At 41.3% G+C, this 144,179-nt stretch overlaps 3 protein-coding genes across 7 annotated transcripts in view; 1 reads left to right on the top strand and 2 right to left on the bottom strand.

Moving 5' to 3' along the window:
- FANCI (FA complementation group I) overlaps window positions 1-44,571 on the bottom strand; it is a 52,397-nt gene extending 7,826 nt beyond the window's left edge. Inside the window, exons 1-32 of one of the 4 annotated variants that reach the window (XM_070762939.1) lie at window positions 44,510-44,571; window positions 42,830-42,959; window positions 38,983-39,055; window positions 38,451-38,581; window positions 37,275-37,431; window positions 37,139-37,196; window positions 35,035-35,076; window positions 33,766-33,889; window positions 33,544-33,629; window positions 32,341-32,473; window positions 31,370-31,462; window positions 30,841-30,977; window positions 30,034-30,214; window positions 28,455-28,542; window positions 26,202-26,332; window positions 25,777-25,847; window positions 24,206-24,320; window positions 22,028-22,150; window positions 20,479-20,547; window positions 18,594-18,695; window positions 17,830-18,021; window positions 14,310-14,431; window positions 14,065-14,229; window positions 11,661-11,840; window positions 9,980-10,146; window positions 9,769-9,848; window positions 8,130-8,246; window positions 7,149-7,200; window positions 5,811-5,938; window positions 5,229-5,297; window positions 4,927-5,017; window positions 3,281-3,465 (exon numbers count right to left, since the gene is read on the bottom strand). In XM_070762939.1, the coding sequence (XP_070619040.1) occupies window positions 3,281-3,465; window positions 4,927-5,017; window positions 5,229-5,297; window positions 5,811-5,938; window positions 7,149-7,200; window positions 8,130-8,246; window positions 9,769-9,848; window positions 9,980-10,146; window positions 11,661-11,840; window positions 14,065-14,229; window positions 14,310-14,431; window positions 17,830-18,021; window positions 18,594-18,695; window positions 20,479-20,547; window positions 22,028-22,150; window positions 24,206-24,320; window positions 25,777-25,847; window positions 26,202-26,332; window positions 28,455-28,542; window positions 30,034-30,214; window positions 30,841-30,977; window positions 31,370-31,462; window positions 32,341-32,473; window positions 33,544-33,629; window positions 33,766-33,889; window positions 35,035-35,076; window positions 37,139-37,196; window positions 37,275-37,431; window positions 38,451-38,581; window positions 38,983-39,055; window positions 42,830-42,913 (3,546 nt within the window). In that variant the 5' untranslated portion in view covers window positions 42,914-42,959; window positions 44,510-44,571. Of the gene's footprint in view, window positions 1-3,280; window positions 3,466-4,926; window positions 5,018-5,228; window positions 5,298-5,810; window positions 5,939-7,148; window positions 7,201-8,129; window positions 8,247-9,768; window positions 9,849-9,979; window positions 10,147-11,660; window positions 11,841-14,064; window positions 14,230-14,309; window positions 14,432-17,829; window positions 18,022-18,593; window positions 18,696-20,478; window positions 20,548-22,027; window positions 22,151-24,205; window positions 24,321-25,776; window positions 25,848-26,201; window positions 26,333-28,454; window positions 28,543-30,033; window positions 30,215-30,840; window positions 30,978-31,369; window positions 31,463-32,340; window positions 32,474-33,543; window positions 33,630-33,765; window positions 33,890-35,034; window positions 35,077-37,138; window positions 37,197-37,274; window positions 37,432-38,450; window positions 38,582-38,982; window positions 39,056-42,829; window positions 42,963-44,421 lie in introns of all 4 variants that reach the window. The other 3 variants (XM_070762940.1, XM_070762936.1, XM_070762938.1) reach the window with 3 other exon arrangements.
- Window positions 44,572-55,067: 10,496 nt separating this feature from the next.
- RLBP1 (retinaldehyde binding protein 1) lies at window positions 55,068-69,811 on the top strand. The gene is made up of 7 exons (XM_070762201.1): window positions 55,068-55,079; window positions 56,932-57,060; window positions 59,500-59,704; window positions 62,971-63,149; window positions 65,531-65,689; window positions 67,922-68,032; window positions 69,653-69,811. The coding sequence occupies exons 1-7, from the start codon at window positions 55,068-55,070 to the stop codon at window positions 69,809-69,811; spliced, it is 954 nt and encodes a 317-aa protein (XP_070618302.1).
- A 10,579-nt stretch (window positions 69,812-80,390) lies between these two features.
- On the bottom strand, window positions 80,391-127,610 carry ABHD2 (abhydrolase domain containing 2, acylglycerol lipase). Of its 2 annotated transcripts, none has more exons than XM_070763302.1 (11): window positions 127,386-127,610; window positions 119,096-119,163; window positions 116,248-116,449; window positions 102,204-102,379; window positions 97,977-98,144; window positions 95,753-95,936; window positions 93,158-93,250; window positions 88,217-88,327; window positions 86,246-86,315; window positions 84,352-84,436; window positions 80,391-82,710 (listed from the first exon to the last, which is right to left on the bottom strand). In XM_070763302.1, the coding sequence occupies exons 3-11, from the start codon at window positions 116,439-116,441 to the stop codon at window positions 82,517-82,519; spliced, it is 1,275 nt and encodes a 424-aa protein (XP_070619403.1). In that variant the 5' UTR covers window positions 116,442-116,449; window positions 119,096-119,163; window positions 127,386-127,610; the 3' UTR covers window positions 80,391-82,516. The 2 variants fall into 2 exon arrangements, with proteins under 2 accessions (XP_070619403.1, XP_070619404.1); XM_070763303.1 differs by lacking the exon at window positions 127,386-127,610 and adding an exon at window positions 127,014-127,125.
- Window positions 127,611-144,179: the final 16,569 nt, after the last annotated feature.

Below are 144,179 nucleotides of genomic sequence, written 5' to 3'. Positions count from 1 at the left end.
GGCCCCGGCCCTCTGGAATCAACTCCCTCCAGAGATTCGAATAGCCCCCACCCTCCTCGCTTTCCGTAAAATGCTGAAGACCCACTTTTGTCGCCAGGCGTGGGGATAATTACCATCTTTCCCCCTTTTTATTATATTTTTGGCCTTACTGCATGATAGATTAGGTTGAATGTGTGTGGCTGCATAGTTAGGGGTTTTATTATGTTATTAATGTCTTTTTAAATGAATTTATTTTTTTATTATTAGATTTGTAATGTATTGTATTACTGCTATGCTGTGAGCCGCCCCGGGTCTTCAGACAGGGGCGGCATACAAATCTAATAAACTATAAAATCTAATTAACTATGTTTCTGAGGGATAGGACTGTCTAATACTCTGTGAAAAACGATCTATAAACCTGGCTTAGGGAAGGGAACAGTGGAGCAGTAAGGGGAGAAGAGGTTACCCAGAAAAAGGACAAAGTGAGAAAGAAACTCAGAATTACGTTGCCTTTATTTTGCTTGATATAAGATGGGATAGAGCAGTGTTTCCCAACCTTGGCAACTTGAATATACAGTGATACCTCATCTTACAAACGCCCCGTCATACAAACTTTTCGAGATACAAACCCAGGGCTTAAGATTTTTTTGCCTCTTCTTACAAACTATTTTCACCTTACAAACCCACCGCCGCCACTGGGATGCCCCGCCTCCGGACTTCCATTGCCAGCGAAGCACCCATTTTTGTGCTGCTGGGATTCCCCTGAGGCTCCCCTCCATGGGAAACCCCACCTCTGGACTTCCGTGTTTTAGTGATGCTGCAGGAGAATGCAGGGGAATCCCAGCCTCGCAAAAACGAGCGCTTCGCTGGCAACGGAAGTCCAGAGGTGGGGTTTCCCAGCGAAGGGAGCATCAGTGAAATCACAGCATCGCAAAAACACAGAGGTCCGGAGGTGGGGTTTTGAGGACTTCAGTGTTTTTGCGATGCTGAAATTCCACTGATGCTCCCTTCGCTGGGAAACCCCACCTCCGGACTTCCATTGCCAGCGAAGCACTTGTTTTTGCGATGCTGGGATTCCCCTGCTGGGATTCCCCTGCAGCATTGCAAAAACACAGAAGTCCGGAGGTGGGGTTTCCCATGGAGGGGAGCCCCAGGGGAATCCCAGCAGTGCAAAAACGGGCACTTCGGCTGGCAAAAGGGGTGAATTTTGGGCTTGCACGCATTAATCGCTTTTCCATTGATTCCTATGGGAAACATTGTTTCGTCTTACAAACTTTTCACCTTAAGAACCTCGTCCCAGAACCAATTAAGTTTGTAAGCCAAGCAAATGCTGGCTGGGGAATTCTGGGAGTTGAAGTCCAGATATCTTCAAGTTGCCAACAACTTGAGGGATAGAAAGAAACTCTGACTGGGCTTTCAAGATTGAGGTCAACGCTTTGAGGTAGGCAAGGCCAAGACATCGCATAGGAGATCAAGAATAATTTTTATTATTGCAGATGGAGTAATGGAATCTTGCCCCTTTCCACAGGTAAGGAATATAGTTTCTCACTGCCCAATTCAAATCAGGAATGATTTATATACCGTATTTTTCAGACACACCTTATTTTGGGAAGGAAAATTGGAGGGGGGGAATCTGCCTACTAGCATCAATCTAGCATCCTTGATCTGGTCAACTTCAGCGCATTATATTATCCCCTGGTTAGAACTTAAAAAAACCTTATTCGGAGAGAGTAGCAATGAAAGAGCCTGCAAAGTGGTAAGAGCTGAGAAGATCGTTAACACCTTGTTAAAACGCAGACCACACGTTTCCTGAATAGTTTTTAGAAGGGCAGCCTAGAAATCCAAATAAATAAATAAAGGGTCTGTTCTGGGTCCTATTCTTTCTAATATGTTTGTGAGTGACATAGGGGAAGGTTTGGTAGGGAAGGTTTGCCTATTTGCCGATGACTCTAAAGTGTGCAATAGGGTTGATATTCCTGGAGGCGTCTGTAATATGGTAAATGATTTAGCTTTACTAGATAAATGGTCAAAGCAATGGAAACTGCAGTTTAATGTTTCCAAATGTAAAATAATGCACTTGGGGAAAGGGAATCCTCAATCTGAGTATTGTATTGGCAGTTCTGTGTTAGCAAAAACTTCAGAAGAAAAGGATTTAGGGGTAGTGATTTCTGACAGTCTCAAAATGGTGTGAACAGTACAGTCAGGCGGTAGGGAAAGCAGGTAGGATGCTTGGCTGCATAGCTAGAGGTATAACAAGCAGGAAGAGGAAGATTATGATCCCGCTATATAGAGTGCTGGTGAGACCACATTTGGAATACTGTGTTCAGTTCCGGAGACCTCACCTACAAAAAGATATTGACAAAATTGAACGGGTCCAAAGACGGGCTACAAGAATGGTGGAAAGTCTTAAGCATAAAACGTATCAGGAAAGACTTAATGAACTCAATCTGTATAGTCTTTGAGGACAGAAGGAAAAGGGGGGACATGATCAAAACATTTAAATATATTAAAGGGTTAAATAAGGTCCAGGAGGGAAGTGTTTTCAATAGGAAAGTGAACACAAGAACAAGGGGACACAATCTGAAGTTATTTGGGGGAAAGATCAAAAGCAACATGAGAAAATATTATTTTACTAAAAGAGTAGATCCTTGGAACAAACTTCCAGCAGACGTGGTAGATAAATCCACAGTAACTGAATTTAAACATGCCTGGGATAAACATATATCCATCCTAAGATGAAATACAGAAAATAGTATAAGGGCAGACTAGATGGTCCATGAGGTCTTTTTCTGCCGTCTGATTTCTATGTTTCTAAGTAGAGCAATGAAAAAAAAGCCTGCAAAAATTTAGGACTGGGAAAACCTTGTTTGGCGAGAGTAACAATGAAAGACCTTGCAAGCTGGTAAGAGCTGGGAAGATTCTAGTACCTTGTTAGGGCTAAAAAAAGCTTTTTAAAAAAAGCTACATTCAGAGTATAAGACACACCCAAATTTTCAGCCTCTTTTAGAGAGGAAAAGGTGTGTCTTTTACTCCAAACAATACGGTATATTATTCCTGGCCCTTATAGCAGGCAACTCCCTGCTTCTAGTGTCTGAATAACCAAACCTTTGGCAGATACCACTTAAGATTCAGGACCTTTTTAGGAATAATCCTATGGGAATGTTCTGCACAACCATCTCCCCACCCACCCCTCTACTTCTCAGCCTAAAACAGCTGACAACATTTTAATTCCCTTTGAATAGTGGACTTCAGGGAAATCTGGTAATCTTGTCTTTACCCTTTCCAGGTCAACAGCACTCACATATTTGACAAGTGTTGTGAGAATGGCATACAGCTTGCTGAGGCTCCTAAGCAATGTGTCCACACAGCTCCCTGTGGGTAAGGCCGTTTGGACCAACTCATGGTAGGCAATCAGTGCGGTCCCAAGCTGTAGAATGACAGCCTTCTCGAGAGGTTGAGTCTGGTTTACTGCTTGAGAGGCATTTTCTAGTTTGAAAAAAAAGGGGGGGAGAGTTATGTTCAGGTCACAAAAGACAAGGTCTGGATCCTCTAGGGCTGTCTGCTTTGGATGGGAGGGTCTTTTTTTTTTTTTTGCAAGCTGGTAAGAGCCGGAGTGGCGCAGTGGTTAGAGTGCAGCACTGCAAGCTAATTCAGCTAACTTCTGGCTGTAGTTCAGCAGTTCAAATCTCACCACCGGCTCAAGGTTGACTCAGCCTTCCATCCTTCCGAGGTGGGTAAAATGAGGACCCAGATTGTTGGGGGCGATATGCTGATTCTGTAAACTGCTTAGAGAGGGCTATAAAAGCACTATGAAGTGGTATAGAAGTCTAAATCACTGGTTCCCAACCTTTTTTTGGCTATTTCTAAAATCCTGATTCCCCCCCCCCCCCCCCCATGACATATACTGTAATTCTTACTATTCAAAAGGTGTGGGCCACTTCTTCGTTGCTTCCAAGGCGGCTCCATGAGCCAAATCTAAGCACCCTGTGGGCTGGGTCTGGCACCTGAGTTTGACACCCCTGTTTTAGAGGGTTGTAAATTGCCAGCTGTCTGCAAGGAATATAAATCCTTCCATTCCTCACTACTCTGTCAGAGCTGGAGAAGCTTCTTGGATGAGAAGCGAAACGTCTTCAAAAGACAAAACAAGGAAGTCTAGTTGCCTCTTGAAAAAGCACCTTTGGTTTAAGTAGCCTTCTAACACATGGTAGAAGAGGGCCTGTGACTCTAAGTTTCTTTGCCTCTAAATCCCTCAATGTTTTCTTTCTTAGAGCTATTTATCATGTCATCATCAAAATTGCATGAGACGGTTAGTTTCCTACTATTTTGAGCAAATAGAGAGAAACTTTTATGGAAGTTTTAAAGTAGGACTTCATTAGATCCAAAATGTGCCCAACATTATGTTTATTGGATCAAACCAGTCAGAAAACATCAATCTCCAATTTTCTTAGACAAAAAAAGACAGAGAATAAAATAGGCTGTGATAAAACTGAATAAAATTATGCAGAATTTTCAGAAAACAGACAAGATTTGATCTCCACATCTGGAGGCTCCCTTTCACTCCTGAAGTTTAAACTGCCCCAATTTTGTGATCAGCCACATTTCTATTCCCCTAGCCCATCTCTTTTTATTCCTGTTAAGTATCTAAAAGTGTGAAACTTGTTTTTTTGGTGACCCAATTTTTTTTCTCTTTATAGCCAAAACATATATCTGGGATCTCTTCTGAAAAAGAGGATCTTAATATACCTAATCCTATATACTTGTTTGATCTGACAAAAGGGGGACTCAGATTTTTCAAATACCAAAACAAAGTTCTAATCATATTAATTTGGAAGCTGATGGTCTAGATTTCTCTAATGGTCATAGTTGGGCTTTCCGCAAAAGCAATCATTTCTGACATAAAACAGGCAATTATCCAAACATTTCAAAGAAGTCCTTCATAAATATTACCTGCTGCCTCGGATCCCAAATAGTTTTTCATCTTGTTGATCAGCCAATCTACCTCTTCAAGGATCTTGTCTGCTTGACTCAAAACCATCAACTTAAAGATAGAGGAAGACAGGTTGAGACAACTTAACACCATCTGAGTATAAAGTGCTGTGCAATGCTCTATTCTAAAGTAGCATCATTCATGTCTCAGTCATTGCATTCTTTAAGATGTTTTTATTTTAAGATGTTTTTATTGTCTTTCGTATCTTGTAATAAATCCAATTAATAAATAAAACAAATTCTTGGATCCCAATATAACTTACACAAGCTGTAGGAGCTGCAGTCTTTGAGTTCACAATGGCAAAGTTACACTGATGTTCCATCTCAACATCCTGCGAATGGTAACAGAATTAGAGGCATTAATTCAGCTATTTTATTTCTATTCCACTATCTTATCTTCATTACAACCTTATACAAGATAGAATTAAAATAACTGGCCCAAGATTTCTTTCTCAGTTTTGCGAGTTGTTGAGAATTCAAATTTCATCTCCCTCGATACGAGCAAAACTCTTTAATTTCTTATTTATTTATTAATTCCACATTTATGCCATCCATTTCCCATATAAAGTAACTCTACTGGGGGGGATTTGCCACTTCAAGAATCCCATTAAAGGTTAAATAAACTGATTGGGTTTATAATGGGTTGTTTTAATCATGGCTTGTCGATATAGCAAAACCATGAGAACTGGCACAATATGTTGCGCTACAAGCTAGGTTCATACTTCCAATGCCCCGTATCAAATCACATTACAACTGAGCTTGAAAGGGACAATGTTGGATTATCTTTGCCCTGGCCAATGCATCATCCTGAGTTCAACCTTTAAAGCCCACCTGGTCTTCCTCACCTGGTCTATGTCTCCCAGCTGAGCATGGATGTCTTGGGCAAGATCACGCAGAATGGTGACTGGGCTCTTAACAAGTGCATGCAGTGTGAAAAGCAGAGAGAGCAAACCTTTGCAGCAAGGAGGATCTTCTGCAGAGAACGAGAAAAAACTCTTGCCAGGGCTCCACGTTAACACTCCCAACAAAAGAAAACCCCAAGCACTTTATTAGAGATGTCATATTGGCCCATTTGGGGAAACCCAAATCTGAAAGCTTCCAGGTTTTCCACACCCAAAAGGAAGTCCAAGCCCCTGCCCCAACATCCACATGTCCATCACATGGTCCAATCAATGCACCGTCCCAACTGTCTCCCAGGAACACCCCTCCACGTGTAGGGCAGAGTGACCTTGATTCTCGGAGAAAGGAATGTTACTATGACTATATATCTCCCCGGCTCCGTACAGTCCCCTATCCCAGTTTCCCATAATGCTAAATGTGGCAGGCCTGAAGATCCAATGCTTAAAATGGATTCCAGGCCTGACAGCTTTTATCAATAAATTTTGAAAACATTTGAATGCGGCTGATTCAGCCTCATTCATCTTTAAAGGCATAAACCAATTACTGTCCTGTACACGGTTAGACTGTTCTGATTTTAGCGGTTTGCATTTTATGTTTTTATTTAAATAAAATAAAATTTATTAATTTAACATTTAAATATGTTAAAGGGTTAAATAAGGTTCAGGAGGGAAGTGTTTTTAATAGGAAAGTGAACCCAAGAACAAGGGGGCATGATCTGAGGTTAGTTGGGGAAAAGATCAGAAACAACATGAGAAAATATTATTTTACTGAAAGGGTAGTAGATGTTTGGAACAAACTTCCAGCAGATGTGCTTGGTAAATCCACAGTAACTGAGTTTAAGCATGCCTGGGATAAACATATATCCACCCTAAGATAAAATACAGGAAATAGTATAAGGGCAGACTAGATGGACCATGAGGTCTTTTTCTGCCGTCAATCTTCTATGTTTCTATTGCTATAAAATCCCGTGAGTATATTCAAATAAGACATGACTGATTAGTTCATTGGGGAACCAGACATACCTCTTCCTCATTTTCATCGTCATAATGAATTATGGTATCACTAATCGGGATTATCCATAATTGAACTTTCCAATTTGGTTCCCATTAGCAAAAACTTTGAGGTGGGCACAACAAACATAATTGGTTTTAAAAACAGGGATAAAAAGCTACTGGCTCACTCACTTAAACCGGGTGCTCAGCCAATGTCCGATCTGCACTGGTTACATGGAGGTATTGAGCAGGCCAAATTCACACTCAAGCAATTAAGCAATTAACACTTACCCAAGCTAGTTTCCTTGCAAAGCTTCACTGTCCATGTTAACAGCTGTAGAAACTGTGTAAAGAAATTGATTTCTCATTAGTTGATTACTCCTCAGTCGTTTAAATTCAAATTTTCAATGAACAAAGCTTTCGGAACAGCCACTTAAAATTAATAAAGAGTAACAGACCATTTAAACAGAGTCATGAAAAAGGCAGTGGTCTTGGCAAGGGTATCTATGGCCACACCAACATTCAATGCAGCAACAGCAAGTGAAAAAAGTTATTATAAAGGACATTGGAAACTGTGGTTTTAGACAGACAGAGACTGTATTTTTTGGAGCATAAGACGCACCTTTTGCCCCCTAAGAGACTGAAAATTTGGGTGCATCTTATACTCCGAATGTAGCTTTTTCGAAGCTTTTCCCCCCAGCCCTAATGAGGTGTTAACAACCTTTCTGGCTTACAGGCTTGTATTCATTGCTACTCACTCTGAAAAAGCTTTTTTCCAGCCCTAAGTCTTTGCAGGCATGTTTTCATTGCTATCCCCTCTGAATAAGATTTTTTTCAGCCCTAACCACGGCATAAAATAATACGCTGTCGCTAACTAAACTGAAGACGCTAGGCAGATGAATACCTGGTAGGTAGATTTTTTCCCCGTTTTCCTCGCTCAAAACTAAGGTATGTCTTATACTCTAAAAATACAGTAGGTGGGTGGGTAGGTAGGTAGGCAGCGGTAGACATATCCCAACACAGACAGACGGATGAAAAAATAGACCAAGGAAGCTGAAAACAGAACTTCAGTGTACACTGAAGTCAAGAACCAACTTAAGAATAAACATTTTACAACGAAACAATTGTACTTTTTATAATACTCAATAATTCCTTGCCATTCTGGAAAGCGTAGCAAGGAGGTTGATGTATCGGGTATGTTCATTACCTTATTAGTAAAAATAATAAAAGGGGGATACAAAAAAATCCCCAAACCAATAAATAAATATAAACCTGGGATGAGGAAGGGTCCAACAGTTTTGAGAGCACCACAAGGATGTTGATCAGCAGAAGAGCTTCCTTGCTGCTGAAATCTTCTTCTGTGTTGCTGATCAGATTTATTAGTGATCTCTGAAAAAGGCAAAAGGGAAAGATGAAACTCACAGCAAACAGATACAATCATTCAAAACTGGCTAACCAAACGCACTCAACACGTAGTGCTCAACAGAACTGCATCTACATGGAGGGATGTATGCAGTGGAGTACCCCAAGGGTCTGTTTAAAGCCCAGTACTCTTCAATATCTTCATCGATGACTTGGACCAGGGGATAGATGGGGAACTCATCAAATTTGCAGATTACACCAAATTGAGAGGAATAACCAACTCTCCAGAAAATAGGCTCAAGATACAGAAGGATCTTGACAGACTTGAACACTGGGCGCTGTCAAACAAAATAAAATTCAATGGTGAAAAAAGGAAAGTTCTATATTTAGGCAAGAAAAATAAAATGCACAGGCACAGTATATGTGGTATCTTGCTCAACAGTAGTAACTGTGAGGGGGATCTTGGAGTCCTAGTGGACGACCATTTAAATATGAGCCAGCAGCTTCCAAAAAAGCCAACACAGTTCTAGGCTGCATTAACAGAGGGATAGGATCAAGATCATGTGAAGTGTTAATGCCACTATATAATGCCTTGGTAAGGCCACACTTGGAATACTGCATTCAGTTTTGGTCGTCACGTTGCAAAAAGGATGTTGAGACTCTAGAAAGAGTGCAGAGAAGAGCAACAAAGATGATTAGGGGACTGGAGGCTAAAACATGAAGAACGGTTGCAGGAACTGGATTTGTCTAGGTTAATGAAAAGAAGGACAAGGGGAGGCATGATAGCAGTGTTCCAATATCTCAGGGGTTGCCACAAAGAAGGGGGAGTCAAGCTAATTTCCAAAGCACCTGGGGGTAGAACAAGAAGCAATGGGTGGAAACTAATCAAGGAGAGAAGCAACTTAGAACTAAGGAGAAATTTCCTGACAGTTAGAACAATTGATCAGTGGAACAGCTTACATCCAGAAGTTCTGAATTTATTTATTTTATTTATTTATTAAATTTGTATGCCACCCCTCTCCGTAGACTCGGGGCGGCTCACAACAGTAATAGAAAAAATATATAATACAACAATATATGCTCCAACACTGGAAGGTTTAAGAAGATATTGGATAACCATGTCTGAAATAGTGTAGGGTTTCCTGCCTAAGCAGGGGGTTGGACTAGAAGACCTCCAACTCTGTGGTTGTTATTATTATCCAAGTGTCCCATTTCTAGTCTAGGGGACTTGGAAGATTTTCTAGGGAAAACTACCTTGGGAATAATTATAGAATCATTTATTTCTCTATCTATCTATCTATCTATCCATCCATCCATCCATCCATCCATCCATCCATCCATCCATCCATCCATCCATCCATCCATCCATCTATCATCTATCTATCTATCTATCTATCTATCTATCTATCTATCTATCTATCTATCTATCTATCTATTAGATTTGTATGCTGCCCCTCTCCGTAGATTCGGGGCGGCTTTTCTCAAGAATGTTCTGTTGCTCCAAATTCTTGGAGTCGCTTAGTAGTCATCATCCCATGCTGTGGCTCACCTGGAACTGCCGAATCTGGAAGGCAGCTTTCTCAGTGACATTCACCTCTTCTACTTCTTCATCGTCTTCATTTGCGATATCTAACACAGAGGAATGAAAAGAGGGCAGTCAGGCAGAAGTGAAAATCCAGAAAAGAAGTTCATTAAATCGTTGTGAAAAGGACGCCTGGAGACAGAATTTGGGTAAGTGAATGAAGCAGACTCAAAATTACCCAAAGCCTGGAGGAATTGTGAGATTTTGGTTGGATAAAGTTGCGGCACTGTGTTAAAAATCTTCAGCAGGCCTTCCAAGCATAACAATGAGATGCTTTTGCCTTTATCCTTCTTCCCAAATTCTTCTGCTGATGTTGGAATCGATGTGTATCTCCAGAGGAGGACTCTATAGGAAGTGAAGGACAGTCAAGAATTAGATCAGGTAGACCAAACAAACAAGTCCATGCATCTTTAATATGGTATTAAACTCTTCTTGTGGCGCCTTTAAGGAACTTTAATAGTAGAATAGAATAGAATTCTTTATTGGCCAAGTGTGATTGGACACACATGGAATTTGTCTTTGGTGCAGATGCTTTTAGTGTACATAAAATAAAAAGATACATTTGTCAAGAATCATGAGATACAACACTTCATGATTGTCATAGGGGTCAAATAAGCAATGAGGAAACAATCAAATGTAAGGATACAAGCAACAAGTTACAGTCATATAAGTGAGAGGAGATGGGTGATAGGAATGATGAGAAAAAACTAGTAGTAATAGTAGTGCAGACTTAGTAAATAGTTTGACAGTGTTGAGGGAATTATTTGTTTAGCAGCTATGGGGAAAAAACTGTTCTTGTGTCTAGTTGTATTAGTGTGCAGTGCTCCATAGCGGCGTTTTGAGTTGAAACAATTTGTGTCCAGGATGTGAGGGGTCAGTAAACATTTTCACCGCCCTCTTTTTGACTTGTGCAGTACACAGGTCCTCAATGGAAGGCAGGTTGGCAGAAATTCTGATTATTCTTTGAAGTCTGTGTCAGTCTTGTTGGTTGAAGAACCAAACCAGACAGTAATAGAGGTGCAGATGACAGTCTCAGTGATTCCTCTGTAGAACTGTATCAGCAGCTCCTTGGGCAGTTTGAGCAAGCAAGTTTGAGCTAGTAAGTTTTTACAAGAGATATACTGTATATGTGTGTGTGTGTGTGTTGCACATCAAATTTGGCAAAGAAGGGCAAGGTTCGTGTGTGTTATCTGTCTTTCCCTGAAAGACTCTAGTCAGACTTGTTTTCTTTTGTTTGGACTTATTACGGCTGATGATGAAAGTAATTTATTTATTTATTTATTTATTTATTTATTTATATTTGTCAAGCAATTTTAGGATGGTAATTTGTATAAACATAACATTAGAAAAGTAATGATAAAAGACAATAGGACAGTAGGACAGGGACGATAGACATAAGGGTGCGCTTATGCACACCCCTTACAGACTTCTTTAGGGAGAGGTCGACTGTAGACAATCTAAGGTTAAAGGTTTTGGGATTAGGAGTAGAAACCACAGATAGTGCTTTCCAGGCGTTGATTACTCTGTTGCTGAAGTTGTATTTTTTGCAGTCTAGTTTACAGTGGTTGACATCTAGTTTAAATCTATTACGTGCTCGTTTGTTGTTGTGGTTGAAAGTGAAGTAGTCACTAACAGAAAGGACATTTTGGTATATGATTTTTATGAGCCATTACAAATAAAAGAGGTTTGTGGGACGCCGTGTGTGACATCTTATTTAATCAAGAGGCCTAGGTCAGAACAAGAATGTATATAGGTTCTACTATATTTCTGAAGGTTTTACACACACACACACACAAACACACACAAATAGTATTTATTAAAATACTGAAACTTCTTGACCACTTAGCATTTTAACTCACCGAGTGATTTTGCAAAGATACTGGAACATCTTCCCTGGGTTCTCTCCCTCTGGCCCATCTGTCTGTCCCGTCTCATCCAATTGCTGCACTTTTTGCAACGCTACGGTGACAGCATAGCGCATGAACTCAGTGCTGGAGCGAAGAACAGCCAAGCTCTCCTCGTGGCTTTGGGCACAGTCCCTAAAGGGTTGGAAGAAAATTCTGGACTGAGTAAGTGTTAGTACTCTGTACAAACGGTTGGGTTGGTAATATATGAACAAGCCAACAATATATGATTGTTTGGATTGATGTAATATAGCTTTAAAATGAATGTTATCTTCTGATTGGCTGTAATAATGCAAGTGGCCATAAGAGGGAGGTAGAGATCATGATTTATTCTCTGTTTCATTCTTTTTGACTCTTTGACTTGATCACTGTGTTATTCTCCCTGATATTCTGATGTATTTATAAGCTGTAATATCTTTGTTGAATATATATGGGGAAGGCTTGGGGCAATTAGATCTTGGCCCCCTGGGCAATGAATGTTATGTATGGTTGAGGTCTGAATATGTACAATTGATTTTTAAAATATTGGGGATTTTAGGTTAGTTATCTAGTTTAATTAATTGCATTTGCCATTGTATTTTATTGTTTTTATTATATGTTGTAAGTCGCCCCGAATCTTTGGAGAGGGGTGGCATATAACCCCAATAAATAAATAAATAATAAATAAAATATGACAAAGACAAACTGGTAAGAGTATTGTATTTCTATAGAGTGACTGATTTAAACATGTCTGACCTGGACTGTTTATTTGAACTGTGTTATTTCTTAAAAGTAAAAACTATTTGCATTTTAACGTATCTACTATATTATATCTACTGCAATATCCTGTTTCTATGTGCATGTCCTCGATAGCTCAAGGGTTCCTCTGCACACACCTCTGACAGTAGGTAAAAGAGAGGGGGGGGGAGAATGAAAATATATAAATCATCATCTTTTAATGACCCCCATAATCCGTTAGTATAAGGTACATAATTGTTAGGGTTTGCCATTGTAAACTACCTATTGTAGTCTCTTGTACTATCACTTTAAATATTTTGAGCTGATTCGCCATAAGAGGGCGCCAGTATTCCTTCCCTCAATGATGCTTTATCACTCATTTGCTTTTGCTTTGCCTTGAGGGGGGAGTGCATTTGCTTGGTGCTTGTTATAGATTGTTTCTATTTTGTATATATGTAAATAGTACTTATTAAGCATAACTAAGTCTGTGTCTTTTTCTTTGGCTTTACCACACATCCACACTCTGTTAAAATTCTCTGCTCAATGTATGTCCAAGGTCTCATAGCCTAACTATACCGAGACATACCAATAATCCCTTGCAGGGTGGAGTCTGGACAACTGAATGGATATAGCAGTGTTTAATGGCCAGATGCCCTTCATGTCACCAATGCGGAGTTTTGCCCAGCAGACCATATTCTCATTGTGCCTAGATGGAGAAATATCTGCCTCCATCTGGGATCGAACTCACTGCCTCCTGATTGTGAGGCACGAGCTCCATCTCTAAGGCCACTGCACCACTCCTCATGAAAATATGCAAATGCCATGTCTAAATCCATAGGTGTTGTCTGATTTCATTCAGTTTTTATAGCTCATTTCTGTACTTCTTTTTTTTTTGCATGATATGTAACTTTATTATTCTATCATAATTTAAAGTACATACACTTCACCATCACTTTTCTTTTTCACACAAACATACTTAATAGTATAGCCATGAAGCATATCTAAAACAGTTTGCGAAATATCGGACATACTGTGGGTTTGATTTTGTATTCTTTTTATCAAGTGTAAGCCTGAAGCCTTCTAAAAGAAAGTCAGTTGGAGTATCTGTGAAAACCAGTGTTTCCTCTAAGTATACATTTTCTCCCAAAGACCACTCACTAGCTTCAAACTATCCATATGTTTGGCATTAACTAAAGTTCTTTTGGCTATGGTGGACTTTTAAGAACCAACATGTGCGAAATAACATTTTTTAAAGAAATCACACAGTAGGACAAGAAGCAAAAAATATTCCCAATGCCAACTTTTCCAAAATAGGATTCATCTCTGGATTTCATAGGTTTTAGTTATTTGTTGTGTTTTTGTCAGCACATGCATGTACGCATTTTGGGAATGCAGAAAATTAGCATAAACTTGCTGTTTACAATGGGCTTACATTGTAGCTACAACTCTAGACTTGTCTAACCAGACTTCTTCCACAAATACCGTTTCACTTGGCACATAAAAATATGAAAAAAATTAACTATTCTAAGATCATTTCTGTACTTCTAGTGCCATTTCTAGCCCACCTCATTTCTGTGGGCTTCTCTTGACCCTTCAAAGCCTGCAGGGAATGATCAGTACTTTAAGTTAATTTTTTTTTTACCTGAAAAGACTTGTAAGTAAAGTACACACAAAGCCCATTGATAGGAAACTTCGGGCAATTTTGTTTGTGGACGAGAGTTTGTTCTTTCCTGCTTTTTCTTTCAGGATTTCACAAAGTTTTGCGTAGCACTTGAACAGGCTCAGAACGTCTTCAAAGTTGTTCTTACTGCAACACACACATTACCAAAGGTAAACATATAAGCTCAAAAGCTCAGAAGCTTTGAAAGTAAGAATTCAATTCCTTACTTGTAGCTGCCTCTATTGAAGTTGTATTCAATCAAGACCTCACAGATCCCCATCACTAGAATGGCATAGATGTTGTTCTTTACGCCCACTCCGGTCGATTGAGAGAAGTCTGCCGATTTATCCTAACATTCAAAAGCAAGCAAATTAGAAAGACCACTTCTAATATTTGTAAATTGCTGAATAGCAATAGCACCTAGACGTATATGTACTGTTTCATAGTGCTTTACATAGCAATAGACTTTAGACTTATAATTTCATAGTGCTTTACATAGCAACAGCACAGAGTTATATACCGCTTCATAGTGCTTTATATAGGCACTTAGCACCTAGACTTATATACCGCTTCATAGTGCTTTATATAGCAATAGCACTTAGACTTATAATTTCATAGTGCTTTACATAGCAATAGTAGTAGCACCTAGACTTATATACCACTTCATTGTGCTTTATATAGGCACTTAGCATTTAGACTTATATACCGCTTCATAGTGCTTTATATAGCAATAGCACTTAGACTTATAATTTCATAGTGCTTTACATAGCAATAGTAGTAGCACCTAGACTTATATACCACTTCATTGTGCTTTATATAGGCACTTAGCATTTAGACTTATATACCGCTTCATAGTGCTTTATATAGCAATAGCACTTAGACTTATAATTTCATAGTGCTTTACATAGCAATAGTAGTAGCACCTAGACTTATATACCACTTCATAGTGCTTTATATAGCAATAGCACTTAGACTTATAATTTCATAGTGCTTTACATAGCAATAACAGTAGCACCTAGACTTATATACCACTTCATTGTGCTTTATATAGGCACTTAGCATTTAGACTTATATACCGCTTCATAGTGCTTTATATAGCAATAGCACTTAGACTTATAATTTCATAGTGCTTTACATAGCAATAGTAGTAGCACCTAGACTTATATACCACTTCATTGTGCTTTATATAGGCACTTAGCATTTAGACTTATATACCGCTTCATAGTGCTTTATATAGCAATAGCACTTAGACTTATAATTTCATAGTGCTTTATATAGCAATAACAGTAGCACCTAGACTTATATACCACTTCATTGTGCTTTATATAGGCACTTAGCATTTAGACTTATATACCGCTTCATAGTGCTTTATATAGCAATAGCACTTAGACTTATAATTTCATAGTGCTTTACATAGCAATAGTAGTAGCACCTAGACTTATATACCACTTCATTGTGCTTTATATAGGCACTTAGCATTTAGACTTATATACCGCTTCATAGTGCTTTATATAGCAATAGCACTTAGACTTATAATTTCATAGTGCTTTACATAGCAATAACAGTAGCACCTAGACTTATATACCACTTCATTGTGCTTTATATAGGCACTTAGCATTTAGACTTATATACCGCTTCATAGTGCTTTATATAGCAATAGCACTTAGACTTATAATTTCATAGTGCTTTATATAGCAATAACAGTAGCACCTAGACTTATATACCACTTCATTGTGCTTTATATAGGCACTTAGCATTTAGACTTATATACCGCTTCATAGTGCTTTATATAGCAATAGCACTTAGACTTATAATTTCATAGTGCTTTACATAGCAATAGTAGTAGCACCTAGACTTATATACCACTTCATAGTGCTTTATATAGGCACTTAGCATTTAGACTTATATACCGCTTCATAGTGCTTTATATAGCAATAGCACTTAGACTTATAATTTCATAGTGCTTTACATAGCAATAGTAGTAGCACCTAGACTTATATACCACTTCATTGTGCTTTATATAGGCACTTAGCATTTAGACTTATATACCGCTTCATAGTGCTTTATATAGCAATAGCACTTAGACTTATAATTTCATAGTGCTTTACATAGCAATAGTAGTAGCACCTAGACTTATATACCACTTCATAGTGCTTTATATAGGCACTTAGCATTTAGACTTATATACCGCTTCATAGTGCTTTATATAGCAATAGCACTTAGACTTATAATTTCATAGTGCTTTACATAGCAATAGTAGTAGCACCTAGACTTATATACCACTTCATTGTGCTTTATATAGGCACTTAGCATTTAGACTTATATACCGCTTCATAGTGCTTTATATAGCAATAGCACTTAGACTTATAATTTCATAGTGCTTTACATAGCAATAGTAGTAGCACCTAGACTTATATACCGCTTCATAGTGCTTTATATAGCAATAGCACTTAGACTTATAATTTCATAGTGCTTTACATAGCAATAGTAGTAGCACCTAGACTTATATACCACTTCATTGTGCTTTATATAGGCACTTAGCATTTAGACTTATATACCGCTTCATAGTGCTTTATATAGCAATAGCACTTAGACTTATAATTTCATAGTGCTTTACATAGCAATAGTAGTAGCACCTAGACTTATATACCACTTCATAGTGCTTTATATAGGCACTTAGCATTTAGACTTATATACCGCTTCATAGTGCTTTATATAGCAATAGCACTTAGACTTATAATTTCATAGTGCTTTACATAGCAATAGTAGTAGCACCTAGACTTATATACCACTTCATTGTGCTTTATATAGGCACTTAGCATTTAGACTTATATACCGCTTCATAGTGCTTTATATAGCAATAGCACTTAGACTTATAATTTCATAGTGCTTTACATAGCAATAGTAGTAGCACCTAGACTTATATACCGCTTCATAGTGCTTTATATAGCAATAGCACTTAGACTTATAATTTCATAGTGCTTTACATAGCAATAACAGTAGCACCTAGACTTATATACCACTTCATTGTGCTTTATATAGGCACTTAGCATTTAGACTTATATACCGCTTCATAGTGCTTTATATAGCAATAGCACTTAGACTTATAATTTCATAGTGCTTTACATAGCAATAGTAGTAGCACCTAGACTTATATACCACTTCATAGTGCTTTATATAGGCACTTAGCATTTAGACTTATATACCGCTTCATAGTGCTTTATATAGCAATAGCACTTAGACTTATAATTTCATAGTGCTTTACATAGCAATAACAGTAGCACCTAGACTTATATACCACTTCATTGTGCTTTATATAGGCACTTAGCATTTAGACTTATATATACCGCTTCATAGTGCTTTATATAGCAATAGCACTTACTTATATAGAAGTTCACAGTGCTTTCCAGCCTTCTCTAAGTGGTTTACAGAGTCAGCATTCCCCCCCCCCCAACAATCTGGGTCCTCATTTTACTCCCCTCAGAAGGATGGAAGGCTGAGTCAACCTTGAGCTTGATCACAATCGAACTGCTGGCAGCTGGCAGTCAACAGAAGTAGCCTGCAGTACTGCATTCTAATCACCGCACCACCTCTTTCTCATTTGCTTTTCCACATTACTATTATGGTTTACATTGTTTACTATTTTTTCTGTTGTTTTTAATCTCTGTTTGCTTTTTACATATTGCCCAGAGCTATTTGGAGTAGAGTGGCATAGGAATGTCACAAATGAACAAATGAATCAATTACCAGCTCAAAATCTTCTAGTTCGCTCTTTATCATTCGTCTCGTGATGGATTCCAACATCTTATCCAATTCTTCCTGGAAGCTTCTATCCTCCTCCTCTTCCTCCTCCTCCTCATCTTCTTTAGCTTGCTGGTGCGCAGTTAAAACGTTCGTATACCAGGCCATACAATGTTGAATACAGCACAAGAGGTGAGCCTGAAGGAATCGTGGCATTAAACTATGAATGAAAAATGCTTTTTTCCCATTTCAAGCCAACCACACACATTTTTTTTCAAAAGCTGCATTCAATGAATAAAATGTGTCGATATGTATAGGATATAGGCAGTGGTAGACTCCTATGGGTACGGTCAGCTTTGCAGTACCAGTAGCAAAATTTTGATTTTATTTTTTTCCCCCTTCTGGGCTCTGGGTAAGTTTTTCCTATCACTGTAAATGAGGTTGAATGTGTATAATTTTAGAAGAGCTGTGCGTGCATGTGCGTACATACACTTTATAGAGTAGATAATCAGGGGTGGACTACTGCTGGGACGGGGGGGAAACGCAGTGGGGTAGCGAAAATGGAGCTCCACCCCAGAACATTCAATTTGCACTGAAAGATGTTGAAATAAAATGCATAAGTGTGGTGGTAAAAATTTTGGTAGCCCATCACTGGATATAGGCCAATATTCTCTTGCTGACTCAGAATGCAAGCTCAGACCCACATTTTAAACAAGTGTTTTAAAAAGAGCTGCTATCTGAATGCTCCCACTTTTTTCTTTCTTTCTCACCAAAGGTTCCTGCAAGAAGATTTGATCTCTTTGAGCCAGGAGGCATTTTTCCAATTTTAACGGTGGCAACAGGTCTGGTTCAGCTTCATAATATTGCTTTATCTGTTGCAACAAAAAAAGAGAGATTAATTTGTTAACTGATAAATAATAATCTATTTAAAAATTATAATCAGCAAGGAGGAGAAAGCTCCCCCATTAAAAAGAGAGCTTTAAAATATATTAGAATGAAGAAACCATTTGCTGAATGAGCCGGGGGGGGGGGGAGCTGCTCCTGTCACAATCACCGCTTCCTTCCAAGAATAGATTAATATTTCTTTCAATGGATTCTGAGGTTACTTGCCTATGAATGATAATGTATTTCAGAACACAGCCACTCATTTGAGCATCCCAAAGGCTCTTTAAAAAGCCAATTGGATTTTCTTGGGGGGGGGGGGGGGTTCCTCTTTGAAAACATTTCACTTGTCACCCAAGAAACTTGCACTGTAAAGTGGTACATACCCGTATTTTGGGGACTATAAGACACTACAAACTGTTCTGTCTTGCATTGCAACCAGCCAGTAATTAACCCCAAATTAAAACCCAAACTTCGAAATGAGAAAGGAGTCTATTTACAATGATGTTTGTTGAAAAGCACAAACGAGGACAAAAGAATGTCTTTCAACTGCCAAAGTTCAGGCAAGAGGCCAAGTTGATAAGATAATTCCCAAACAAGTGATTCTCAAGCCAAGAATTACCCACAAGATTCTTAACCCTATAATTGTCCAGAACTGCAGCAAGGTTTCTTCAAACAACAGGCAAAAAACCCTTCTTCTCTGGAGGAACAAACATTGGCTTTTTGCAAAGGACACCTCCCAGCTCCTCCCCCTTATATACCCTCTGGGAGCGCAGACTATGCACAGCTGTGCTCACTTCCTCCTTCTGAGTCTGTGTAACTGCTCTTGCCTCCCCCGCATCCTTCTGACCCGTCCATCCAGGATTGGATCCCTCATCTCCTCTTCCTCCTCAGGCCCAGGCAAATCCCCAGTTGGGGGTTCTATGGCCTCTGCAAGCTCCTCATACCCAATCTCTCCCTCCTCCTCCTCCTCCTCCTCCTCACTCCAACAGCCACACAAGCCGACCATGCCCAGATGGCCTTGGTTCACTAGGCTCAAAGTCTGTTGCCAGAGGACCTGGCTGCGATCCAACCACAACACAAACTATAAGATGCACAGCCTGATTTAGTATGAGCAGCTGATTGGTGGTTGGATCTGCCTCTCAGAATGTCATCTATCAGCTGTTCTAGGCTGCAGAGGTCACCATTCTCCATTGCCACCGCCCATCGCTACTGCTGCCGCTATGTGCCCAATTTTTGATCTTTGCACAAACCAATTTTGGCCAGCTGCCTATCTGCTGATAGGTGATATTCTGGGAGGTCCATCCAACTGCCAGTCAGCTGCTTGTGCTAAATCAGGCTGCTGCTGCCTGCTGCAAGGAGGTAAAATTGCTGGGAGGCAGAGGGTGAAGGGTGGGGGCTGGTAGGCGGGTGGGGCTTCAGCAACATTCGCTTTATAAGACACCCAAACATTTCGAGTCACTTTTGGGGGGGGGGGGGTGCATTTTATACACTGAAAAATACAGTAAGTCTAAGTGCTATTGCTTTAAATGTTCAAAATATTATTCTCATTAAGAATGTGTGATTTAGATCCATATTTCTTTCTCCTCCCCATCTACCTGGCAAATCCACTTGGCCATTTTGCCTCATCCAATCAACTAGGTTTGGGGATTTCTCTCCAAAAGCAGAGCCACAATCCAAAGCAAGGGTAGGCAAAGACTCAAAAGAGTGACCCCAGAACTCTGGATGGCATTTCACCTAAATCCAGCTTCTAACGTTTGGTCATTCCTGTACCTGCGAGAGAAGCATGTCCAGAATGGAATGACTCAATTGAGAATTTCTGCGTAGGACATCATAAAAACCCTGGAAAGACAAAATGAAGGTTTTGGTGTTTTTTTTAAAAGTGAGCTTGAAACTGATCAGACAAGAACTGGAGAAGTAGGAAGTCTACCACCACCCACGATCCACAAAGAAGAGGGCACCAATCTATTCTTCTAAAGAACTTGAAGGCAAGACTGGATGGAAACTAATCAAGAAGAGAAGCAACCTAGAACTGAGGAGACATTTCCTAACGGTGAGAGCAGTCAACCAATGGAACTGCTTGCCACCAGAAACTGTGGGTGCTCCAACAGTGGAGGCTTTTAGGAAGAGATTGTCTGAAACTTTTCTCTCAAACGGTATAGGACAGTATGGCGAAACTATGGCACGGGTGCAACAGGTGGCACACGGAGCCATATCTGCTGACACGCGGGCCGACGGCATACCTCAGCTCCAACATGCATGTGTGTGCCGGCCAACTGGTTTTTGGCTCACACAGAGGCTCTGGGAGGGCTTTTTTGGCTTCCAAAGACCATCTGGGGGGATGGAAGGGGGCGTTTTTAACCTGGGAAGCGTTTGGAGCTGGGGAGGGCGAAACACGAGCCTATTGGGTCCACCAGAAGTTGGGAAACAGGCCATTTCCGGTCTCTGGAAGGCCAGGGAAAGCTATTTTCGCCCTCCCCAAGCATTGAATTAAGGGTGTGGGCACTCGCGCATACACTATAGCGCACTTGAATGCTCTTTCGGCACTCAAGGAAAAAAAGGTTCATCATCACTGGTATAGGATTTCCTGCTTGACCAGGGGGTTGGAATAGAGGACCTCCAAGGTCCCTTTCAACTCTGCTATTCTATATTCTATTAACTATTCAAGTAGTTGTTTACTTGAGGCACAGCTAGAAACATAGAAAAATAGAAGATTGACGGCAGAAAAAGATCTTGTGGTCCATCTAGTCTGCCCTTATACTATTTCCTGTATTTTATCTTAGGATGGATCCAGGGGAAGAACCTTCTCTGTGGTGGCCCCGACCCTCTAGAACCCGCTCCCCCCAGAGATTAGGATTGCCCCCACCCTCCTTGCCTTTCGTAAACTTCTTAAAACCCACCTCTGCCGTCAGGCATGGGGGAACTGAGACATCCCCCCTTGCCTATGTAGTTTTATGTATGGTATGGTTTTGTGTATGCTTTTTACATAATGGGGGTTTTAGGCTTTTATTGTTAGATTGTTATTTTAGACTCTTAATATTAGATTTCTTACTGTATATTATTTTATCACTGCTGTGAGCCGCCCCGAGTCTGCGGAGAGGGGCGGCATACAAATCTAACTAATAATAATAATAATAATAATAATAATAATAATAATAATATGGTTATCCCAGGGATGTTTACATTCAGTGACTGTGGATTTACCAAACACGTCTGCTGGAAGTTTGTTCCAAGCTCTACTACTCTTTCATTTCTAAACTACATTTAGAAATGTAGGAATGTTAGGGAATTAAGTCGATTGCACAAAGGGAGCTCTTTTTACCTCGTAGAGGGTGAGTCTGACGTCGGCCTGCTGGCTCAGGCATCGCCTCAGGCTGCCCAGGATCTCTAAGCAGAAGGCCTCGTTGGCCGCGGCATTATAGCGGGCATGGACATCTACTTGGACCTGGAAGAAAGGAGCAGTCACAGCAGAGTCCTCGGCTTGCGACCGCAAATGAGCCCAACATTTCAGTGGCTAAAGATAGGTGTTAAAAGTGAATTTTATTTATTTATTTATTTATTATTTGGATTTGTATGCCGCCCCTCTCCGAAGACTCCTTTTATATCCTTTCTGGCAACAGTTATTTAAGTGAATCTGGCTTCTGGATGGACTTTGTTTGTTTGTTTGTTTGTTTGTTTTTTAATGCTGCCTTTCTCCTTAGACTCAGGGCAGCTTACAACATGTTAGCAATAGCACTTTAAAAAAAAAATTATAATATTTTTATAATTTTGTGAAAACAAGACATTACAAACACATTAAAAAAAACAACAAGACAAATAACATGAAGAGGAGCTACAGTTGCTCCGCTCAAAAGTAGAAGTCTTCTTTTATACAAAAAGGAAAAACTAATTGTAAATTAGATCAAATCAGAGAGATACATTCTAATGTAAATCATCACTACATAGCTTGTTCTTTCTAATAAGTTTAACTCTTTGACTTTATATTTCAACATCCTTATACATTTTTTTTATCCCACCAGACATATACTGTATGCCAAATATTATAGAATTCAGATTCTTCTTGGTTATTTAACCGCCTCGTCATCATATCTAGCTCTGCACATTCTATAATTTTCCTGAGTACTATAGCACTTTTAAACAGAGCCAGCCTATTGCCCCCACAATCCAGGTCCTCATTTTACCCACCTTAGAAGGATGGAAGACTGAGTTAACCTTGAGTCGGTGATGAGATTTGAACCGCTGACCTGCAGATCTACAGTCAGCTTTTAGTGGCCTGCAGTACTGCACTCTACCTGCTGCACCACCCTGGCTCTTTGCTTCTCAGGTCACAAAAAAGAGGATCACGTGATCTCGGGCCACTGCAACCGACCTATATAGGAATCGGTAACTAGCAAAGGCTACCAAATGCATCACCGAGATGCTGGAAGTGTGAAAAAGAAAATGGGGCATTCTACCACCAATGGTGGACATGCTCTGAAGCAAAAAAGGACTGGAATAAGAGAGCAAAATGGCTAAAAGAAATTACGAAAAATGAAATTGGGAAAAAAATCCAGAATTATTCTTACTAGGGATTTTTACCAAGAACTACAAAAAAAGAAATCCAATACTTAATCATTCACATTCGGACACCCGTGAGGATGGCCTTGGTGCAGCAGTGGAAAAACGAAGGAGCCCCTAAAGAGGGAATGATAATTTTAAAAATTACAGACTTTGCAGAAATTTGTCAGAAATGCCCATTGGTCGCCGGAGATCCAGTTGGGAAGGGAGCGTTAGCCTCCGCCCACCAACCCAGACGCCATCACATGGGTTCTTTTACTCCCTGTGTAAAAAATGTGCAGAGGGTAAAATAACCCACATGGCGGTGTCCGGGCAGGTGGGCGGAGCCTCGTGCTCCCTCTGCAACTGGCTCTCCAACGACCGACAGGCACGAGCAAACCAAGAGCATTTCACTCTTCATGTCGCCAATGAGATATTTTGCTCAGCAGATAAATTCTCAAGGTGCCCAGAGGGAAATATCTGCCTCTACCTAGGATCGAACTCACAAGCCTCCTGATTGTGAGGCAAGAGCTCCACCTCTAGGCCAGCACACCACTCAGCCTAATTTGATGATACTAGTTAAATAGGAAATCGTTTTTCAATTAGAGTAAGATCTGATGGACAAGACATTAAAAAAAATACTAATAATACATTTATGTGCTGCTTGACTCTCAGAGACTCTGTAGCTATTTATGGAATTGCTCAAACCTGCCACCAATCCATACTGATCTTCAATACTCCCAACCAACATAGCACTGAGGACAATATATTAAATATTTTGTAGACATTTGGAATATTGGATAATTTAAATCCATGAGTTAGTTAACTGTAATTGATAGTTTCTATCATTTCTCAAAAACGTCCCTTCCAGTATATGCATTTGTGCTACAGATCGAACTAAGCACCAGAACCTGCAGGAGAGCTACTGAAACGTCCTGGAACCAGTGTCATTTTTTTTTCTTACCTGACTGGCTCCAATTGCTTGGCTGCATTGGGAAGAGGTCAAACTCCCCAGAACCTTAAAGTTTTTCAAGAGCAGCAAAAATCCAGCCACTGCTGACTTGCGGGCATCTACTTGTCTGCAATCAAGAGAAAAAACAAATTTAAGTTAGCCTTTCTCCACCTCAGGATGAAAGCTTATTAAATGATGGGCTATTTGTTCACCACCAAGAGTCCCCTGGGAGTTGGGCGGCATATAAATTAAATGAAATGAAATTAAACAAACAAATCCCGATATATAACTTTTAAGAAACACCACGAACATTTGTTAAACTTTCCTTGTCACAGAGATTTAAGGCTCTCTGTCTAAAAATCATCAATCATTCTTGTGACCGATTAGGTCCCACAGAGATGGCCTTCTCCGGGTTCCGTCGACAAAACAATGTTGTCTGGTGGGACCCAGGGGAAGAGCCTTCTCTGTGGCAGCCCCGGCCCTCTGGAATCAACTATGTCGCCAGGCATGGGGAAATTGATATACCCCTTGGCTGTTTCGTTTGTGTATGGTTTGTTTGGGTCACGTGATTGCTTTTAATATTTGCATTTTGTATTGCTTGTTGTGAGCCGCTCCAAGTCCTCGGAGAGGGGCGGCATACAAATCTAATAGAAACATAGAAGTCTGACGGCAGAAAAAGACCTCATGGTCCATCTAGTCTGCCCTTATACTATTTCCTGTATTTTATCTTAGGATGGATATATGTTTATCCCAGGCATGTTTAAATTCAGTTACTGTGGATTTATCTACCACGTCTGCTGGAAGTTTGTTCCAAGGATCTACTACTCTTTCAGTAAAATAATATTTTCTCATGTTGCTTTTGATCTTTCCCCCAACTAACTTCAGATTGTGTCCCCTTGTTCTTGTGTTCACTTTCCTATTAAAAACACTTTCCTCCTGGACCTTATTTAACCCTTTAATATATTTAAATGTTTCGATCATGTCCCCCCTTTTCCTTCTGTCCTCCAGACTATACAGATTGAGTTCATGAAGTCTTTCCTGATACGTTTTATGCTTAAGACCTTCCACCATTCTTGTAGCACATCTTTGGACCCGTTCAATTTTGTCAATATCTTTTTGTAGGTGAGGTCTCCAGAACTGAACACAGTATTCCAAATGTGGTCTCACCAGCGCTCTACACAGCGGGATCACAATCTCCCTCTTCCTGCTTGTTATACCTCTATCTATGCAGCCAAGCATCCTACTTGCTTTCCCTACCGCCTGACTGCACTGTTCACCCATTTTGAAACTGTCAGAAATCACTACCCCTAAATCCTTTTCTTTTCTTAATAAATAATAATAATGAAATAATAATAATTCTTTTTGGAAAATTTTATTTATTGGTCACAGAGATTTAAGGCTCTCTATCCAAACATCACCGATCATTCTTTTGGGGAAATTTTATTTAATTCATCAAGAGTTAAAAGCGATCGAACAATTCTACTGAATTGTATTTAAAAAAAAAAAAAGAATTTGCACATACAGGTGCAGGGGGAAGTCAACAAACATAGAATACTTTTTAAAAAGAAAAGAAGGCAACTTACCCAGAGAACATGGATTTGCGAAGAACAAGGATCAGCGAGTCTCTCAGGGACATGCTTATTTTGAGTAAAGGCTGGGAGAAAACCAAAGTTAAGAGTGTCACAGGCTTGGCAAACAAGGGATTTCTGAGAAGGAATATATGGCAGCTTGGAAACTCAACAAGAATATGATAGAAAGGGGCAGGTTTTGATGTGCGCCTTAACTTGATAAACCGTCTTAAAACTATCCCAATACCAAATCAAAACACAAACAGTTTTATAAGCCACTTTGGGCCTTTTCTCTATGAGTGGGAGAAGGGGAGAAAAAACCCTGAGTGATTGAGGATTCGTTTTTGGTCAAAGCACGCTTTTGTGTTTCTAATTATCTGTAGTATGTTAAAAAGTATCTCGGTTTTTGAGCAACCAAACATTTATAACATTATATTTACCTGTACGGCCTTGAGAAACCCTTGGACGGTGTCAAGAGGAAGGAATGGCAAATGCTCAAAAGCTTCTGTAACATTAGAGGAAGAATTCTGGAGGACCAGAGGAGCAGATAGAATTATGCTGGACAATAAGTCTGCAAAGAGAGGAGGAGAGAACATTCAAAGCTGTGGCATCTGGTAGGAAAAGGGGGCAGGATATTATGAATAAGCACATGTTTTTAAGCAGGGGGCTGGACTAGAAGACCTTCAAGGCCCCTTCCAACTCTGTTATTCTATTCTATTTTCAAAAAGGAAAGGAAAATAGAATAGACTAACAAGACAGACACAGACTTCAGAGAATAATCAGAACTGCAGAAAAGAACAATTGCTGCCTTCATTGAGGACCTGTATACTATACAAGTCAAAAAGAGGGCTGTGAACATATTTACTGAACCCTAGCACTCTGCACATAAATTTTTTCAACTCCTACCCTCAAAATGACACTAAAGAGCACTGCACACCAAGACAACTAGGCACAAGAAGTTTTTCTCCAAGCGTGCCATTACTCTGCTAAACAAACAATTCCCTCAATACTGTCAAACTATTTATTAAGTCTGCACTACTATTAATCTTCTCATTGTTCCCATCACCCATCTCCTCCCACTTATGACTGCATGGCTGTAATTTTGTTGCTTGTAACCTTACATTTTATGTTGGTTGGTTCCTAATATGGTTGGATTGCTTATTTGTACCCTATGACTATCATGAAGTGTTGTACCTTATGATTCTTGATTATTTTTTCTTTTATGTACACTGAGAGCATATGCTTAGATCTTGGCCCACTGGCTGACGAAAGGTTATGTATGGACGATGTCTGGAAGTGTACAATCGATTTTTAACATAATTGGGGATTTTAGATCATTTTATCTAGTTTTAATTAATTGGATTCAGACATTGTGTTTTATTGTTTCCTTTTATATGTTGCAAGCCACCCCGAGTCCTCGGAGAGGGGCGGTGTTGAATATGTATTGAGTTAATGTAAATAGTTGAACCAGACATGTTGAATGTGATTGGGTCAAAAGTTGACCGGGAAAATTTAAGTTGGTGACAGTTGCATTTAAGCGGGAAAGTGAAAGTATAAAAGCGGCAAGCGGACAGTTTCAGTCAGTCGCGCCGAGAGCTGAAGTCACAAGTGAAACGGTATGCTTTACTACCAAGAATAAAAGCATTTTAAAGAAGCTGACAGTCTCAGTATTCTTCACTGGCGACGAAGAAGGTCGAACCTACGTGCCTTCAACATGGACAACCTACCCGACCCCTTCGACCCTGAAAAGTCAACCTGGGACGACTACCTAGGAAAATTCTGATAGCTGTATACAGGTATGTGAGGGGTTGCCACAGAGAGGAGGGGGTCACTCTATTCTCCAGAGCACCAGAGGGCCGTACGAGGAACAACGGCTGGAAGCTGACCAAGGAAAGATTCAACCTAGAAGTAAGGAAGAACTTCCTGACGGTCAGAGCGATCAATCAGTGGAACAACCTGCCTGCGGAGGTTGTGAACTCTCCAACTCTGGACACTTTCAAGAGGAGATTGGACTGCCACTTGGCTGGGGTGCTCTAGGATTCCTGCTCAGGCAAGGGGGTTGGATTTGATGACCTGCATGGTCCCTTTCAACTCTAACAATAAATAAGTAAGTAAGTAAGTAAGTAAGTAAGTAAGTAAGTAAGTAAGTAAATAAATAAATTCAAAGTCTTCCTTGAAGCAGCGGGAATGAAAAACACAGACAGCGGCCGAAAAAGAGCTATTTTTCTAAACTACTGCGGCTCCGAGATCTACAATTTGACTCAGACTCTAACTGACCCGCTACCGGCAAACTCAGTCTCTTGGGACACCTTGACTTCTAAACTGGCGTCTCATTTTAAGCCGACCAAGCCAGCTATTGTATACCGCCACCAATTCTCCCGTATGAGTCAGATCAAAGGAGAGTCCATCAATCAATACGCTACCCGCCTTCGCACCGTGATGTCTAAATGCAAGTTTGACAACCCTGAAGCGAGGCTGATTGACGCCTTAATTTTCGGAATGAAAAATATCATTTGGCCAATATTCTATTCTATTCCATTCTATTCTGTTGACAGGTACACATTTATTTGCAGTTCAGCCAGTAAACACTCAGCTCTATCTAGTTGCTCAGACTCCATCCTGCAAGGGTTTAAGGTTGACAATCATATACTGGAAACTATTTGGTGAGCTCAAATTCCATATGGCAAAGTTACCTATGAAGTGGGTGATGGGAACGCCTCCATTTGTGATCACTCTGTTCAGGATCTGCTCTAGAATTTCACTTCTGATCGGTTCATGGACCTGTAAAGGTATTTACAAAAGGCAAAGTTTCTCCATCTGTTTTCAAGAGAAAATACTAGGCTTTTGAAGCTGTGCTCTATTGGTTGATTGTTTTACCAAGTAGCCCCAAAGATGTTTACTCCCCCAATCAGAGGTGGGTTTCAGCAGGTTCTGACTAGTTCTGGAGAACTGTTAGCGGAAATTTTGAGTAGTTCGGAGAACTGGTAAATACCACCTCTGACTGGCCCCGCCCCCATCTATTCTCCGCCTCCCGAGTCCCAGCTGATTGGGAGAGATTGGAGATTTTACAGTATCTTTCCCCAGCCATGCCCACCAATTCACACCCACAGAACGGGTAGTAATTTTGACCACTGTCCCCAATCCACTGATCAACACAGAAATTGCATCTATAAACACCTTGATGCATTTGTGAAAAAGAGGGCGTCTCTATGGTGGTGATGCCTTTGGTTCTGGATTTCCTCACGATATATTAATTCTACTTTCCCAGGTAGGTTGCCCTCCTCTTGTTTTAATTATTCAAATAATATTTATCAATGAAAGTTGGCTTTACACCTAAAAGCAAAAACATGCTGTGCCTTTAGCCTCAGATTTGCCTTGAACTAAATTCCGTGCAAGGTGTTGCTCCTGTTGTTGTTTCCTGTTTCCCATAGATAGTAAGAGGCAGGGTTAAGAAAAAAAATAATAATTTATATTTTAATTTGAGAACGAAGAAATATCAAAACAGCTTGAGTTTTGCCTTCAAAGACAATCTAGAAATATTTGTGTTGTGGTTCCGTCTGAGGCCCCTCCGGGAACGGCTGACCTTCTGTCGGTTTCCAGCTCAGAGGGAGAGGCTGAGGAACAGGAGGTACAGACAGACGAGGAGGAGGAATCCCAGGCTGAAGAAGAGGGAGGACAGCCAGAGTCCCACCAGGGGGAGCTCTCCCCAGCAAGCAGCCTGGATTCCTTAGAGGAAAGTGCACAAGCCATAATTGATCTGCGACAACGAAGAGCTACTCAGAGACGGAATCAATTGGCTAAATACTTTCAGCATTAAAGTGGCAACAGCTGGGTTTGGGTGTGGTGCTCTTGGGAAAGGCTAAAAGGCAGATCCACCCTTCCTGGCTTGTGGAGTTTTATCTTTGAGAGTCGTGGGACCTGACTGTGAACTTTGGCGTCTTGGAATCCTGGTTTGTGCCTTTGACTATTGAAACCTTGGGGGGGGGGGGGTTCCAGCAAGAAGCTTGCTGTATTGTCTGGACATCAGGACCCTGCTGTACCGTATTATATCCTGTCTGTTGGGAAGAACAGGTTTTCCTCTGTGCTTATTTTTTCCAGTTATAAAATACTTTTGGCTTTTACCAGAGTGTCTGGCTGTTTTTTCCAGTTGGTGTTGAGGTCTGGGGGAACCCAGACAGAACAATTTCTAACTATTATAAGAATTTGAAGAAATTCTATATCAACAGAAGAAAAAAAGTCTTAACGTTATATCTACAGCATCATACAATTTACCTTGAAAGTTTCCAAGAGGATATCAGCTCCCAATTTACACACTTGCTGGGCTGGAGTTTTGGGCAGAATATGGTTGTTTTCCGTGGCTTTACCTCCAAAAAGTCTTTTTGGCCCATAAGAGTCCATCAGGATAAATCCAAGTTCTACTAGACCCTGAGTCACATGATCCCAGCCAAACACGCTGGGTGGGACATCAGAAAGAGTAAGAGAGAGAGAGTGAGAGAGGGGGAAAAAAGCACAATAAAGGTACGAATCCCAGCGACCGATACGGTCCCACAAAGTTGGCCTTCTCCAGGTCCCGTCGACTAAACAATGTCGTTTGGGGGGGGCCCCAGGGGAAGAGCCTTCTCTGTGGCGGCCCTGGCCCTCTGGAATCAACTCTTCCCGGAGATTAGAACTCCGTGTATTTCGTAAACTACTCATGACCCACCTATACGCCAGGCATGGAGGAATTGAGACACCTTCCCCCAAGCTTTTTATATTTTATGTTTGATACATATGTGTTGTTTGGTTTTAAATATGATAGGGTTTTATATGCTTCTTTTTTAATATTACATTTGTTTCGATGCATAATTGTTTTTTATTATTGTTGTGAGCCGCCCCAAGTCTTCGGAGAGGGGCGGCATACAAATCTAATAAATTATTATTATTATTAAGTTATTATTATTCTACATCTGTACTTTTAAAAAAATCTTATAAATATGTTGGTTACAAAGCATCATGGTTTACGTGGGGAATTAACAGGAGGAAAAGGGAAACTTCCTTGCATTAATTGCTCTTAACTGACAGGCTGTCGCAGTAACTCACCTGTTCGCTACAACTTCCAAAAACATGTCAGATATATCATACTGTAGAGGAGTTAAATCCTGCAGAAACCTGGAGCCCTGAAGACACTGTTTGTCCTTGAAAGTTTTCATGACTGATGTTTTCAGAAAGTCAAATATCTAAAATACCACGAGAATGAGTAATTAAGACTTCCCTCCATCAGTATCTTGAAGGAAACAATTCAGGAAATTGACTACACAATAAGCACAACAACAGCAATAGCACTGATATACCGCTTCACAGTGCTTTTACAGCCCCTCTGTAAGTGATTTACAGCGTCAGCATATTGCCCCCAATAATCTAGGTCATTTTACCCTCCTCGGAAGGATGGAAGGCTGACCCAACCTTGATTCAAACTGCCAAATTGAAGGCAGCTGGCAGTCAGCAGACGTAGCTTGCAGTACTACACTCTAACCACTGCACCACGGTGGCTCATAACTAAATACAACAGCATGGCCAAGTTTTCTGAACTTGACTGAGAGACACTCAACATCTAGAAAGATGGACATACCTGTTCTTTAAATCGGTGTATTCTGGCCATTGAAAGCAGAATGGTCACACTGAAGGGGCAGAGGGCTTTCTCAGGATTTCCTTGCTGCTCTGTCTAGGAGGCATCGAAACAATGCAGAGCAATTTAAGAGGACTTTCTATTTACAAAGAAATAATGCCATATTGCTTGCCCGAGATCAGCTTGGTCTCCTGAATTCTGCATTTAATATTTATTTATTGGATTTATACGCCGCCCCTCTCCGAGGACTCAGGGCAGCTTACAACATATAAAAAACAATATAAACTTCCTAATCCAATTCATTTAACTAATTAAACTAAAAACCCAAAGGCATTAAAAATCAATCATTCCCATTCATGCAACAGCATACATTATATTTTGTCAGCCAGGGGGTTAGTCTAATGGTTCCAAACCTAGCGGCATAAATGAGTCTTTAGACTCTTGTGAAAGGCGAGGGGTTGGAAGCAGTGTGAATTTGTTGCGACAGCTGCTTCCAGAGGGGCGGAGCACCCACAAAGAAGGCTCTTCCCCTAGGCCCCGCCAAATGACATTCTCTAGTTGAGGGGACCTGGAAAAGGCCAACTCTGTGGGACCTAACCGGTCGCTGGGACTCACGGTCCCGCAAGTAATCCGGTCCCGTGCCAGGTAGGGCTTTGTAGGTCAAAACCAACACTTTGAATTGTGCCCGGAAACCAGTTGGCAGCCAATGCAGTCTGTGCAGTGCTGGAGAAACATGGGCATATCTCGGAAGGCCCATGACTGCTCGCACGGCTGCATTTTGGACGATTTGCAGTTTCCAAACACTCTTCAAAGGTAGCCCCATGTAGAGAGCATCGCAGTAGCCGAACCTCAAGGTGATAAGGGCATGAGTGACTGTGAGTAAAGACTCCCTGTCCAAATAGGGCTGCAACTGGTGCACCAGGCAAATCTGGGTAAATGCCCCCCTCATCATAGCCAAAAGATGACTAACATACCTTTAAGTATTTTATTAACTCCTTTCCTAGCTCATGGTCCAGGTTGATCGCTAGTACAACATGAAGAATGATGGTGCCTTCCACGTGGCGGAGTTGTTCTAAGGGCACTGTAGCTTGTTCAAGTTCCAGGGATCTTGAAGATTGAATTCCAGTTTTAACATAGAAACATAGGAGATTGACGGCACCAAAAGACTTCATGGTCCATCTAGTCTGCCCTTATACTATTTCCTGTATTTTATCTTAGGATGGATATATGTTTATCCCAGGCATGTTTAAATTCAGTTACTGTGGATTTACCAACCACGTCTGCTGGAAGTTTGTAACAAGAAGTAAAGGCAATATGTCTGCTTCAACAAAGGGCAATGGATATCACAGTTTTGTATTGTTGACGATCTTTTTTGAACCTCATCTTAATTTGTAAATAAGACCACCAATCTATATTTATTCCTTGTTTTCAAATCTTGAGCCGATTTTACTTCTCCTTTTTTATCCAAAAGTTCCGTGTAGTTCACCATTTTACTAAGATATATCATTGCCAATTGTTTTGGATGTATCATTGCCAACGCAAGAAAATATTGGTGTAAAATCAAGAAATGGCTGGAAGAGATTTTGGAACAAAAGATAGAATTGAAACCGGAACTGTTTTCATTAGGAATGTTAGATTTGAAAATGAATAAAAAAATTCAATATATAACACTACACATATTAATTGCTGCAAGAATTGCTCTCGCACAAAATTGGAAAAAGGCTAATATGCCCTTCAGAGGAAATAGAAACCAGAAAGATACTTGAATGTGGATAAATGGGCCAAATGAGTATGGAGTTAAAAGATTTGGACTATGACAAAGAATGGAATAGAATGTATGTGGTCAAAAAACAGAAACTAAAATAAGAAATAGGAATTTTAAAGTAGTATTGATTAAACATTAATCAAAGTAACATTATTATTATTATTATTATTATTATTATTATTATTATTATTATTAAACAATTAGTATTATAATCGTTACAGAAAATATATGCTGATACAGATGGCTGTAAAACTACTTTACACTGTTATATTTGTCTTGGGTTTTTTTTCCTGTTTATGTTGTTGATTTTTGTTTTTAAAGGTGAAAAATGTTTAACAAAAACCATTTTTTAAAAAGAAAAAGAGAGAGAGAGAGAGACTGAGAGAGGGAGGGCGAGAAAGAAATAACTTACTCTGAATCTTTCTGCTCTTCTTTTTGCTTTTTATCCATCTGGTTGAAAAAGTTGACAATCCCTTCCAAAACGTTTTTCTTGCTACCCTGAGAAGTTACGAGATAACTGTGTTACATAACTCATAATGCCAAGTCTTTGGGTAAACGGGATAATTCCTCTGAGCCATTAAATTATGACATTAGAAAAATTTAGATAGGCAATCCCCCCCCCCCAAAGCACTACCTTTGAAGAAAGCAGCAACAGCTGATATACTAAAGGTGGGATTTCCTGGAGATCTAACTTTGAAAACATTCTTAAGATCTTTTCTACCACAAATTGAAGTTCTTCTTTACTCAAAGGAACATCCCTGCATAGTGAAACAAAAGACAGATTGATGCCTTTTCAGAAAACAGTACATTTACATCAGAAGTAACAGAGTAACATATACTGTACATTCATTCATTCATTCATTCATTCATTCATTTATATGTTATTCTTATACAGTATATTGTCTTTCTTCAAAGCTCCAAGGAACAGAATGGGTTCTCCCCTTCTCGGTTAATCTTTACAGTGAACCTGAAGCAGTCAGCTGAAAGACCAGATTAATTTATTTTATCAATTTTATGAAACTGCCAACTCTATTACAACTCTGTCTGGCACACATTACACTTCATAATTTTGTTTGGTTTTTGACTCACTATATCTTATAAATTGAGGTATTCTGGACTGCAAAACATGACTTAAATGATGGACCATTGTGGCTTAGTCACAAACTAAAGTTAAAACAAAGCTATTAGTTAACAGAGTATATGGATCCAGCCAATGAAAGATAATATCAATGAATAAACTTGTAGCTAGATCGGGATTTGAATACAGATGTTTTGATCCTAGCTTGGCATTCTAAAGTAATCCAGGTCAGACTTGTATAATATCCTTTTCCCACAATCATTTTTTCATTTAAAGAAAGCAGACAAAGACTAGTCTAGACATGACTGGATTTGGTCCAAATAATCTGAACTTTGATCACCTTAAACCAGGGGTCTCCAACCTTGGCAACTTTAAGACTAGTGGACTTCAACTCCCAGAATTCCTCAGCCAGCAAAACTGGATTAATGGCTGCTAATTAACTAATCAACAAAGCTCATACCAGGACAGGTTACCAACAATCCATTCAGAACGCAAAGCTGGCTGAGGAATTCTGGAAGTTGAAGTCCATAGGTCTTACAGTTACCAAGGTTGGAGGCTCCTGATTCAAATAATCTTTCTAAGCTCTTTTCAGTTTCATCAGCTAATTCAGGAAAAGATGTAAAAGCATCCCTTAGCCCCTGGATCTTTCCAAAATGACAGACACCAATGCTTTGCTTTGGAACCTTTCTCACTTAAGGGACACAAGGGAAGCCGAAAACACCTTTTGAAGTCCAAGCATAGACTGTTATTGAAGAACTCTGTGCACCCTGCAATTGATCCCAAGTCAGAGACAAACAGCAAAAAAGGAAATGTTAAGAACCTTACCTGAACATGGAAGTTAGATGGATCACATACTGAGGGGTCCACCTGTCCAAAATAAATAAATAAATAAATAAACAAAACCCCTCCCACTTTGAATCTAAATACAATAACAAATATGATACCTCCAGAGAAACCCTATTTGGACAGGGAGTCATTGCTCAGTCGCTCATGCCCCTCATCACCTCGAGGTTCGATTACTGCAACGCTCTCTACATGGGGCTACCTTTGAAGAGTGTTCGGAAACTTCAGATCGTGCAGAACACGGCTGCGAGAGCCATCGTGGGGCTTCCCAGTTTCACCCACGTTTCTACAACACTCCGTGGCCTGCATTGGCTGCCGATCAGTTTCCGGTCACAATTCAAAGTGTTGGTTATGACCTTTAAAGCACTACATGGCACTGGACCAGAGTACCTCCGGAACCGCCTGCTACCATACGAATCCCACAGTTGGCCTTCTCCAGGTCCCGTCGACTAAACAATGTCGTTTGGTGGGCCCCAGGGGAAGAGCCTTCTTTTTTGTGGCCCCGGCCCTCTGGAATCAACTCCCCCCGGAGATTAGAACTGCCCCCACCCTCCTTGTCTTTCGTAAACTACTCAAGACCCACCTATACCGCCAGGCCTGGGAGAGTTGAGACACCTTTCCCCCAGGCTCTTTATATTTTATGTTTGGTATGTATGTGTTGTTTGGTTTTTAAATATGATAGGGTTTTATATGCTTCTTTTTTAATATTAGATTTGTTTCACTATAATATTGTTTTTTATTATTGTTGTGAGCCGCCCCAAGTCTTCGGAGAGGGGCGGCATACAAATCTAATAAATTATTATTATTATTATTATTATTATTATTATTATTATTATTATTATTTGTTTGATAAACTAAACCCACAGAGAAACTGATTTATAAAGTGGTACTTGAAAGCTCCATTCTGAGACTCAATTCTAAGACATTCTGAGAGTATTGCAAGGAAAATGGTAATGATGAACATTTCCAGTTAATACCAAAGTAAACATTCTATTACGTTTGCTCATTATCTATGGGAAGAAATATGAGGACACTTCATAAAATACTTGTGAAGAGAGAGCAGGAGGGAGAGGGATGGAGGGATTCCATGTACAGCAATGTCGTCTGGCAGGGCCTGGGGGAAGGGGCCTTCTCTGTGCCAGCTCCAGTCCTTTGGAACCAATTCCTCCTAGAGATTTGCACTGCCCCCACTCTTCTGGCCTTTTGAAAGGTTTTAAAAATATACCTTTGCCGACAGGCCTGGGGCCATTGAGCGTTGACACTCTGTTCCAGCCAATAGTATGACTGTGACTGGATGATTTACAATGTGTTGAATATGGGGTTTTTAGGATTCAGGGTTTTATGGATATGATTATATTTTGTATTGACTTTTATCTTGTAAGTCGCCCTGAATCCCCTAGGGAAGGGTGCCCTAGAAATTTGAAACAATAATAATAATGATAATGATTATGATGATGCTTCCCCAGGGCATGATATCATGGTCTTTCAAGACTGAAGAATGCCAATGCAATAATACTTATGAATAATTTTGCATTTGCCTACGTAAATTAGAAACATAGAAATATACAAGTTTGACGGCAGAAAAAGACCTCATGGTCCATCTAGTCTGCCCTTATACTATTTTATGTATTTTATCTTAGGATGGATATATGTTTATCCCAGGCATGTTTAAATTCAGTTACTGTGGATTTATCTACCACGTCTGCTGGAAGTTTGTTCCAAGGATCTACTACTCTTTCAGTAAAATAATATTTTCTCATGTTGCTTTTGATCTTTCCCCCAACTAACTTCAGATTGTGTCCCCTTGTTCTTGTGTTCACTTTCCTATTAAAAACACTTTCCTCCTGGACCTTATTTAACCCTTTAATATATTTAAATGTTTCGATCATGTCCCCCCTTTTCCTTCTGTCCTCCAGACTATACAGATTGAGTTCATGAAGTCTTTCCTGATAAGTTTTATGCTTAAGACCTTCCACCATTCTTGTAGCCCGTCTTTGGACCCGTTCAATTATGTGAACTTTACATTAAGTTGACCACCAGAACAGATGCCACCAAATGGCATCTGGTCTGGCAAGCACAAACTTACCTGCTGGAACAGAGGGTATTAATCAGCTGTTTCTTATATTCGTCCCCGGTCAGCTCACCTGAAAGGGGGAATACGTTAAATGTTGCTAGTTAGCAAAAGACAGGAAGGAAGGAAAGCGGACGAGGAAAGGGCTTACCCGTTCCATATTCAAGGGTCTCTTTAGATGTAGCCAGCACAGTCAGAATCGTAGGAAAGAGTTCCAAAGACTTGCCACTCAATAGGCTGCCACCTTTAATTGCTTCGATGAACAACATAGCCAAGTCGGCCAGAGTAAGCCCTGGAAGCTTATGAGCCTGACATATTAAAAATATATTATTTTTTTTTAAAAATCTGATTATGTATTAAGAGGTTTCACATGCAATTTAAAAATGAGTTCTGAATTACATTATAACAACTATAAAAGTGTCACAAAAGTACCTCCTCTACTCTCAAACTGAAATATCATCTCGCAAAGTAAGAGGAATTAAGAATCCTTGAGGAGTTGGGTGGCATATAAATTAGATAGATCGATAGATAGATCGATAGATAGATAGGTAGGGAGATAGGTAGGGAGATGGATGGATAGATAGATAGTTAGATAGATAGATAGATAGATGGATGGATGGATGGATGGATGGATGGATGGACGGACGGACGGACGGACGGACGGACGGACGGACGGACGGACGGACGGACGGACGGACAGACAGATAGATGCCTTTCGTAAACTCCTTAAAACCTACCTCTGTCATCAAGCATGGGGGAACTGAGTTCTAGTGCATGATATGACTGTATGTATGTTTTTTATACTGGGGTTCCTTGCTTTTATATTTTTAAATGTGTAATTGTTATCTTAGATTTTAATTATTAGATTTGTCAATATATATTGTTTTTGTCACTGTTGTGAGCCGCCCCGAGTCTATGGAGAGGGGCGGCATACAAATCTAAATAATAATAATAATAATAATAATAATAATAATAATAATAATAATAATAATAATATATAATATATAGAAAGCAATCATTCCCACTGTCACTCAGGGAAAAGCCCTGCAGAATTATTTTTCTCAGAGAGTGAAAAGAAGACAAGAGAAGTAGGGAAGAGAAGAAGAAAGAAGGAAGAAAAGAGGGAGAGAAGGGTGTGTTGTTGTATGGTGTGGCGGAAACAGACCAACAACCTTATAATTTTATATGTATATATATTATTATGTCTATTTGTTAGATAATGCAAAAGCAATCTACGGTATGTTAATATTTGATGTTATTGATGTATATGTGGGAGAGTTAAAAAAAAACTTTTTTTAAAAAAAACTTTTTAAAAAAAAAACATTACCTCTAACATAAGCAGTCTTACTATCTCAGATGCAATTTCCACTTGCAGATCACCTGATTCCACTAACTCAATACAGTGTTTGTAAATACTTAGTCTTCTGGAAACACCCTTCGGTTGAGAGCAAGGAGAGCCTAAACAAAAACACACGCCACACAATAGCAACAACATGTTGTTAATTTTGAACCGCTTAAACAGAAAAAAGTGGGAGTTTGCAATCTGAAAGCTTGTACATTCCTTTATCAATGGATAGGGTAATTTGCTTCCCCAATACTTTGTTGCTTAAAAAGTTTCAACTGTTTATAAGCCATTACTTGATGCTAGGCTGTTCTAATAGCAGAACAGGCTTAATATCTGGATTTCCTATCTTTTGATAACATTTTAAAAGGTAGGAAACCCAGATATTAAAATGTAACCAAGCAGCCCGTTGTCCCCAGTAGTCAAAAAAATATTATTTATGTACTTGCTCAAAATACTAGCTTCATATAGCCATGACATTGGGCCAGAGATCAATCCACTAGTCCTTTGTAAGTACCTTTGAACATTCCTCTCAGAACAGCACCAATCCCCTTCTTCTTCAAAGCATGTTTCGTAATGAGGTCATTCAACTGTAGCAAAGAGAACAGAGTTGTGAAACATGTCATTCTTTTGAACTTTTACATCCATCATTATTCCCAGTTTTAATTTGAATAAAAACATGCATATTTATTGTCTTCTTAATAATGTAGTCTGCAAATTATCACGAGTAATCTTTGCAAGAGGGTGAAGATGTTGGAAAAAATGAATGAATGAGAACTTAGACATAAACAATGAAGTGACACAGTAGCGGAGTCTATTGATAGCTTATTTCATAAACGGCAACCTAGCCCAGTTGGCAATAAACCTGGGTAGAAGCCTTTTAAAACATACAAAATATTCATGTTAATGACTAATGGACTTAATAATGGTTTCCTGATTTTAGTTTGATATTCTATGAAAACATCCATTTCAATTTCAGTATCACAAATATCAATATTGTTATTGATGAACCCTACCCTCCCCGCTTGTTTTTTTAATAATAATGAAAATAACACAAATAACCTGGGGATCAACATGAAGAAGCTAGTGAGGATAGAACAAGTTTCAAGTTTTATTGGATTTATATGCCGCCCCTCTCCGAAAACTCGGGGCGGCTAACCACAATCATAAACAATGTACAATAAAATCCAATACTAAAAGCAAATTAAAACCCCTTAATATATAAAAACCAAACATACATACAAGCATACTATATACAGTGATCCCCCGTTTATTGCGTCCCCAACCATTGCGAACAGGGTACTTCGCTATTTTTCAACCCGGAAGTCAAAAATACCATCTACGCATGCGTGCCCTGCACGCATGCGTAGATGGCAGCGGCTTCCCTGGGTCTTCCCCCTCTTGCTGGCGTCAGCGAGGAGTTTCCCCACCGCCCACGCAAACTCCTCGCTGCCGCTCGCCCGCCCTTCGCCTGCCCACGCCGTTCGCTCCCCCCTCTTGCTGTCGGGAGGGCGAGAAGCCCTCCCCAGCACCCGCTCGCCCGCCCTTCGCCCTGGCGGAGAAATTCCAGCCCCCACCTGGTCCCGCCCGATCCTCCTCCCTGAGGCAGCTCGCCCTCCCATGGCCGCTTCCTCCACCCTCTATTGCAAGCCCTCGCCACCGCAGCCAACGCGCGCTGCGATCTTCAAGCCCGGCTCCTTTCGGCCCAGCATCCCGGGCCAAGCAGCTGCCTTCCGTGACTGAGCCTGGCTGGCCCGGAAGATCGTAGCGCGCGTTGGCTGCACCGGCGGCGACATTGCTGCCGGCTTGGCTTCGCTCGCCGCTGCAGCCAACGCGCGCTACGATCTTCCGGGCCAGCCAGGCTCAGTCACGGAAGGCAGCTTGAAGATCGCAGCGCGCGTTGGCTGCGGTGGCGAGGACTTGCAATAGAGGGTGGAGGAAGCGGCCATGGGAGGGCGAGCTGCCTCAGGGAGGAGGATCGGGCGGGACCAGATCGTAGCGCGCCGGACGGGGGTCTCCCGGGCTGCCCGATGCGACGGCCGCCCAGAGCGCTTGGCCAAGGGGGCTCCACTTCAGGTGCCGGCGGAAAAGCCCGGCAGCCAAGCCGGCGTCTTGCGATCGCCGCCTGCCCGCTTCGCCCGGCTCCTGCGGGTCACTTCGGGGGCTCTTCCTCCCTCGGGGCGCAAATAAAAAACCCCCAGCCCTGGAAGTTCGCCGCGTCTGTCAACGCTTCTCTTCCCCTTCCAAGCGCCCGATCGCAGCCTGGCAAAGCCGGTGCAGACGGGGATAAAAACCACCACCCCTAAAAAAGCCCGGGGCGCCACGCGCAACCACCTGCCTGCGTTCGCGGGGGGAAGATCCCCGCTCGCCGCCAAGGATGCCGAGGCCGCCCGGGAGAGGTCAAAGCAAGCCGGGCCCGGCGGGCGCCCTGGAGCCGCCGGCAAACAAAGGAATAAAAAAGGAGGAAGCCGAGCGCGGGGAAGAAGCGAAAGCGCCAATTTGCACAACTCGCAAAAGCGCGTGGAAAGATCACAAACACACACACACAAAAGCCGCGCGGGATCTGCACGCGGGGCTGGGAGGGAAAAAAGCGCCTCTTTGCAAAGCAGCAGCCGCCCGATCCGGGGCGCGGGACCCCAGGCTCAGTGACGGAAGGCAGCCGCTTGGGCCGAGAGGAGCCGGCCTTGATCCGCCAACGCGCGCTACGATCTTCCGGGCCAGCCAGGCTCAGCGGATCAAGGCCGGCTCCTCTCGGCCCAAGCGGCTGCCTTGATCCGCTGAGCCTGGCTCGCCCGGAAAATCGTAGCGCGCGTTGGAGACAGGCTTTGAGTTTTGGCTGCGGGGCGAGGGAGTTAGGAAAGTCCTACTTCTCCCCCCGCAGCCAAAACTCAAAGCCTGTCTCCTGCTGCCCGGTTTAGCCAGGACACGAGCGGCGAAATGACTTGGAGGAATGTGAAGCTGAAACCGGCCGGTTTCATCTTCACATTCCTCCAAGTCATTTCGCCGCTCGTGTCCTGGCTAAACCGGGCAGCAGGAGACAGGCGGTGGGCTGGGAGCCGCAGGCGAAAGGAGCTCGGGCATTGTTCTCCGGACCCCGCCCGCAGCCTGGAGAGGGAAAGGGCCGCCGCGGGGCTGAGCGGGCGGGGTCCGGAGAACAATGCCTGGCGCCGCGCTCCGATGCCCGAGCTCCTTTCGCCTGCGGCTTCCAGCAGCACTTTGAATCCAGCAGCTTCTGCTGGATACGGGCGGTGGGTGGGACGAGCAACGCGGAAGCCAGGGGCTGTGGCAGCTCGCCCCCCCATCGCCCGTATCCAGCAGAAGCGGCGGGATTCAAAGGGATTCAAGGCTAACTTCTGCGCTTGGCTTGAGGACTCAGCTCGGAAGCTGCACGGGTGTTTTAAAAGGTCTCCGCCGGCATGGGGGGCTTCCTACCACCTCCCGAACCCCCAACTCGGGTTTGGGGGGGTGCTAAGAAGCCCCCCATGCCGGCGGAGACCTTTTAAAACACCCGTGCAGCTTCCGAGCTGAGTCCTCAATCTTCGGCTCCTCGCTAGCGCTGTGGGAGTAAAAACACCGTCTGCACATGCGCAGACGGTGTTTTTACTTCCGCATCGCTACTTCGCGAAAACCCGCTCGTTGCGGGGGCTCCTGGAACGGAACCCTCGCAACGAGCGGGGGATCACTGTATACAGTTGTAACGGCCTAGGGGGAGAAAAAGTCTTAATTCCCCCCATGCCTGGCGGCAGAGGTGGGTTTTAAGTAGCTTACGAAAGGCAAGGAGGGTGGGGGCAATTCTGATCTCTGGGGGGAGTTGGTTCCAGAGGGCCGGGGCCGCCACAGAGAAGGCTCTTCCCCTGGGTCCCGCCAAGTGGCATTGTTTAGTTGACGGGACCCGGAGAAGACCCACTCTGTGGGACCTAACTGGCCGCTGGGATTCGTGCGGCAGAAGGCGGTCCCTGAGGAACAAACATGCTTTTTAAAAAAAGCAATTTCAAGGCAAAAGCCATGCATGAATAATGGGATATTTTGGGGTGGGGCCAGTGGTGGGCTACTAGCCGGAACGCTAAATTGCGCTCACGGCCACAGCTCATGAGTGCTTGTGGGGTCAGTGTGGTTTTGCTTCTGCACCTGTGGAAGTAGCAAAATTGCTCCCATGTTTTGGCATGCGCGGAAGCAAAAAAAACCTTGCTGAAACACAGGTGCACCTGTGGCTCCGTGCGTGATTTTGCTAAATCATGCTGGCCCCGGAAGCACTTACGAGCCATGAGGGCGAGCGCAATTTAGCGTTCCGGTTAGTAGCTCACCGCTGGGGGGGGGGGGGGCGGGTGTTGAGGCTGAATATGAGATAAGCAATTGGGGCTGACCTCTTTTTCGTTCAGGCTCTGCAGGCACGATTGGAGGCGTTCTGGGTTCCCTTCTGCTGCCAGAAGCAAGATTTTCTGGTCCATTACGGCAGGGCGAGCTCAATGGAAGCTTTAGGGTCGCTTACCAAATCTTCTGGAAAAAAGGACATTTACTAAAAGAGGTTCTCCATTTGTTATGCTTCCTCGGTCAAAGAAATGCTGTCATTTTAATGCTTGACGATTAGTGTACATTCAAAGTGGCAATAAAGTTATTCTACTCTATTCCATTTCTGGGGAAACCCCTAATTGCCCCTCTGTGACCCCTTCCTATTTCCCCCAAATAACGCCCGCCCCCCTTGCCTCACCCCTATTGACTGGTGCCCAAGTGACCTCTCATCACTCAATACAAGGTAGTTCTCGAGTTACAATCCCCAAATTTCTGTTCTTAAGTGAAACATTTGTTAAGTGAGTTTTGCCGCATTTTATGACCTTTCTCACCGTGTGATCACATGATTCTAGGCGCAGTGGTTCTCAACCTTTCTAATGCCGCAACCCTTTAATACAGATTCTCATGTAGTGGTGACCCCCAACCTTAAGTCAAGCGCCAATTCTCCCAACAGAGTTTTAAACTGATTGACAGGAAAGTCAGTGGGACACACCCACTGTAAATGCCTGATTGGTCAGATTTGTAAAAATATGTTGTTATTATGATTATGATTATTATTTATTAGATTTGTATGCTGCCCTTCTCCAAGGCACCGGAATAGAAGCTTTAGTTCCTAACACCATGGGAAATTTGTCTTTTCCCATGGTTTTAGGTGGCCCCTGAGGAGTCCTCAGCCACATTTCAGTGCCATTGCAATTTCGAACAGTCACTAAATGAGTTATTATAAATTGAGGACTACCTGTAAGCTCCTCCCACATTGCCTGAGGCTACTTTGATCCTTCTTGCCACAATGGATTTATTGACTGACCCCTACCCCTTCCTTCCTCTGCACCTCCTGTAGGACCCTGCCCCAATTGGGAGACTGACTTCCAAGCCCCCCTCCCAAATGACACCCCCAGATCTCTTCTCTCTTCCACTGCCCCCCTGCAGGACCCTGCCCCAAATGGGGAACTGACTTCCAAGCCCCCTTCCCAAATGACACCCCCAGATCTCTTCTCTCTTCCACTGCCCCCCTGCAGGACCCTGCCCCAATTGGGGGACTGACCTTTAAGCTGCATCCCAACTGACACCCCCCAAAAAACCCCTACACTCCCCCCATTGCATGACCCTGCCCCAATTGGGGGACTGACCTCCAAGCCCCGCTCCCGACACCCCCAAATCCCCCCCACTGATCTCCCCGCAGGACTCCCAAGCTAATACCCACCCCACTCCCACCCCAAAAAAAATCCCATTTCCCGTTGCTTCGCTCCTATTGGCTGGGATCTCTTGTCGCCCTATAAGCTCTCCGCATTGTCTGATAGTCTGGCCCCAATGATAGTCTGATAGTCTGGCCCCCTTCCCACAACACCCCCCTTCCTTCCACCCCAAATCCCCCCTCCCCTCCGCTGCCCTCCCCCCCCCCCAAGCCCCGCAGGACCCCCTGCTCCAATTGGTGGCTCTTCCCCACCTTCCCTTCCTCTCCTCCGGCCCTATCGAGGCGTCCCCGCCTTCCTCGCCACTTTTCCCGAAGGTCTAATCTCCCGCCAGGAACTTACACAACAAGCCCCGCCTCTTCTCAAGAGAGAGGTGGGGAGGGAAGGACGGACTTTGGTTTCCCTAAGCAACCAATCCCCCGCTTCACCTTCCGTCACGTCTGACGTTTCCAAACTTCACCACCCCGAAGGCGGTGCCAACTGAAAGACCCGGATGGGACCTTTGCCGCGCTTTTGGCCAAGGTCCGACAGCTTCGGAGGTTCTGAGTTCGAGCCCCCGTTCGTCAGTATTTCCCAACCTTGGCCACTTGAAGATATTTGGACTTCAACTCCCAGAATTCCCTAGCCAGCGAATGCGAATGCTGGCTGGGGAATTCTGGGAGTTGAAGTCCAAATATCTTCAAGTGGCCAAGGTTGGGAAACACTGCCGTTAGTAACTACACGAGTTTTCCTTGTCAAAGGTCGAGGCGATTTTTTTTTTTTTAAATCCAGCAGGGTTTGTATTTTTTTAAAAAAACAGTCTCTCGCCTAAGGTCTTAAGAGGTTTGAGTCAAGTTCCAATATCTGAGAGGCTGCCACAAAGAAGAGGGAGTCAGGCTGTTCTCCAAAGCACCTGAAGGCAGAACAAGAAGCAATGGGTGGAAGCTGAACAAGGAGCGAAGCAACTTAGAACTGAGGAGAAATTAATAAGTGGAACGGCTTGTCTCCAGAAGTCTCCAACACTGGAAGATATTAGAGTACCATTTGTCTGAAGTACAGAGTTTCCTGCCTTAGCAGGGGGTTGGACTAGAAGACCTCCAAGGCCCCTTCCAAACTCTGTTATTCTATTCTATTCTATTCTCCAAAGCACCTGAGAGTAGGACAAGAAGCAATGGGTGGAAACTAATCAAGGAGAGAAGCAACTTAGAACTGAGGAGAAATTTCCCGACAGAACAATTAATCAGTGGAACGGCTTGGCTCCAGAAGTTGTGAATTAATTAATTATTTGATTGATTTGATTTGTATACCGCCCCTCTCCGTAGACTCGGGGCGGCTAACAACAATAATAAAGCAACATATAACAAATCTAATTTTTAAAATAACTAAAAACCCTTATTAAAAAACCAAACATACACACAAACATACCATGCATAAATTGTATAGGCCTGGGGGGAAGGAATGTCTCAATTCCCCCATGCCTGACGACAGAGGTGGGTTTTAAGGAGCTTACAAAAGTCAAGGAGGGTGGGGGCAATCCTGATCTCTGGGGGGAACTGGTTCCAGAGGGTTGGGACCGCCACAGAGAAGGCTCTTCCCCTGGCTCCCGCCAAACAACATTGTTTAGTCGACGGGACCTCCAAGGTCCCTTCCAAACTCTGTTATTCTATTCTATTCTCCAAAGCACCTGAGTGTAGGACAAGAAGCAATGGGTGGAAACTAATCAAGGAAAGAAGCAACTTAGAACTGAGGAGAAATTTCCTGACAGAACAATTAAATCAGTGGAACGGCTTGTCTCCAGAAGTTGTGAATGCTCCAACACTGGAAGTTTTTAAGAAGATATTAGAGTACCATTTGTCTGAAGTAGTGTAGGGTTTCCTGCCTAAGTAGGGGGATGGACTAGAACAGTGTTTCCCAACCTTGGCAACTTGAAGATATTTGGACTTCGCTGGCTGGGGAATTCTGGGAGTTGAAGTCCAAATATCTTCAAGTTGCCAAGGTTGGGAAACAGGACTAGAAGACCTCCAAGGTCCCTTCCAACTCTGTTATTCTATTCTATTCTATTTATTTTATTTATTTGTTTTGTCAAGTACATATTGGTGGTATACAAAAGATATATCAATATTTATATACATGTTACTAGTAAAAGAGAAATATTGGGACGGGACAGAAGGCATTCTGGTGCACTTATGCCACGCCAAGGTCCATTCCAACTGTTATTCTATTCTGTTCTATTCTGTTGTATTCTATTCTAAACTTTTAGCCATGAACTTTGGGATGAACACTTCAAAGGGTGTGGGAGTATGAACAGATTTCAGAAAAGTTTCAGACTACAGAACTTATTACCATCAATGGTGGACATGTGGTAAAGCTAAAATTTATTGGAAGATGATTGAGAAGATATTAAAAGAAATATTAAAGCATGATATAGATAACACCCCGGAATTTTACTTATTAGGAATTACCAATCAGACTTATAAGAAAGAAACTCTTTATTTAATCATACACATATTAACTGCGGCTAGAATAATATATGCGCAAAACTGGAAGGGGGAGGAAATCCCCAAGAAAGAAGAAGTTATAGCTAAAATATTAGATTGCACCGAAATGGATATGATGACAAGACGATTAAACGATCAAGAAGATACTAAATTTTATGAAACATGGAATAATATATATAAATGGTTAGATAAGAAAAAATAACAGATAGATTTGTTTTTATTTAGGTTATAACAATATTAATATTAGTTTAAATGTATTTGTTGATGATTATGATATAATAGTTTATTCACAAGCAACATATTAAGAATTTTGTTTTATGCATGTTTAGTAACTGAGACTTGTTTAAATGTTTGATTAGATGAATATATTACACATAAACAATATATTAAGAATTTTTACTTATACCGTACTAACATTGCATTTAAGATTTGAAAATTTTTTACTAGACTTTTTTAACGTTTAACAAATGTTTGATTATGTATTCTTTTTTCTATTTGAATGTATACTTTCAAAAGAAGCGGGGAAATACATCCCCACTTTATGTTTAATGTTTGTATGTCTGTATGTCTATTTTATGAAAAATAATAAAAAAAAATTAAAAAGAAAAAAGAAAAGTTTCAGACTACAGGAAACATTTGCACTTCTCAGGTGATCCTGGGGGCACAGATAGACCTCCAGGTGGCCTCAAGGACTCTCAAAAGGATGTAAATGATCAGCTGTCTACATGGAATATAAATCCTTCCATTCTCCACCATCCGGTCAGAGCTGAAGAAGTTTCTTGGTTGAGAAGCGAAACGTCTTCAAAGAAAATCCAGAAAGTCCAGTTGCCTCTTGAAAAAACACCTTTGGGGATTCCAGTGAGAGAGAAAACTGAATCCAACAATTCTGCACTAAACAGACTCAAAAGGGTGTTGCTATTGGATGGGAAATCCATAGAGAAGTCAAAAGTTATTCCGGAAGATCAGGACAAACCACTTCCACACCATTGCTAAGAGAACAGTATGAATCAGTTTATAAAAGTAATCAGCGGTCAAGTTCAACTTGCAGGCTACTTCTGCTGACTGCAATTTGGCAGTTCGTATCTCACCAAGTTCAAGGTTGACTCAGCCTTCCGCCCTTTCTTACTTTTTTATTTTTTATTTTACTTTTATTTTTTTAAAAATGGGATTACTGTAATCCACATATCCTTTCTACAAATGTACAGCTTGTTTTTCAAACTTTCTATGAAACCTTGAGCTGTTGGAATAAGCCAATTGAGGAGAACCATAATCCCTAATGATTAGTACAGCTTGGCTTTATTCTTTAAGGATGTCATTTTTCTGGAGATTTGAGTTGCTGTGGCAATTTTATCATTATTCCACTGTTTGGAGGAGTACATTTGTTTACATAGTCAAAGTGTCAGCAACCTGGGGTAGATACACAAGACACAACTTGACATCAAAGTAACCATTCATGTTGTCTGTTTACAGTCAGTAAGTTAAGTTAAATTGAGCCAGGGTGGCGCAGTGGTTAGAATGCAGTGTTGCAGGCTAACTGCCGACTGCCAGGAGTTTGATTCTGACCAATTCTAGGTTGACTCAGCTTTCCATCTTTCTGAGGTTGGTAAAATGAGGACCCAGATTGTTGGGGGCAATATGCTGAATTTGTAAATCGCTTAAAGAGGACTGTAAAAAATACTATGAAGTCTAAGTGCTATTGCTATTAAAACCAATAAACAACATTCAATGCAATAGATTAAAAATAGTATAATGATAGAGTATTTTGGCAATACTAACAATTTTAAATGTCTATTTTATTATGTGTTTAATTAATTGACTTTAATTAGCTTTATTATATTATAAAAATGATATTCCATAGACGAGAACTTATTTGAGTTACATGAATTATAACATAAAGATGGAAACACAGAGGTAAATTTAAAAAGAACGTAGAAATATTAAAAATTGTATTTCTGTATTGATCTGACTATAGTTAGATTTTTCTTTTTTGTACTAGTTAGACTTCTAAGACAAGTGGATCAATGGTAGCTCCTTTAAATGTTAAATGTTGTCTGTCTTGTTGGTTTAAAGAAAAACAATAAAAATATTATTAAAAAACAACAACATTCAATGCAGCAACTGGATTCTTTATATGCCTGGTTTTGCCTACCAAAACAGATGAGGTGTCCTTTTTAAAGATGAAGATAAAGGCTCCGTTGCCTTTTAGGATGGATTTTTTTTTTTGCAGCTTCGTAATCTAGCAGCTCTGGGACTTCATTATGTTCCATCCAAGCATGACCATGCTTAATATTTTTTGCTAGCAAAGATTACTATTGGCATGGACTTTCTAGCATCTCCTACTTCTCCCGCTATTAGATGTTCCCATGAACAGATTGCATTGTTCTACTTGATGTGCTGCCTTTTAGAACATCATGTGCTGAGCCGTTTGCTGCTTGGAAATCTGCTGCCTTAGTGGCTCACTTAGCACCAGGTGGAGGCTGCAAGGCTGATCCTGCTTAGATAACTTAAATATCGGCTGAAAAATACTGGTGGGCCATTTCAAGATCCTGCTTTCATATGTAGGTGGATGGACTTACTGTATTTTTTAATCTTTCAGCCCTTCACACAGAGGCTCTGCAGACAATGTCAACTGAGAGCCAGACATCAATGCCAAAATACCATATTGTGTTTGCTTAACGAGGGCCAAATAATACCATTCATAAAAACTGGCAAATGTATGGATGACCAATCAGAAGCTGTATGGGAAAGAGAATAGATCAAAGTGACATTTGGCTGAACCCATCTTGTGCCTTCTCCACACAGGTCCAACTGACAGTTGTATCTCTCGCTCTCTTTCCTTCCCTCTTTCTTTTTCTCCCTTTCTTTCTCTCTCTCTCCCTCCCTCTCTCTCTTTTTCCTTCCCTCTTTCTCCCTTTCTTTCTCTCTCTCTCTCTCCTAGATCCGCACTCACAATTGAACACATATTTTTCTCCCACAGTGCTGGTGCCATGGAATTCCAAATCCTTACATCCCCAAGCAATTAAAGAACACATCTTTCATATTTCAGTTCCTCTCCCGAGGGTCTACAGTATATGCTTCTTTCTTTGAACCTGGAATCTTTTTAAGTTAAAATAATTGTCTGCTAGCTTTAAAGGCCTCCCCCTTGCCTATTCTTTTTAATCTGAATCTAAACTAACCTTCTGTTCCTATTAGAGGAACGACCTGTGACTGCATGTGATAATCCAAGCTTTGATTTGTTTGGACGGGCCTTGTGATATGAACGTAGCTGCTATGGATTATAAACCCCAGCTAATAATGGCTTGGCAAGTTATGAATACTCTGCTATTTGCAGCTTATTCAAAAAAATCAATACACTATTGTTTAATGCAACATGGAAAGCCCAAAAGGAGGAGAGGGAAAGAGAGAGAGAAAGAGTCTTCCACAATGGATGAAAATGAACCACATACATAAAGGTTAAAATGAGAATAATTGCATGAAATACACCTTGTGGTATCAACAGAATACGTACTAGAAATAACAAATGTATTGTGATGTCACCATGATGGTGTCTTCGCGCACATGTCGTTCCCTATTGTCCTCCCTTCCTGTAATTAATCTTAAAATAGTCCTCAATTTATGACGACAAATGGGATTGGAATCTTGAAAACTGATTTTACCACCATGTTTACCATTGAGTGAAGCGTGCAGTCCTTAAGCAAATTATCCAGGTTTCCCATTCAACTGTTTTTCAAAGTCATCTGGGAAGGTTGCCAATCCTGTTTGTTTACAAAACACTGCAACTGTCCTAAATGAACCTAGTACCTGGATTGCGATCATGTGACAATGGTGGTGGGTGGTACAATGGTCATAACTGCAAGCATGATTCATAAGTCACTTTTCCAAGGTTGTTTGTCATAACTTTGAACTTCGTAAGTTAAGGGCTAACTCTAGCCCTTGAGCCTCTGCCCCATTCTATGTAAAGGGAATGGCCCGACAGGTACATAAGAACTTAGGAAGAACCCTCCTGGATCAAGTAAAGAGATTCATGTCCCAGGTCCCACCAAAGGCTTCTAGGAAGGGTTCAAGGCGAATGAAAGGACAGTCGTTCATAATTGGTATAGAAGAGGGGTGAAATCCAACAGGTTCTGGAGAATCAAACGGAAATTTTGAGAACCGGCAAATACCACCTCTGTCTTGCCTGAAAATGGGGTGGGAATGGAGATTTTGCAATTTTCTTCCCCCAGGAGTGGGAAGGGAATGGGGCTTTTGCAGTATCCTTCCCCTGCCACGTCTGCCAAGCCACGCCCACCAAGCCACACCACACCCATCAAGCCACGACCACAAAACTGGTAGTAAAAAAAATTGAATTTTACCACTGTATAGAACAGGGGTGGGCAATTAATTTTGCCATGGGGCCGCATGAGAAATTGGGATGGTTTTTGTTAAATCAGTACACGGAGGCTCGGACTAATATAATTAACGCAGTTCTACCCAATACTGCAAAGACCCAGAGCCTGGCCTGACCTAAACACCCAGGCCCACTCTACAAACCTCTAATTGTTTGCTTTACATCAACACGGTGCACCACAGTCACTGCGCTGGAGTGTTTGTGTGGTTTCTGTGCTTGGCCGCTCTCAGTAGGAGGTCGGAAAGCAGGAACCGGAGGAGTCCCGGCAGACGCGGTGAGCTCTTTCATCCTCGCACTGGAGAGGACCCCGACCTCCGCGGACCGGTCACAGACAGCGGGTGGGCCAGATGTGGCCCACGGGCCGCCCCTTGCCCAGGTCTGGCATAGAAGGTCTGTTCTCAGGGCGGGGAAATCATTTATGTGAGCAAACACTCAACTTCAGAACCCCTAAGAGTCTGTGTAAGCCAAGGACTGGTGGGAAGAAGCAGCGATGCATTTAAAGATATAAAGCGAACCTGCATATACAGACACAAATACGTACACATACAAACCAGGGGTGGATTGCCATTACCGGCGCGCTGTGCACGCAGCTTCAGTTCTCTTGTGTGCATGTGCGTCCCAGCGTGTTTTTGCTTCCGCGCATGTGCAGGAAGCAAACACTCACTGAAATCTCACGAGGGGACTAGTGCATGTGTGAAATTTTAGGCATTTTTTTTTGCTTCCGCGCATGCAAAGAAGCAAAAAAATGCAAAAATCTCATGCACACTTCTGTCCCCTCATGAGATTTTGCTTCTGCACATGCGCATGAAGCAAAAATACACAGAGACACATGCTTGTGCGCAAGAGAACAAAAGCTGGCCGTGCAGCGCATCTTGCGCTACCGGTGCACCATACTCTATCGTACTGGTAGCAACCCACTACTGATACAGACATGGCAGGAAGAGAATTCCATTTGTATGGGGAGTTGGGCAGCGTGCAAATTGAATTGAATAAATAAATAAATATGGACATCACATATGCAAGAGATCTCAATTCGCCATGAAGCCGCCCTTCCTCCTCTGATTGAGCTGCACTCTCTGCCTTTTATCTCGCTTTCAACATTCCCATGAATCCTTCATTCTCCCTCCATGTTACACTAATGAGTCTGGCCCAGTTATACAATAAGAGGCTTTTATGCACGCTTAATCGGTCCCAGAATCCCATCAACGTCCCCGTTATGCATTTCTCTGAGCCAAATCTCCTTGGCCACCGCGTTGCCTTTGTTTCCATCCCCTCGTTTGCCTTTTGTACTTTCCTTCCATGGGAATCCCTTCCCTGGTTTGGGTTGACCTCATTACGAAGCCCTCCTGAGCAAGTGCCCTGGGACGGCCTAATCCCAACCCAGCGTTTCTAAACGGGATGCTTACCAGGAGTTTTCTTTGATCCTCTCCACTCCCACTGGCTTCTCTGCAGCCTGCCTGTGTCAGGGTGCCTCACTCTTGGCTCCAGGATTCCCCACAGAGATCTTCCTCGAGTATCTTAGCATCCTTTGTGAGTATTTTATTTATTGAAATTTTGCAATGCGGCCAGCCTTGGTTCTGTTTCGGCAACCAATGCTGCCATAACTTTACTGATCCTTTAAAAAAAAAAAAAGAATAAGAGCAGGGAATGGAGTCCAAGGCTAACATGTCTATATTCTAATGAAAAGAGCAACCAAGATGATTAGAGAACTGGAGGCTAAAACATATGAAGAACGATTCCAGGAACTGTGCATGGCTAGTCTAGAGAAGAGAAGGACCAGGGGAGACATGATAGCAGTCTTCCAATATTTGAGGGGCTGCCACAGAGAGGAAGCTATTTTCCAAAACATCCAAAGGCCAGACAAGGAATAATGGATGGAAACTGATCAAGGAGAGATTCAACCTGGAAATAAGGAGAAATTTTCTGACCGTGAGAGCGATCAACCAATGGAACAGAAGTTGCCTTTGGAAGTCGTGAGAGCTTCATCACTCGAGGCTTTCAAGAAGAGACTAGACTTCCATCAGTCAGAAATGGTGCAGGGTCTCCTGTTTGGTTGGGAGTTGGACTAGATGACCTGCGAGGTTCCTTCTAACGCCTATTCCATTCCATTCCATTCCATTCTATTCTATTCCACTCCATTCTATTCTACTCCATACTACTCCATTACATTACCTCTTTGTGAAAAATCAGGCAGACGTTCAAGTCGTGTCCTGTTTCTTTTGAGCTAGATTATTTATCTACTGTCTGAATAATATCCATGGTAGAAGTCTTCCCCATGGTTGCTTCCATGCATGCACTTACCTGCATCCAAAACAGGCCGCATGGGGACTCCCCAATGGGGTGGGTGGGCCAGCCAGGAGTGGGATTTGGGGGTTCTCCAAACTGCACAGAATCTTAGCTAGATATTCTCCTGAACCCTTGCCCACCCCTGGATGAACATTTATATTTTTTGGCATGGACAACTTCCTTATTTTGTTTTTCAAGTAAGGGGGACATTGTTATGATTATTATACACAATTATCTAAAACCGCAGCTGCCAATTCTTTAGCTGGTGTTGCCACCAAGTTCTTCTCAGGAACTCAGGATGGAGTAATATATCAAAATACTGTAGTATATGTGCAGATCCAAGCAATGTTCCATTAATTTTCCATTATTACGGTTCATAGTCAGTCAGATATTTAAACTGGATTTGGAATTTTTATCCAACCGGTGAACAAGTCTTTTCCAAGGACTTGGCTAATGTTGTTTGATGGTGTTAAAGATACCATTGCAGGATGTAAGCTGTCCCAAGTGGGGCTGTCTTTTGCAATTGACTGATGGGGATTTTGTCAATGCCAATAGTGTTTTCTACAGTTGTTTTGGGATTACACACAAGACTCCTATTACTATTGGTACTGTCTTTGCTTTCTTTTGCTACAGTTGTTCTATTTATTTGTAGGTCTTTGTATTTTGTGATTTTTTATCCCATTTTTTTCTTCTACTCTGCTGTCTCTGGGTATTGCAACATTCACTATGGAGGCATCATTATTATTATTTATCATTATTATGGGGACAAACACTAAACAACTATCCTGTTTCCCTGAAAATAAGTCACTCCCGAAAGTAAGGCATAGGAGAGGTTTCGTAGAATTGCCTAATATAAGGCATCCCCTGAATGTAAGACGTAGGAGATGTTTCGTTTCGCAGCATTCCTGAACAGATCATATATAACAAATATTTGAAGAAAGTATAATTGTTGTACATGGAAATACTGTAATGGTATGCTAGTGGTAAGAAATTATTGATAGGATTCACAGTTTGTCTGGTTATGCTGGTTTGTGATGACAACTACTGTACGGTATATAATAAATGTTTAATTTTTTTGTTCAGCAATAAATGTGAATTCTTCTTCAATGAAAAAAAAAGACATTCCCTAAAATAAGACATAGCACATCTTTGAGAGCAAAAATTAATATAAGACGCTGTCTTATTTTTGGGGAAACAGGGTAGTTAGTCAGAGGGAGATAAAACCTTGAGTACGTATAGAGAAGTTCTGTATTTTTCATACTTGATGTAAGCCCTCAAGTTATGAATGCTTATATAATTTTAATAATAAATATATAACAACAGAATCTTGCAAGTCTGAAGACTTCCTTTCTCCCTCCCTTTATCTTTGAGAGGAAAAAGGAGGCTTAAATCTCAAATGATTTCTCAGGCTAAGATTGTTTTTATCGCAGCACTGTCTTGCTTGTAGCTCTTCCACGTTCTTCCCTCTGTCCATTACACTTCTTAGCTGTGTTTAACACATAGGGCTTGAAGAGAAATGATGATAGAGCCTTTTCCTAGGGCATAGAAGGCTTCACACAAAAGTAGGGAAGACTTCTCATTGGGATTTTGTGCAATAAGACTGGCAGATACGGTCTGCAAAAATCCAGGCAATCCATTCAGTCATCATTAAACAAACTTTGTGTAATCACAGGTTGTGCCTGCCAACAGGGTTCACATATGATTTTCTGTCTCTTTTTCTTTCTCCCAGGGGCTAGATTGGAGTGCAACGATGACAGCAATTGTGAGTTTTAACTCTCTTCTTTTTTATTTTATTTTTTATTTATTTTATTTTTATTGTATGCCGGCCTTCTCCAAAGACTCGGGGCGGCAAATGTTTTGTTCCCATTGTCAACCTCACTGGGGATAACTGTTGGGAAAGATGCCAGATTCACATGAGGTGTAAAATGCTCCCGGTTCACTCGTCGCTGTCATTCGTCGGAGAGCTGGTCGTGAAGAGAGCATGAAACTCCGCCCACCTGTCCGGAAGCCCCCTTTTGGTTCTTTTACCCTCTGCGCATGCGCAAAGCATTCTGTGCATGCGCAGAGGGTAAAAGAACCCAGATGGTGGCATCCTGGTGGATGGGTGGAGCCTCACGCTGCCTTCGCGACCGGCTCTCTGACGACCGATAACCAATAATGGGCAGCCAAAGGTTTTACTGCCACACTGTGGGTGTGGCTTATTTTGTGGGTGAGGCTTAATGGCCATGTGACTGGGTAGGAGTGGCTTGCTGGCCATGTGATCAGGTGGGAGTGGCTTGAACGATTGTTCAAGTGAACTATTGCTCGCTGGGGTGACAATTTGCTTCATGTTTCCTGCGCTCTCCTTCCTGGGTCGCCCCCCCCCCCCGCCTCAGGCTGGGTAGCTAGGCGAATATGTGCTGCCAGAAGCATAAATGCTGCCAGCGCCACTTCCACCCATGCCTTCTGCTTGTACCTCAGCCGGGAGGTGGCCATGTGAGGCTGGAGGGAAGCCGGGCAGGAGAGAGGGAAGCTCATCTGAGGCCAGGAAGGAGGAAAGAGGAAAAAAGCAAGGAGCGCAGACACAGCAGCAGGGGGAAAAAGGAGAGCCGAGCCGAGCCCGGTACTCCAGGAAGTGACAGCCGCCAATCAGCTGGAGCTACGCAAGCATCTTCATTTCCGCTGGTGGAACTGTGTTCCACCCCGTCCTGCCTGCTGCCCACTCCTGCCGATAACCACGAGTGAACCAGGAGTATTTCACCCTTGACTAAATCTCAAATCAGCAAACCCCATTTTGGTCGGGCATGTCCTTCAAGCCCACTCTGTGCATTTGTGGGTGCCCATCACTGGAGGTTTTCAAGAAGAGACTGGGAGAGCCTACTTGGGTAAGAGGTTTGTTTATTTATTGAATTTATTTGCTGCCCATCTTCTATCGAAATGAATCTGGGTGGGTTGGAGTAGAAGACCTCCAAGGCCCCTTCCAACTCGGTTATTCTATCTTCCAGCTATGTTCTTGTTCCCTGTGGTGTGTAAATCCAGAAAATCAGGCAGTGAAGGGTTGCTCAACTTTGGCACCAGCAGTGCGCTCTCTGAGGCCATCGTGCGTCAGGATGCGTGCGAGAGGGAAATTTCACCGATTTTTGCTGATATTTTTGTTTTCATGCCTGCGCAGAAGCAAAATATCAGTGAAATTGCCAAAATCTCACTCATATGAGCATGCAAGAGTTCGCTTGCTGCGCATGCACAAAAGCCAAATCTCGCATGGGGCGCATAGCTATGCATACATCCTGGAATTTCCTACCAGAATTGAGCATCTAACCACACCGGCTGCTGCCATCACACTGAAATCAGGCCAAATGAACCTATTTATGGTTCAGTAGTTAAATACGGGTAAATATCTGCAAACAGAGCCAAGGTGTTCCTATGCAAAACTTAATCATGAATTGCCTCCCTAAACAATTAAAGCTGAAATGCAATTGTCTCGGTTGTGATTCAGTGCTGCATGAACTTACAGCCAAAAAGGATTCCCGACTCCTGCTGTAGCTAGCCTGAATCCTCCGCCCCTTTGCAATATCCCCAATTGTTGACTGAGGTTTTGCAGATGTGCTCTTCATCTTGTGATTTCGTTTACCTAGACTGGCACCTTCAGGCCTGTTTCAGAAGAGGAGCAGGCCTTGCGGACTAAACTCGAGCGACTGAGCACTAGCGACCATGGTCCTGTGTTTGGGAAGCATGAGAAGATCCCGGCGCACACCCTGCAGAAGGTGAGCTTCATGGAAAATGGGAGAGAACGACAGAAGCAGGACCCCAAGGACCATTTGCAGATGTGGAGGATGGCCAAGAAAAACATTTAGCACAGACCCATTGGCCAAGCTGGCATTGCCACCCATTTTAATCCCGATCAGATATCCTGCTTTAGAGAGGACTGTAAATATACTGCTCAAAAGTAATAATAATGAAGTTTGATTTACTTGTAAATCAAATTGTAAAATCAAAAGTAATAATAATGAAGTTTGATTTACTTGGAGTTATATTGTGTTGTTTAAGGGTTCCCTTTATTTTTGTTGAGCAGTGTATATATTTGGCTGCAAGTTCTTTATGCCATTTTGTATGTTCACTCAGACCTTTTAATCTATGCACCGTTATCTAACTTTGATCATCTTATTCATTGTTAGAACTGTAACCATTTACTTCACAGCCCTGGCCATCTAATCCTAAAATCCTATAATGTTAAGCCAAGCCTTGGTGATAAAGAGAAGTATAATTACCTCCTCCTCCTCCTTCCTCTTCCTCTACTTCTCCTTCTCCTCCTTCTCCCTCTCCTCCTCCTCCATCTCCTCTTCCTCCTCCTTCCATATCTATCATTGGACTTTGGTGATCATGTTGGGGGTCTTATTTTTGTTCACAGACACACAAAAAAGTGCTGCTGAGTTTTATCCAAACCAGGCCTTTAGATTTTGAAGTCATGATGTTCTTCTTTTGCCTAGATCTCATTTGCCTTCAATCTTTTCCCTATCAGCCATTGGATGGCACCAAACTCAAAAAAATAGAGCAGTGTTAACCGCAGTACTGTACTGTAATTTCTGACTCAAACTGTGGACTCTACATAGATATCAGTTCACTCTAGTTCAAAATGTTGGTTTGATTCACAACCACTCATGATATGCAAGAGTAACCATTAGGATAATTCCCCACGTGTTCAAAATAACAGTTACAATTTTGTTTCCACTTTAGGAAGGTTTCTGATCCTGCATCCCGATTTCAGGTTGTGTACCATAAAAATTTTGGGGGATATCTTTTGCTAAGTTAATGAAAAAAGGACGACAGGCAACCCTGGACTTAAAAGCACAACTGGAACCTGACTTTCCATTGCTAAGAAAACGAGTGGTGCCTGATTTTTTCAGCCTTTTCTACCAGTTGTTAAGCAAATCATTGCAATTATTAAGTGAATCACATGTCATAGAGTGAGTCCAGTTGGTGGCGTGGTGGCTCAGCAGCTTGGACTGGAGATGGTCTCTACTCCAGCAGTTCGAGTCCCATCCCTTTCCTCAGCTTCTGTCCACCTAACATTTTGAAAGCATGTTCTATGTGAGTAGATAAATATATACCACTTCAGTAGGGAGTGGAGTTGGTGTTCTGTGCAGGCAGTCAGATTTCTGCTGTCTCTGAGCCTTCTTGGCTGCAGCGCCTGTTTGTGTGATAGCTCCAGGAACTGAAGGAGCCTTGGACGATGCTGTAGGAGGATCCTCTTGTTTATCTTTCTGGTGCAAACCCAGCTCACCCTTGCATGGCACACCTTGGGAAGCATGCAAGCATTTCCTACAACAGAGCTTGTCTCTTGGCAGTCAAACTACTACTCTTCAATAGCATTGTGGTGTCCTGGCTAGTGTAACAATGCCATATGCTGATGCTGGTGATAATAGTAAGAGAATCCCACTTCCCTCATTGACTTTGCTTGTTGGAAGTCAGTTGGGTAGGTCACAAATGTTGATCACACGATCTTGAGGCATTGTTGTAACCACTGTAAATACCTGCCAGTTGCCAAGCATTCACACTTTTATGAAACGGGGGATGCTACAAATGTTGTAGGTGCTAGGACCCTGTCTTGCAACTTTGAACAATCAGTAACACATGGTTGGTTGGTGGGTTTATTTATTTATTTATATTTATATTTATTTATTTTTGTCAAGTATGTATTGGTAGTACAAGAAATAACACTGTTTATATACATATATAAGAGAGAAACACTAGGACAGGGGATGGAAGGCACGCTGGTGCACTGATGCACGCCCCTTACTGACCTCTTAGGAATAGGGTCTAAGGGTGAAGTTTTGGGGGTCTGGTGATGAAACAACAGATTAGATTAGATTAGATTAGATTTATTGGATTTATATGCCGCCCCTCTCCGCAGACTCGGTAGTGAGTTCCATGCATTAACAACTCAATTGCTGAAGTCATATTTTCTACAGTCAAGTTTGGAGCGGTTTACTTTGAGTTTGTAACTGTTTTGTGTTCCTGTATTGTTGTGGTTGAAGCTGAAGTAGTCGCTGACAGGGAGGGCATTGAAGCAGATGATTTTATGGGCTTAGAACATGGTTGTAAGTTGAGGACTGCCTGTACAATACCGGGAAAAGCAGACGTTCCACTATGATCCTCCAACTCATTGTCTACCTGTCAGAATTATCTTTGGCTCTCATCCCTAGGCTAAAGATGAATTGAATGAGACCCCAGAGAAACGTGAATTAGCCATCAAAGAGCTGCAGGAGCTCATCCAGGAGAAAGCGAAAAATGGAGACGACATTTGCAAAGTGGTTGCTGAGAAAATGAAGGGGAAGGAAGAAGCCTTCCTCCTCCGCTTCATACGGGCCCGCAAGTTTGATATCAACAGAGCATATGATTTGATTAAAGGTGAGGCTTCTTCCATTGGACCCTTCCTTCCAGACATGAAAATCCATAACTATCACTCTTTGTGGAGGAGGGTTGAGGTCTATGTTGTGACCAGTTGCGGCCCTATCTTGACCAGGAAGCACTCTGCACAGTCACTTACGCCCTCATCCCTTCTCGTCTTGACTATTGCAATGCGCTCTACCTGGGACTACCCTTGAAGAGCGTTCGGAGACTTCAGCTGGTGCAAAATGCAGCGGTGTGTGCAATAACGGGAGTAGCAAAGTACGCCCGTGTTTTACTCCAACCTTATGCGAGCTTCATTGGTTGCCAGTCGGTCTCCAAAAGTAATTCAAAGTGTTGGTTATTACCTTTAACCCCCTAAATGGCTCAGAGCCAGACTATTTACGGGACCGCCTCCTCCCTCATACATTGCTGCAGCCAGTAAGGACCCACAGAGTCGGCCTTCTCCGGGTCCCGTTCACCAAACAATGTCAGTTGGCAGGACTGGACTTTGGGGAAGAGCCTTCTCTGTGGCGGATCCAACCCTGTGGAATCAACTGCCCCCAGAGATCTGCACTATCTCCACCCCACCAGTCTTCCGGAAAGCCGTTAAGACCTGGCTTTTCCGGCAGGCTTGGAAGTCTTCGGAGAGGGGCAGTATAGAAATCCAATAAATGAATGGATGGATGGATGGATGGATGGATGGATGGATGGATGGATGGATGGATGAATGAATGAATGAATAAGGTTTGACTGCAACTATGTATGGTTTTTTTATGATATTATTGTTTTTATTGCATTGTTAATTTTACTGTTTTATTTATTTTTTATTGCTTTTTAGTGCTGTTCTATTTATGATTGCTTTTAGCCTCTCTGAGTCCATTTTGGAGTGAGCGGTAAATAAATTAAATTAAAAAAAATTAAATTAAAAAAAATTAAATTAAAAAAAATTAAATTAAAAAAATTAAAATTAAATTAAATTAAATTAAATTAAATTAAATTAAATTAAATTAAATTAAATTAAATTAAATTAAATTAAATTAAATTAAATTAAATTAAATTAAATTAAATTAAATTAAATTAAATTAAATTAAATTAAATTAAATTAAATTAAATTAAATTAAATTAAATTAAATTAAATTAAATTAAATTAAATTAAATTAAATTAAATTAAATTAAATTAAATTAAATTAAATTAAATTAAATTAAATTAAATTAAATTAAATTAAATTAAATTAAATTAAATTAAATTAAATTAAATTAAATTAAATTAAATTAAAATTAAATTTTAAATTAAATTAAATCTGTCCAGCTCATAGCTTGGGTGGTGTGATGCTTAGTGGGCAAGAGGCTGGGCTGGTGGGCAGGAAAGCCGATGTTCAAAACCTGAGTGTTGTGCGATGGGTTGAGCTCCCATCCTTGCCTAGCTCCTGCTCACCTAGCAGTTTGAAGGCATGCAAATGCAAATAGATAAATAGGTATCACTTTGGTGGGGATATAACAGTGTTCCGTGATGTCATGCTGGCCACCTGACCGTGAAAATGTCTTTGGACAGCACTGGCTCAATGACCCTTGAAGGAGAGACAAACACTGCACCCTAAAGTCGGTGCTGTGACCCTCCAGCAGCCCGTGCAGCTGGTAGCGGATCCCGTCCAAGATGAGGCCAATGGGGTAATGTGCAAGCGGCCTGTGCAATTGGTACCTGAGTCAGTGAAGAGGCTGGCGAGGACTCGGTGGCAAAGGCAGAGGTGCAGCCAAGGCCTTCAGAACCTCCAGCATCTCACAGGAGGGGTAAGGATGAAGAGGAGGGGCCTATTCTTAATGCACGAGCAGGCCAAGCTGCAAAAAGACAGGAATGACTACTCAGGAGGAGGTCTCCTCGGGAGTAAGGCTGGGGGCTAATTGGCCACTCCCCAAACCTACTTAAGGAATGACAAAGACGGAAAAAACAACTAGTGGAATAAAATCCGCAGGGATTTCTTTCCTTTCCAGTTCACATTCATGATTTTACACTCAAACCCGAAAATAATAGCCATACCACCAACAGAGATAAGCTAACCGCCTGAGCCAAAACTCCAGAGAAACAGCCAGGACTTCTGAGCTTTATGAAAGGTTCATAATTCTTCTATTCACATTTAAAGTCTCGGTGTGTAAAATGCTATTTTTATGCATCCAGATTATGAATTTTAAAGATTATTGTTTGTGCTGTCTTTGGCTTCCTTCAAATTAAAAATGGGCAATTTCTGTATCACAAGAGAAGCATTTTACTGAGCTATTGATGAACATGTTGTTCAAAGCATGCAGCCCTGAACTGGAATAACTCTCCCTCTGTCACCAGTTTTACCTTGGAGACATGAAGTTTTAATTTGATTGTTGAGCCATCGGTTCATGTGGCATCTCTAATAGAATAGAATAGAACGGAATTCTTTATTGGCCAAGTGTGATTGGACACACAAGGAATTTGTCTTGGTGCATATGCTCTCAGTGTATATAAAAGAAAAAGATATATTTCTCAAGAATCATAAGGTATAACACTAAATGATTGCTGTAGGGGTCAAATAAGCAATGAAGAAACAATCAATATTAATAAAAATCTTAAGCATTACAAGCAACAAATTACAGTCATACAGTCCTAAGTGGGAGGAAAAGGATGATAGGAAAGATGAGAAAAAACTAGTAGAAAAAGAAGTGCAGACTTAGTAAACAGTTTGACAGTGTTGAGGGAATTATTTGTTTAGCAGAGTGATGGCAGTCAGGAAAAAACTGTTCTTGTGTCTAGTTGTCTTGGTGTGCAGTGCTCTATAGCAGTGGGGGTTGGGACGCCTTTGGGGGTCAAATAACCGTTTCACAGGGGTCGCCTAAGACCATGGGAAAAGACAAATTTCCCATGGTGTTAAGAACTAAAGTTTCTATTCTGGTGCCTTGGAACATATTTTTACAATCTGATCAATCAGGCATTTGCAATGGGGGTGTCCCTCTGACCTTTCTGCCAATCATCTTAAATCTCTGTTGGGAAAATTGGTGCTAGACTTATGGTTGGGGGTCACCACAACACGAGGAATGGTATTAAGGGGTCGCGGCACTAGAAAGGTTGAGAACCACTGCTCTATAGCAATGTTTTGAGGGTAGGAGTTGAAAAAGTTTATATCCAGGATGCGAGGGGTCAGTAAATATTTTCACCGCCCTGTTTGACTTGTGCAATATACCGGTTGTCAATGGAAGGCAGGTTGGCAGCAATTGTGGCAGCAATAATGTGGCCCTATCACAGCCTCTATCCTTAACTCCAGGTTACGTCAACTTCCGTCAGCAGTATCCAGAACTTTTTGAAAACCTGGTACCCGAGGCAGTACGGAGCACCATTGAGGCTGGCTACCCTGGCATATTGTGCAACAGGGATAAATACGGTCGGGTGGTACTGCTGTTCAACATAGAGAACTGGGATTATGAAGAGATCACATTTGACGAGGTTGGTATTGTTTTGTAAAGGTGTTCACCTTTTTGTAAGTTTGTTTTCCTAAGTCTTTAACAATTGCAGTTCCCTCTAAAGTAGGGAAAGCATTGTGGCTGTCCAGATGTGGCTCGATGGCAATTGCCGATATTTCTCATCTTTTGCAACATCTGGAATGGAGAACATCTGGGTGCAAATCAGTATCGGGACCAGTGTTCCCTCTAATTTTTTTTGGGGGGGGGGGTGTCGGAAAAATATAGTGTCTGAGCGGCAGTCCCTTTGGGACTGGGTGGCACAGAAATAATAAATAAATAAATAAACAAACAAACAAACAAACAAATAAAAAACCCACCCTGTTTTGCCTCAGAGAATTTCAAAGTAAAATACTGTACTGTGTGTCTATAACAGTGAGCTCATAATAGGGCAACTCTATCAATATCAAAATGCCACTTAAATAGTTGAGCTAGTTTCAAACTAGATTTTGATTTTCTTCCTCTCTTCCTTACTCTCATTCTTTTTCTTTCTCTTTTCCTTCCTCTCTTTTTTCTATCTGTTTCTCTCTCTTCCTCTCTCTCTCCTTCCCTCTCACTCTTTCCCTCTCGGCTTCTGGGCAGGTTTGGAAAACTCTGAGTTGATGATGATTTTTAAGTGAGCGATTGCTCACTGCTCAGCTTAGAGGGAACTATGATCGGGACGCTATCAGAAAGGGGGATGGGGATGGGTGGGTGCACGCATCAGAGGGACATTTGGCTTATGCGCATTTGTACGAAGCAAAATTTCGTGAGAGGACATGAGTTCACCTGAGATTTTGGCGATTTTCGGTGATTTTTTGCTTCCATGCATACGCGAGCCATGGTTTCCAAACTGCAGCAGCTGGATCCATACAGCCCACGTATCATCAAACAAGTTCCATTACGTTTTTGCACAATGTATGAATCTAATCCGATTGGTAGAGAGCGCGTGTAGCTCAAGATTGAACTGTGGGGTCCTTTGGTGTTCCCTGGGCTTGGTTTTTTTTCTTGAAGGTGTTACATTATCCAAACTAGGCAACGTCATCAGATAACGTTACCTTGTTTGGTAATGAAACATCTGCAAGGAAGCAACTATTTCAGAGTATAAGACACACCTTTTTCTCCCCTAAAACAGGCTGAAAATTTGGGTATGTCTTATATTTCGAATGTAGCGTTTACTAAGCTTTTTTTCCAGCCCTAACACGGTGCTAACTCGATCTTCTGTGCTCTACTAGCTAAGCGATCTTCCCTTTGCCTGCTTTTTCATTGCTGCTCCCTCTGACAATCAGCTGAGCCTGTTTTCAGCCCTAACGACGTGCTAACAGTGAAGCGATCTTCCGTGCCTTGCTAGCAAGCAATCTACAAGATCCTAACTAGTGAATCGATCTTCTGTGCTTTGCTAGTGAAGCGATATTTTCTTTGCCTGCTTTTCTCATTGTTTCTCTCTCTGAAGAAAGAGAGAGAAGTGAAGTGTTTTACAAATGTTTTTTTATTCCCAACCAAAGGATAAAAAGAAAGCACGTGAGCTCAAAAACAGCAAACTAATATGCTGAAGCTCACCAGACCAAGGACTAGCTAGATGAATATCTGGTGGGCAGATTATTTTTTCCCTATTTTCCTCCCCAAAGACTAAGGTGTGTCTTATACTCCAAAAATTACGGTAAGATCAGAGCACCAAGGACCCCACAAATCTAATCTTATCCTCTGATGATTATTACTACTTTACTTGCATCACTAGAGAACCGATGCAAAGATCTATCTATCTATCTATCTATCTATCTATCTATCTATCTATCTATCTATCTATCTATCTATCTATCTATCTATCTATCTATCATCTATCATCTATCTATCTATCTATCTATCTATCTATCTATCTATCATCTGTCTGTCTGTCTGTCTGTCTTTCTATCTATCTATCTATCTATCTATCTATCTATCATCTATCTATCTATCTATCATCTATCTATCTATCTATCTATCTATCTATCTATCTATCATCTATCTATCTATCTATCTTTCTATCTATCTATCTATCTATCTATCTATCTATCTATCTATCTATCTATCTATCTATCTATCTATTTGATTTTTTTACACCCTTCTCCTTAGACTCAGGGCGGCTTTCAACATGTTAGCAATAGCACTTTTTAACAGAGCCAGCCTATTGCCCCCACAATCCGGGTCCTCATTTTACTCACCTCGGAAGGATGGAAGGCTGAGTCAACCTTGAGCCGGTGATGAGATTTGAACCGCTGACTTGCAGATCTAGCAGTCAGCTTCAGTGCCACCCCGGCTCATGGCTGGTGTTTCAGAGCCAATGCGGTAGAGGAAGGCCCACGAATGTGTTGGAGCCTGAGCTGCTCCTCTCCCATGGTTTTACTACAGATCCTCCGTGCCTACTGTGTGATCTTGGAGAAGCTGCTGGAGAACGAGGAAACCCAAATCAACGGCTTCTGCATCATTGAAAACTTCAAGGGATTCACCATGCAACAAGCCTACGGGATCAAGCCTTCGGAACTGAAAAAAATGGTGGACATGCTGCAGGTGAGCCTGATCTACTTGCCAGGGCAAGCTGCAGAGATAGAACAACATCTGGAAATTGCCCGAAATTAAGACAATCATGAATATATGGCCATGATGGCAAATGTATTGGACACATGCCACAGGTGGCACATGGAGCCATATCGAAGGGCACACAAGACTTTGCCATGTTTCAGCTGCAGCAAGCATGTGCCCACTGGCCAGCTGATTTTTGGCCTTAGGAAAGGCCGTTTTGTCCTCTGGATGCTTCACGGAAGCTTCCCTGAAGCCCCAGAGGCAAAAAAAATATCCCCAATGGACAAATCGGAAGTTCGGAAAAATGCACTTCCAGTTTGCCATTGTGCTGTTTTTTGCACTTTGGAGGGTTCAGGGAAGCTTCCTGAAGGCCCAGGTGCAAAAAACAACACAATGGGCAAACTGGAAGTGCGTTTTCTGAACTTCCCGTTTGCTGTAGTGCTGTTTTGTGCATTCCAGAGAGTTCAGGGAAGCTTCCTCAAGCCCCAGACTGCAAAAAACAGCACAATGGGCAAATCGGAAGTGTGTTTTTTAAACTTCCTGTTTGCTCGTTTGGGCATTTTTTTCACCTGCCAGGCTTCAGAAAGGCCTGTGCTCATGTGCAGTGGGCAGAGCACATGGGTGGGTGCACATTCGTGGGGGAGGAGGGGTGTGGGCACATGCACGCATGCTAACACACCCACACACATCCCTTCTGGCATGCAAACCAAAAAGGTTCGCCATCACTGATAGATGGGATAGCAATATTATTATTATTATTATTATTATTAGTAGTAGTAGTAGTAGTAGTAGTAGTAGTAGTAGTAGTAATTAGACCGGTATGCCGCCCTTCTCTGAAGACTCGGGGCGGCACACAGGGTACAATATAAAACAATGTGTATACAAATCTAATTAGTTAAAACTATAGGCTAAGATCCCACTATATTAAAAGGAGTCAACCAACTCAATCACCACCACACATCACATTTGGTAGTCGTGGGGGGGGGACATGATCTAATTGTCCCATGCCTGGCAACATAAGTGAGTCTTAAGACTCTTTCAAAAGGCGAGGAGGGTGAGGGCAGTCCGAATCTCTGCAGGGAGCTGATTCCAGAGCACCGGGGCCACCACAGAGAAGGCTCTTCCCCTAGGCCCTGCCAGACGACATTGTCTGGTCGACGGGACCTGGAGAAGGCCAACTCTGTGGGACTTAACCGGCCGCTGGGATTTGTGCGGCAGAAGGCGATCCTATAGGTAGTCTGGTCCGATGCCATGTAGGGCTTTATAGGTCATAACCAACAATTTGAATTGTGTCTGGAAACCAATCGGCAGCCAATGCAGTCTGTGGAGTGTTGAAGAAACATGGGTATAAATAGGGAGACGATTTGAAATTTCTGAACACTCCTCAAAGGTAGCCCCATGTAGAGAGTATTGCAGTAGTCGAACCTATACACAAAGGAGCCATAGGGATAGGGCTTGGAAGGTGCCGTTCCAAATCTCAAATGCAGCACATGTTGAAGTCCATGGGCTTCTGCAGTATTCTTTGCCATCTAACAAAGGGGCTCCAGGAAATCCTTAGGGTCAGGTCTGTAGAGATTCTCAGTCATCCAAGTCATGGTTGTCCCAAAGGTGCCTTTTCAGGAGGCAAAAATGTTTCCTTTGAAGATTCTTCTTTGGCTGATAGTCCTGTCCTCTCATTCCCCACTATTCTCTTAGAGCTGAAGATGATGAGAAGTGAAAAGAAAATACAAAAGAAAAAAATCCAGTTGCCTTCTAGAAAAAAAAAGGACCTTTGGGACCTTTGGGTCAGGTTTTACAATAATTCAATTGCCTGTATATACTGTAAATAATAGGACTAAGCAGATCTTTGCAGGAATGTTTTGCTTTCACCTAGTTGCCTGGTTTAGTTTGCTCGTGCAGAGGTCAACTGCATTGTTGTAAGTTAGATCTGGCGGTTTTAGCCTTGCCAGGACTCTCTTCCAAAATATAAGATTTTTTTCCAGCTAAAATGGACCTGAGGGTGTGGAGATGGCTTCCTGGTCCCAAATAATTCCTTTTTTACCCAGTTGCTGAGACTGCGCACTATAAGAATCATCATTAATAGGGAGATTTGACTAGTTTAATGGATGAGGTCTTGGGTGAAGAGGGCTAAGAAGAAAGCCTGGTTTCTTGGTTAGATGTGATCTTGCTTACGACACCTTCCATTTTTCTGGCTTTCACTTGTATCTTTTGAATTCCCAGGATTCCTTTCCAGCTCGATTCAAGGCCATTCATTTCATTCACCAGCCTTGGTATTTTACCACCACCTACAATGTGGTCAAACCATTCCTGAAGAACAAGCTTCTGGAAAGGGTGAGTTGTACCACTGAAGAGTGCATAATAGTACAGGTAGCAGGGGTGAAACCTAGCCGGTTCTGACAGGTTCTGGAGAACCAGTAGCAGAAATTTTGAGTAGTTCGGAGAACCAGCAAATACCATCTCTGACTGGTCCCAGAGTGGGGAGAGAAGGGAAATTTTGCAGTATCCTTCCCCAAGAGTGTGGAGGGAATGGGGATTTTTCAGTATCCTTCCCCAGGAGTGTGGAGGGAATGGAGATTTTGCAGTATCCTTCCTCTGGGTGGGGAGAGAATGGAGATTCTGCAGTATCCTTCCCCAGGAGTGTGGAGGAATGGGGATTTCGCAGTATCATTCCCCTGGGAATGGGGAGGGAATGGAGATTTTGCAGTATCCTTCCCCAGGAGTGTGGAGGGAATGGAGATTTTGCAGTATCCTTCCCCAGGAGTGTGGAGGGAATGGAGATTTTGCAGTATCCTTCCCCAGGAGTATGGAGGGAATGGAGATTTTGCAGTATCCTTCCTCTGGGTGGGGAGAGAATGGAGATTTTGCAGTATCCTTCCCCAGGAGTGTGGAGGGAATGGGGATTTCGCAGTATCCTTCCCCAGGAGTGTGGAGGGAATGGAGATTTTGCAGTATCCTTCCCCAGGAGTGTGGAGGGAATGGAGATTTTGCAGTATCCTTCCCCAGGAGTGTGGAGGGAATGGAGATTTTGCAGTATCCTTCCTCTGGGTGGGGAGAGAATGGAGATTTTGCAGTATCCTTCCCCAGGAGTGTGGAGGGAATGGGGATTTTGCAGTATCCTTCCCCAGGAGTGTGGAGGGAATGGAGATTTTGCAGTATCCTTCCCCAGGAGTGTGGAGGGAATGGAGATTTCGCAGTATCCTTCCTCTGGGTGGGGAGAATGGAGATTTTGCAGTATCCTTCCCCAGGAGTGTGGAGGGAATGGGGATTTCGCAGTATCCTTCCTCTGGGTGGGGAGAGAATGGAGATTTTGCAGTATCCTTCCCCAGGAGTGTGGAGGGAATGGGGATTTCGCAGTATCCTTCCTCTGGGTGAGGAGAGAATGGAGATTTTGCAGTATCCTTCCCCAGGAGTGTGGAGGGAATGGAGATTTCGCAGTATCCTTCCTCTGGGTGGGGAGAGAATGGAGATTTTGCAGTATCCTTCCCCAGGAGTATGGAGGGAATGGAAATTTTGCAGTATCCTTCCCCAGGAGTGTGGAGGGAATGGAGATTTTGCAGTATCCTTCCTCTGGGTGAGGAGAGAATGGAGATTTTGCAGTATCCTTCCCCAGGAGTGTGGAGGGAATGGAGATTTCGCAGTATCCTTCCTCTGGGTGGGGAGAGAATGGATATTTTGCAGTATCCTTCCCCAGGAGTGTGGAGGGAATGAGGATTTCGCAGTATCCTTCCGCTGCCACACCCACCAAGACATACCACGCCCACAGAACTGGCACTAAAACAATTTGGATTTCACCACTGGTGGGTACCCTTCGGCTTATCACCACAATTCGGACCAGAATTTCCATTGCTAGACCAGATTTATTTAAAAAAAAAAAATTACAGAACAAGCCGCTCCAAAGGAATCGCGGCTTTCTTCTGCTCACGTCTTCCCCCCTTTTCCTTTCTTACTCAGGTCTTTGTGCACGGGGATGAACTCGCCACCTTCTTTCAAGAGATAGACGCCGATATCTTGCCCGCTGACTTTGGAGGCAACCTGCCCCCATACAGTGGCAAAATGATTGCCGAGAAGCTTTTTGGGGTCTGGATGGACACTGAAGACACAACTCTCTAAAAATAAACAGCCCCCAGGTGGAAGATCAGCCTGAGTTTTTCTTTGAAATGCAGTGCAGGTAGTCCTCAAGGTATAACCCAGATGTCGGCGTTCCAAATAACATCCGAGAAATAAATCAGAGTCCAAGCCTTGGCCTTCTTCCAAGTTCCAATTTATTAATAGAGCCACGTTGGTTACAAACTGTGGTCAACCTGATACTAACTTTTCCTACAGTTCTTCACCCAGGTTAAGATTAATCCCTCGTCCCTACACACAAGTTCATCACGTGGATCACTCCGGTTCTCTCAACATTCACGATCCTCCCTAATACTTCTGGCTGGTGCAGAACAAAGGATGACCTTGAACCTTCTGGAAGGAACTTGTTGTGGCTAGTATCTTTCCCTCTCATGCAACCACCAATCCCCAATTCCAACAGTACTTTTCTTCTTGTGGCAGGCCAAAGTCTCCAACTTAAAATGATGGCTTTGGCCTGACACCAGACTAGGAGCAGAATTTTCATTGCTACGACAGGCGTTTGTTAAGCAGTGCACGATTTTAGAACATTTTTTTTTTTTTGGCTACGGTTGTTAAGTGAATCGTACAGTTGGTTCGGTGGCTCCACGTTCTCCCATTGACTTTGCTACTGGGAAGCCAAAGCAATCGCATGCAACCATCCTAAACACAGCCAGCGGCCTAAATTTTGATCATGTGACTATGGGGGGGGGATGCTGCTCCAGTTTTAAGTGGGAGGACCAATCATAGGTCACTCCCTCCCCCCCCCCTCTTGGTGATGTTGTAACTTCAAACACTCATCAAATGAGTGGATTGATGGGCCATACAGATTGTGATCACAAGGTCAATCTCTTTTCATTCCTTATTTTCATCAGCTGGGGGAAAGATCAGAAGCAACACGAGAAAATATTATTTGACTGACAAAGTAGTAGATGCTTGGAACAAACTTCCAGCAGACGTTGTTGGTAAATCCATAGTAACTGAATTTAAACATGCCTGGGAGAAACATATATCCATCCTAAGATAAAATACAGGAAATAGTATAAGGGCAGACTAGATGGACCAGATGGTCTTTTTCTGCCATCAATCTTCTATGTTTCTATGTCAGTCATCAAAGGTAGAGCCCTCCCCCTAAAGCACCCCCCCCCCAAAAAAAACCCCAGGTGTTGTCATCCTAATTCAGCCTTCCCTTGTGAGGATAAGAAAACAAATGAATGGAGAAAACCATAGATCAGGGGTGAAATCCAGCAGGTTCTGACAGGTTCTGGAGAACCGGTAGTGGAAATTTTGAGTAGTTCGGAGAACCGGCAAATACCACCTCTGGCTCGCCTCAGAGTGGGGAGGGAATGGGGAGTTTGCAATATACTTCCCCCAGGAGTAGGGAGCTTCTGCAGTATCCTTCCCCTGCCACAGCCTCTAAGCGATACCCACAAAACCGGTAGTAAAAAAGTTTGGAGTTTATCACTGCTATAGATCACTGAGTTGGGGATCTACAGAGTAGGCACTATGGCTAGTTTGGTTCACTTTGAGCCAGGCAAGGGTTCCGCTTACTGACCGCAGCTCAATTTCCTTCACCGGAGCTCTGATCCCAGCTGTACCCGTTGCAACCCAATACTGCTTTGAGCCCAACTGCTGGTGTGTCCAATAGACCAGTTTAGAACTGGCCGCATTCGGATTGGGGCTTTGGAAAAATATGCCTTCATTCAGGGTTGGATATTTTAGGATCACAACGTTTAGTGGACGTTGGAAGATGGTTCTAAGTTGTGTGTGTGGAAGGAGGCAGGGGAAGAATTCCTCTGGAGTAGAAAAGGAAACCGCTGCAGAAACCTGCAGGTGACTGAAATATATTTTTCCAGTATAAATATGAGTTTTGTAGCCAACAGAAATGGTTCCGATAGCGTGTGCATGCTTTTGGCTTCAGTTGCTTTTAGTAAACTAAATGCACCAATCATGAGGATTGTTTGCATGCTCAGTGCTTTAAAAGACCAACGTGCTTTAAGCAATTAGGCAGGGCAAATTAGAGACAGATGTCTTTTTGTCTTCTTTTGCTTACTTGATTGGGTTTCAAGTTCATCCCGGAGGGGGGGGGCGGTACCTCAAAGACAGAGCCCTGACTTTGCATGATGGGAGGTCCTGGGCTCTGTTGTCTACTTCTTCTCATATAGCTGGGGGGGGAGGGGAAACCCTCCTGCTTACCTAAGTCAAGCATCATCTTGCAATTTTTCAGAACAGCCTGAGCATTTTTCTTCCCTGCAATGACCATCACTACAGAATATTGCAGTCGTAACTAGGAGAGGGAGATATGGAGAGAAAGGGGTAGGCAGCTCTCAGGGAGCCAAGACAGCGAAGGACTGCCATCTTCGGTGCTAACAGTGCGCCCCCTAAGGCCGTCATGGGCATGCGCGTGTCCGGTGGGCGCGCACACCTGTAGGCGTGAGATTTGGCTTCTGCACATGCACTGCAAGTTAAATCTTCTGCAAGGAAGCACAAGCGAGCGAGGTTTCGGCAATTGTCGATATTTTTGCTTCCGCACATGCACAGAAGCAAAAAATGGGCAAAAACCAACATCACGAGATTTGCTGCACATGCGCAGAAGCTAAATCTTACGCGGGAGGCGTACATGGCATGTCAGGGACGCGCAGCTGTGTTCACATCCTGAAAGTCGCAACCAGAGCATAGAACCTGACTGTTCCAGTAGCGGCCCATTACTAAACTAGCACTCACTGTTTCAAAGCGATTACAGTAATCCCTTGCTACTTCATGGTTCATCTTTCACGGATTCGCTATTTCATGGTTTTTCAAAGGACACTTAAATCCATTAAAAATTTTAAATCCATTAAAAATTCATAAAATTCTTCTACAGTACTACTGTACTCTATTAAAGAAACTGGTAGTTCCAACTGAGAAACATTATGGAATGACTGTTTAATGCAAAGGGTGGGTTTTAAAAGTCCAAATACAGTGTTCCCTTGATTTTCACGGGGGATGCGTTCCGAGACCACCTGCGAAAGTCGAATTTCCGCGAAGTAGAGATGCGGAAGTAAATACACTATTTTTGGTTATGAACAGTATCACAAGCCATCCCTTAACACTTTAAACCCTTAAATTGCAATTTTCCATTCCCTTAGCAACCATTTAATTACTCACCATGTTTATTTATTAAAGTTTATTAAAAAAAATTATTAAAGGCAGACGAAAGTTTGGCGATGACATATGATGTCATCGGGTGGGAAAAACCGTGGTATAGGGAAAAAACCCGCGAAGTATTTTTTTAATTAATATTTTTGAAAAACCGTGGTATAGACATTTCACGAAGTTTGAACCCGCGAAAATCGAGGGAACACTGTACTCGTTAAATACATTAAAAAATATCTTTCCTCTACTTCATGGAAATTCATTTTTCACGGGTGGTCTTGGAACGCATCCCCTGTGAAAAATGAGGGATCACTGTACTTGTTCCGGCCCCTCTCGTATACCTGGTAACTTCGGCTGTCAGGGCCCTGGCCTCGGGCTGCTGTTGCTTAATGCCAGGTCTGCTGTTAACCAAGCCCCCCTCGTTCAGGACTGAATTCTGGGGGAGGAGGCTGACCTGGCATGCATAACTGAGACCTGCTGGGCAAACAGTGGGGGGGGGGATTCCCCTCTCAGAGATCTGAGTTTCAGGTTTTACATCAGCCGAGACTCCAGGGAAGGGGTGGTGGAGTGGCAGTCATTGTCCGGAAAAGTCTTTGTCCCTGCCCCGGAGATTGTTGGGTGTGAGTTTCTCCTCTTGAGGCTGGACTCAAGGGTTCAGTTGGGCTTGTTAACGTACCTGCCTCCCAGCTATTTTACAACAGCCCTGCTGGTGCTGCTAGACGCAGTAACTAGATTGGCGGTGGAGTATCACCTTGCTTGATTTGTCCACTTATCACAACATGTAACTCTAGCCCAAGGGTAGGCAAAGTTGGCTCTTCTATGACTTGTGGACTTCAGCTCCCAGAATTCCTCATCCAATCATGCTATTTCAGGAATTCTGGGAGTTGAAGTCCACATGTCATAGAAGAGCTAACTTTGCCTTCCCCTTGGGCTAGCCTCTGGTTCTTACTATTTTTCGTACTATTAGTTGTGGTTTTGTCTAAACACTAAGCCAAAATTATGTTACAGGTAGTCTTTGCCTTATATCCCTGAGACAGTACAACTATAATACGTAAATACATGCAGGTTTTCAAGCGTTTGGATTTTGAACATGTGATCAAATGCATTGCTGCTAACGTTGCAAGTACAAGAATTGATTGTAAGTCACTTTTTTTCCAGTGCCTTTCGTAACTTTGCTAGCTAAATAAATGGCTGTTAAGTTGAGGATTACTTCTTCTGTACAGCAAAGCACTTAAGACTTATATGCCACTATACAACCCTCTCTAAGCGTAGTCAGCGCATCACCCCTAACAATCTGCCTCATTTTACCGACCTTGGAAGGATGGCAGGCTGAGTCAACCTTGAGTCGGTGAGAATCGAACTGCTGGCAGTCAGCAGAATTAGACCGCCATACAACATCCTAACCACTGCGCCACCACCCCTCTTTATATCTGGCTTCTCATTTGTCTTCCCTGCTCATTCCTCAAGATCAGAGGTCTTCAAACTTGGCAACCTTAAGACTTGTGGACTTCAACTCCCAGAATTCTCCAGCCAGCTATGCTAAATTGCTAAGTTTTGGGACCCCTGCGCCAAGATAATCCTAGAGAAAGGTTGTTTTGGCTAGTGGGTCCTTCAGTCACATGCATCTGAAGCAGTAGTGGGTTGCTACAGGTGTGCTAGCAGACTGCGTACTGGTACTGGTAGCCAGATTGTGCAATTTGCACGCAAAGGCTCTGGGGGCAGCTCTATGGGCGCCGCCATCTTTTTTCTTCAATTTTTCATATATTTTGCCTCTGCACATGTGCAAAAGCAAAATCTCGTGCGGGGACGCGCATGGGAGATTTCAGCAATTTTTTTTTGCTTCTGTGCATGCACAGAATAAAAAACCACCGAAATCTCATGCATGTGCGCTTCCCCTCGCAAGATTTCAGCGCATTGATTGCTGCGCAACTGCAAAGCAAAAACACGCTGGGACCGGTGTGCGTAGCACACACCCACACAGAAGGCAATCAAAGCTGTGCACATAGTGCACCGGTAGTGGCAGTAGTAGCAATCCGCCCCTGATCTGAAGACGTTAATCTAATCTGGCCATCTCACACAGAAGGAAACATCCCGCTTCTCTTCTGTCAGATGCTCGGTGTTAAAGGCAGTGGTCCAGTGCAAGTTCTCCAAGTGTAAAATCCAAACCAGGAGCTCCAAGAGAGAGAGAGAGAGAGAAACAGAGAGAAAAACACAGATGCAGAGAAACAGAGAGAAACAGAGAGATGGGGAGAAAGAAAAAGAAACAAGGAGAGAGAGGGAGAAAGAGAGAAAGAGAAACATACACACAGAGAAAGAGAGAAAAAGAGAGAAAGAGATACACAGAAACAGAGATGGAGAGAGAGAGAAAGAAACAGGGAGAAAGGGAGAGAGAGAAAGAGGATCAGTTAAACTGCTTATCCACCTATCCATCCGCTTGGGGCGATACCGCCTTGTTGTTTATCACAGCCATAAATGGAAAGCAAGGATGTTCTCCAAAGAGAAGTCCTCTTCTGTTCTCCTGCTTAATCCACAAAAATCAGATCCGCAACCTGCCACCCTCTTTCCCTCTACTGCTGCACATGGCTTCAATGCTTGCTCGATTGGTGGAACAGGCCAACAGGGACAATTCCGAAACAGAAACCATTGGAAGAAACCTACAAGAGGGTCATTCATGAGAAGACTGGCGCTGACTCAAGCTAAACAGGATGTAGGCTCCAAGGGTTGCAGAGCGTTCTGCCCAGCTCCATAGCATAAATTCTCTCTCTGGGACCCATTGAGAACCTGAGTAGAGGATGAGAAGAGATGGGCTCAGGTGTTCCTTTGCCATCTCTCAGACATTAACTCCCCCCAGGAGAAGGGCGAGACAGAGACCTGTTTCTCAACGTTAGCAGATAGCTGAGAACTGGTGAATTCCTTACCTTTTTCAACTTGTAGCTGGCTCCAAACCCAGACGGGGCCTAATGATCGTCCCCAACTCAGAGAAAATTTAAATATTCATTTTTTCCTACCCCTAGAACCGGAAATTAAATAAAGTGGTACATCTACTTACAAACTTAATTCATCCCGTGACCAGGTTCTTAAGTAGAAAAGTTTGTAAGAAGAAACAATTTTTCCCATAGGAATCAACATAAAAGCAAATAATGTGTGTGATTGGGGAAACCATAGGGAGGGTGGAGGCCCTGTTTCCTCCCAGGAGATTCCTAGAGAGGCCCCACAAGGAGGAGCACGCACCTCCCATACACCCGGTGCGAGGCTGCCTCCCATACACTGCACCAGAGAGAGAAACCCAGGGGAAATGGCAGGAAACTGGCCGGGCCTTCGTGCTGCTCTCAAATTTCCTGGGAAATTTTTCCAGGCTCGGGTTCTTAAGTAGAAATGGTTCTTAAGAAGAGGCAAAAAAACTTTGAACACCCGGTTCTTATCTAGAAAAGTTCTTAAGTAGAGGCGTTCTTAGGTAGAGGTACCACTGTACAGGAAATCTAAATTGCAACTTATTCCTGTCCAAGTAGAGATAAATGATGAGACACCATCCTCATTGCGAACTCAGTTAACGTCTTTATTCTTTTTTTTTAAGCAAAGAAATTCCATTGAATCAAATAACAAAATTACTGTTCTGCAATAGCCTTGATTAATCACACACAGAACAAAAAACATAAGAACAATGACCAAAAAAACAGAAATCTATCAAAGACACACTTTTCTAAACTGGAAAGATTAACAGATTTAGAAAAAAATTGCATTGCTAGTTGCAAAAATGTCATCCCGCCAACAACCGGTCCAAACAATTTAAACCAGGTAGCGAAGATCACACACAAACATTCCCCAGGGCAGCATTATTTTTATTTCCAAAAGGAATTTGGGATTGTGGAAGGTTAAGGGTTTTCCCCAAAATAAAGTCTTGGAATCCAAAATTGCCGATAAAATAAAGCAGAATCAAAGTCCAACAGCTTTAAAAAAAAATGGGGAAAAAAACTCAAAAATGCTAAACTTACTCTGATAAGGCAGCTGCAGTGACAAAATTGAAAAAGAGCACAGGTGGAGGTCTAGCTTCCTGAGGAGTTGGGTCCCTTATCAGGACATGTTCAAGACGAAAAGAAGGGGGGGGGGATAGAGCGCAAACAAATCAGCATTTCCACTCTTTAAAAAATTGTGCTTTTTTTTTTTAAATTGGGAGAAAAGATTTCCCTAAACGCCTACATGGATTTGCTATCAAACGCAACCCATCCTACACAGCTGGAATGACGCTAGGTTGGAACGTCAGAAAAAGAAAGTATGGATACGATCGGTAACGCAGGCGCCTCCAAACTTGGCGACTTTAAACCTGGTGGACTTCAACTCCCCAGAATCCCCCAGCCAGCTTTGCTGGGAGTTGACGTCCGCTAAACTTAAAGTCGCCAAGGTTGGAGACCCCAGCGTTAGCGGGTTAATTTCTCATACCTTTCAGGCAATGTTATGACTTTCTACTCTTGATATGAAACTGGACCTCTCTGGATAATGGCACGATTGTTTGTACAGATCCAGATGTTACTGGATACAACATCAAAACAAAAGCAAAATAAACACCACGTCTTCAAATACAAGGTTTTTGTCCGTAGTTCGGGAATCCTGGGGGAGGAAAAATTAGCCCTGTTCTACTAAGACTGGAACCAAGTAAAGCTGCTGGGACTTTCGTGGTCCTAGGACCAGAGGATTGGAAAGGAAATAAAAATAACATATCCTCTGGCAGAGAAGAGAGAAAAAGGAATGGCAATTCTCCGTTCCAGCTTAGCCAAATGCTGCCCATGTATGCTTGTGCCCTTGAATGAAACCAGCAGAAAGAACAAAACATTTCAAATGGAATAGACATAGTTCTCTAAGGAGATTCTTCCCCAGCTCCCCAGTTGATTTATTTTTTATTTTATTTTACCATGAATCTCATCAAGGACACTTCAAGGGAAAAAAAGAAAAGTGAGACAGACATAATCAAATTAATTCCAGGCAGAAACACATATAACACAAAGTTCGTTTGCAAAGAACAAAGAAGGCGATGGGCTTCGATACCAGCACAGTGCTGGGTGAGAATCCTTTTCCTTTTCAAAGCGAGCAAAGGATTCTCCCCTCTCTCGTTGTGTTGCTCTAACCGGCAACAAACCGCCCTTTGTTCCGATTCAGAGGCTCTGCAGGAAGTGGAATTAGGTTTGCTGTTGAGACCATCATGTTAAACATACGCGAAAGAAATTAGAAAGCAGGAGGAGAAAAAATATATGATATGGACCCCTTGAATCTTCTTTTTTTATTATCACTACTGTGGCCAGGGTATTCATTCTGATTTAAAAGTCAAACTGCCTCACTGAGGTATTTTCCTATGATAAAAAAAACCCCACCCAGGGACTGGAAGCTCCCTTCTTGCACATCTAAAGGAAGTGAACAATAAGTGAACTCACATTGTTCTAACAATGCAATTTAAGGGGGAAACACTCTCTCGTTTCGTATGCGTGACACAGGTTGAGACATGTGCTTTTAAATAATTTTGTTCCTTTTGACACACACGTACGTACATCAAGCAGGTATCTGGGACTAACACGTCACTAAGATTATCCATGGCAGTGTTTCTCAACCTTGGCGGTTTGAAGATGGGTGGACTTCAACTCCCAGAATTGCCCAGCCAGCACGCTGGCTGGGCAATTCTGGGAGTTGAAGTCCACCCATCTTCAAACCGCCAAGGTTGAGAAACACTGATCTATGGAGTGGCTTTGTGACCTCGGGAAAGTGGTCACATAGGCCTTCAGATCAGAAATTCAGAATATCAGAAAGAGGCAATGTTTCTGGAGCCAAGCAGGCACTGATCTAGCTGCAATCGGAATAGCAGTAACGTTACTGGAAGAGCAGGGTCAGAATTTTCAGCCCTGCTTAAAAAAAAACGCTATACAGATGAAGCTACCAGAGACTTAATGCACCAATGTTACAGTACTTACTTTAAAGACGGCAGAGATAATGTGGCTGAATTTCAGCAATTGTTAAATGGAAAAGGATACAAGGTCTATTACTCCTGTTTTACATGTAGACCTAAGGGACACTTGTACGCTAGCGTGTATTTGGGGAATGCACATTTGACCCATCACAAAAGGCTAACTTTAATGCCAAGACAAGCTGCCAAGACGTTAATTCTAATTCAGGAAAGAATTGGCTTCTATCTGTTGGTCAACTGGCAAAGCGGACACAGGATGAATCGTTGAGCTGCAATTTTCAACACTGCATCCCTTCGTTAAGAGGGGGGGATATGATGGATTCACCCCAAAATGTATGAGCAGTAATGTCTCCAGTATGCAAAAAAATAAAAATAAAACATCTTCAGAGGAACAAAATTCCAAACATGCAAAGCAAAGAAATTCTCTCAAAAAAGATTTTGTCCGGAGGTTTCCTTTTTACTGACTTTAAGATAAATGGTTGGAAAACAAAACTTGATTAGTTTCCAAGGACTTTCAAGCAATATTCTGATTTACTAAAATAAAAAATGAAGGTTAATGTCCATCTAGGTATATAAATTGGCAAGTATCTTTTATTGGTCAATTTCTCATCATTCCAGTCATTTTTTTTTTAGGAGAGGGGTTTAGAATTGAATTTACCACGATCTATCACGGGGGTTTTTTTCACTGATGCAGCAGAAAATATCACATTTGCGACTTAAAAGTCATTTCTTTAATTGTGTGACATACTGAAAAGTTTTGATTTTCCTGATAATAGCTGGGACATATGTAAGAGTCTTATTACATTTACAGTAGGAAGCAAGCAAAAATTATTTTCCAAGGGGTTGAGTAGTTCTACTCAATGCATTTAAGTCGTGAAAGCAATCCTCACTGACACTGCTACATTATGCAACTGCACAACATTGCAATCCAATTTCCAAAACTTAAAACAGGGAAGCATTAAATTTCTGGTCTGATTGTACACAAAATCTCCACCTGGTCAAAAAAAAAAAAAGATAAAGGCAAATATGACTCTCTTAGACTCTTTAGCACAAAGGCTAGTAACTTGCAAGGGATTTTATAATTTTAATTCAAAGCAATTATTTTATCAACTGATGCTCCTTCAGGGTTGTTGAAATATATTATTCCCAGCCATTAAGGTAAAGAAATCAGGAATTGACGGGAGAGCACCTGACTATAAAAAGCCTAATCGTATTACATTTATTTGAAATAAGGTTATTAGCTTAAGGACGGAAATGATGAGAAATAGTGTTAAGATTCTTATAGCCTGTTTTTTAATACATCTTTCAGTTGAGGAAAAATAAGTCACATCCATTCCTATTTAATATATTGCAGCAAAGTAAACAATTCAAACTGGGGGTGGGTGGGGTTGTTCCGTTACTTAAATGGAAATAAGCGTTTGAGATCATTAAAATGTTCCTCTGCCGCTAAAATCATATGCTTATCTTGGATTTGGTTTTCAGAAAAGTAGCAAAAAATGCTTTAAAAAAAAAAGCAAATTAAGAAGGCTGACAAGCAAAATAAGTAACTAAGAGGTTGGGGAAGAAATTTAATTTAAAAAAAATATGTGGCCGGTCGATTCTTCCTATGTGAGATCAAAATAGAATCTGAATTAATTTATTCTGCTTAAGTCAGAGTCTGTTGAACTGGTGAAGACTGCTTTCATCCTGGAGCACTTTAATTCCTGATGCGAGAAAGTTCCGCTGCAGGCAATTATTGCTCATTAATCATAATTTAAAAAACAAAACAAGAAAGAAATCCTCATAGAAATAGTTACACTTTATAGAATCTCAAAACCGACTATGTTTATTTTCAAGAAAAACTTCCTAACAGTTTAAAAAACAAAAGTGCCCGCTATAATTAAAGTGTCAAGGCCCGTGATGGCAAACCTATGGCGCATATGTCAGAGAAGGCACACAGAGTCTTCTCTATGGGCACATGCGCCATCTCCAGCTGCTCTTCCAGTTCCGTCGCGCGCATGCTTGCCAGACAGCTGGTCTGGCGCACATGCGAACTGCCCAGCTGCTCTCTTCCAGGTTCTGGTGCTCCGGCAGTGCATACACACTCCAGTTTTGGTGCTCGGCGTCGAAAAGGTTAACCATCACTGGTTTAGGCAGCAAAAACAAAAGGTAGGAAGCAATAAAGTGCTAACTGTTATAGGGATCATAAATGTAAACTGAAATATGCCCTAAGGAAAGAACACCAAACCGACAGTTCAAAACAGAACTACAGTTGAAAAATAGTCTAATTGCAATGTTTCACTGTCTTAAGTAATCCAGACTTCTGAATGTGTGTTTGTGTGAATAAGATTGTAGCTTTTTTTTCACTTTTGGATTGGAAACTTGCTCAGTAGAAAAATCTGTTTCTCTATTCTACAGCAGCAAAAACCCTGCTTCCCCACTGTATTATTGCATCTCGCCCTAAATTGCCGGTTTGATGTCACTAAGCTGAAAATTCAAATGAGCACCTTTGGACACAAGGAACTGCAGAAGCCACTTAATAGTTAAGGCATACAGTACATTTAAAACAAAAAAAAATATCTACCTCTTTAAACCAAGACGATTGTGGCTTTCTAAATCTTACTACACTGCTCTAGTATGCTGGGGAGGCGAAAAGAATTTGGACGTTTTATTTTCTCCATCCTTCGCATGTGGAAATTCTCTAAAAGGAAAAAAAGAATAAAAAAAGAACAGACAACTTACAGACTTCGATGGTCACTGGTTTTTCACTTACAGACAGTATTAAAAGGCCTGGGTTAGGAGCACTCACGACTTTTTATCTCAAAATATAACGCCTTGTTTTTTTAGAGAAGGCAACGATCAAAAAGGCTACTTGTTTGAATGTCAAGTAGTAACAGAGTAGGGAATCGACTGTGGAGTCCCCCCAAAGCTTCCTACGTGGAAAGCCCCAGCGAGAAAAAGCAAAGCATGTGATTGAATGCCCTCAAGTCGGAATTCTGGAATTACCCAAATGTGGTTTTTTTTTTCCAAAGCCTTCGGAAAACCTATGAAATGCATTAAACACAGAAGAGTGAGGTCCCTCCTGTTCCTCCCTCGAGGGGGAGGGGAGCAGATTCTGGAAAATTCGAATCCTCCATCGTTCTTCCTCTGCTTTGCAAACGGCTGCCGCACCGACGGGCCGGCAGAGAGGATTCTATCGGTGTCTTCCGCAGGTGTGTAAAGTTTCCCTTTTCTGAGATGGCAACGAGGTGAAACATAACCACTGAGAAAATACACTTCTATCTTGCTAGGCAAAGTTTTGCAAAAACAACTCCAATGAGGTTACTCCGTTTTCCTTGGAAAAAAGTGTAAGCGTTGTAACATCTTGCCTCTCTAGGAGATTGTTCGGGTGTTGAACTGGTTCTGACACCTTACTAAGGAAGCTACAGGCAGCAACCCCCAGGAGACCGGACCGAGTTTTGTGCCTGCGTTGCCTGCCAGCCTGCTCCAAAACAGCGACACCCCTGGTGTTGTAGCTCTAGTTGGCATGAAACACTGCCATCAAATGCCTACGTTGAAGATGACCAGGCTTGGCCTGGGAAAAAAGCACAGGAAGGAAGGAAGTAAGTTGAGAACTAAGTCGGAAAACAACCTGAAAGGTCTTTGGGGATTGTTTATTCTTGGCCCGATGATTGTTCCGTATCCGAACAATGAGATTTATTCTTCTCCCATTGACAGATGGCGTCTGTGTACTGCACCACCAGCTTATCCATCCAAGTGAGGGGCTCGGGAAAAAGGACTGAGCCCTCAAAGAACCCCAAGTGGCCCCCGTGCAAGGGTAGAACAAACATGACGTTCTCCTGTTTTTCTGAAAGAGTGAAAAAGAAAGGAAGTTTAGAAGGCAATGTCACTCGCCAACGACGTCGTTTTCTTCGCAACAGCAGTCATAATATCCTGATTTTTTTTCAAAATGAAAGCCAGGAAATTACAATAGTATCTCTACTTACTAACTTAATTCATTCCATAACCAGGTTCTTAAGTAGAAAAGTTTGTAAGTAGAAGCAACTTTTCCCATAGGAATCAATGTAAAAGCAAATAATGTGTGCAAACCCATTAGGAAAGAAATAAAAGCTCGGAATTTGGGAGAGAGGAGCAGGAGGAAGAATTATTTTTTTTAATTCTTCATTCCATATCTATTCACTTACGGTATACATCATTTATCTCCTTTTCTAATTTCATCATCCAGATAAACCAATTTTCTATTTAAATTTACTGCTTAATGAAATATTTTGACCTGCTTGCTTGTTATTACTATCGTTATCATGATATTGTACGTTATTTTTGTAAATACACTATATATGTATCTCTTTTAAATAATAAAATTTATTTTAATTTTTTTTGAGAAAGAAATATTTGTTTTCCTAAATCTAAGCCGTAATATCTCCTTCTCATTATTATTTATTTTCTTAATAACTAAAAGCCCTCATCCAATCGTAGATCCACATATTTAATATTCAATTTGTACTTTCTTTAAACATAACTTAATGACTTTTCTAATAGAGAACAAATTGCAAATTCTGTGGTCAAACGCCACGGCAACACGGTATTCCACGTGCTCTGCAGGGAAAGCCCGAATCCCCGTTGCCTGGGGGTCCTGATTCTATTGAATCAGGTCAGATCCTCCCTGGAGGGGAGGTGAATCTGTTTTGGGGTTGGCATACCCCATAGAAAGCTGGCTTGGAGCCTTGACCTGCAGCGGTGTAAAAGTAGTTTTTTAGCTGTTCTAACCATGGCAGCTGCATTACGCAATGATTGGACTATCTTTAATAGTTGGAAGTCATCCGGGAAGAACGGAAATTTAAGAGAAGTGCTGCAGGTTGAAGAGAAAAGGAGCTTATGTACTTGGTGAGCTATTCTGCTGGAAAAGAACCTAGAATTTCTATTTTTCAGAATAAAGGAGAAAAGATATAGAGAAAGGTGGGGGAAGAGGCTAATTAATTATCGGAAGTGTTCTATTTACATGTATTGGATGATTCGGAAACCTATAAATAATACCCATGTTGGTGGAATTTTTGGACTTAAAATTTGGACTTAAAAAGAAATTTTTTAATTTAAAGTTTTAAATTTTTGGACTTAAAAGAAATTTAACAGAAACTTTGGGATTGCTTGGTGGTGCCATCTGCTGGTGGAAGATTTGTTGGCGAGAGGCTACATATGGACTGTTTATCAGTGCTTATTTACTCAGCTGTGACCTTGAAGGAAGAGTTTATTTGGTTTATGCAGAGTGTTGGTGATTTTTCTCATAAAATTGTGATAGAGGAAAGGACAATATTGTTGTTTTTTTCTTGTATTCTAAAATGGATTTTTTTTTAAAAAAAAGTGCAATAAGAAAGGACCATTTGCTGGATATCTGAACTCTAAATGAACTCGAATTCCACAAGTCTTAAAGTTGCCAAGTTTGAAGACATTGTAATAGGAAAGAAAAGTTCAAGCAAAGGTTGGGCCTTACCTGAGAGGGCTCTTGGGATTGATAAGAGGCTATCGTGCACCAAAGGGTCATCAGCAGCATTAACCAGCAAGAGGGGAACAAAGATCTGAAGACAGAAAAGAGCAAGGTATGAGTTTTATTTTGTTAAAAATGGATCCTGCTCATAATATCCTAATGGACGGCCACCATTTAGGGAGACCTGAGCATGCAGAAACTCACATCCTGTTAAAAATGGATTTAGAGAACTAGGATACAGTGTTCCCTCGATTTTCGCGGGGGATGCGTTCCGAGACCGCCTGCGAAAGTCGAATTTCCGCGAAGTAGAGATTCGGAAGTAAATACACCATTTTTGGTTATGAACAGTATCACTAGCCATCCCTTAACACTTTAAACCCCTAAATTACCATTTCCCATTTCCTTAACAACCATTTACTCACCATTACTACTGGTACTCACCATTGAATAAGACACTTGGTGTTTCTGATATTTATAAACATAATTATTTATTAACAATAATTATTTTTTTTGTTATTTATTTGCAAAAATTATTAGTTTGGCGATGATGTATGATGTCATCGGGCGGGAAAAACCATGGTATAGAAAAAACCCCGTGAAGTATTTTTAAATTAATATTATTTGAAAAACCGTGGTGTAGGCTATTTGCGAAGTTCGAACGCGTGAAAATTGAGGGAACACTGTATTTTGACTATTCCCCTGGTCTTAGGTGACCCCTGTGAAACGGTCGTTCGACCCCCAAAGAGGTCCCAACCCCCAGGTTGAGAACTACTGCTCTAGATAATCATCATAAGACAATTTCTACTGGATGTGCAACTGGTAGAATTTTCTGAAAAGGAAATACCGGTAATAAAATTTTGGATCAATTCTGCTGTTCATTTAAATCGCATTTATTTCTCTATTAAATTCATTTGCCACCCGTCTCATTTCAAACGACTCTGGGAGGCTTACAAGATAATAAGCGTTTCTAAAAAATATTTAAAACATTCCCTGAGCCTTCCCTAGGAACAGACCTTAATGCAGCAGTGAAATCTATTTACCTTCCCTACCAGTTTGGAAGCGTGAGCTCTTTCATCTTCTGCGCATGTGCAAAGAGTTATAAAAAGAAAATGGCAACATCTGGGCAGTTGGGCTGCTGCTGCTACTGGTTCTCTGAACCACCGGCGCTGCCACTACCGGCACACCCAAACTGGGACTAATGGTAGCATTTTACCCCTGCCCTAATGATATTCAACCAAAGTGAAGGAAAGAGAGACTTCTATCCAAAATTGTATCTAAACTAATTCACAATACCCTCATGGTATTCATCTTTTTCCACAAGGGTTCCCCCCCCCCCCTTGAGAAGTGATGGAGGAAAAACACATGGAAAAGCCAATTTATGGTCATACTTGATGTGAATAAACTGCAACATTACTATTACCGAATTAAGGAGAAACTCCCTGAGAGTGAGGGCAATTCAGAAAATTTGGGCACTCCGTCACTGTTTGTTTTTAAGAGGAGAATGGACAGTCACTTCTCTGAGGTGGTGTAGTTTCTCCTGCTGGACTAGAAGACCTCCAAGGTCCCTTCTATTCTATTCTATTCTACTTTTATTCCCTTATTTTTAATTCTATTTTGCAAAGATTCATGTTTTCCAGGGGCAACTACTTGTCACAAGAGACTTCCCACAAAACATATAACTTTTTAAGGTGATCCTATAAAATCCTCCCTATAATTATTCTAGCACCTGTATTATACACTTGGCCAAATATCCACCTGCATCTTTTCTTAAATGCACCGAAGCTATACTCCATCTTCTACTCCAAGTCTAAATGACCTCTCCCCCTTCCCTATTTTTTTTATCATTTTAAATTATGGAACCCAAACGATAAATATTCAATACATGTTATGATAAACTTACTCTGTGCAAGTAGTGCAGACAACTCTCTTGTTCATAATATTCTCTCAGGGAGCCGTAACCATGAAATTTTCTAAGGCCAGAAAAAAAAGTAAAGAAAACATAAGCATGGGAAAGATTTAGTGAATTATAATTTAATCACTTATGATATGGGGAGAGGGAGAGACAGAGACAGACGAAGAATGAGTGAGTGAGACAGAGAGACAGAGACATAGAGGTCGGGAAGGGAGGGGGAGAGATTGAAAACATTGGAAAACCATGAATTCCTAGACAGAAAATCAGCTCAAGGAATATGAACCAATCACTTTCTAGAAAGGGCTCAGCAAGTTCTGGCAAACCACTTCTGAAAACCTTGCTGACAAAACTGTCAGGACTTGTCCCAGGTAGTCTCCAGTAGTAAAAAAAACTGATATGAAGACATAGATGGATAATTTTAGATAATCACTCCTAATACATTTAATATTCTGGCTAGATAAATTAATCCTGATTAGAGTGCCAGTTCCTCCTAAGATGCTACACGTTTCTACCTTATTGCTGAATAAATTTGATTCAGGGTTATAAAAGGTAAGGCTCAAGTGAACCATCTTCTAACTGAAAAGGAAGAATTCCTAAAAGTCAAAATTCCTTTTTCCCCACTGCAATTAAAGAGGTCTGTTGTCTAACTGATTAAAAAGGTCCTATCATAATGATGACATTTTGGTTCTACTGTATACGACTTGTAAACAGTTCACTATATTTATAACATTCATGGACCAAGTAAAATTTGAAAGCACAGGTTCTTTCAAAATAGTTACGTCCTTCGCATTGATAAAACTTTACAAGCAGCAGGTGTTTAAAAGCAAAGCAGAGAATATTACAATATAAATCCTGAATTAACACATACCGCTAGCATTTAAGACTTATATACCGCTCCACAGTTCTTTTACAGCCCTCTCCAAGTGGTTTTCAGAGTCAGCTTCTTGCCCCCACAAAGTGGGTCCTCATTTTACCCACCTTGGAAGGATGGAAGGCTGAGTCAACTTTGAGCCTGGTGAGATTCAAACTGCCAAACTGCAGTCAGCCGGCAGTCAGCAGAAGAAACCTGCAGTAATGCACTCTCACCACTGCACCATTGTGGCTCATAGCCAACTTTTCTAGCAAAATCCTGAATTTATAGAAATGCAGAAGAATCTTAATTTTACAGCTAAATCATTCTGTTCAGCCCTGTAACTTCTCTTACATATGAGGGTTGCCCAGAAAGTAATGAACCATTTTTTTCTCAGCCTATAGTAATGGTACGAATGCAAAACTTTAGATATACATTACTTGAATTGTCAGGAGTGCATGTGTAAATTTTGCATTTCTTCAGACAGATAGTGTAGCTGCAGGAGTGTTTTGAAATGGTGTCTGTAAGTGATGTATATTACAAACAGCGTGTCATTATTAAATTTCTCACTGCGGAGAAAGAAACTGTTGGGAACATTCACAAAGGTTTGTGTACAGTTTATGGAGAATCTGCAGTCGACAGAAGTACGGTTAGTCGCTGGGCACAGAGGGTGAGGCCATTAGAGGTGATTCGCACAGTGCAGAAATGGCTTTGTGACAAAACAAGGAGTGGTACAGACAGGGCATAGACGCCCTTGTGTCTCACTGGAGGAAGGCCACAGAACGGGACGAAGATTACGTGGAAAAATAGGGAGTGTAGAAGAAACGTCATTCTTTCTTATGTGTAAGTTTCATTGTGTTCAATAAATAATTGTTGAAGAAAAAAAATGTGGTGCATTACCCTCTGGTATAATACTGCTATTTATAGCATACTGAGAGCTATAATTTAAAAACATCATCCTGCAGCAAGTGCAACTTCAAATGAACCCCAAAAAAGGGTGGCTGAAATTCAGGCAGAGTCATCATTAACCAGAAACTTCATTTCCAGAAATCAAGATAATGCTAAAACATTTATGTAGAAAAGCCAACAATACAAACTTTCCTGCGTACCTCATAATGCTGTCATCGATCTGCATGAGAGACGTTGCTGTGTGAAGTCTGCTTAGATCTGTTTCCACTAAACTATGCACCTTTTTTGAAGTTTCAGCAAACAAAGCTTGTCTAAAATACATGGGGGGGAGGGGGAAAGCTGTTGTTAGGCCCATCATAGGCATCAGAGGGATAACAGTACAGTGGCACCTCCACTTACAAACTTAATTCGTTCCGTGACCAGGTTCTTAAGTGGAAAAGTTTGTAAGAAGAAGAAATTTTCCCCATAGGAATCAATGTAAAAGCAAATAATGCGTGCGATTGGGGAAACCACAGGGAGGGTGGAGGTCCTGTTTCCTCCCAGGAGATTCCTAGAGAGGCCCCATGGAGGCTTCTCCCCACCTTTTCTGGCCCTGTTTTCTCCCAGGAGATTCCTAGAGAGGCCCCATGGAGGCTTCTCCCCGCCTTTTCTGGCCCTGTTTCCTCCCAGGAGATTCCTAGAGAGGCCCCATGGAGGCTTCTCCCCACCTTTTCTGGCCCTGTTTTCTCCCAGGAGATTCCTAGAGAGGCCCCATGGAGGCTTCTCCCCACCTTTTCTGGCCCTGTTTTCTCCCAGGAGATTCCTAGAGAGGCCCCATGGAGGCTTCTCCCTGCCTTTTCTGGCCCTGTTTCCTCCCAGGAGATTCCTAGAGAGGCCCCATGGAGGCTTCTCCCCACCTTTTCTGGCCCTGTTTTCTCCCAGGAGATTCCTGAGGCCCCATGGAGGCTTCTCCCTGCCTTTTCTGGCCCTGTTTCCTCCCAGGTGATTCCTAGAGAGGCCTCATGGAGGCTTCTCCCCACCTTTTCTGGCCCTGTTTTCTCCCAGGAGATTCCTGAGGCCCCATGGAGGCTTCTCCCTGCCTTTTCTGGCCCTGTTTCCTCCCAGGAGATTCCTAGAGAGGCCCCATGGAGGCTTCTCCCCACCTTTTCTGGCCCTGTTTTCTCCCAGGAGATTCCTGAGGCCCCATGGAGGCTTCTCCCTGCCTTTTCTGGCCCTGTTTCCTCCCAGGTGATTCCTAGAGAGGCCTCATGGAGGCTTCTCCCTGCCTTTTCCAGTTACAGTTTCAGGGGCTTGGGTTTGTAAGTGTAAAATGGTTCTTGAGAAGAGGCAAAAAAATCTTGAACACCTGGTTCTTATCTAGAAAAGTTCCTAAGTAGAGGTGTTTGCAGGTAGAGGTACCATTGTATTTACTAACTTTATAGATAGCAATAGACTTATATACTACTCCACTCTCTGAGCAGTTTACAAGGTCAGCATATTGCCCCCCAAAATCTGGGTTCTCATTTTACCAACCTCGGAAGGATGGAAGGCTGAATCAACCATGAGCAATTCAGGATCGAACTCCTGGCTGTGGGCAGAGTTAGCCTGCAATGCTGCGTTCTAACCACTGTGCCCCTAGGACTCTGAAATAGATACAAATCTTCACACTATTGTAGTGTGGAGCGTCTTGTGTCAAATTCAAATCTTTTTTGATTTGTCCTTTGGAAAGCCAGCATGAAATTTGGTACCAGTATGTTTGTTAATCTTACAAACAGAACGATGTTATTCAACCAAAGGTAGAAGAATGGATCAGAAATCTAGACTTTATTTGTTTATTTATTATTTATTAATTGGACTTTTATGCCGCCCCTCTCCGAGGACTTGGGGCGGCTCACAACATATAATAGAAAACAATACACAACATTTTGGGTCCAATTAATTAAATATAAAATATAAAACTAAAAGTGCATTAAAAAAAACAGTCATTCCCACTCAATCTGTTTCTCTCAATCCATTTGTCGGCCAGGGGGCAAGAATCTAATAGCCCCAAGCCTGGCGGCATAACTGCGGACGGCGAGGAGGGTGGGGGCGGTACGAATCACCAGGGGAGCTGATTCCAGAGGGCCAGGGCCGTCACAGAGAAGGCTCTTCCCCTAGGCCCTGCCAACCGACATTGTCTAGTTGACGGACCTGGAGAAGGCCGACTCTGTGGGACCTAACCGGTTGCTGGGATTCATGCGGCAGAAGGCGGTCCTGTAGGTAGGTATTCTGGACCGATGCCATGTAGGGCTTTATAGGTCATCACCAACACTTTGAATTACATCCGAAAACCAATTGGCAACCAATGCAGTCTGCAGAGTGTTGGAGTATTTATTTATTTATTATATCTAATAATTTAAATCTAATAATTTAAAAACATTTTTAAAAACCCGTTATTAAGCAGACATACACATAAACATACCATACATAAATTGTATAAGCCCAGGGGAGATATCTCAATTCCGCCATGCCTGGCAGGTTACGAAAGGCAAGGAGGGTGGGGGCAGTTCTAATCTCCGGGGGGAGCTGGTTCCAGAGAGTCGGGGCCACCACAGAGAAGGCTCTTCCCCTGGGACCCGCCAAACTACATTGTTTAGTCAACGGGACCCGGAGAAGGCCAACTCTGTGGGACCTAACCGGTTACTAGGATTCGTGCAGCAGAAGGCGGTCCCGGAGATATTCTGGTCCGGTGCCATGAAGGGCTTTATAGGTCATAACCAACACTTTGAATTGTGACCGGAAATTGATCGGCAACCAATGCAGACTGCGGAGTGTTGCTGTAACATGGGCATATTTAGGGAAGCCCATGATTGCTCTCGCAGCTGCATTCTGCACGATCTGAAGTTTCCGAACACTTTTCAAAGGAAGCCCCATGTAGAGAGCGTTACAGTGTGGCCGTGTTCTGCACAATTTGCAGTTTCTGAACCCCGTTCAGAGGTAGCCCCATGTAGAGAGCAGTAGTCGGACCTCAAGGTGATAAGGACATGAGTATTTGAACAGTGCTGAATGATGAGCGGTTCTGATCAATCAAATAATTCGCTTGGAATAGTTACTTCAACATGTGTTGTTCACTAGAGCAGTGTTTCCCAACCTTAGCAACTTGGAGATATTTGGACTTCAACTCCCAGAATCCCCCAGCCAGCGAATGCTGGCTGGGGAATTCTGGGAGTTGAAGTCCAGATATCTTCAAGTTGCCAAGGTTGGGAAACACTGCATTAGAGAAATCTGGCTTTATATGTAACAGAGCGTAGAGACCATTAGCGATCCTGACTGAGAAGGAAATAAAGAGCTGGGAACAAAGGAGGACTGTGGGCCATATGTATGAGCTTTGTTCTCTGTAGTTGCAGAGCACAAAACATTTGGGGAAATCTGGCTTGGGGGATTGCACGACAACACAAAAGATCTATTATGGGGACAAAATGTTTTTGGCAGATTAACAAGATATCCTTCAGAGTCGCAAAGGATTGCTTGTGCTTAAGACTGGGAACTCTTTTAAAATAGGGAGATTAAAATATCTCGCAGTTGTCAAAATGTTTGGATATCTGGGACAAATTAAAATATAAAGAGAGTCTTAATGCCCTAAAGTTTTTCCTTCCCCTTGTTCCTTCCCATGAAAGCCTTATGGAGGAATCATCGCAGCAAATGCAATGATTATTATTCCATAAAAGTTGCTAATCTAAATACACTGCTGAAAGAAATAAAGGTGTTCTGCTGGGCTCTATGGTAAGAGTCTCCCAAAAATTCAAGGGTAAAAATTTCAGACACACACACTTGAAAATTCAAAAACAAAGTTCTTTATCACAAAATTCAAAAGAAACAAAGCACCCTTTTTGCATTGCAAAGAGCACTCGTCCCAAAACAACCTTGTAGGCTGTACAATCCCCTTAATCAGTCCTTAAGTATTTAGCTAGCAGCTGTGAAGAAACGTCACAGCCCTCCTTCTTCCATGAATTGAGACACACACACTTTGCTCTGCTTTGGTTTCAAAGTCGTGAAAAATCAACAGTCTGGAAACAGCAAAATCAGCAAAGTCTGAAGAAACAATGATCAGATAATCTTCCACAACGGCCAAACCAGCACGCTGCTATTTATATCAGCAGCTCTAATTACTGGAGCCCCACCCAAACATAGGTGGCCTCTCTTATCTCCTGTAATATTTCCTCAATTGGTCTCTTCTATGCATAATTCTGTGCCTGCGTGGGTCTAACACTTCCTCATCCGAATCGACTGAAGATAATGGAGATTGGCTTCCTGGGCTGTGTGCCAAGCCCCCCTCTTCCAAGTCATCCCCACCTTCTTCTTCGTCCGAGGAAACTGCACTACCTGACTCTGTCAGCAATAAAACAGGCCTATGACATGTTGATGTTTCCCCTGCATCCACCTCCACATTCCTTGGGGCAGGAGCTGGGCCAGAGCCAACCACAACAAAAGGGAACACTTAAAGAACAGAATATAACCCCAAGTAAATCAAACTTCTGTGAAATCAAACTGTCCACTTAGGAAGCAACACTGATTGACAGTCAATTTCACATGCTGTTGTGCAAATGGAATAGTTGTGCAAATGAAATATTCATTCACTCAGATCTAGGATGTGTTATTTGAGTGTTCGCTTTATTTTTTTGAGCAGTATATATGCCAAAAGTATTATTATTATTTTTTTTTTAAATCTATTTCCCAGTCTCCAATCATAACAGACCAGGGGTGGATTTCTCTTGACTTTCCTACAGGTTTGGAAGTGCATGCATCATGTCGGAAGCATGCGTTACATCTGGGTACTGACCCACCTCTGAGCACGTGTGGAAGCCTTCGCACATGCACAGGTTCGTTGGCAGCCATTTTCAAGCAGCGGTGACTGGAGAACCAGTTCAGGAGTATGACAAGCTGGCCATCAGTTCAGCGAACGGGGTCAAATTTCCGCTACCGGCTCACGCAAACCAATAGCAACCTACCGCTATAACAGACCATTTCTTAAGCTAAATGCCCTGGTTTTCATCCAGATGAATCTAGTGAATAATCTATCCAACCTGATTGACTAACATACCTTGGGGGCAGTAAAAATTGCAATCCACCCAATCTAACCATGCGGTACATCGTTGAGAGAAAAACAAGATATATTCCTGTACCTGTGCGATAAGATGATTTTCTTCAGGTTGTCTGCCATGAGGAAATTGTAAAATCTCCGGCACTGATCCCACTGCATGAAGGTTTCCTGGGCCCTAACAAGGACAGAGGCGGGAAATAAGTAAATAAAACCAATTAATAAACGTTATTCTCAGGTTATGGTGATAAGAGGCGAACTTGCAACATTGCTCTTTAATTTTGTCCCCCCTGGGGACCATCAATACAAGTCGTCCTCGTCTTAGGACTGGTCGCTTAGTGAACCATTTGAAGTTACGACTTACCTGAAAAAGAGAAGATACAACCCAATTCTGAAGTTATGACTGTCACCACCCCCACCCCATGATCATGTGACCACACCGCTGACACTCAGCAACATGCCTGCACAGATGGCCATTTGTAGCATTATGCAATCTCATGGCCATGTTTCATCAGAGTCCTGCTGAAAATTCTGGCTTGGGGGCAGAAACCAGGCCCTAGTGAACGATGCTGTGCTCCTTTAACAATGAGGGATGTGCTTCTCAACCTTGCAACTTTGACTGGACCAACTCCCAGAATTCCTTGCTGGCTGAGGAATTCTGAAAGTTTAAGTTCACCCATTGTAAAAATGCTAAGTTTGAGAAACCCTGAACTAGGGTATTTGTTTTATGACTGTGTTCGTGTAACGATAACTGCAAAAAAAGTTTTATGATGGAAATGACATACAACCCTAATGGGCAATCTCTGTTAGTCGCATGTTGAGGATTAACCATAGCTCCAACAAACTTAGGCAATGGAACAGAGAAGTGCTATTAAAAAGTCCACCATTAGAGGGAACAAACCCCTCAAAAACAGCAATAGGAAGCTGGCAACAACTTGCAAAAGAAACATTCAAGAAAAGAGTGTATGGTCTCTTTTATTCTCTCAAAGGGTCGTTTCTAAAATCAGTTGAATGATCAGATGTTGCAAAAGCTGGCAAAGTACATATGGATCAACCCAGAATCCTGACTTGAAAGCTTCTTTTAATATTTGGCAGGGGAAACACCTTACATCAGTTCTTTAGTTCAAGAAAATCTTTCCTTGCCATATTGTGCCTTCCAAACTCTTGACTGCATAAACATGGAACATGCAACATCGTTGTATCAAGCTGTTTGCAAAAAGCAAACTGTTGGGTCCATTTGCCCATTAAGTACACTATCTTCCCACTTTCTTCCAGTTCTATTAGTCTAGTATGGGGATGGACAAAATCAGATGTAAAATACTGTATAAAGCTTGCATTGTTGGTTTTAAATATTCAATCTGAACAAAATTGTTGTCACTATGTCTGAAATATAAAACCTGTGAGAAATTAAGTGTCAAATTGGGTTGATATATATTTTTAATACGGATATGGCTCAATTCTTCTGGATAATTAGTGTGCTTTTGGCATGTTAATAGACTTTCAAATATAAAGTCACTTAATTTTGGCCAGTCTAGCATTTATTTAGATAAGATGTAGTTGTAGTATTGTATTTCAATAACATTCTGGGTCAAATTAGCTATTTTAAAATGGAAATTGAACACTGAAGAGGCTTTTATTTAACCCATGAATTACATGTATTGGACTGATAAACCAATATTTTACAGATGAAGATAATGGTTGTATTCCTTTTAGTGTGGGACTGAATCAAACCAGACTGAAAGGTCACCTGAGGTTTCCGCCCAAGAAAAATAAAATATCCTTCTAAAGAGGTAGTATTTCCCCCCCAACAACAGACAACTGCCTTTATTCTTTCAAATCTTTTAATTATTTTTATATTTCTAAAATAATTTCCTATCTGTAGTATATTTAGATTTTTTTTGCCAGATTTTGAAATTAACCCTTTTTGGGTTAATTCGTGGTGGCAAAGTGGTTAAACTGCAGTAGTGCAGGCTAACTCTGCCAACCGGTGACTATCAGCAGTTTGATCCTGACCAGCTCAAGGTTGACTCAGTTTTCCGAAGTCCGTAAAATGAGGTCCCAGATTGTTGGGGGCAATATGCTGACTCTATAAACCGCTTAGACAGGGCTATAAAATGCTGTATATACGATAAGTCTGAGTACTATTGCTATTACTGAATGTGTTAAGATGATTGATAAATCTTAGAAATTTAATTAGATGACGCAATGCTAAAAATTCTGAAAGCTTTGGTAAACCACTATTTTAAGTGGAGGAAGAGCAAGCAGAAGTAAAATATTTCAAATATGTTTCTCACTGCTTTTCTTTTCTTGCGTAAAATTCTGACGGCAGAACCACCAGGATTCTGTGTGAAGAACACATAGCTGAAATGTTGCCTTCTATTGACATAATTTCTGAAAAGACAGTATTTTGAAAGAAAAGAGGTAATAGGTTGAGTAAAAGATATGTAGAAATGGCTTACTTCCTCTACACCAAGAGACCAAACTTGTCAAATTTAAGACTTGTGGACTTCAACTCCCACAATACTTCAACCAGCTATTCTGGCTGATGAATTCTGAGAGTTGAAGTCCACAAGCATTAAAGTTTCCAGGTTTGAAGACATCTGCTCTACACTCAACAAAAGCACTTATCATACATATTCACTCCCTGGTCTACCACAACAAAGCTTGTAAGTCAACTTACCTCAATGCGCTATACCCCTGGCACACGCTGACACAGCAGAGCACCCGCTCCTGGTTAACGTGGGACTCCCCAAGATATTTGCACACTATATTTCCGCCCAGGCTAAAGCCAACAACAACAAGGTTGGACTGAGGATATGTCTTCTTGATGTAGGTCACCATGGCAGCAAATTCCCAGGTGCAACCTATGAAACAGTAAAGGCAAAGACATGTTGGCTGGGGAATTCTGGGGATTGAAGTCCATGAGTCTTAAAGTTGCCAAGGTTGGAGAACCCCTGGCTTACATCACAAACGGAACTGTAAGTTCCCATGTTTTTTTTCAAAACTTCTATACGTTAAAAAACAATCTAATCATAGTTAAGAAATTAGGAACCTTTTAAGAACCATAAAACAAGAAACAGAGGATAACAACATATAGTGAAAACCAGATACCATAATGATAGCATTCTATTCTTAAGAACTTGCCATTGCAGTACAGAGTTTTCAAGCGGCAAAACTGATTATAGTTAAATAAAGCATAGGAGAAATAAAAGATAGAGTAGAGCATTACAGTAACATTTTGATTTCTCAGTAACACTCCAGAGGCTACAGACTATAATTATTATTATTTTTAAAGTGATGCCAAAGGCTTACACTAGAGATTTGAAATTCTCATCATAAACAACAGGATACAAGGAATGGCAGGAGCCAACAGGATTTCAATGGAAAAACAAATTCTTCCTTTGGTGTTAACTCTTATCCCTTGGGTTTTAAGAAGTATCAGTTTGTGCTACTCTCCAAAAGTGTTGTAGTTATTGAAAAACTACTGTTATGTTTTATTCCCTTTTCTGGCACTACAATCTAAGTCAGTGATGGCGAGCCTATGGAACAGGTTATCTGCTGGCACATGAGCTGTTGCCCTAGCTCAGCTCCAATGTGCAGGTGTGTATTGGCCAGTTGAATTTTGGCTCGCACAGAGGCTCTGGGCGGGTGTTTTTGGCTTCCAAAAAGCCTCCAGAGGGATGGTGGAAGGTGTTTTACCCTCCCCTGGCTCCAGGGAAGCCTTTTGAGCCTGGGGAGCATGAAACACGAGCCTACTGGGCCCACCAGAAGATGGGAAACAGGCCGTTTCTAGCCCCCAGAGGACTTCTGGGGGACAGGGAAAGCTGTTTTCGCCCTCCCCAGGCATTGAATTACGGGTGTGGGCATTCACACATGCGCAATAGTACACACACATGCTCTTTCGGCACCCGAGGGAAAAAAGGTTCACCATCACTGATCTAAATCAAGCTAAAGAAACTGATACTACAGCATTGCATGTATATTCCTAGGGGAAAACAGCTCTATATTTTCTCTTTATGCATATAGAAACATGCACATGTTGAAAAATGTCTTTTTTCACTGAAGGAAAAGTAACTTAGGTCATATTTTTTTCCCTTAGAACCTATGGAACGCATGCCGGAAACGGTACGCAGAGGCATCCCGCGGAGAATACGCGACCTCACTGGCTCCTCTGCCCCGTTCCTGTGCGCACACACATGCACCGGTCAGCTGTTCATTGTGTGCGCAGGATTGGCAAAACCTGGAAGAGCAGTGCTCCAGTGCACATGCGCAGGCCAGCACCCGAACTTCCAGATTACCTCCGGACGCATGAGCAATGGCCAGCTCTTTGTTGGGTACACGGCAGCAATGGAAACCAGAAGTTCAGGTGCCGGTGTGCCCATGCGCACCAGAACACTGCTCTTCCAGGTTTCGCCACTCCCATGCATGCGATGGCCAGCGAGGCTGCGCAGGCCAGGTGGGATGGTTTGATGCGCCATTTTTGGCACATAGGCCAGCACATGGGGACAAAAAGGTTAGTCACCACTGCTTTAGATTGATTTAATAACATGCTTATGTTTCCTAACAAAGTGTTTCCCAACCTTGGCAACTTGAAGATATCTGGACTTCAACTCCCAGAATTCCCCAGCCAGCATTCACTGGCTGGGGAATTCTGGGAGTTGAAGTCCAAATATCTTCAAGTTGCCAAGGTTGGGAAACACTCTCCTAACAGACCATAATTCTGGTTGGGCTCACATGGTGAGACAAAGCCAAGCAAAGCTCATTAGGGCTCACTGTAAAAGTTTGAGCTGAGCCATTTGAAAGTTTACTGATCAAGTCAAACTCGCTCCTACCTTTGATATTAGGAACCCAGGCATGCTAGGAACTAACACTAATAGAAGATGGAAGAGTGAACAAATATTTACCGTAAGTGAACATGCGTGGCGAAGTCAGTTCAATGTTTGGGAGGGCCCCAAGGTGATTTAAGACAGCACATCGGTAGCCCTTCTTTTGAGAATAGTCAACAAAGGTTCGGATGTACTGCTTCTCACTGTGATTAGCTATGCCAGGGCAGATGACCATTGTGATATCTTCTAAATAAAAACATTCGAGAGAAAGAACTTAAGAACTTTGATATGGAAGATACAAAATGACATTTCATTTGCTAATTTTGGTCTAGAGAGACTAATTTCAGAACAAAGCAAATTTTACCTTTCTTTCCTTCTTTCTTTCTTTCTCTCTCTCTCTCTCTCACACACACACCCACACTCACACATACACACACTTTTGCTCAGAATGTGGTAATTTATTATGTTACTGTACAACAGAGAGGAAACATGACATCCATTATGCAACTTCAGTTTGTTTACCCAAGCTCTTTAAAATGATCCAGAATGTATTTTGACAGGTTACTGCAAGCATCGCTGAAAACAACTTCTCCAATTAGCAACCACTGACTAAGACAACTTCTCTAAAATGGGACTGTTAAAATTCCAGAAACAACTTTGTTTTTTAATCCCCCATCTTTATCTGTCTAATAGCCAAATTCATTAAGTTTTTAAAAAAATTAATTTCAGCAAGTGACAGCAACCAGGGAAAAACTAAAGCATGCACACACACACACCTAGAATGTTTTTCCTCTTTTTCTCAAAGACTTTAAAAAGTAGTTTTCTTTATTTGAAGCCTACCAAATGCAAACTCTAACTTTAAGCTGTCATAGTCACTGGCTCTATTAATGCAGAATTCTTCCATTGCATCTGAGAAGCTTCAAATTGTGGCGGTGGTCTTAAAACAGCTGAGGATAAGCTGCAGAGATAAGCTTCTTCCATCTGAACCTCTTGTGAGTAATGCTGGTATTACTGCTACATGAACCCCAGCAACCGGTTAGGTCCCACAGAGTCGGTCTTCTCCAGGTCCCGTCAACCAGACAATGTCGTTTGGCGGGACCTAGGGGAAGAGCCTTCTCTGTGGAGGCCCCGGCCATCTGTAATCAGCTCCTCCCAGAGATTCGTACTGGCCCCCCCCTCCTCACCTTCTGCAAGGGTCTTAAGACTCCATTTATGTCGTCAGGCTTGGGCTGATTAGATCTTAGCCCTCTGGCCAAAAAATGATTGCATGATCGTTGTACGAATGGGTGTGATTGATTTGAATACTTAGGGATTTTAGATAGCTATTTAATTTTCATTTAATTGGATTAATGTTATTGTAATTTACTGTTTTTTATATGTTGCAAGCCACCCCGAGTCTTCGGAGAGGGGTGGCATAGACATCCAATCAATCAATCAATCAATCAATCAATCAAACAAACAAACAAACAAACAAACAAACAACTAACTTACACCTCATGACATGTTCCCCTTCTCAAAACTATTCTTTAGGACAGGGGTTCCCAAACTTGACAACTTTAAGACTTGCAGACTTCAACTCCCTGAGGTTGCCATGTTTGAAGACCTCTGCTTTATGAAAAGGAGCAAGAAGATTGGATGAGAAGGGATTTGTTTTTGGTTTGTATATTTTTCAAGACTGTGACAAATGGAAAATAAGGAATCCTTTGGGAGAAGGCCAAACAATACTTCCTAAGCAATAATTAAGCTAAGGTTAGGAGCGCAGTGTCGCCTTTTAAAGTATCTTGCTGCTCAAGGTTCTTCTGCAGCAGGAAATAATAACTAGCCACGTGTTTTTCTGGCAAAAGGAATACGCTGGGGAGGAGAATATCTCAGACATTTGGTAGAAGTTTCCAATACACTTGGATACTTCAAACCCAGTGGAGTGCTTTCCCTTCAACTTTCAAGTATATGATTAAGGTGGATTCTTCTCAAGCAAACAAAACAGGTTTCCGATTTAATTAAGCGCCTCTAACCCAGAGGACAAACAAAATCCCAGCCTTTACAGTCTGTTTAACAGACTTTAATCTCAAGCATTAATGATCGATTGATAGGTAGCCCTCAAGTGACAACCACCATTGAGCCCAAATTTTCTGTGGTTAAGTGAGACATTTGTTAAGTGAGTTTTGCCTCCATTTTATGACCTCTCTTACCAGAACTGTTAATGCAATGGTTCTCAACCTTTCTAATGCCGTGACGCCTTAATACAGTTCTTCATGTTGTGGTGACCCCCAACCATAAGTCTAGCACCAATTCTCTCAGCAGAGCTTTAAGATCAAGGGTCCCCAAACTTGGCAACTTTAAGACTTGTGGACTTCAATTCCCAGAATTCTCCAGCCAGCTGGCTGGAGAATTCTGGGAATTGAAGTCCACAAGTCTTAAAGTTGCCAAGTTTGGGGACCCCTGTTTAAGATGATTGGCAGGAAGGTCAGAGGGACACCCTCACTGTAAACACCTGATTGGTCAGGTTGTAAAAATATGTTTCAAGGCCCCGAATAGAAGCTTTAGTTCCTATCACCATGGGAAATTTGTTTTTTTCCATGGTCTTAGGCGACCCCAATGGGGTCCCAACCCCCGATTGAGAACCACTGTGTTAAGGGAATGCCTATAGTTGATAAGTCAGTAACCCAGTTATATGAATCCAGCTTCCCCCTTGACTTTGCTTGCCAAAACTTGGCAAAAAGGCTCAGTATTTTTTGGAGTATAAGACGCACACACCCCGCCCCGCAAAAGAGAGTGAAAATTTGGGTGTATCTTATACACCGAATGTAGCCCACCTACCAAAAATGGGGTGAACAGAGGCCACAATCAATTACGGCATTCTTTGCAGCCTGAAACAGCTGATCGTCATGAGGTCGATCCAACTTGTTGTGAGCCGCCCCGAGTCTTCGGAGAGGGGCGGCATACAAATCCAAATAATAAATAATAATAAATAATAAACTGACAATTAGCTGCATGTACTAATCAGACTGTGCTGAAGTTGAAACGGGCTATTTTCTGTTTGTTGCAAAGAGGCAAATTGCTGGGAGGCCGAGGCAGATTTTATTTTTCCCCTTCTGCTAATCAGGCTGTGCTGAATAATAATAATAATAATAATAATACTAATAATACTAATAATAATAATAATTTATTAGATTTGTATGCCGCTCCTCTCCGTGGACTCGGAGCGGAAACTGAAACAGCTTGTTTGCTGCAAGGAGGCAAATTACTGGGAGGCAGAGGCGGATTTTTTTTTCTTGTTTTCCTCTCACAAAAAAGGAATCTGGAGTGTTTTATACTCTGAAAAATATGGTAATCACATGACCTTGGCATACAGCAACAGTCATAAGTAGTAAGCATCTGAATTTTGATCACGTGGTCATCATCATTATTATTATTATTATTATTATTATTATTAATGAAATTTGTATGCCACCCCTCTCTGTAGACTCGGGGCGGCTCACAGCAATAGTAAACACAATGTAAAATACAAATCTAATATTTAAAAACTAAAAAACCCATAATTAAAAAACATACACACAACATACCATACACAAATTATATAGGCCTGGGGAAGATGTTTCAATTTCCCCATGCCTGACAGCAGAGGTGGGTCTTAAGAAGTTTATGAAAGGCAAGGAGTGTGCGGGCTATCCTAATCTCCGGGGGGGAGCTGGTTCCAGAGGGTTGGGGCCGCCACAGAGAAGGTTCTTCCCCCCCGGGTCCCGCCAGATGACATTGTTTAGTCGCCGGGACCCGGAGAAGGCCAACTCTGTGGGACCTAACTGGTTGCTGGGATTTGTGTGGCAAAAGACGGTCCCAGAGATATTCTGGTCCGATGCCATGAAAGGCTTTATAGGTCATAACCAACATGGGGATGCTACAAAGGTTATAAGTGTGAAAAATGATTGTACGTCACTTTTTTCAGCTCCTGGGTAACTTCAAACAAATTGTTGTAAGTCTAGGGCTAGCTGTATCTAGTCAACTATCTCACAGACATTACCTTTACGGGTGACAGGAACAACATTTGAATTCTACCCCTAAAGTAGAAATCAAACCCGTGAAGCAATGCCTCTTATCTGATGGGAATAAAAATCATCTTTCCTCCTGTGCTCTCAGGCCACAGGTTCAAAACCCAGCCCCCTCCCCTGAAACCTGAAACTCAGTCCAAGAATTATGGCTCCAATAAACCTCCAGCTTTTCTATGGGAGTAAATGTTGCACCCAGTATTTTCTGCAAATATTTACTCAAACTTCCGGGTCAAGAAAGAACAGATGGGGAGAGGCTAACCTTTGCTGCTGTTTTCAGCTAGAGGTTCAAAGAGGTCAAAAGTTGCTGTGGCACCGTCTGCCATGGTGAGGTACTTGCGAAGCCCGTAAGGATGCGGTGAACTTACTCTCCCCATCTTCCCGTAAAGAGCAGTCTGGATATGCCCACTCTTTCCCCAGATTAAAGGTGGGATGTACCTAAAGAGAAAATGGAAATGCATGCATTGAAATACATGCAAATGTCTTTCAGACACATCTTTAATTTATAATATTTAACAATAGTATAAATACAGTGATACCTAGTCTTATGAACTTAATTGGTTCCAGGACGAGGTTTGTAAGGTGAAAAGTTTGTAAGATGAAACAATGTTTCCTATAGGAATCAATGGAAAAGCGATTAATGCGTGCAAGCCCAAAACTCACCCCTTTTGCCAACCGAAGCGCCCGTTTTTGTGCTGTTGGGATTCCGTGTTTTTGTGATGCTGCAGGGGAATCACAGCAGGGGAATCACAGCAGCGCAAAAACGGGTGCTTCGCTGGCAACGGAAGTTTGTAAGTGGGGTTTCCCAGTGAGGGGAGCCTCAGCAAAATTGCAGCATCACAAAAACACTGAAGTCCTCAAAACCCCACCTCCAGACCTCTGTGTTTTTGTAATGCTGCGATTTCGCTGAGGCTCCCCTCACTGGGAAACCCAACCTCCAGACTTCCGTTGCCAGCGAAGCGCCTGTTTTTGCACTGCCGGGATTCTCCTGCAGCATCGCAAAAACATGGAAGTTCGGAGGTGGTGTTTCCCATGGAGGGGAGCCCCAGGGGAATCCCAGCAGCGCAAAAACGGGTGCTTCACTGGCAACAGAAGTCCGGAGGCGGGGCATCCCAGTGGCGGCAGCTTGGGTTTATAAGGTGAAAATAGTTTGGAAGAAGAGGCAAAAAAATCTTGTATCTCGAAAAGTTTGTATGACGAGGGGTTTGTAAGATGAGGTAACACTGTATTTAATTTATAGTATAATGTAATAGTACAGTATTTAATTTAATTTATACTTATATTTTCAGAGAAATGGGAGGGGGGGGGAGAAACCCCATATGTAAAAAAATGCTTAAATTAGGGGGGGGGGAGGAAAAACCCAAAGTACAATATATTAATTGTAATAAAGGTTATAATTCCATATAGTTATCCATAAAAGCAATGCGAATCAATAAATACAGATAGACCTTTAACTTATTAGCAGGCTGTCTTGGACACAAATGTTTATCTCTACAAACACAACATAAATAATAGATAAAAGATAGATCTTTTATTAGCTGGCCAACTTGAACACAAATGTTTACCTAAGTTAATGTACAATCTAGATAAGTCGGATAAATAGCAGAGGTCACCATTAAAGAGCCAAAGGGGCAACAGATGGCAAGTCTGATATATCAGGTATAATTTAGTGACCTCTGGGGGGAAAAACACACTTCCCAAAGCAGCACTTTTTTAAAAAGAGCAAACAACATATATATTAGACTCATCGCGAAAGTGCCATAATGGACGCTAAAGCAGATGGCCTTTTATCTTAATTTTATGGTTTTAGATATACCAAAGGGGGAGTGGTGAAGAAGAGGAAATGAAGAGTTTAAAAATGGGCAGACTTTGCTTTCAATGCCGCCATCAACTTGCCAGAAAACACCTGGTTAGCATTTCCGAACGATCAAACAGGACAAGTACATTCTTTAGAGGCCGATCATCCAGAAATATATGGCCCTGCTGAACAAGCCAGGAGCCATTTTAATCCAACATTTTGTGGTTGTAATGTTCTGTCAAATATTTAAACATGGAAACGGCTAGTCAGCATTGCTCAGGAACCTGAGTACAGGTTGCAAAGTAATTGGCGCCCTCATTAGGGGTAGTAAAAGCTGAAATACTTGTTAAAGAAAGAGCATTGTTATCATGAAAATAAGCCTTCCCTGAAAATATTTAACCACATGCGCAACGGGTTCTTATTATTCTTATTATTAATTAGATTTCCATGCCGCCCTTCTCGAGACTACTCAGGGCGGTGTACAACATTATAAATAGAACAATATATATAAAGAAATCTAAATTATTTTTAAAAGAATTGTACAAGATTACTAAAAATGTTAGAAAACCCCATATACAGTCCTCCATATTCATCCAATTCAATCATTCATAATATCAGCCGGAGACAATCTCAACATTCATGGCCCCCATGCCCACCGGCAGAGGTAGGTCTTCAAAGCTTTACGAAAGACCAGGAAGCAGGGGGCGGTATGTATCTCCAGAGGGAGTTTGTTCCAGAGGGCCGGGGCTGCCACAGAGAAGGCTCTGTGGAAATGGTACCCACTCTTTCCTCTGGTTAGGGAGACAGAGCTGGAAATCCGGTAAGATAGCAAGAGGAGCCCAGTCTTGCTCCATGCGCCCCAAAATAATAAGACATCAAAAATAAGGCCTAAGGCTTATTTCGAGGTTCAAAAAAGTATAAGACACAGTCGTATTTTCAGGGAAACACGGTATAGAAACTATTTGAAACGCTGCTACAGAAATGATTTGAAACACTTATTTATTTGTTTATTTGTTTGTTTATTTATTAGATTTGTATGCCACCCCTCTCCGAGGACTCGGAGCGGCTTCCAACAACAATACAATTTACAAATCCAATATTAAAAACCAGAACATATTAATAAACCCTTATTAAAAACAATCACACAATTCAGCAATCCATACATAACGTGAAGCAGCTGGGGGAATCAATTTCCCCATAGACATAGGGAGCAAAGGGCTGAGGTTATAATTTTTATTTATTTTATTTATTGATTTTTATTGATTTTATTTATTTGGATTTCTAGGCGGCCCTTCTCCGTAGACTCCGGGCGGCTTACAAAACAAGAATGCAAAACACAACATGTAAGAAACCCAAACATAAAATCTTATCTAAAACCCTGGTTATTGAAAACAGTCACCCACATTCATCCACAATTTTGTTGTTGTCTATTGCGTCAAAAAAACCCCCAAACCTTCAGAAGTCCCCTTTCTTCTATCTTTCTTTTGGTCCCTTCCATTTTACTTCAGCTTTCTTTTGTTTCTATTTGTGTTTTATATCACAATAAACTTTAGCAAAAGAAATGAAAGGGGAATAAAAGTGGAAACGGTTGGAAGGAAGAAATGCTCAGTTCTGAGGAGGGGGGTAGCAGAGTGGCATGCATACCCTATTTTTCAGAGTATAAGATTCATTCATTCATTCATTCATTCATTCATTCATTCATTCATTCATTTATTCGACTTCTATGCCACCCAATCACAAAAGACTCAGATGTACCTTTCCCCCCCTAAAAAAGGCTGAAAATTTGGGTGAGTCTTATACTCCAAATGTATCTTTTGCAAAGCTTTTTGTTCAAGCCCTAATGAGGTGCCAACGATCTTCCTGGCTCTTCTTGGCTTGCAGGATTTTTTCATTGCTACCCCTAAGTTTTTTTCCAGCCCTAAATCTTTACTCCCTCTGAAGATTTTTTCCCCCAGCCCTAACCAGGGGATAAAATAATATGTCGAAGCTGACCAGACTAAAGACGCTAGCCAGATGAATACCTGGTAGTTAGATTTTTTTCCTCTACTTTCCTCCCCCAAAACTAAGGTGCATCTTATACTCCGAGAAATACAGTACTGTACATTCAAAAAGGAATGAAAAGAGCCTGCAGAGGACACCCATGAACGAAAAGGAGGGGAAAAGGCAGACACTTATCCAAGGAATTTGTGATGTCATGGAATCTCTGACAGTAATAGAGTTAAGGCAATGGGACCGCGAGGAGTGTAATCCTATCCTATTCATTTGTAGGGAGATTCATACATCTTTCACGATCCATGCAGTGTTTTGATCTGACTAGCAGTACATGCATGAAGGGTTAGCCACAGAGTTATTAAATGCTCCTACTGGAAATTAAAGATGGGTGGGGTGTTTTTTTTAGCAGTTTGGCCGTCTCTTTTTTCACCTCCCTAAAATTCTTTCAGAAATGAGATGTATTAAAAGGGACAAACAGAAAGCAGTTGAAATCTTTGTGGTTAATAACGCAGTGTATGAGTTTAAAACTGTGATGAAAATATTCCAAAAGTCTTGTCTTATTTGTCAATGAAACACAAAGCCTTCGAGCTTCTCTCCTCCTCATCACAATCTACTGGAACGATTCTTTTGGCCCTCCTATAGCTTTTGATATAAAAAGCAATAACTGTATAATTTAACTGCTGAATTGGGTATTGTAAAGGGTAGCATCATTTTATATTAATTCTATTTTTTAGATGAGTGATGGTACTAGAAGTTCATCACTCTGTTCCTCTGGGCTCCATTTTATCCACTAGCTTATTTCTCTCTCACACACACATACACACACAGACACACACACTCACTCATACATACGTACGTGTCTTATATTTTTTTTGAACCATGAAATATTGCAATGCACTCAAAACCCTGATTGGGCTTATTATCAGGAGATGTCTTATTCTGGGGAAAACAGGGTACCGTATTTTTGCAGTATAAGACACACCAGAGTATAAGATGCACCTTAGTTTTGGGGGAGGAACATAGGGAAGAGAATCTGCTTGCCAGGTATTCATCTGGCTAGCATCCTTAATCTGGTCAGCTTCAGTACATTATTTTATTCACTGGTTAGGGCTTTAAAAAAACCTCTTATTTGGAGAGAGTAACAATGAAAGAGCTTGCAAGCCAGTAAGAGCTAAGACCACTGTTAGCACCTGGTTAGGGCTGGAAAGAAACATTTGGAGCAAGTAAAGCAATGGGAGAAAAAAAAAAACCCCTACAAAGACAGGGTTTGGAAAACATTCTTTGCAGAGAGAAACAATGAAAAAGCTTGTAATCTGGTAAGAGCTGGGAACATTGTAAGCACCTGGTTAGGGCTGGAAAGAAACATTCAAAGCAAATAGAGAATGAAAAAACCTACGAAGACAGGGTTTGGAAAACAATCTTTGCAGAGAGGAGTAACAATGAAAGAGCTTGCAAGCTGGTAAGAGCTGGGAACATCATTAGCACCTGGCAAGGCTGGAAAGAAACTCATTCAGAGCAAGTAGAGCAATGAAAAAAACCCTGCAAAGACTTAGGGCTTGGAAAACATTCTTCGCAGAGAGAAACTATGAAAGAGCCTGCAAGGTAAGAGATGGGAATATCGTTAGCAGCTAAGTTAGGTCTGGAAAAGAAAGTTACATTCAGAGTATAAGACGCAGCCAAATTATCAGACTCTTTTAGGGAGGAAAAAGGTGTGCCCTATACTCCAAAAAATACAGTATGTATGTATGTATGTATGTATGTATGTATAAAATGCAAATTACTCGGCTCAAGTTTTCATTTTCATCTAACCCAAATGAGCCAAAAGATATTAGGAATCTGTCCTCCAGCAGAGAACGACAGTGAATGAGAACTAATTCACTGAAGAATGTTCCTGCTATTTGGCTTGCATGCCCAGATAGGTGTCAAGATTGTGGGTGGAACACCGGCTGCACGCCAGAAAACCAGTTGAGAAAGTTAGTGGTGCCCTTGAATCTGCTATTGCAGATATGTAAATATCCCCTATGACAAAGTACTTTTTTATCAGCTGATATGCCAATAGCGAGCCCCACCTAGAAAAGGAAGAGCTGGGTTACAGCGATCGTGTGGTTTAATCTCTCAGTTGTATAACTTCAATGTATTGGAGGTAAAAAATAATTTTGGGGACTGGGAAGCATTTTGAGTTATTTCAAACCAAAGCCATCAAGTCCTACTATTTTTGCCAGGTCCCACTGGCTTTCAGCCTTTTTCCAATTCAAAGTGCTACGTAGAATTTAAATAAAATTCCTGCCGTATATATTTGCAGGTTAAGTCATTTCTCTATTATGTGCCATGATTATGGAATAGTCTTCCAAAGGAGACATATGGTAGTAAGAGAGACTTTTGCTCCAAAGCACCTAAGGGCAGGAAAATAATCAATGAATGGAGAATAATCAAAGAGAGAAGCAACTTAGAACTGGGGAGAAATTTCCTGACAGTTAGAATAATTAATCTGTGGAACAACTTACCTCCAGAAGTTGTGAATGCTCCAACAAGGTTTTTAAGAAGAGATTGGACAATCATGGTATAGGGCAGTGATGGCCAATCTTTTTCTTATTGTGTGCTGAAAGCTTGTGCAACAGCCCATAATGCAATGCACATGACTCTGCGCATGTATGACCCTCCCCAACTCCTCATGTGTGTGCGACACCCCATCTCCCCACTTTGAGCCTAGCAGGCCTCCTGAGACCAAAAATGGGCTGCGGGGAGACACACTTCCCTGCACTCGCCTCATACATTTGTATGCAATTCCCACATACGCCCCACACGCCCATGCACCCCAAAAATCAGCTGGCGAGCAGGAGGCGTGCCCATGGACGGTGGTGCTCAGCTGTGCAACAGCTCCATTGCCTACAAAGGGGGGCTCTGAGTGTCAGCTGTGGCACACGTGCCGTAAGTTCACCATCACACGTATAGGGTTTCCTGTCTGAGCAGGAGGTTGGACTAGAAGCCCTCCAAGGCCCCTTCCAACTGTTATTCTATTCTGCTGAATTATTTGTTAGTATTATCACACTAAGGTTTATACCATGGTTTACAAATATACTATTTATACATTATATTATATGCAAATATAATACTGCTCAGCCGAAATATTTGCATTATGGCTTAGTTCAGTGTATAAGCTGGCTCCTACGTTAAACTTTCATATAAAAGTTTGGGTGCTCGGCGGTAATAGTTTTAAGTTGGAAGGATGCAACAAAATGGACAATACAAAACTGGTATCGGTACATGGTGGAACACATTTAATTTGAAATTATGGAAATTAAAACGAATACGATCGATGAAAATAAAGTGGAAAAACAGATGGGAAGATGGGATAGGGTTAGAGGTTTTATGGCTAGTAGAAATCGAGACCGAGCCATAAAGAACAAATTGGAATCACTCTACACTTGATGTTCCTGGTTTTTAAGAAGAGATTTGTCCAGAATAGAATACGGTCCACTGCTTGTTCAAGGGGTTGGACTGGAAGAGTTCTGATGTCCCTTCCAACTCCGTTCTCTTATGTTATATTCTGTCTAAGTTGGTGTATAGTACATAACCTTGGCTAAATCATTAAAGGCAAGCAAAAGCTATTTGTATATTGTATATTTATATAAACTCCGCCTTGCCACCACATTTTAATTCTGCAGAGTATCCATTCAACCTGGACAGCTAAAACCTACCATTTTGTATAGAACACCATAAGCCACTTTTGCTCTAGAGATTTAACTGTATTTATTCAGTTTAGGCACCGTCTGACTCTGGGTGATTCACAATAAACTAAGGGAACAGAAAATACTGTACAATATGTCCGGATATACATAGCTATGCAGCTGGACTTGACAAGATACCAGAATTTATAGTCTGTCAATTTATGAACCAGTGCAGTGAAGTAACGAAGACACTTTTGTAGAAAAACAGTAGTAAACAGTTTTACTCTTCAGTGCAAACAAAGTATCTTCTGTCTTAAGTCTTCTACATCTCCAAAGACGGGCTACAAGAATGGTGGAAGGTCTTAAGCATAAAACGTATCAGGAAAGACTTAATGAACTCAATCTGTATAGTCTGGGGGACAGAAGGAAAAGGGGGGTCATGATAGAAACATTTAAATATATTAAAGGGTTAAATAAGGTCCAGGAGGGAAGTGTTTTTAATAGGAAAGTGAACACAAGAACAAGGGGACACAATCTGAAATTAGTTAGGGGAAAGATCAAAAGCAACATGAGAAAATATTATTTTACTGAAAGAGTAGTAGATCCTTGGAACAAACTTCCAGCAGACATGGTTGATAAATCCACAGTAACTGAATTTAAACATGCCTGGGATAAACATATATCCATCCTAAGATAAAATACAGAAAATAGTATAAGGGCAGACTAGATGGATCATGAGGTCTTTTTCTGCCGTCAGTCTTCTATGTTTCTATGTTTCTTTACTCTACCTATTTGCAGTAAAGCTTACTTACACGTAGATACTAAACCAATCCAGGTTTCTCCCTATGACCACTACAGCTCTAACTCAATATCTTAACACATTCTCAAACTGCTCCAGCCAGCCAACTAACATTATTACCAACAACAGCAAGACGCCTAAGAACTTCATTGTAAAGTTGCTTTATTTATTTATTTATTTATTTATTGATTGATTGATTGATTGATTTGATTTGTATGCCGCCCCTCTCCGCAGACTCGGGGCGGCTCACAACACAATAAAACAGTTCATGACAAATCTAATAATTTACAATTTAAAATATTTAAAAAAAACCATTATTAAGCAGACATACATACAAACAAACATACCATACATAAATTATATAGACCCGGGGGAGATATCTCAGTTCCCCCATGCCTGATGACAAAGGTGGGTTTTGAGGAGTTTACGAAAGGCAAGGAGGGTAGGGGCAGTTCTAATCTCTGGGGGGAGCTGGTTCCAGAGAGTCGGGGCCGCCACAGAGAAGGCTCTTCCCCTGGGGCCCGCCAACCAACATTGTTTAGTTGATGGGACCTGGAGAAGGCCCACTCTTTGCAATTTATAAACCTCTGACCCAATCAAATTGCATTTTACACCCTATGACTCAACATTCAACATCTTACTTTCTTTTACCTTATATGGTAATATAATGGAATATCACCTAGGATTGATTAAATCCTTGACACAATAATCATAAAAAGATTTTTTTTAAAAACACAAGAACGACAATTCTGACTAAAACATAGCCACAAGTAACCTTACCAGAGTCCCAACCACCCTAACCAAAGTCCTGGGAGAACAGCCAAGTCTTTCAGGATTTCTGAAATATCATCAAGGTGCACTGATATCTTGAGTGGCATATGGATATCAAGAACCTCAATCCAGGAGACTTCCAAAAAGTTGGTGGCCCATGCTTGGAACTTCTCTATTATTCATGTATTCATGAATATGAGACACTATCTTGCTAATCCTGCTAAGGATATTCAGGCCTTTACCACATGCTGTTTGCAGTTCCATTACTTTACAACCCAGCATTAACCATTGTTGAACGATTTGGAGGTAACCCAGAACAAATAGCCAGATTAATGTAATAACTGAGTTAGTGGAAAGCGAATGTAAATCCCATCAGCTGTGCCCCAAGAATGCTATTTTTCAAGGGCCTATTTTAAAAACCTGATTGCTTCACAAGCTGATTTGATTAGAACCGAAAAGTACAGTTTGACCTACATGTGTTGTTATCCATTTGTTCAGAGATCAAGCTAGAAGAAATATGCAAAATCTCTTAAGCTTCAATAAGATCCTTGGAATTCTCACATGAAACACGGCAATTAAATTCCACGCATTGTGCACCGAGTTTAATAGCAGCATTTTTTTCTCCAGTTCCAGTTTGTTATCAGCTGTCATTTCTGAAGCTATCTAAATGCAGGTATTTTAAAAACTCTGAGAATATTTGTTAAAGTCTTAGGTCTTTAAGTACAAATCCATTACAACAGATCCACCTAGCTGAAAGAATTATACAGCATATTGGTGGAGTTTGGGGTTGTTTTTTTCCTAGTTTGCAAAAAAAAAAAAAAAAGATTTAGCTAAATGTAAGCCCATTGGAGGGGGCAGAAGCTTAATTATATGAGCGTTGGTGGCACAGTGGGCAGAGTGCAGTATTGCAAGCTGCTTCTGCTGACTGTAGTTCACCAGTTCAAATCTCACCAGGCTCAAGGTTGACTCAGCCTCCCATCCTCCCGAGGTGGGTAAAATGAGGACCCAGATTGTCAGAGGCAATATATGCTGACTTTGTAAACTGCTTAGAGAGGGCTGTAAAGCACTGTGAACTGGTATATAAGTCTAAGTGCTATTGCTAATTAATTGCTTGTATAATGCAGATATCGTTCAGAAACAAAATTGGATCCTTCAAAAAAAAAATTATGAGAAGCAGATCTTCCAGAACTGTGGATGAGCAAATGTAACACAATATTACGCCTTGTGGGTTGGAAATTTGTGCTCAGTGTTCTGGCAAAGGACAGAATATTCTTAAAGGCTGACTTTTATTCCTGATGTCATAAGAACCACTTGTTCCTGGGGGATATAGAAATAGAGAACTTAAAAATGTACTGATTCATTTCAGGAGAAAAGGAAACCATACCAGAAAGTATACTGCTCAAAAAAATAAATAAAGGGAACACTCAAATAACACATCCTAGATCTGAATGAATGAAATATTCTCACTGAATGCTTTGCTCTGTACAAAGTTGAATGTGCTGACAACAAAATGAAATTGATTATCAATCAGTGTTGCTTCCTAAGTGGACAGCTTGATTTCACAGAAGTTATATTGTGTTGTTTAAGTGTTCCCTTTATTTTTTGAGCAGTGTATATTAGTTCTAATCTATAACATACTTACAAAAATTCATTTAGTGACCCTTCAAAGTTACAACAGCATTGAAAAAGGTGATTTATGACCTTTTTTCAGAGTTATGACACAATTAAAATCCAGACGGTTGGCAACTGGTTCGTGTGTCCCAAGATCTTTTGTGATCTACTGACAAGCAAAGTCCATGGGGAAGCCAGATTCACTTAGCAACCAAGTTACTAACCTTTTTTTCTTTTTTATTGAACATTTTTTAAAGTTAAAAACAAACATGGAAATTTATACAATTTTCTTCTTTACAACAATAGCGCATTGCTAAACATTTTAAGTTTCACAATTTTTTTCCTCTTCAATTTTTTCATTTTGATTATATACATATCTTTCACAATTCTATTTCTATACATCATACTCTATCTCTACCTTATTTTGTTTCCTTTTTAATTATATTTAATACCATCCAGTAACTCCATTATTCTCTTTCTTATGTCATTCTCTTACAGCAATAGCATTTAGATTTATATACCGCTTCTTAGTGCTTTTACAGCCCTCTCTAAGCAGTTTACAGAATCAGCATATTGTCCCCAACAATCTGGGTCCTCATTTTATCCACCTCAGAAGGATGGAAAGCTGAGTAAACCGTGAGAGCTGGAAATCAGGTAAGATGGCAAGAGGAGTCCCATTTTGTTCCATGTGCTCCAAAATAATAAGGTAAGATAGGGTCTTATTTTCAGGGAAACAATTTTGGGGTATCCCATAGGCATTCATTTAAAAAAGGGAAAAGGAAGCACCCTACAGCTAGGAAAGAAATAGCCAGTAAATCAAAAAAATTAAAAGATAATACTGTATAACAAAGTGCAATAGTCAGGAAAGGGAAGAGATAAGGCAAGCCCTGATATAGCACAAAAAGCTGCAGGTATAATACACCATCAGAGCCTCCCTGAACTACTATGGTTTGATGTTTGTTCCTTGAATTCAGACCCAGTAGCCAATGACAAGTTAGCACAATATCCTGGTTTGCAAATCAGCATCAATCCACAGAGCCAACATTCAGCTTTCCTTTTACTTCTATATTCAGATGGGAAAGGGGAACAGGGTTATTTTCATATCTGCATAAGGTTAAACATCAAACTGGGAGGAAACGTTCCTTCACAAAGCATGGCAGTAATCAGGCTGCATTCTGCTGGCACACAATACAAATGGAAATCTTTTTGATATGACTAGTGAAACTGGATAATCCAATTAATAAACTTTCATTGTCTGGCAGTAAGAAACAGCACATGGTGGCAGAAGCTGCCTATGTATCCACGGGGCTTTTGTTAACTTGGAGTTAAAATGTATAGCCTCATTCTCTTGCCAGGCAAAATTAAGTGGAGTGAGTTTTAAAATGTCTGAAGAGGGTCACATCTGTTCGCTGAGGCTTAAATCTACAAATGTGATAAATGGGAGATATTCATAGGTTTTTTCCTCCCCTAAAGGGGCACAAGGGAATCACTGTTCAAGAGATGAAAACATAAAATAGAAAGCAAAAGATATTTACACAAAATGTTGTTAACGGTTGCATCTGAAAAGTCCCAGAACACTTTTAAAATAAATGGTAAGTTTCTGTTTTTAATCAATTACCCCCTTAAAGCTGCCATTGCAGCATCCCAAATTCCTTCCTTCCTTCCTTCCTTCCTTCCTTCCTTCCTTCCTTCCTTCCTTCCTTCCTTTATTGCATTTATATGCCACTCACCCCAAAACGGACTCTGAGCGGCTAAAAATAGTCATAAATACAATATGTAGAAAGAACAATAAATACATCAATAAAATCTACAGTGCCATAAAAACTTTTTTTAAAAAAAACCCATGCATAATTTCCGGGGACAGTTGATTCCAGAGTCGGAGCCTCCACCGAAAAGGCTTTACCCCGAGGTCCTGCCAACTGACATTGCTTGGTGGCTGGGACCTGGAGAAAGCTGACTCTATGGGCCCTTGGACTGGGCACAGGAAGGTATGAGGGAGGAGGCATACCTCACTACGGCCATAACATAAGCATCTCTGAGGAATTTCCTAAGTAAAGCACTGCAAAATACTCCAAATATGCATTGTAAGAGAATATTATCATAAGGTGAAGACTAAAATAAGCCCTTGGAAGATGTTACAGAACCCATTATAAAAACAGTCCTAAACAGTAATACTAAGAATTATTTGCAGCCATAACCTATATCACACCTATTCCTTTCCCCAAATAGTTCAAGGGCAAAAGTGTTACTGATGTATTTTTATAGCCATTCATGGACACAGAATGCAAAAGAAAAATGAGGCTTGGAAACCAAGTACACAGGGAGTTGGAGATTGCCCAAGATTTCCTCCGGCAAATGGGTACTGCTCCTTCAACTATCCCAAACAAAACAATTTAGTCTATAATTAGACTAGCCAATTAAGTCTCTACCTGAATTTCAACTTCAGGTATGATAGGTCTCTCAGAAGTGCTTTCTTTCTTTTCTTTTACAAGAAGTGGTTTCGCAGCTTCTCCGATTCAACCACACTGACCAGCTAGCTTTGAATCATGGCTGCGCTGTAGTAGCACTTCAAGTCTCAAGTTAGCTGAAATCCTGACACACACCTTGATCCTGGTTGATACTCCAGGATGTATGTACATATGTATGTATTAATTACACACACATCTATCTATCTATCTATCTATCTATCTATCTATCTATCTATCTATCTATCTATCTATCTATCTACTGTATCTATCTATCTATCTACATCTGAATGAATGAAATATTCTCATTGAATACTTTGTTCTGTACAAAGTTGAATCTGCACAACAGCATGTGAAATTGATTGTCAATCAGTGTTGCTTCCTAAGTGGACAGTTTGATTTCACAGAAATTTGATTTACTTGGAGTTATATTATGTTGTTCAAGTGTTCCCTTTATTTTTTTGTGCAATACAGTGTTCCCTCGATTTTCGCGGGGGATGCGTTCCGAGACCGCCCGCGAAAGTTGAATTTCCGCGAAGTAGAGATGAGGAAGTAAATACACCATTTTTGGCTATGGACAGTATCACAAACCTTCCCTTAACACTTTAAATCCCTAAATTAAGTACATCCCTATGTACTTGGTTTCCAAGCCTCATTTCCCATTCCCTTAACAACCATTTACTCACCATTATTACTGGTACTCACCATTGAATAAGACACTTAGTGATCCTGATATTTATAAACATAATTATTTATTAACAATAATTATTTTTTTTGTTATTTATTTGCAAAAATTATTAGTTTGGCGATGACATATGACATCATTGGGTGGGAAAAACCGTGGTATAGGAAAAAAACCGCGAACTATTTTTTAATTAATATTTTTTGAAAAACCGTGGTATAGGCTATTCGCAAAGTTCGAACCCGCAAAAATCGAGGGAACACTGTATATATAGGACCTAACTGGTCACTGGGACTCATGCGGCAGTTATATATACAGTTTTTTATAAAGTAGGCACTTTTAGTTAAGCGAAGCAAATTTCATTTACTGTAGGAAGATACTCACAAGGCAAGTCATTTATGATATAAAGAAAGCGTCTGACATGATGAAGTTGCATCCAATTTTGTACACAGCTTCCTCTTACCTTGTTAACATTAAATCAAAACAGCCAAATAATTCCATATATCGGTGGACTACTCACTCTTTGGTTAGGAGAGGGCACGATTTTATTAGGAAGCGGGCTAATGGTGTGTCTTGGTATATGAGCTCAGGAGGAGCAGTTGGGCTCTTCAGATTCAGGCAACGGACGATAATGTAAAGAACAGCAGCAACAGCAGCTAATTTAACCCCATCGAACACTGCCGGCAGCTCAGGGGTTTCTATTAAGGAACTCATCTTGCTATCTGAAAAAGAAAGAAAACAAAAACCGTTTGCAAAACAGACAGTCCTTTATTAACCTGAAAAAAGTAAGAGTCTATATTTAGGTATAGAAATGCACAGGGACATTATATGTGGTATTTTGCTCAGTAGTGGTGACTGCGAGAGGGATCTTGGGGTCCTAGTGGACAATTACTTAAATATGAGCCAGCCGTGTGTTGCAGCTGCGAAAAAAGCCAACACAGTTCTAGGCTGCATAAACAGCAGGATAGAATCAAGATCACGTAAAATATTAATACCACTTTATAATGCTTTGGTAAGGCCACACTTGGAATACTACATTCAGTTTCGGTCAAAAAAGGATGTTGAGACTCTATAAAGGATGCAGAGAAGAGCAACAAAGGTGATTTATTTATTTATTATTTGGATTTGTATGCCGCCCCTCTCCGAAGACTGGAGGCTAAAACATATGAAGAACGGTTGCAGGAACTGGGTATGTCTGGTTTAATGAAAAGAAGGACTAGGGGAGACATGATAGTTCCAATATCTCAAGGTTGCCACAAAGAAGAAGGAGTCAACCTATTCTCCAAAGCACCTGAGAGTAGGACAAAAAGCAACGGGTGGAAACTAATCAAGGAGAGAAGCAACTTAGAACTAAAGAGAAATTTCCTAACACTTAGAACAATTAATCAGTGGAACAACTTACCTCCTGTATTTCAGTCACTTATCTATGTACCAAGAAAAGAAACCTTATCTCAAAGACAAATCAATTAATTGTCGTAAGATAAGCCCAGTTGCGAAGTTTAATGGCACCTGTTAGATGACGTTGAAGGACTATGGGAAAGAGATGCTGCCTAGGAAACAATTAGATAAGAGAGGGTGGAGCCCCCAGCGGTCAGACCAACGTGCAAAGGACTCGCCCTAGCAGATCAAGCAATTGAAAGAGCTGGCAGGAAATTAGTGGCGTCAGACGCACAGAACTCTATTAGTGTAGCTTTATAACGAAACAGAATTTGTTCGTCCAGTTTGTACTTCCTCTCTGGTTTAGCTAGGAAGGTTGACATCAATTTTGCAAGTGCAAATTTCCCACCACGATTTTTAACTGCTGGAACATTTCTCTGACCCTTAAGCCATCGGGGGTTCCTGCCTCTCTTACCTGTTTTTCTAGGACAGTGTTTCCCAACCTGGGCCACTTGAAGATATTTGGACTTCAACTCCCAGAATTCCCCAGCCAGCATTTGCTGGCTGGGGAATTCTGGGAGCTGAAGTCCAAATATCTTCAAGTGGCCAAGGTTGTAAACTCTGTTCTAGGCAGTAGCCTTTCCCCTCATCCCCCAAAGTCATCTACACATTCCATTACAAAAGGTGCTAAATAAAATACAGGTAATCACTTAGGCCTTCAGAAATGGATCAATTCTGAGCAAAAGTATTGAATCATCTTCCTTTTCTCTATTGGAGGGAATTAGTCACACAGGCAATGACTATGCACTGTACAGCAGCAATCTACACTTTTATCAGTGTTCTTCAGGTTTTTTGATACCATGTCTAACTACACCTGTTTGATAGCATTGTAGGTTACCTGTTTGGCTTTATGACTAATAAAGCAAACTATGTCTCATTTTAAATCTTAATAGCTTCCACTCCCCCTCCCATTAAAAGTTACAGCAAAGGGTGATCCAATGGGGGAAAGGGGATGTTTCCCAAGCACGTCATCTTTAAATGTCTGATCTGAATTACATTCTCCGATTTTATAATCCTACTTGATATACCAGTGATGGGGAACCTTCTTTTCTCGGGTGCCCAAAGAGCATGCACGCATGCTTTTGTGCATGCGCAAGTGCCCACACCCATAATTCAATGCCCGGGGAGGCTGAAAACAGCTTCTCTCTCCTCCTGGAGGCCCTCTGGAGACCGGAAACTGCCTGTTTCCCAACCTCTGGTGGGCCCACTAGGCTCGTGTTTCACACTCCCCAGGCTCCAAAGGTTTCCCTGAAGCTGGGGGAGAGTAAAAGCACCCCCATATCCCCCCACCCCGAGGCTCTCTGGAAGCAAAAAACACCCTCCCAGAGCCACTGGGCGAGCCAAAAATTACTGGCTGATCACACATGCATGTTGGAGCTGAGCTAAGGAAACAGCTCGCATGCCAACAGATATGGTTCCGTGTACCACCTGTGCACCCATGCCATAGGTTCGCCATCACTGTGATATACCATGTTTCCCAGAAAATAAGACCTGGTGGTTTTTCTTTTTGGATACTGAAATAAGCCCTTGGTCTTATTGCCATGCACTCAAAAGCCTGATTGGGCTTATTATCAGGGGATGTCTTATTTTTTTAGGGGGGGGGACAGGGTAGTATTCCTGCCCAAATTTTAACCAGAAGACTATAAGCAAATATATGAAAGAAGCAGATAGAGAAAACATGCCATTACTTCCTGATTTGTCTGTGTTGCTCCCTTTATCACAGTGTTTCCCAACCTTGGCAACTTGAAGATATTTGGACTTCAACTCCCAGAATTCCCCAGCCAGCAAATGCTGGCTGGAGAATTCTGGGAGTTGAAGTCCAAATATCTTCAAGTTGCCAAGGTTGGGAAACACTGCTTAAGCAGGAACAATAGCTAGTTAATATATTATAATATTGTAGAAACAAAGCATTCCAAGCATATAAAACCCACCTGTGTAGTATGACACTTATTCTTAACAACAGGAAACTCCAGGCCGTCTAAGCAAATATGAAGTTGGCCTAAAAAACAAAATCAGATTGTAGATCACTCTGTTGGCAGCAGTAACACACACAGGAAACAAGTCACAACAAAGCATAGGTAGCCTACTTAAAACAAAAAAACCCCATCTGCTATACTATTTTTTTTGAACTAGGTTCAAATCCCCAGTGCCGCATAACGGGGTGAGATCCCGTTACTTGTCCCAACTTCTGCCCACCTAGCAGTTGGACAGCACATAAAAATGCAAGTAGAAAAATAGGGACCACCTTTGGAGGGAAGGTAACAACGTTCCTTGCGTCTACGGCATTTAGTCATGCCAGCCATATGACCATGGAGACGTCTTCAGACAGTGCTGGCTCTTTGGTTTTGAAATGGAGATGAGCAGCACCCCCTAGTGTTGGGAATAAGCACATATGTGCGAGGGGAAACTTTACCTTTTTATATTATTTTGAGCCCATTCCATACAAATCTGTTAGATAGAAGCCACTTCAACTGCATCTTCACCATGAAAACAGTGTGCATAAAATTTGTCTTCATATTACAATACAGTAAATCAATTTTATGATCATTTACACAAAAGGAAACAAATGTACATTCTCTGAGACAGACGTCAATCATCATAGTTTCGTTTATCTCCAAAACAGCTAAGATTGACACCAGGCTGGAGATAGCTAGCTAGGTAGTTAGCTAGATCAACAGAAAGAGGTGTGTATATATGTTTGTATAGTATGAAGAACCTAGTAATAATCAACGACAGTGTTTCCATAAAGATCCTGTAAAAATATTTATACTAATGGGACAAGCTCATAAAGTGCTATTACTGATAACAAGCAAGACAATCATATATCAATGAACCAGGAAGCCATACAAAGTGAATTATTTCTTTTTATTTCATAATCATTATAGCTTTTTTAAAATCTGAGGCGCTGGGGAGAAACCAACCCCCCCCCCCCTAAAAAAAGAACTGTTTACAAATTATTCAGGTAACTTGCCCAAATGCTTTAAGGATTAGAGTTTACATGTTGAGCAATGATACTTTCTGAGTATTGCAAATGACCCTAGCAAAACATAAACAGAAAGGAAACTCTAAAAGAGAAGTTTAAAATGTAAAAAGGTAAAATGCAAAAAGGATATTGAGACTCTAGAAAAAGTGCAGAGAAGAGCAACAAAGAGGATTAGGAGACTGAAAGTGAACAATTGCAGGAACTGGGCATGGCTAGTTCAATGAAAATAAGGACTAGGAGAGACATGATAGCAGCCTTCCAGTATCTCAGGGGTTGCCACAAAGAAGGAATCAACCTATTCTCCAAAGCACCTGAGGCCAGGACAAGAAGAAATGGGTGGAAACTAATCAAGGAGACAAGCAACTTAGAACTAAGGAGTAAACTCCTGACAACAATTGATCAGTGAAATGATTTGCTTTAACAGGATTTGCCGATATCTATATCTTATAAGCTGCGTTTAAATTCTCCACTTTAAAAGCATTTTACAATTTAACATGGGGAATGTAGACTCGTATCCAAAGCCACCTAAATGATGAAACCAATTTTGAGCTTCTTTTAATGCAATGCTATGCAACCGTTTGCAATTATTTCCGGGGAGCAAAGGAAGTCCTGGCATTTATTAATCAATGTATTTAAATAGATGTGCCTTAGCATTTTGAAAGGTGGACCCATTTTTTAATTTGCAGCAAATTCCATATACAGTGGTATCTCTACTTAAGAGCGCCCCTACTTAAAAACTTTTCTAGATAAGAACCAGGTGTTCAAGATTTGTTTGCCTCTTTTCAAGAACCATTTTCCATTTACAAACCCGGGCCTCTGAAACTGTAACCGGAAAAGGCAGGGAGAAGCCTCCATGGGGCATCTCTAGGAATCTCCTGGGAGGAAATAGGGCCGGAAAAGCTGGGAAGAAGCCTGTATAGGGCCTCTCTAGGAATCTCCCGGGAGGAAACAGGGCCGGAAAAGGCAGGGAGGAGCCTCCGTGGGCCTCTCTAGGAATCTCCTGGGAGGAAACAGGTCTACCACTCTCCCTGTGGTTTCCCCAATCACACACATTATTTGCTTTTACGTTGATTCCTATGGGGAAAATTGCTTCTTCTTACAAACCTTTCTACTTAAGAACCTGGTCACAGAATGAATTAAGTTCGTAAGTAGAGGCACCACTATACAGTAACTGAAATTGAGACATTAAGTGCTGAGTGATGCTTTAGAGCAGGGGTGTCAAACTCAAGGCCTGTGGGCCAGATCCGGCCTGTGAGGTGCTTAGATCTGGCCCGTGGGGCCCACCTGGAAACGGCAAAAGACTGCCTTGAGTCTATGGCTTTCCCGTGTTTTCACTGGCAGATGGTTACAGGAAGGTGTCGTAGCAAAAAACGGAGCTCGGGAACCTGTTTTCGCTGGCAGAGCGCTCAGGCCGCCACAGGTGCCTGACACGAGTGACTTTGAGCTGGCCACGCCCCCCTTGTTCCCTGCCCTCCCGGAAATAAAACAGAACTCTGATGTGGCCCGTAATGAAATTGAATATGACACTCCTGCTTCAGAGACAGGCTCAAGTCCATTTTAACAACACTATTTTCAGGCTTATAGAACAGTTCGGAAAGGAAGTGAATTCATTTGTAAAATATTCATTCCAAACATGGTTATATATAGCAACACGTTCTTCATTTTTGTTATACTTTACATCACAGGAAGTTCAAATGCATTGTGTGCATGTTTTACATATCTCCCTTGGTGTGGGAATATATACAGTTAGTGTACAGCATATGTACAGTAAATGTACAACTCTAATATAGTAAATCAGTCAAAAACAGAAAATCTATAAAGCTATCAAGCAGCTATACAGTTTCCTGCTTGAGGAGGGAGTTGGACTAGACCGTCTGCAAGATTTCTCTTCCAACCTATTTCTCTATGTTTTAATAATATGATTTCAAGGTCTCATTTATATTACTCATTGATTCTTGGCATAATTTTTTTTTGCAGCCACTTTCGGACATCCCAATTTGTATGAGGCAACTTCTTGTTTTTACTAAAGTACAAGAATTCTGGTAATCTGCCTTACTCATCCCATAACCTTTAGGACGCCCATTCCTTTATTTCTTCTGAAAATTGCTAGCAACATTTGAGACAATTAACTTTCCCTTTAACATGCCAATTTCTTCCCTCAAAAAAAAAAGGGAATTTGTATGCAATCTGTACTTTCAAAAGTACAATTTTTAAAAAAATAATATTTATGGACCTAGCTTTCTTTGTGCAAAGAAAACACTTTGTTCTATTAATCAACATGACAAAAGCCAACCAAACCTCTTACAAAGCTGTTGTGTCAATAAAAAAAAGCCGTGGATGTGTTAAAATTTATACCATATTGTTAAACTGTCTGAAGAGCAATAAAAGAGAATGTTTTTCAGTCATTTCAGACCTGGCCCAAATTCCCCTATCTCACATAAACATAACAAACTTCTAATAAAATATGAGCAATGTTTTTTTTTAAACGGCATTTTTAGATAGGCATCAAGGATTTGTTATATGAGCAAAGCAAGAAAAGTACATTGAAACCCATGCTTTTTCAACAAAACTAGGTATCCTACACAAGTAATCAACCGAAAGAAAATATATATTGTTTTAAGCACAAGAAAAATTAATTGAAATTGCAGATGGTTCACCAGAGTCAGAAAAAAGTACATACAGCAGCATAACTGAAATACATAGTAGACAATATCAAGAAATGATGGGGGGATAGTATCTACCAAAAGATATTACAATAGTTTGTGTTAAAAGTGATTTGGAAGATTCTGAAAAGTAAAATATTCGGCAGTCGAATTATTTCCTGAATTTCACACAGCTCCTATCTTGGCATCTTAATGTTTATTAAATGCAAAGTAATAAATAGATCAATGTTCTGTGAGAATGTTATGATTGTTAGGTTTTTTAAAAAAAACAACACTGCTAACTATTGATTTTAAAAGCCAGGAACCATGGAAGAATAAATGCAACTCTGTGTAGATTAAATAGGTAAAGAAACATGCCCTTGAACTGCAGTTCATTGAGTCCAGGAATCATTATCAGGAAGAAATCAGGATTTATATCAGGACATAAAGCAAGCTCTACAGCAGCAGTGATATTCAGCGCAAGATGCCACAGGAATTTCCTTACCCAATCCAACCAAACTATTAAATTGCTAACACAATTAACTGCAGAGGAGAACCAGAGTTTTTTTTATACCTGCAGGCAAGATGTATCTAGTCTAGGCCTCCGTGCACATTAATTGGACCAGTGTTTCTCAACCGTGGCAACTTGAAGATACAGTATTTGGACTTCAACTCCCAGAATTCTGGGAGTTGAAGTCCAGGTATCTTCAAGTTGCCAAGGTTGGGAAACACTGAATTGGACTAACACACTTTATAAGCGATTGTGTAATTTCCCCCACACACACGCAAACTACTTAACAAGACATTAAATAAGCGAAATAAATAGCAAAGACCTATAAAAAGCCATTAAAGAATAGACCGCACACAGCTCAGCTACGTGCATGTGAGGTAAGAATCAAAAAGATAAATAATTACCCATTAAGATGTCAAGTACGATTGAAAAGGGGAATAACTGTCAAAGAATTCTTGAAGCAAAAAAAAAAAACTTGGGCGAAACCACTTTTCAACTTTTGGGACGATGGCCAAAACAACAGGGTGTGGACGCATTATTCTCTCCCCACCTCTTAACTCAAGAAATAATAGGAACCATGCACTGCAGGAACCATTAACAAACACAGAATTGGAAGTCTTTCAAAGGACATTAAACTCAATCTTTGCTAATGCAGACACCGTATTTTTCAGAATATAAGACGCACCTTTTTCCTCCATAAAAGAGGCTGATAATTTGGGTGTGTCTTATACCCTGAATGTAGCTCCCACCCACCCCTCCAGCCCTAACCAGATGCTAGCTATCTTTCCAGTTCTTACCTTGCAGGCTCTTTCATAGATTCTCTCTGCAAAGAATATTTTCCAAGCCCAAAGTCTTTGCACGGGTTTTTTTCATTGCTCTAACTTGCTCCGAGTAAGTTTCTTTCCAGCCCTAATCAGGTGCTAAGGATGTTCCCAGCTCTTACCAGCTTGCAAGCTCTTTCATTGTTACTCTCTGCGAAGAATGTTTTCCAAGTCTTTGCAGGTTTTTTTCTATTGCTCTACTGGCTCCGAATGTTTCTTTCCAGGTACTAATGATGTTCCCAGCTGTTACAGGCTTGCAAGCACTTTCATTGTTATTCTCTCCTAATAAAGTTTTTTTTAAAAGCCCTAATCAGGGAATAAAATAACGTGCTGAAGATGACCAGACTAAGAATGCTAGCCAGATGAATACCTGGTAAGCAGATCCCCCCCTTATTTTCCTCCCCCAAAACTAAGGTGCGTCTTATACTCAGAAAAATATAGTTACTACTGCAGATTATTTGAAGTTGCAACATTGTTGTATTTTTATCCTATCTATCCATCTAAGTAGGCAATGTACATACTTAATAGCCCTTCCTGGTGCCTCTTATTTTCCCTAGAACAACAACACTGTGAGGTGGGCTGGGCTGAGACAGTGTCTGGCCCTAAAGTCAACCAGCCAGCTTCCATGCTTAAGGCGGGACAACAATTAAGACTCTTGGTTTCTAGGCCAGCAGCTTAATCACGATTCCAAACTGGCTCTGACATCTGTACAAGGCACGCTTCCAGCTTCCATTTAAAAAAAACCCTACTGTATATATAAAAAAGGGAAAAAATTAAATCCCTGCCATCTTTACAAACTGCAGAGTTTGCCTATGTAACCTCTAATTAAAGTCGCCTTTTAAAAATTTTAACGCAACTGGTTTGTGAAGTATCATCTAGAACTGAGAACTACGTATAAAAAATAAACTGGAATCACTCAATAATCTGTAAATATAGTAATGTTCTTGGTTTAAAATAATATTAAAAAGTACACGCTTGTTTTGGTGGAGGGGTCTAAATGAATGATGTTGGTGGTGGGAGCACCCATCACTGTTCACTGTTTTTTATGTAGTGTATATCTGTTATTATTAAAAATTAATTCAATTTATTAAAAAAAAATTAAAGTACCATCTAGAACTGAGAACACCCTTCTTCTAGCTACTCTATAAAATAGGTATTTAATTTAAAACTTTCCACAGCAGTTTTGCATTTCTCTTTAGAAAGGAGGGGGGGGGGGGAGAGAAAGAATAATGTATAATAGATGTAATGCCATCTATAAGACCATGCCAAGAGAAAAGTGAGCCACAGCATAGGAACCTCTCAAAGCAAGCCACTAGTACCCTAATGCAAAGACCTTTATAAATTGATAAACAAGAGGATAAGGAGGGGGAGAGGGTACAATTGGAAAACATAATCATCGAAGAGGGGGGGGGAAGTGAAGTGAAAATAAATATGGCCTTTCATAATGGAATTTATTTATTTTATTAATTCAATTTCTATGCCGCCCTTCTCCTGAGACTCTGCAGATATTGGAGCCTTCATGTATAGGACTAAAGTGATAATCCAAAATCCATGAAACCTCAAAGAAACTTGGAACTTTCTTAAAGACGGACATTCAGGAAGAGAGAAAGGAGGAGGCAGAGTAGAAGGCACCCTTGAAATCAAATAGCTGTACAATAACTTGTATTAGATGGAAAAGGAAATCCTCTTTTGCCAATCCTGAATTCCTGAACTGTTTTATAAAAAAAGCAAGCTAAGAAGGAGCAATTTCCTTTTCACCTTGGTTGCAGCACACAACAAAGCTAATACCTTTAAAGAAGTGCCTCCGTTATAACAGACATATTTCTATATTCCCCCCTCCCCCAAATCTTTCTTTGTCTCTTTCTGCAAAAAAATTAATCACGCCTGTCTTCAAGATGCCTCTTATTCTCTCCATACCTCTCAATTAAAGGTAGGAGAAACCAAGAAGAATGGGGTGCATCACTTTCATATCCTGCTCAGGAATTTTGTCAAAGACTATGATTGCAAAACTAGATCCCACATTAGAAAGATCTTCAGTTGATCCACAAGAGCTCCTGGTCCATCTTTCTTTAAACCTCTCCTGAGAAAACCTAAAATCTCCTCTCCTCCTGCTAGTCCAAAAGCAACCCACCTACCCATATTTTTTCTCTCCCTTGTAAGATTTTGTGATTATTGAACCTTCGAGCAGGTGCGTTGAGATTCTCTCAACGCAAATACGACTTTCGCATATTATTAAATGGTTTTTGATTACCAGCAACCCTATTAGATTCCCCCCACCCTCAATAATTATATGTATAAAGGGCGTGCATAAGCACACCACTGTGCCTATCATCTCTGTCCTACTGCCCTCTTTTATCATTACTTTTTACTTATGCTATATGTTTGTACAAAGCACTACTATCCTATACATGTTTGACAATTAAATAAACAAACAAATAAATAAATGAATAAATAAATAAAAATATTAGAACAATCTTTATAAAAAGCAATGTAACAATTGTTGTTGTTCTTTTAAAAAAGACTTTATTTATTTATCTATTATTTATTTATTTATTGGATTTGTATGCCGCTCCTCTCCGAGGATTTGGGACGGCTCACAACATAATAAAAAACCTCTAAAATCCAATTAATATAATTAACCACTCTACGAACCTTGGAACATTAAAAATCATTCATTACCTCTTCCTTGGATATTATTATTATTATTATTATTATTATTATTATTATTATTATTATTATTACTGTTGTTGTTGCAGATTAGGAGTGGGAGAAAAAAGGCCACAAGGTCCCCACCCCAATAAAGTGAGTGAAGGGACCAAGCCCCCCTCCCCAAATTCTCAAGCGCCCTTCATGGATCACTGACGTCCTCCCTCCCTCTCTCCCCCAACCTACCTCACAGGGTTGTTGTGAAGGTGAAACCAGCCCCTCCCTCCTTCCCATGCAGGGTGACTCGAGCTCCCCCCGATGAAGCGACGTCCTGCCCAGCCCAACGCGAGGATGCAAATGGCAGAGAGCAAAAACTACAGGCAGGGGGATGGCAAGGCAAGGCGTCCCAACGGGGCTGGCTGAGGCATGATGGGAGTTGTAGTCCAGCCGGTCGGGAGGAACGCCAGGAGAAAGGAAAGGCGAACGCGGGTGCATTCAACGGGGGTTTGGAAAGGAGGGGGGGGCCAAGGCGGCAAAGGGTGTAGGGGCGCCCCCGGATCTCGAGCCGGTGGACGGATGGGCACCTGCCTTACCCCGCGGCTCTGATTTGGGCCTCACCTGTGCAGTCCTGATGCCGGCGCTCACGCCGATTTCCAGCCGGACGACGACTCCCATCGAGGCGCCCCCCTCCCTTCCTCCTCCTTAGACACGACCTTTCACACACCTTACGCCGCCGCCGCCGCCGCCGCCAGCTACTCCCACTCGCGGGCCTCCCGCCTTAGTCACTCCATTGGCGGCGGCGCCTGCCACTCGCCGCCTCCGAGTGACACGGGATTGGCTCCCGGATGCCGGGTGCGACGAGTATTTTAAAAAAATATATTGGGTGGTGGTGGAGGAGGAGGCGGGGAAAAGAGGCGGACTTTCAAGCCGCGAGGGCGGTGCCGCTCCGCCCAGTTGGGAGAAGAGGCAAAGCGAGCTATTGGGTCCTTGTGACGCAATTGGTGGAGCCGGAGTGACGGCGAGGGAGGGGGAAGAAGGAGGCGGAGTCCAAGGAGGAGAACGGGGAGGGGGGCTACGTCACGTGTAGCGCAAACGGTGCCTCACTCGCCGCTTTAGGCTGCCATTTTGATTCATCCTCTGGGTGAAGAAAGACGACAACCTAAAGTGGGCTTTTCTATGACATGAGGACTTCAACTCCCAGAATTCCTGAGCTAGCATAATTGATTCAGGAATTCTGGGAGATGAAGTCCACAAGTTCATAGAAGAGCCCACTTTGCCTACCCCTGATTCTGGGGCGTGTATAAACCTTCTGTTCCCTAATGCTTAGCTCAGTTTATTCTAAGAAAAAATTTGATTATTTGGGCAGGAAGCAAGCTTAATCCCACTATTAGCTACGGTAGTTGTTCCATTTGGTGCCATTCCTATGCACCGTTGTATGAAATGACCTGAGAGTATGCAAGAAAATCGTTTAGAATAAAATAGAATTCTTTATTGGCCAAGTGTGATTGCACACACAAGGAATTAAGATTAGATTACAATACACTCATATTAACAAACTGGTCAAGTTGCCATGATTTGAACCTTTAAAAAAAATATACTTCAAATGTCAACGTTTCTGACTACGGGAGTTGAAAGCGCTATCTAACAATGAAATTCAGTGGTGAAAAAAGTGAGGTTGTACATTTAGGCAAGAAAAACAAAATGCACAGGTGCGGTATATGTGGTACATTACTCAACAGTAGTAACAGAGAGATCTTGGAGTTCTAATGGACAACAATTTAAATATGAGCCAGCAGCTGCCAAAAAAGCCAACACAGTTCTAGGCTGCATTAACAGGGGTAGAACCAAAATCATCTGAAGTGTTAATACCACTTTATAGGGCCTTGGTAAGGCCACACTTGGAATACTGCATTCAGTTTTGGTCGCCATGATGCCAAAAGGATCTAGAAAAAGTGCAGAGAAGAGTAACAAAGATGATTAGGGGACTAGAGGCTAAAATTTATGAAGAACATATGAGGACCCGGATTAAATTAAATTAAATTAAATTAAAGGTTGCAAGAAATGGGCATGGCTAGTTTAATGAAAAGAAGGATCAGGAGAGACAATGATAGCAATGTTCCAGTATCTCAGGGGTTGCCACAAAGAAGGAGTCATCAACCTATTCTCCAAAGCACCTGAGGGTAGAACAAGAAGCAATGGGTGGAAACTAAATAAGGAGAGAAGCAACTTAGTACTAGGGAGAAATTTCCTGACAGAATAATTATCCAGTGGAACAGCTTCCCTCCAGAGATTGTGAATACTCCAACCCTGGAAGTTTTAAAGAAGATGTTGGATAACCATCTGTCTGAAGTAGTATAGGATTTCCTGCCTAAGCAGGGTGTTGGACTAGAAGACCTCCAAGGTCCCTTTCAACTCTGTTATTATTATCTTTCCGATAGCTTGTCTAAAGTTTCTGGAGGAAGTTCCACCAATTCCTCAGTAACGCCATATGATTCACCAAGTCTTTTTAAGGATGCTGCTACACCTGCTTCATCCTTTGTACAGGACATCCTTTTATGTATGTGTTGATGACTGGCTGGCATTTTCCTTTGTATACAAAGCCATTCTGAATGTTAAGAATGGATCTTGCAGGAATGTGCCGCACCTTTGAAATTACCCATTCCAGGATGAAAGATCTCGGCCACATGAAGAACCTGGGAGAGCAGAATGTGGACGAGGTTGGAAAGTGCCCTTTGCCAGTTGAGTTAGTATAAAAACGCTACGTGAATTTAGTGGTATTCTGGATTTGCATATTTCAAAACAAAAAACAAAACACTTGGCTGGGTTAAAAATGGTACAGCTGCTAGTTGTCTAGCTCAGTGTTTCCCACTGGGGAATTCTGGGAGTTGAAGTCCAGATATCTTCAAGTGGCCAAGGTTGGGAAGCACTGGTCTAGCTAATCTGGTTAAGTGTGGGGTGTGAATATGCTTCTATGGGATAAGCCCCAAGAACAAAGTTATCAAGAGGAACAATATATTCTCTGAAATTAAAGAATTTTCCACAAAATGGTTTTTTGGGATTTTTTGGAGAGACTTTGGTGCCTTGTTCCTTGTGCACTTGGCTTATGAATTGTATAAATTCCTAACCCTGGTGATGAATTAACTATGAATTGTAATTCTTATATTGGTTTGTTTTTACTGTAAGAGGGGTATGCAAACTATTTGGATCCTGCTGGATTGCCACGGCGCATAACACTTAGTAAAGTAAGTAAATAAATAAAATGCAGTTTCAGAAAAAAAGGAAAACAGGGCCTCAGATCTATGTGCTTCATATTCATACAGTATATTTTCCACAATTTCTAAATAAATTTCTCCAACCTTTAGGTGACCTTGAAATATCTCACTAATGTAATCCTTTTTGCTTTTGAAATTATCTTCACAGTTACGTGGTATATGGTACTTGATGATTTGCATGGTTTACCATTAACAAATGTGTGTGTGTGTTGGGGAGGGAGAAAATAACAATATTTAGAAGATGTTTTCAGAAAGCAAAACAAATAGAATTGCCATTATGTGTCTAAAATATGACAGACATGTTTTAAATAAACAAACAAACCTGTCTCGTTGTTTATTTTTAAAATACGAAATATACAGATGGCTGCAGAATACATTTAACTAGATGGCTGAATTAACCCTAGAAAATTAACCTTTTCTAAGTCCCCACACTAAACTGAACCACACATCACAAATTAGACAAGCAGTCTGGGTGTGCACATCAAGACAAAAACACCGACACACAACCAAAATTGGCAAATGAATCCTAGTTAAAGCGAGCCAGGTAAATGAAATCATAGGATTGCCAGGTCATAGTACTGAATGATTTATTTAGTTCTTAGTGAATCCAGTGATAAATTTGTGCTATGGCCGTTGCAGTCTTAATCTACAATATATGTTGGTGAAAGGGAATTTGACGACTTGGCTTGAGTCACACTTTTAACTTTAGAATTTTTTCCCCGTCAGCTATTTTTGGAAAAGGACTTCTACTTTGCCTAAGAAGAAAATCCAAGGCATGCATCAATAATTTTTGTTCTTGTTTTATTCTCATTACCAGAATGTATAGTAGTACCAACTGTCAGGCAAAGACTAAAGTATTTTTTCGCAATAGCAATAGGAGCTATTATTAACAACAGTGAAAGGTTTTGCCATAAGTAGGAATTAGCCAATGACCTGAATGTTTTCCATTGTTGCAGAGGTGCAGGAAAACTGGAAAGAATTTGAAAGGGAAGTTCATTAGAACGGAGCTGGAAGGGACCTTGGAGGTCTTCTAGTCCAGGGGTAAGCAAAGTTGGCTCTTCTATGACATGTGGACTTCAACTCCCAGAATTCCTGAGCTACCAGGATTGGCTCAGGAATTTTGGGAGTTGAAGTCCACAAGTCACAGAAGAGTCAACTTTGCCTATCCCTGTTGTAGTCCAACCTCTTGCTCAAGCAGGAGACCTTAGTACAGTATAGACTTTTGCAGCTCAGGTAGAATATCCTTAATTATAAAGGCTTGAGAGAAACAATTTCTGAGCCAAAAGCAAATGCAGAAACATTTCATTTAACAGTATTTTTCATCTATTTAGTAACAATATATATTTGTAATTCCTTCTTTCAAACACCGTAGGTGAGGAAATGCATTACTAATGAACCGTTTGGCATTGTTATTGTTTTTTATTTACAATAAGAATATTGTTTTAATGTTCAGTATATGTTCTTCAGGAAGGCATTAAATATTTAAAAATGATTCCTGCTTGCCTAGATTTGGAATGAATAAAAGAAAAGGCTGCATTGCATTTTTCTATCTTCTATTCATGCTCAAGGGCGGCGCTCACTGATTCAACATTTCAGCCCGTGTGTGTATCTTGGACTCGCATTTCCTTGCAGAGCGGGAGTTGAGTCATATGTTCCAACTCCTCGTCTCCTGATAAAACTATAATAAGGCTACACACGCCTCCCACTTGCTTGAGGTTAGTCCTGTTGGTTTTAGGAGAAATGTCTCAAAATGACTAGGAGGCTAAACGCAAATATTTATTCAACTTGATGCATCAGTCCAAACTGCAGCTGTCCCTGGTAGCTAAGAGCCACCAACAAGAAAACCACACGCGCACAAAAGATGAAACTGGTCCTGCTTTTAGCTTGCCAAACAGCAAGCTGGAATAAAAGGCAGAAGAACTTTAAATCAAACCAAAACGAGAACGCCCAACTTCGTAGCCCACATACCCTTACCTCTGATCAAATTTCTTACTCAGTAGTCAATATTATACGGCACGCTTGCCAGGAATGATTCTTCAACATTGCGTGCATGCCTAGCTTTGTATATGGCTCAAGTCTGTGTAAGAAGTGTATTGTTTGAAGAGCTGTAATGTTGCCATGGAAACACATTTCTTGTATTATATTTGGGCAAATTATTTCCTTTCCCGAGTTAACCCTTTTCATCACTTTGCAGAAAAAGTGACTGCGCGGTGTGGGAATTGATTTGAATTGCCTACTTCCGACCTATCTAGCTGCTTACATTTTAATTCTCCAGAATGGTTTTAGAAAACTATTAAGCACTTAATTGCTTTAAAAAAAAAAGCAAATGAGCAATCCAGTGCTCTAACCCAGTGTTTCCCAACCTTGGCAACTTGAAGGTATCTGGACTTCAACTCCCAGAATTCCCCAGCCAGCGAATGCTGGCTGGGGGATTCTGGGAGTTGAAGTCCAGATATCTTCAAGTTGTCAAGGTTGGGAAACACTGCTCTAACCAACTATCAATGTTTTTAAAAAACTTATTTTCAAGGAAAACAGGGTTTTTTAAAACAGAAAGTACAGGACAGATAACAAATCCTTTCTTCATCTTGACCTTTTAAAGCATTTTTTTTTTCCATCCTCCCCCCATAAGACAACCCTTTTTTAGTGTATTGCAAAACTAACTTTTAAAATTAATGGGAGCTGTCCCATAAGGGCTAATTTAAGCCTTAACTAGGCAAGTGTTTTAAGGAAAAAATTACCATGGTTAAGCTTTAGCCTCTAAAAACTTTTCCTCAATCAACTTGGCTATAATAGTTCACTGGATCTTTTACATCATTTTTTTAAAAAAACATGGTTATTTTTATCTCCATGCAGAATACGATTGTTTAAAAAGAATTTTGTAGGACCATTGTACAGTCACATTTTCCAAACAGTAATGTATTTAATAAGGTGACTAAGTCCCACAATTCTGAGTCACTATGGACGCTGGAAATAAACAGCCAAGTCGAAAACATGAAAGATTCCCTTGGGAATAGGTTTGGAGAAATCAATGAATTTAGCCACGCCTTCATCTACTTACATCCTAAGAATAGCTCCCACTTCTGACTCATACTCTGATATAGTTTATTCTGTTTTAAGGGGAGCCATGCAAATTCTTTGACAATGCCTGAAAAGTCTTGCCACATTGATCAGTTGAGCCTTCCCAATCCAATTTAGAGAAATTTTGAATTTTTTTCTTTTTTTCCCTTCTGGGCTCTGGGTTTGTTTTTCCTATCACAGTAAATGAGGTTGAATGTGTATATTTTTAGAAGAGTTCTCTCTCTCTCTCTGTGTGTGTGTGTGTGTACAATACATACACATACAGTTTATATAGCAGGTAATGTATATTTTTCTGTGCCTGTGTGTAATATGTATGTGCATATATGGCATATAGACATAGAATTAAACAGTATATTTTGGATAGCAAATAGGTAGGGAAATTGGTTTCTCTTTGAGGAGAGACCAGGCACGCTAACCCAGTGATGGCAAACCTTTTTTCCCTTGGGTGCCGAAAGAGCATAGGTGCATGTTATTGCACATGTGTCAGTGCCCATACCCATAATTCAATGTCTGGGGAGGGTGAAAACAGCTTTCCTCATCCCCCAGAGGCTGAAAATGGCCTGTTTCCCAACTTCTGTTGGGCCCAGTAGGCTCGTGTTTTGCCCTCCCCAAGCTCCAAAGGTTTCCCTGGAGCCAGGGGAGGGTAAAAACATCCTCCTCATCCCCCCGGAGGCTCTCCGGAAGCCAGAAATGCCCTCCCAGAGCCTCTGTGTGAGCCAAAAATCAACTGGCTGGCACACACATGCACATTGGAGTTGAGTTAGGGCAACTGCCAGCAGATATGGCTCTGTGTGCCACCTATGGCATCACTGCCCTAATTCAAACCGTTGATGTGAGTGACATCAAGTTGGCCACTTTTAAGCCAGCCCCATGACCTTTAAGCAATCCCCTTGGTCACATGATCATCAAGCCAGTCCTACCTGGTCACATGGCCAGAAAGCCACACCCACAAAATAAACCACGCCCACAGTGTGGTAGTAAATTTTTTTGCAGCCCTTCATTGATTTACAGTACATACACAACTGCTAAAATTACAATAAAGCCATCGTTATAGGGTTGAAACATAACTTTCATTCTTTGAAATAAACTATTAGACCACCCATGGCCTTCTGGATCCCCCGTTCAGAGATATTTTCTTGGTGAATTCCTCAATGCCTTCAATAATGGCAGAACTTCTAATGCTTTGCCTTCCTTGGAAAAGCTGGGATACGTTCAAAGTCCCAAAGGTGCTTTTTCAAAAGCCAACTGGACTTCTTCTGTTTTATTTCCTTCTCATCTGAGAAGCTTCTTCAGTTCTTGACTAATAAGAACTGTTAATTAGTTTCTTTCCAACTTGGTTATTCTGTTATGCTCCTCGAACATTAATCAATTTCAATTCTTACGTTCTTTAGCAAATTTTTTCCCAGCCTTGGCAACATTACGAGTGTAGATTTCAAAAAACAGGTTTATCCTTTCAAAACTGCCCTGGTTGATTGGGGGAATTCTGTGAATCAAAGGACTGGGAAACACTGTTCTATAGTAGCCACGATGGGACAATCATGTCAAGGGATGGCTGTTTTCTCTCTGGGGGCTATTTCAACCCGTGTACTCTCATAAGTTTTCTTATTCCATAGATGATGATTGATATAAGACACTCCTTGTCCTTGGTGTTCTCTGAGTTATTTGCTTGCACTTGTCATTACCAGACTAAATAACATCAACATTGCAAGTGAATGTGGAGTCTGCTTCCTATTTATATTCAGTAGCTTGCCCTGCCAGTGTTGGTGAAGGTGTGGTTTTCTCCTTGGTACTTCCTTCATTGGGATATTATATCTTACTTGTTTGCTTGGTGTTAATTCCTATTAACTTGGGTGTTGTTTTTTTGTTTGCTTCTTAGCTTTTCTACAATTCATCTCTCTCTAGTGCTTTGTAAATGTGAATTATCTCTGTGTGTCTGTGAATGACTGATGATGTTACCTAACCAGGTAATGAAATGTCTACAAGCAAACCACCAGGGTTCACTTCTATTGAATTTAAGATACTAAGCCAGTGTCCTAAAGTCAGAAAATTGTCATTTCTGCTGTACTGCCTGCTTGGTTTTCCCTGTTAGCTGGGAATATGCTGAAAGAGTCAAAAGCAAGAAAACCAAAAATTTTGCTTGTAAAAGAAGCAAAAAATAAGAATAATGCTATCTAACACTTGACTCATAAAGGTTGTCATTATGACCATACACAGGGGAACAGCAATTTCGTTGTCTTAAATCTATGACTTGTTTTTGGCCTCTGAATCCAAAAATAACCACAGTCTTGTCCATTACATCACCATTTTAAGCTACAGGATACCCTCAAAAGTCATACAAATTGTGCATATAAAGGAAAGGAAAGGAAAAACTTACCAAATATACTGTTTACAAAGAATAATTTTATTCATACAAAGGCTATAATAGTTACTGCAAGTTAAACTGTGTTCATAAAAATGGTTGGTTTTTTATCGAACGGTAATTATAATTACTAAGGTAAAAATTTTCGCTTATAGCTTTTTCTGGATTGTTTAATCTGTGAAGATTCTTGTTTGATGCTCCAACAATAGTCAGCCATCATATGTACATCCCATCTACCTTGATACTATGCTTCCATGCCCTTTAAAGCTTGGTGGAATCGCTCACCCTGCTCATGATTGACTGCACCAAGATTTTCCAGGAAGTTAGCGAGATGGCTATATAAAAAATACAATTTGATGCTCATATTGTCTAATTAACTATACTTTATATATACAGTGGTACCTCTACCTAAGAACGCCTCTAGTTAAAAACTTTTCTAGAGAAGAACTGGGTATTCAAGATTTTTTTGCCTCTTCTTAAGAAACATTTTTTACATTAAGAACCCGAGCCCGGAAAAATTTCCTCCTCCTCTTCTTCTTCCTCCTCCTCCCACCCAAATTCCGAGCTTTTATTTCTTTCCTAATAGGTTTGCACACATTATTTGCTTTTACATTGATTCCTACGGGAAAAATTGCTTCTACTTACAAACTTTTCTACTCAAGAACCTGGTCACGGAACGAATTAAGTTCTTAAGTAGAGGTACCACTGTGCATATACTGTATATATAACCTACCACATCAGGTTTTTCCTCTACACCATAGATAGATAGATAGATAGATAGATAGATAGATAGATAGATAGATAGATAGATAGATAGATAGATAGATATGGTGTAGAGGAAAAACCTGACGTGGTAGAAGAAAACTGACTGTAACTGTAACTGTAAAAAAGCTCAAAAATCAAACTCAACAGAAATTGTGATACAAATTGTTCCCCAATTGACCCCAAGCACCTGAATTTTGATCGTGTGACCATCGGGATGCTGCAACGATCACAAGGTGAAAAATGATCCTGTCACTTATTTTTAGTGCTGTTGTGTCTTCATACCCAGGTAATGTGGTGGCTCACTGGCTAAGATGCTGAGTTTGTCGATCAGAAAGGTGGGCAGTTCGAATTCCTAGCGCCGCATAATGGAATGAGCTCCCATTACTTGTCTCACCTTCTGCCAACCTAGAAGTTCGAAAACACAGCAAAAATGCAAGTAGAAAATAAGGACCACTTTGGTGGGAAGGTAACCAAAGTGTTTAGTCATGCTGGACAGATGACCATGGAGAACGTCTTCGAACAGCACTGGCTCTTCGGCTTTGAAACGGAGATGAGCATTGCCCCCTAGAGTCGGGAACAACTAGCACACATATGCAGGGGAACCTTTAACTTCAAACCATCACTCAGTGAAGGATTGTAAGCTTAGGACAGCCTGTAGGCGATTAAAAAGGGCAGGATTAGCAAATGAAACAACAATGTTGATGCCTAGATTGTTTTACGCTAAGCAAGAATGGCTAATTGCTCCTTGGTACAATAGTAAGGAAAATCAGCAGAATTCTCACTTAGAGGCGCAACATTCAATATTCAGATGCCAGTAAAGGAAAATCTATCCTTTTATGTTCCCACAAGGCTGACTTCTCCTGAGTTTGCCTAAGATTTGAGGTTAAGAAGGACCTCTACTGGAGACTTGTAGAGCTGTTGTTAGTTACTAGAGCAGTGTTTCCCAACCTTGGCCACTTGAAGATATCTGGACTTCAACTCCCAGAATTCCCCAGCCAGCATTCGCTGGCTGGGGAATTCTGGGAGTTGAAGTCCAGATATCTTCAAGTGGCCAAGGTTGGGAAACACTGTACTAGAGGACTCATCCATTATTAAAATTCGGATGTGGTTTGGAAACTGTGGTTTATGGATTAGCATGTGGCCTAAATCAGGGGTGGGTTCTAACTTATCTTGATGCCAGTTTGCTTCCTCTCATGTCACGTGGCTGTGCCCAAGCGCAGTGTTAAAAAAAACAAAAAACAAAAAGCCAAAAACAAGATGGTAATGCATACACAGTGCCAGAAAATTGGCTTTTGCACATGTTCAGAATTAAAATATCCCTCCAAAAATTCTAAAAATATCCCCCCCCCAAATACCCCCAAAATGGCGGTGCCCATGGACCAGACTGAACTGATCCTATGATGTCATTGTGATGTCATCAGTAGGTTGCTACTGGTTCGCTACAATATATTGGATAACACTTTGTATTAAATTTTCATGCCATCACTCTGCTCAACACAGAGGTGGGTTCCTCCCAGTTCACACCGGTTTTATAGAACTGGAAGTAAACTGGTGGTAACATCACGGAAACAGTTCTGTCAGTGCCGGTCCATGGACACGATCTTTTTTGGGGAATTTTTTGCTTGTTTTTGTTACTGAACTTTTGGCACTGCGCATGGATGCCATGGCCATGGGGCACGCAATGTGCGCGCAGCCATGCAAGCACACAATGTGAGTTCAGCCCCCCCTGGCTCAACACCTAAGCCTCACAGTACTCTTGCGTCTAAGTATATTCACCCATGTTGTACAGCTGTATTATTATTATTGTCCTTCTCATCTCTACTACTCTATAATTGATATTATTATTATGATCATTACAGTATTACACTGTTGCTTTGCATGTACACTGCGAGCTTCTGCACTGGAGACAAATTCCTTGTGGGTCTAATCACACTTAGCCAATAAACTATTCTGTTCCGTTCAATTCTAATTCTAATAATTCTAATAATTCTAAAATTCTAATTCTAATTCTAATAATTCTAAAATTCTAATTCTAATTCTAATATTCTAATTCTAATATTCTAATTCTAATTCTAATATTCTAATTCTAATATTCTAATTTTAATTCTAATATTCTAATTCTAATTCTAATATTCTAATTCTAATATTCTAATTCCAATTCTAATTCTAATATTCTAATTCTAATTCTAATATTCTAATTCTAATATTCTAATTCTAATTCTAAAATTCTAATTCTCCTAATAATTCTGTTATATTCCATATTCTCCTCTTCCATTTCTTCTGGAATCTTTGGAATCCTGTGGCTCTTCATGGAGTTGTAGACAGGTGCAACACCTATCCACCTGCACATTCTAAAGCCTTTTATAAAAAAATGTTGCACTGCCATTTCTTTTAACCTTTAAAGTATCCCAGTATTCTTAGCTGATTTTGCTAAGAACCAATTCATTAACTTTCCCCCCTAGAAGTGACTTTTTCCATACCATTCCTTCCAACACTCTAACACTCTATGGTCTGTATAGGCTGCCAATTGGTTTCCAGACTCAATTCAAAGTGTTGGTTATGACCTATAAAGCCCTACATGGCATGAGACCAGAATATCTCTGAGACCACCTTCTGCTGCATGAATCCCAATGACTGGTTAGGTCCCACAGAGTTGGCCTTCTCCGGGTCCTGTCAACTAGACAATATCGCTTGGCGGAACCTAGGGGAAGAGCTTTCTCTGTGAGGGGCCCGGCCCTCTGGAACCAGTTCCCCCCGGAGATTTGTACTGCCCCCACTCTCCTTGCTGTTAGTAAGAGACTAAAGACTCATTTCTGTCGCCAGGTTTGGGCCGATTAGATCTTAGCCCCTGGCCAATGAATGATTGCTGTACGAATGGGCATGGTTTTAATATAGCTAGGAATTTTAATAGTTATGTATTTTTAATTTAATTGGATTGATTTTCATTGTAACTTACTGTTTTTTTATATGCTGTAAGCCGCTCCGAGTCTTCGGAGAGGGGTGGCAAAAATCCAATTAATAAATAATAATAAAATAAATTCTTGATGTTCTTGAACACAACCGATAAGGGCTAAATATTTGATCAGGCAAATAGACAGTCCAGCAAGAATAACAAATGCTAAAATAGTTTACATGAAACAAAGGAGAGAATCTGTCGGTAACAATGGGAAAACCCAGTTAACAATGTGTAAACATCTTGTAATGTTGCTAGGGGGCACTATATTAAAGGTAAAACAAATGAATCAGACAACCAGTGTTTATTTTTTATCTATGTCCTTATTGGGTTGTGGTTTTTTTGACATATGCACTGTCAATATTCTATTTACACCTTTGTACTTTCTCAGACTCTTTCAACAGATTCTTTATAGACAAAAGGCTTAGTGTGATGTTAAGAAATACTGTCTGTGCTTCCATCACATGGAAATACTGAAATAAAAAAACCCCATCTTGTATATTTTTGAAGGAAGATAAACTATAGAGATTTCTATTGGCATCATTTAAAAAACAATAACAGAGTTGAGAGCTGGGAAAGTAGTGGTATAAATTAACAGGATTAAGGCATTGCACAAAGCCTGCAATTTCTGTACTGTGCAAATGAGGGTGTAACTCAAGGCAGGACAGTTAGAACAATTCATAAAAATTGTTGAAAAAAAATGTTTAAAAATAAAAAAATGTAAAACTTGTTTTTAAAAAACATTCAGAGTAACTATTGTCAGGAGAGAGGGGTGTTTATGCACATGTTTTGGGAGTGTTTGGTAGTGCAGAAATTCTGGAAAGAGGCGCAAGAGGAAATTAATAGGATGTTATACATAAAATGGCTGATTACAAAGGAGATGGCAATACAGGTAGTCTCCGACTTACGACGTCGATCCGTTCCTACGGTGGATCGTAAAGCGAATTTCGGTGTAAGTCGGGATCTTCCTCCATTTCGTTCTAAGGCTAATTCCCCCCAAGCCTGTAGCATGGCCAGCTACTCTAAAGCTCGATTTGAGCTTTGAATACGCAAATTTGAAAGGACTTGCTGCCCCCGGGTCGCCATATCATGAGGTCACCGTGGTGACTAAAAAAATTGCCTACTTGTTAAAGCACTTCATTCGTGCCTTCTTCTAATCTCCGCGGTTCAGAAAGCACCGGAGCCAGCGAATGCCAGCGATTCCGGAGCCTGCTGCCAAAATTTGGGGCGGTGAGAGCAAACCAAGCGAGCGCAGCGTAGCAGGAGGAGGGGGCCGGTTTCGTGTCGTAACTATGAAACATTGTAAGTCGGGGAGGGTGTAAACCCGGGGACTACCTGTATTAGTAATAAAGAGTGATATGTATGAATTCAGAGAAATTAAAGAAGCAGCTATAGAAAGTGCCCAAGTGGTAATAGTTTTAGGTTGGAAGGATGCAACAGAATGGATAATACAAAATTGGTATTGGTACATGGTAGAACACATTCAGTTTGAAATGATGGATACAAAGATGAATATAATTAATGAAAATAAAGTGAAAGAACTGATGGGAAAATGGGACAGGGTTAGAGGTTTTATGGTTAGCAGAATTCGAGACCAAGTTATAAAGAATAAACTGGAATCACTCTATAATTTGTAAATATAGTAATGTGTTTGGTTTAAAATAATATTTAAAAAGTACACCCTCATTTTGGTGTGGGGGGGTCTGAATGAATGATGTTGGGCCTTTTATGTAGTGTGTATCTGTTATTATTAAAAATTAATATATTTTTTTAAGAGTAAATCTTGTCTAGCTCTTCCTTCATACAACTAAATAGGATTGCTACATAGACCAAGAATGGAGAATAACAGTCCCAACCAGTAAGGTCAACAGTGAGTGATGCTCGAAGTTAAATGCAGTAACATCTGATGGGTCACAGATTCTTTAGCTCCGCATGGACAATAGGAAACACGAATACTCTTCTTCCAAATCCAGCTGTGTACGTGGCGGTTTAAAGATATGCAAAGCAGCATTTTGGACCACTGCTGCCCCATTCCCCGGTGGGAGCCACGGAAAGAAGGCTAAAGGTGATGCTTTGAACATGCCTTCTTATTTCATCCATCAGAAATGTATCAGTGGTTCATCACTTTTCAGGAAGAGGACGTTCTTGAGGGCCTGGGAAGGAGCAACTGGAGATAAAGGGTTGGAGCCAGGAAGCAGGAAACTGAGAAGCCAAAGAAACAAAAGAGAGAAAGAAAAGCAAACAGAAAAAAGAAATAGGAGGAGAGGAAGAATAACAACCGTCCCACAAATTTAGGAGATGAAAGCAAAGGAGAGCTGCTTAGAAAAACAGGGGAAACAGAAACATAGAAGATTGACGGCAGAAAAAGACCTCATGGTCCATCTAGTCTGCCTTTATACTATTTCCTGTATTTTATTTTAGGATAAATATATGTTTATTCCAGGCATGTTTCAATTCAGTTACTGTGGATTTACCAACCACGTCTGCTGGAAGTTTGTTCCAAGCATCTACTACTCTTTCAGTAAAGTAATATTTTCTCACGTGGCTTCTGATCTTTCCCCCAACAAACCTCAGATTGTGCCCCCTTGTTCTTGTGTTCACTTTCCTATTAAAAACACTTCCCTCCTGAACCTTATTTAACCCTTTAACATATTTAAATATTTCGATCATGTCCCCCCTTTCCCTTCTGTCCTCCAGATTATACAGTGTTTTTAACAGGAAAGTGAACACCAGAACAAGGGGACACAATCTGAGGTTAGTCGGGGGAAAGATCAGAAGCAACGTGAGAAAACATTATTTGACTGAGAGTAGTAGATGCTTGGAACAAACTTCCAGCAGATGTGGTTGGTAAATGCATAGTCATTGAATTTAAACATGCCTGGGATAAACATATATCCATCCTAAGATTAAATACAAGAAAGAGTATAAGGGCAGACTAGATGGACCATGAGGTCTTTTTCTGCCGTCAATCTTCTATGTTTCTAACCTAATACTGGACACCATTTTAGTGTAGAGTACAATGATCCAACAGCTTCACGTAAATAAGACTACGTCAACCATTGGTCTTAAAAGAGGGATGATGATGACAAGGCTCCTGTTCCAACTTTCCTTCAACCCTGCCTTCGCGACTGATATGAGAAGGAATACAATGAACAATACCAACGATAGAGCTCCATTCCATGGCTGGTATTTTCTTTGGCATCCGAAACAAAGAGCATCTTGAGAAATTCATTCCAACTTCCTGATTTTTCATAATACAGTGAGACGTTTAGTTTTTGGTCCAGGTTTGGCCTCTTGAGCCGGGGTGGCGCATCAGGTAGAGTGCAGCACTGCAGGCCACTGAAGCTGACTGTAGATCTGCAGGTCAGTGGCTCAAATCTCATCACCGGCTCAAGGTTGACTCAGCCTTCCATCCTTCCGAGGTGGGTCAAATGAGGACCCAGATTGTGGGGGCAATAGGCTGGCTCTGTTAAAAAAGTGCTATTGCTAACATGTTGTAAGCCGCCCTAAGTCTAAGGAGAAGAGCGGCATTAAAAAATCAAATGAATGAATGAATGAATGAATGAATGAATGAATGAATGAATGAATGAACGAACAAACAAACAAACAAACAAACAAATTTGAGAATGTCATTCCTGGATGCAGTAGTGGGTTCCTACCCGATATGGCTGACACTGCACACCAATAGTAAAATGGGAACTGTGCATGCAGCTTCGGATATCCAGCATGCGCATGCGAGCGTCCTAGCGAGCATTTGCTTCTGCAAATGCGCAGGAAATAAAATATCATGAGGGTATGAGAGATTTGAGTGATTTTTTTGCTTCTGCGCATGGGCAGAAGCAAAAACACCAGCCGAAATCTCTCTCGCACGAGCGCGTCCTCTTACAATATTTTGCTTCTGCGCATGCACAGAAGCAAAATCTTGCTGGGACATGTGTGCATACTTACCAGAGATCTGAAACTGCAAGCGCACCAGTAAGTAGCAGCAGTAAGTAGCAACCCCCAGCTGCCTTGATGTCATAGCTATTTGAATTTCTACACCAGGCGCATGACTTGTTGGCACGGGTGTCAAGATAAAGGGCTATTTATGCATATGATTTGGGAATGTCCGGTAGTGCAGAACTATTGGAAAAAAGTGCAAGAGGACACCAATGGGATGTTAAACATATGTCGGACAATTACAAAGGAAATGGCGTTACTACTCAAAAGAAACGAGATGGGAGAATTTAGAGAAATAAAAGAAGCAGCGATAGAAAGCACTCAGGTGGTAATAGTCCTAGGCTGGAAGGATGCAACAAAATGGACAATGCAAAATTGGTATCGGTACATGGTGGATCATAGAGTCGGGGTGGCGCAGCAGGTAGAGTGCTGTACTGCAAGCCACTGAAGCTGATCTGTAGGTCAGCGGTTCAAACCTCATCACTGGCCTTCCATTCTTCCAAGGTGGGTAAAATCAGGACCCAGAATGAATGAATGAATGAATGAATGAATGAATGAATGAATGAATGAATGAATGAATGAATATAAATAAATAAACGAACGAACAAACAAACAAACAAACAAACATTCAGTTTGAGATCATGGATAAGAGGATGAATTCGGCCAATGAAACTGAGTTGCGGGAACTGATGGGATGATGGGACAAGGTAAGAGGACGCGTGGCCAGTAGAATTCGAGACCAAGCTATAAAGAATAAATTAGAATTACGTACTTTATAATATGTAAAAAGATATATTGCTCTTGAGTTCATTTTGATGGAGGGGTATGAATGCTGTCTGGTGGTGGGCACATTAAACAGTGAGCACATTGTTTTATGTTGGGTGAATGTTTTTTTTTTGGTAATAATCCATAAAAAAAATACATCAGGCACACGTCAGTCTCCTGAACTACAGAAAACAAGGAAGGAAAATGAAGTTAGACTTTCTTTAATGGGCATGAAGAATTAAGGTTTAGAACACCTTATCTTCAGATCCAACCAAGATAAG

Source organism: Erythrolamprus reginae, chromosome 10 (genome assembly GCF_031021105.1).
Source record: "Erythrolamprus reginae isolate rEryReg1 chromosome 10, rEryReg1.hap1, whole genome shotgun sequence".
In the NCBI taxonomy this organism is placed as follows: Eukaryota; Metazoa; Chordata; class Lepidosauria; order Squamata; family Dipsadidae; genus Erythrolamprus; species Erythrolamprus reginae.
Note: the sequence above shows the minus strand (reverse complement) of the source record. Positions and strands in the feature narration are given on the sequence as shown.

Excerpts from the sequence above, each read along its gene's own strand:
- RLBP1 (XM_070762201.1), top strand. Across the intron at positions 57,061-59,499 it reads CGGCGCACACCCTGCAGAAG|GCTAAAGATGAATTGAATGA; the intron begins GTGAGCTTCATG and ends TCTCATCCCTAG. Across the intron at positions 63,150-65,530 it reads AAGAGATCACATTTGACGAG|ATCCTCCGTGCCTACTGTGT; the intron begins GTTGGTATTGTT and ends GTTTTACTACAG.
- ABHD2 (XM_070763302.1), bottom strand. The coding sequence starts at position 116,441 with ATGAGTTCCTTAATAGAAACCCCTGAGCTGCCGGCAGTGTTCGATGGG. Across the intron at positions 93,251-95,752 it reads CAGGGGTATAGCGCATTGAG|GGCCCAGGAAACCTTCATGC; the intron begins GTAAGTTGACTT and ends TGTCCTTGTTAG. Across the intron at positions 84,437-86,245 it reads GTCTGCACTACTTGCACAGA|ATCTTTGTTCCCCTCTTGCT; the intron begins GTAAGTTTATCA and ends TTCTGTCTTCAG.